The sequence below is a fragment of the Lissotriton helveticus genome, chromosome 1_1 (assembly GCF_964261635.1).
Source record: "Lissotriton helveticus chromosome 1_1, aLisHel1.1, whole genome shotgun sequence".
Lineage (NCBI taxonomy): Eukaryota > Metazoa > Chordata > Amphibia > Caudata > Salamandridae > Lissotriton > Lissotriton helveticus.
The window spans coordinates 805,468,851-805,613,029 of NC_136057.1; positions in this window are offsets into that span (position 1 = coordinate 805,468,851).

A 144,179-nucleotide genomic window follows, 5' to 3' on the forward strand; every position below is an offset into this window, starting at 1 on the left:
AAACCTCAAATACGATCGACCCTAAACCAGGGAGCTAATCTCAAAAACCATGCAGGAACCTATGGAGATTGGTACCCTAAGAGGCGCCCTAACCACAGAGGAAAGAGAAATGGCCTTTGGTTATACTGTGGTAAAAAGGGTCATTGTGTTCAGGATTGTCTCTCAAAACTGCAAAACAGCCGAGGAGGATTTCGAAGAAGTGAAACACCATCCTCAAAAAGGGTGTCAGAAAACTAGAAGCCTCGAGAAACAGATGAGGGGACCCTCAAGTTTTTGTTTCATTCCCCCCTGAACAATACCAATAAAGCATCTTTGAAACAGTTCTTTTTTGTCACCATTAAACAAAACTCCAGTAAAAATGGGAAGAAAGACAATCCTTGATCGATTCAGGAGCCATTTACATCTTCATGGATGAAGATGTAGCCAATCAAGCTGTTGAATCAAGCTGTTGAAGAAATCACACCGAGAAATAGTAATGACTGTTGAAAGGAGAGTCCTGAAATCTGGACCCATAGACTCTGTATCAGACCAAGTAGAGGTGTTATATGAACCAGGGCATCGATGTTGTTCCAGATAATCAAAGCCCCCCAATATGGCATCATTCTGGGTCTACCTTGGCTACAAAAACACAATCCTACTATAGACTGGGTTAACCGAACCCTCTCTTTAGGTAGCAGCTATTGTCTAAAGAATTGTGTATGTCCTTCCAGTCAGTAGGTCGCCACCGCCGCAGAAAAAGATACTGATTTGTCTGATCTATATCTTGATTATGAAGATGTCTTCAATAAAATAGAAGCCGAGACATTACCCTCTCATAGACAATACAATTGTCAAATAGACCTCCTACCAGGGGCAGTGGTGCCTTGTGAACAAGTTTACGCACTGATGGAAAAAGAAAACGAACACCTGAGACGGTATATGGATACATATTTGGATTTGGGTTTTATAAGATCCTCTAAATCACCTGCTGCTTCGCCGTTGTTCTTCATCCCAAAGGCTAATGGGGAGTTACGCTCGTGCATAGACATTTTAGGGCATTGAATGATTGCACGGTGAAAAATCGATACCCTCTGCCCTTAATACCTGTACTATTAGAACAGGTTAAAAAGACCGTAATTTTCACCAAACTAGATCTCAAAGGAGCATATCATTTGGTGTGAATGAGAACCAGAGATGAGCGGAAAACCGCTTTTAAAACTAGTTACAGGCTGTACAAGTATTTGGTAATGCCCTTCGAGCTGTGCAATGCCCTCTCAGCATTTCAGTACTTCCTCAATGAGGTCCAACAGGACTTTTTGAACAGATACGTGGTTGTATACATCGATGATATACTGATTTATTCCTCAACCGAAGACCAACACATACAACACATCAGAGCCGTGCTACACGCATTGAGAGAGAACAAACTATACTGCAAACTAAGCAAGTGTGAGTTTCACGTCGACACAGTTGAATTCCTGGGAGTGATACTTACGATCAAGGACAAGAGATGGCAGAGAGAAAGGTGTTAGCAGTCAAGGAATTGCCAAAACCTCAGAACGTAAAAGACGTGCAATGTTTCTTGGGGTTCGCTGACGAAGGTTTATTAATCAGTTCTCCAAGATGATAACACCAATTACTAAGTTAACTTGGAAGAAAGTCAAGTTTTTGTGGTCTGAAGAAGCCCAAACAGCATTCGATGAGTTAAAACATGCTTTCACATCTTCACCAGTACTAGCACATCCCAACCCAGTCAAACCCTACATCGTTGAAGCAGATGCTTCCGAAATGGCCATTGGTGCAGTGTTATCTCAGTGCCTTGGTTTGACGGGGCAAATGCATCCTATTGCATTTATGGCTCGAAAACTCAATGAGGCAGAGAGGAACTACACTATAGCAGAGAAGGAGCTCCTTGCTATAAAGACGGCGTTTACCGAATGCCGCCATTTCTTATTGGGAGCCAAGGAAAAAGTGACCATTTACACAGACCACCGAAACCTTCAATTCATGCCCTCTGCCAGGCATCTCACACCTAGACAACTACGTTAGATGCCTTTCTTTGAGGAATCCGATTTTATAGTTACATTTAGACCTGGTAAAGAGAACAGAAAGGCAGATGCTTTGACCAGGCAAGAGTCCTCCCAAGACGAAGAAAAACATTAGGAACACGCCATTATACATCCTAAAAAGGTAATTTGTGTGGTGCAAACCAGCGACTTCTTATGGGAAGTGGCCCGTGGTGTTCAAAACTTAAAGTGGAGAACATGGTTTAGAATCCACACAGAGTGAAAAATGAAGTACGGCATCCCTATCAAAGAGAATCAAATATTGGTTCTTACCGAAACAAGCATTCCAGTGGTGTCATGAGATACCTAGTGCCGGCTACACTGGATTGGAGAAAACATTGGAAAGAGTTTAAAGGCAATTCTGGTGGCCTGCCATGAGAAGAGATATTGCCAGCTGGCTTAAAGCATGTGAAGTCTGTACGCAAATGAAGACCGACCATAAGAAACCGCAGGGTTTGTTACAACCTTTACCTACTCCATACACCGTAGGAAAACATCTGCATTGATTTTTTAGTCGGTCTTACTTTATTTTTATTTTATTTATTTGTTGGGTTTGTAAGGCGCTCAGCTACCCACAAAGGGTTTCCCGGTGCCAGGGCGGACATAAAGCAGAACCTGCGGGCCATTCAGATTAAGTTATTGATCAAAAAGCCAGGTCTTAAGATTTCTGCGAAAGTGGATGTAATCAGTTTCCTTGCGAATGTTAGTGGGTAGAGTGTTCCAGATGGAAGGGCCTAGGTAGGAAATTGATCTCCCCCCTATTCTGGAGAGTTTGACCCTGGACATGCTCTATGTCGCAGCAGATTGCCCATGGTTTCAGAGCGTAGATGGCAGGAGGGAAAATAGGGACGGACGAGTGCTTGGAGGTATTGGGGAGCAGTGCCTACCTTGATTTTGAACATATAGCTCAGGGCTTTGAACTTGATACGGTTCTCCACCCTGAGCCGATGTAGGTCTCGTAAGTATCCAGAAATATGGGAGGCCTTGGGAATTCTGCAAAGCAGTCTGGCAGCCGAATTCTGGATTAACTAAAGTCTACGGACTACGGCCTTGTTTGACCCCAGGTAAAGAATATTACCATAATCGAGTCGCGATGTGATGAGGGCGTGGACAACGGTTTTTTGAGTGGAGACAGGCAGCATCCATAGGATTTTCCTATTTTAGAATGGTAAAGCAAAGCGCTGTCACTTTGACGATTTGCTGGTGCATGGACAGTGAGTCGTCAATAATGACGCCCAGATTCCGAACGTGGCTGGTTGGTTTTGGGAGGTTACACATCTGAGTAGGCCACCTTACTTAGGACTAAGGGTTTGCCATGGTGCTGGTGGTAGTGGATTATCTCACCAAGGTGGGGCACTTTATAGCTTGCTAAAAGGTACCATCAGCAGGGTAGTTAGCTAAATTACTGCTGTTTCACGTTGTCATACTATACGGTATACCAAAGAAAATCGTATCTGAAAGAGGTTCGCAATTCATTGCCCGGTTTTGGAAAGTGTGGTGCTCAGCGTTACGACTCCAAGTGACCCTTTCCACGAGCTTTCACCCACAAAATGACGGACAGACAGAAAGACTAAACCAAATATTAAAAAAATACCTACGATGCTACGTAGACACCAACACAGATGCATGGGCAGATTGTTTGTGGTTAGCAGAATTAGAGTATAACAGCCCAAAACACTGTTCCACACATACTACCCCTTATTACAATACGTATGGTTACCATCGAGGTTTCTCCCTTTCATCCACCCTAGTCTGGCAATCACCCTACCAGAAGTACAAAACAGAGTAGCACATATTCAAGAAACCCTAAAGGAAACACAGAGACACTTGCAAATAGCAAAAATGAGATACAAAAAGGAGGCAGATAAGCATTGAAGACGAATTCCAGTATATAACAAGCATTGACATAGCCAATAGGTATCGCCTTTTTGATCTTGCCAGACTTTCCTATTCCTTTATGATTTAAGCAACTGAGGTTTAATGACTTATAAATACAATTAAATGTAATAAAATTAAAACATTCTTAATGTCATCTTTAGTTCCACAAGGGGATCTGTTCTATCTTCTACTTAAATTTCTTATTTTATTTAGCAGATTGATGGGCCCAAGCGAAGGAAAAGCGGTACGAGGAAATGTCAGAAAAAAAGACCCTAGATCCCTCCCACTGCGTCTCTTTTTCCATTCAATTTGGGAACATGTGAATGTTTTCATCCTTCTTGCTTAAAACGTTAAAAGAAATTGGAGGACCATGGTCACAGCCGTAAAAAAAAAATATGTGCACAGTGAAGTATGTGCAACACCTGTAACGTTTGTAAAAGTAAAAAAATAGGGCTGATGGAGTGGGTACCCGGTATGGCGGGTTGGACCTTTGGAATGCTGGGTGAAGCTGAAGGAGTCGATTAGTAAAATGCAGTTTTTTTGTGAGTAAATTAACTTTGTCCAGTTGAATGCTGAAGTCACCAATTAATAGGATTTTTTTGTAGCAGTATCTTGTAGATTTTCACAAAAGCTGTGAAATTCTGACAGGAAGGTAGATGATTGATGGAGAATGGTTATAAACGCTGAGAATGTTCATGTTGTACTGCATTTCGCTGACAGGTATTCAGAGGAGGTGAAAAGGGTCCATGAATTCTGTGAACTTGTACTGGGAATTGTAAATGACAGTTACTCCTTCTTTACCCCCTCTATCTGCTGCGACATAGAGCATGGACTGTCTTTCTTAGAAAGACGCATGCAAAGGCCAATAGCGTGTGAGCAACCAAAAAAAGCACACGCACAAGCGTGTGCTCCAAGTTGAAAGTCCTTCCTAGAAGCTTTGCAGAGCAGCGCATGCACGCTGGCTCAGGTGAGACCTAAAAAGGGGATGTGGTGTGGTTATCAGCCAAAAACATCTTATTAAAAAAAACTTTCAATCCCAAATACATAGGTCCCTACAAGGTTGTGAGATGTGTTAATCCCGTGGCAGTGAGGCTTACCTTGCCAGCTAATTTAAAGATTCACCCTGTGTTTTACGTCTCACTGCTCAAGCCTTCTGTTACACCCGTTAAGAAAAGAACTAGTCCAATAAGGGTAAACGGGGAGAAAGAATATGAGGTATCCAGAATCCTTGATGCCAAGATGAGGGGAAGGCACAGATGGTATTTGGTGGCCTGGAAAGGTTACGTGCCGAAAGAGCATTCCTGGCGACAAAATACATGCTTCCAGGTTAATAGCCACCTTTCATAGAAATCACACAGGGAAGATTTAGCCCTCAACAGGGTTCTCTTCCAGAGGGATGTACTGTGATATTCCTAACCTTGGTGAACACTGTCTTGCCTGTTTTGTTTGCCGAATACTGAGCTTGAAATCTCTTTCGGGCTCTTGAAAGATACGTTCGACGCTACAGACTACAACTCCCATGAGCCTTTGCAGAGCCATGTCGACGTCGAGGGGAGGAAACGTCAAAATCACATCCGCTTCCTCGCAGCACTGCCGATTTTTCCATATGTATGCAGACCGCTACTGGGGACACTGGTGATTGCTTCCTGGGGGTCCAGTAAGGGTGCAACGGCACCACAATTTTTTCTACATGCGATCCTTGACTTGGCCACCCATATCTCGTGGGCGGAATATGTGCCATCGTGAACTGCCATATAACTTTTAGCGCTTGTTGCATTAGCGCGGTGTTCCTCCCTGTTGGTGAGACACACGTCTGTAGTCTCGTGCTGGTAGAAGGGATACCGGCGCTCCCCCTGAAATATATATGTATTGAGCAGGCTCTGCCCATCCATGGTGTTTCTCTGAGCTCGGCGAAGATAATCAGGCAGCTGCATTAATACATTGACTTGCTATCAATATTCCCTTCGTTGGCGAATTTACATTGTGTGGATTCATGCGAAGGGGAGTATTTCGCAAAACTATTTCGCATATGAACTAAAGACGATTTAATCATGAACTAACACTGTACTGCGTATCACAAGGTGTGGATACGTGTACTGTGTAACTATATACTTTTTTGTGGAGTTTTATATAGCACAAACTAGACCCGAGGAATCGGGTATCAGAGTGCTTTACTCTGAGACTTCTCAATAGGAGGCAAGCACACACAAGCCCTTGGAGAATCTTCTCAAGCAGGATACCAAAGCAAAAGTCCAGTCCTCCGAGACAGAAGCATGAACTTCAGGCCAACCCAGCAAAGCAACACAACAAAGGGGCAGTACTCCTCCTAACAGCTCTCCAGCTCTTTTTCTTGACAGAGTCCCCTCTAGGTCCAAAAGTGTTATAAGAATGTGGGGTTACATGTCCAATACTTATACGCAATTGTGCCTTTTAAGTGAGCATACTCACAGTGGTGCGACAGAAAAGATTGACACAGAGCCTGTTTGTGGTCAGAAGTACCGCCGCACCCTGATTCCAGAGCAGCATGCTTCCGACGTTCAAGACCACCACTCCAACTCTGAAGCAGGCCCTGCTGTACGGGTGAAAGAATCAACGCATCACCTGTTTACAAGAATTGACACAGCGCCTGTCGCGTCACCGCTGCATTGACTCCGGTACCTCTGGATTTTCCATGCATCGCACCTGTGCACCAAGTCTACATCAGTGCTGGGCTTCAGTAAGGAACCGAGGCCATGTGTCCAGAGAATCGACGCATCAGCTCCCCTCACAGAAGGAAACCAACGCTTCACCTCCTCTCTCAGTAAGGAACCGACGCATCAACTCCCCTGCGTTGCAGTAAGGAACTGGCGCATCACTTTCCCTGGTGCAAGGGAACAACGTATCACCTTCCCTGCGAGTAAGGACCCTACACATTACTTTTCTTTCTGTTGCCTCCCATCCCCTGCACCTGTTTTAGTCTTGTAATTTTGATGCATCCCAGGTATTTCATACAAGAAATGACACATCCATAGTTTTATGTGGACTGAACTGTTTTGAACCTTTAAACGTGATTTTGATATATGTATGTTGGATTTTCGTTATTTTGGCCTTGTTTGGTTTAGATAAAGGTTGGTTATTTTTCTAAACTAGTATGGTGTCCAATTGTAGTGTTTTCACTGTGGATGCCTTGTAGTGTTTTCACTGTGGATGCCGATGCAGAGCCCGCCCTCCACCCGCATCTGATGCCGAGTCTGGTGCCAGTGTTTCCGCCTGCCTTTGATGCCTGTTGAGACCGTCCTCCGCCTGCCTACAGTGCAGAGCTTTGAGCATTTAAAGAAATTTCTGCCCGATATTTGATGCCGGCTTGAGCCTGCTTCCCCGCTGCCTGCGGTGCTGTGTGGGACTGGAGTTGGATGCCGGTGCCGAGCTTGCCTTCCGTTTGCCTCTGATGCCGTATTTTTTTACGGCGCTCCAATGTAGAGCCGAGCCCGCTTCCCGCCTGCCTGTAATTGCGGTTTGATGCCGGTGTTGAGCCCACCATCCACCCGCCTCTGATGCCGTTTCCTCACGGCACCCCAGGAAATAGCCGGCTGGTGCGCGGATCGCACCAGCCACAGTGTCCCGATGAGCGAGTCCTGCGCTGTATATCCGTGGACTGCCCGGACCCTAACTGTAAATTGGAAGCGGGGAATGCCTTGCAGCGCATCCCACCTGAGACCCTAACTTCAGATCCCGGCTCGCCTGCTTGACAAAACTGCCGACAAGCCTGCCTGATCTAATGGAAGGTGAGCGCCGCCACGCTGGCTATTATGATTGTTGGTGTGTTCTCTATTTGAGCCACTTGAGAGACGCTTGCTGTTTTTTGCCACAGCCTGCCTGATCTTACGGACGGTGAGACTCATGGTTCTACCTCAGTCCAAGGCTGAATTCCCACGTGATCTCGAACTTGCGGTGCCCATTTTGTGTCTCTTAAATCACTAGTAATTTTTTTTTGTTTGGCCTCCATTTTGCCTTCCTTTCTTTATTTTGGTGCTGTTGTCCCCTTGCCTTGCTGAGAAATAGACATTAAAAAAGGACTTAACCCACCTCCTCAAAATCAGCGGCCATCTTTGAATGGAGCCCGGTTTCAATTTACCCTTGTAGCCCCATCCTGCTGTCTATGTAGCTCCAGCCGGCTGCTGTGTTGTCCCCTTGCCATGCTGAGAAATAGACATTGAAAAAGGACTTAACCCACCTCCTCAAAATCAGCGGCCATCTTTGAATGGAGGCCGGTTTCAATTTACCTTTGTAGCTCCAGCCTGCTATCTTTGCACTTTAAATTACTTTCTTCTCTCTACTTGCCTTCCCTATCTTTTCTTATCTTTCTCATCCATGTTCACCCCATTTATCCTGTGCTTGCCTTCCTCCTGAATATACTACTCATCACACTGATGCTCTATTCTACGCCACCTTTCAACTCTACCCCCTTATTCACTGACTATTGACCTACACCATATGCTACCTTTTAATCATCGATCATCGACCTATACCTACACTGCATAACATAATTTTGTGCACTTTATCAACTTTTGTTTGTTTTGATGTGTTATTTTATTGGTGTGCTTTCTGTCTGACAATATTATCCCCCTTTAGGATGTCCTTCAGTATGGCTCACCCCTAGTTCTTATTATTGTAATTTGTCCTGGGTTATATATAACTCGACTCCCCTTCTTCTTAGTGGTGACCTACACATTCTGTTATTTTGATTTTCTCTGTGGCCTAAGTTACACGCTTCCCCCTTTTTTGATCTAATTTTGTTTGCTTTTATGTATATATACTACAGTTCACTATCTTTGTAGCTTATACCTTATTTCATCTGCGTTTATTCTTTTTTACTTTGATTCACATCTTTCTTATTATTAATTTGTTTCACATCCTTCCCATTTTTAGTTTTAATTCTTTAAATATACATCGTGATGTGTTCCTTTTTCGTTATGTACTCTGTATTTTATTGTGTATTTTGCTTCAGTTTCCTCCCCACTATTTGATGTTCCTCTGTTTGGCTCACCTTCATTTCTTATCGCTGCAACCTGCCTTGGCTAAACGTAACTCCACTCCCCCTTTATCTAGCTCCGCTTTGGTTGTCCATTTTTGTATTTTATTGTGTTTTTTACTTGAATATGTTACCCCCCCACACGATGTTCGTCTGTTCGGTCTCACCCACACTTCTCACCGTTGGAATCTGCTTTGGCCATATATAACCTGACTCCCTCTTCCCCTATTTCCGCTTTCTATACTCTTGCTTTGAGGATTAGTGCGGTCTAATCTGTTTCCTTTTTCTCTCTCTCCCCATTCTCCTAATCATGCCTCCCCTCACTCATCCCCCCTCTATCTCAGCATCACCCATCTCGAAACTTGGCCCTAACTCTTGGTCTATCCTCTAACCCTCCCATCTCTCCAAACATGGTATGAAAAACTTCAAACACAAACTTCTCTCTCTGCACCCAGAAACCTTATTTGCTGATCAGAATAATTGCCTTAACTCCTCCATTATCACCAACTACATCTTCTTCACCAAACGCCTATCTAAATGGAAAAGCCTATTTCTCCAACACCTCCCTATCACTAATTCCTGCAATATCCCATACAGTCTGAAACTCTCCACCACTCCCTCTCCTTCCTTTCAGAGTGAAATAGATATCTCCATCTTCAAATCCGGAAACATTCTCATCCAAGCATCTGAAAACCACCTGTACATCTTTGAACACCACTTTAGTACTCTTACCCAATCCCTCACACAGTCCTTGGACCCTTCCCTCTCCCCCTCTACCCCTAGACCCATCACCTCCCATCTCTTCCCCGGGCCTCCTGTCACTTCTCTCTGATTTACCCAAACTCCTAGTTCCTTCATCACCCATAGTATCTCCTACCGCCCTATCTCTTCTCCCTGATTTACCTTCCTCCTCTCTTACACCCAACACTGCTGCCCTTTCCCAACCGCATTTTACCCCCCCCGCCTCCATCACTATTACAAGCACTGATTCCTTCCCCCCATTTTCTCCTCACAATATTTCCCCCTCCTCTTCCCCCAAGCATGATGATTATTCTCAATCACTACTTACCACCCTCACTCTCAACATTATAACCTGTTACGACACCCTTGTCTCCCAGTCTCCTAGTGTACATGTCTCCCTCCCATCCTCCTTCACTAATGACTCTCCCACCCCCCCTCGTGACTCCTCTAAACTGTCCAATTCCCCTCCTACCCACATGCCTACTCTTGCTTCCTCTTTAACTCCGAATTCTTTATGATCTGCTGCACGCTCCTCTCCTTATGACCACCCCTTGAACAATCCCCCCATCCTCCACCTTATATAACTCCTCATCGATGCCTCTAGCCCCCCCCACTTACCCCCTTATATCCCGCCACTCCAATAATGCACTTTCTTTGATTCTCCTCTCTCCATCTGACTTCTTTATCACTTCACCCTCTGATGTACTTTATCCTCTCCTCCTCGCTTAACCGTCTCCCACACCCCCTCAACAACTCCCAAGTCTCCTCCACCGCTACCCCCTTCTCACTCTCCCTTGTTCTCTCTTACAACCCACAATACACCAGATACGCCAACCCTTACTGTCTCTCCGCCTCTTCCTCCTAACGGTTTGCCTAAAACGAATGCCTTTCCTACGCCTACCTCGTGTTTACCCCCTCTACCCAAAAATGTTCCTCCCCCACTTTATAATTCCCCCCTCCTCCCTCCCAGGTTTCCCCCCTTTTTCCCCACATTATCCCCCTCCCAGATAACTCTAACTCTACCAACTTCCAAAAAACTACTGATCCACTTCACTCCTCACTTCTTACACAATCACTCCTTAATGTTGAACTTCTCCTTTTGTCCCTCATTTTAGAACTCTCCTCACTCAGAACTGATATCTCACTCCTTGCTAAAGCCCACTCCTCAGATCACGCACACACATCGTTCCCCTCACAATACACCTTATCGTCGTTCATCAACACTCCTCTCAATTCTCCCACAAACAGCCCGTCTAGCGTTATTACCAACACCAACACTCCACCCCTTCCTTGTAACTACACAACCCCATCCAAACCCGCTGAACTTACCTTAATCGTCCCTCCGTGCAATGCCAACATGACCTCCCCTCCACAACTCGATACTTGCACAATGACCTTGGGAGCTAACTTTGCCACGAACACCCCTGTCTTTCCCTCACCACCCTTGTCCACTATCCCCCCTATCCGTCAGTCTACTATCCCAGTTCTCTAGGAACAAGCAGACTCCCCCTTCATCCGCCATCACCTAGACCCCCCCAACTACTTAGAACTATACTCCCCTGTCCCCCACCCAATTGCCTGACCCCTCTACCCTCTGTTGCATGTTGATTAACTGCCGATCCGCCTCTTGCCATGCAACTGAGATTGCGGAAACCATTCTCAGTGAAAACATAGACATCGCATTCCTAACTGAAACTTGGCTCAACGCCCACTCCACTCCTATCCTCGACTTGCTCATTCCCCCAGGTTATTACATCATTAAGAAAGACAGAATCGATCAAATAGGAGGAGGTCTTGCCCTAATCTTTAAAGATGAATTTAACCTCTCGCTAGTACATCTACAAGACCCTTCCACCTTTGAATACCTTTGCGCCGACCTCACTATTCCTGGCTCCCCCACCATTCGGTTGCACACTATTTACCACCCCCCTGGAAACTGTATCTCCTTTACTGAAGAGATTTCTGACCTTATTATTCAAGCATCGCTCTCCAACTCCAAGAATCTCTTCCTTGGTGATTACAACATCCACTGGAATAAAAATGAAGAACCTGCTGTCATCCTATTTAAAGACGCCATGGACATCACTGGCCTTACCCAACTCTGCCATTCCCCTACTCACACCAAAGGTGCCACACTCGATGCTATTTTGTCTATCAAAGATCTGGCCTCTCTCTCTAATATCCTTCCCGTAGACTGGTCTGATCACCACCTTATCCTCTTCACCTTGAATTGCTCCATTACTCGCCCCACCCCTTCCGGCAGTTTACCCTTGAAACCCACTCGCAACCTTCACCTTATTCCACCTGGTGAATTGGAATCCACAATTAAAACTCGCTTACTTCTCCCCCCTCTCTCTCACAGCACCAACGACCTAACCGAACATTACAACAACTCTATTCTTGAAGCCCTCGACCAAATTGCCCCAATCAAACTCAAACAACAAAAAAACATCCCTCCCAAATCCTGGTTCAATGCCGAACTTAATAATGAAAGACGGGCCCTTAGGCAATCAGAACGTGCCTGGAGGAATCATCCCACCCCTAATAATCTGGTTCTCCTTAGAAATGGCAGAGCCCAATACAAAAAACACATCTTCAATGAAAAAGCCTCCTTTCTCTGGTCACAACTTGACCAGGCTAGAAACCGTCCCAGAGAACTCTTTAACATCGTGAAAAAGCAAACTTCCTCTGGCCCTACTAAAATATTAGCCTCTGTTGAAAGATGCAAAGAAATTGCCAGCTTCTTTACGAATAAAGTCAACAAGATCGAACTATCCTTCTCTTCCACCCTCTCATCAACCAACACATCCACCCTAACATTCCTAATACACCTCTGTCCTCTTTTACCCTGCATCAAGATCCCTCTCAACCCCTCCCTGCTCTCCCCCAACCTGACTCCACTCTTATGGGCCACCTTGCTAAAAACAATGCTTCATGGAGTGAATTTAGTCTAGTATCAGAAACCACTATCATCAACATCATTTCTAAACTCAAACCATCCTCTCATTCCAAACATCCTCTTCCCGCCCATTTGGTTCAAGAACTCAAATACATTATTGCCCCAATATGGACCAATATCATCAACTCCTCTTTTTCCACTGGCTGTGTTCCTGCTTCCCTTCAGCTAGGTCAAATCTCCCCCATTCTTAAAAACACCTCTGCTGGCCCTAACGTCCTTAACAATCTACGCCCTATCTCTAACCTTCCCTTCCTCTCTAAAGCCCTTGAAAAATGTGTCCTGTCCCAATTAGACAATCATATCCTCTCCTTCAATCTCCTTGACGCTTTCCAATCCGGTTTTAGAAAGGGATGCAGTACCGAATCTGCTATGCTCAATATTACAGATGACATTCATCGCTCTCTAGACAAAGGTGAATCCTCAATACTAATCCTCCTTGACCTCTCGGCTGCATTTGATACTGTCCACCATCCCTCCCAATACTCTCAAAGATAGCTTTGGTTTTGAAGGCACTGTACTCAAATGGTTCTCCTCGTTCCTTCAAAATAGATCACAACAAATTAAGCTCAGTCACTGCCTCTCTAAACCTTAACCTGTCTCACTTGGTGTCCCACAAGGTTCTATCCTCTCCCCAACCCTATTCAATCTTTTCATGGAACCACTCACCCTCATTCTCAAACAAGCTAAAATCAGTTACCACCTCTATGCCAACGATACCCAACTATACTACAAGATCAAATCCCACAATGACATCCTTCACATCAACGACACCCTGACTAGAATCCAAGCCTGGTTCCATCTTAATCATCTCAAACTGAATCCTAAAAAAAACTGAAATCATCCTTTTCACTCCCAAAAACAATTCCCTTCCCATTTAACTCTGGATCAATGATATCAAAGCACTTAATTGCTCCCTCTCCACCTCTAATTCTGTCAAATCCCTAGGCATCAGCATCGATCAGAATCTTACTCTCATCCCCCACATTAAAAATGCAGCCAAAAGTGCTCTTTTCACCCTTCACCACCTCAAACAACTTAAACCTTTTATTCCAGCTGATGACTTCAAAATCGTTGTCCAATCACTTGTCCTTTTCAGGATTAACTATGGTAATGCCACCCTTGTTGGCACCCCTAAAATCCATCTTGCTCCGATTAAATCTGTTCTCAACCTAGCTGCCAGACTTATCTCTGATTGTAAAAGATTTTACCTCATCTCTCCCGTTCTTAAAAATCTCAATTGGCTGCCAATAGAAGGACGATCCACCTACAAGATTGCATGCATTACTCAGAAAGCTCTTCAACAAAACACCCCCTCTTACCTTTCAACCAAACTACAAAAAGCAGGGTGCTCCAGGTCCCTGAGGAGCACTAACTCCCTTATCCTGATCCCTCCTAGACTCAAATCTAAAAAGACCCAATCCCATGCATTCTCTGGTAATGCTCCTACGATTTGGAACTCTCTCCCCAAGGACCTTTGCTGCAACCCCTCTTACCCTCTCTTCAAAAAAAGACTCAAAGTACTTCTTCTCAACAAATATTGGGGTACCTAATGTTACTGACTCCGACCCTGCTCACTCTTTTTTCCTTTCTTGTTCAGTCCTCTACCCACCCCCTCTCCCTCCTTTCATATTCTCTCTCCCCCTCTCTACACCCCCATCCCTCTCTTAAATCTCAACACTCATCGTCCCCTTAATGATCTCTCTGTTTTCTTTGCCCCCATCGCTCATGTGAATGCTATGTTTTATCCCATTTGAGTATTCTGCACATTGTTAATTTTTCTTGATATGTGGACCTACTTTGTAAAGCACTCTCGGGTCCAGCAGCGCTATATAAAACCTTTTAAATAAATAAATAAAATAAATAAATAAATGTACAAATGCTTTACATGTTGTCTCTGAGATAAGCCTGACTGCTCATGCCAAGCTACTGAGTCAGTGAGCAGGTGTTGTCTTAGCTGTGTAAACCCCTTACCCTGACTAGAAGGAAAGGTCCCTACTTGCATAGTAAGCAAGTAATATACCCTGTTAAATAAGGAAAAGGCTGCATGCACCTTATGTGAGTTGCAGAGGAATTCTTCAAAATAGGCTGTGGCTTGATGCCAAAGCCAGCTTAAAAAAATGTGTGACAAAGGCCAACGTTTCTGTTGACAAACATTATCCACCAGTAAATATCTGGGATGTGCCCATGTTAAATAGTTGGAAGGTAGTGCTAGAGACAATGTTTTTGTTGCAAGGACATTTATAGGGTGCAAATGTTTATTTCCAGAACTTCACTGTAGATTTTGAGGCATTGCACTTTGTTGAATACTGTAGAATGTAGGGGTGTCCCACTTAGAGCTAGTTTATCTCATACTGGAGCTTTAAGTATAGCTCTGAAGTGGTATGCCTTTGTGCGCATTTCAGAAATGTTTGAGCATTTTTCACCAACCTACAGAGGTTTATTGATAGGGCCTAGCAGAAGGTGTCTTTTCAGTGGCAAATGCATACCTGTCAAATTGTGGGTCGCGTGAAGTAATAAAGAGGGTAATCTCATTAGAAAATTGGCTACAGGTTTAGTCTGTTGAATCACTTCAAGTCCACAAACCCTCAAGGACGCTGTCATAATGACTGAATGATGTCATCAGGGATGCCACCGATGGTCTTTGAGGTGTCATCGGTGATGTCATCTATGAGGTAATTTAACATGTCATGAGTGATATAATATGTAAGCTCATGAAAAGTGCATGGCAAGGGCGTAAGGTATAGTTAACTATAATCAGTGAATTTCAGTTATTTTTTGTTTTTTTAACTGCTAGTTGTTATCTTATTACAACACCAAATGTCACTTTAATTTTTGGTTTTTCAGTAAATATATACATAAAATTATCTTTTGATCTGATTTTATAGAGATGAATATTTTTCTATCCTACTTTGTGGGTAGATACATTGTTCAAAGACGATATAACAATGTTTAATCTTCATATGGATGGAACTTTGACATTTTAAATAAATATTATTTAAAAAAGCATGTCTAATTTTAATCGTTTGATATATGAATGTTAATGGGCTTGGCACTGTGGCTTGTGAGGCGGCACCATCGGGGGCAGACACTTACCTATTCGTCTGGACCACTGTGCTAGAGCCGACTCTCAACAGGAAAAAGGGACTCAGATGTACAACACCCAGCCAACCGAGAGGATAACCCCGCCCACCTGTCATGTTTTCACACAGGAGAAAAGGCAGCGGTGGGATGTGGTGGAAGAGGGAGGAGCTGACTCCAGAAGGGACGACCAATGGAGAGAGAAAGGGGACTCATTGGAAGAGGACGAGGGCGCGGAGCGAGGAGACAGAGAGAAGACGAGTGGAGGCGATTGTGTGGAAGATCCAGGAGGCAGTAGCATAGAAGAAGATGGAGCCAAACCGAAGGGGAGGACGAGCGGTGGAGCAAGGAGTGGTGGTGTCCACCAGAGGATGCTGAAGAGCGGCCATAACTCAGGAGGGTTGAGGCAGAGCCGGTGAGTGTCCACAGGAGGGACAAGCGAAGGGAAGGGACTGCGGGTGACGGGGGGGCGCCTGACGCAGTGGGAGGAGTAACGGAGCAGTGGAAGCATAGTATGTACTAAACGCTGGAAAATTCCTCCTCCCTTTACCTTCTTCTCTTGGTACCCTGAGCCATTGAATCTTAAAATCCGTTCTCTAGAAAAAAAACTGAAAACTAACTCCGGATTAAAAAGGAGAAGTGCTGAGTTAGGGAAGAGAAGGACGCAAGAGATTAGGAGTAGAAAGCCCTGAGAAGAAGCATTCCAGGAGTGTTTTTCACCTCTTTAGTTTACTTACATCTTTTGTATTTTGCTATTCTTCACTGCAGAACACCCCACATTCTCTTTTTTCTATCTTATGACACCGGACGAGTGTGGTGACAGGTGCACAACTCTCAAACCTTATGACCAATCAGTGACTGACCGCTCCTTACTCTCTCCATTTATGAGCCTCCGTGGAAGACCACTGTACCCAGAAGGCAGAAGTCGAGACTGAGAATACCAGCCCTTGTACCCTGAGAGAAAAAGACCTGAAGGACGGAGGACACTTTATACCACCTAAAACCCAAGAACTGGAATATCTTTAAATAAACCCTCACCATTAAGAAATATATACAGCCTCAGCGTCTGTTTATCCGGCCCGCACTCCCACAGGGCTACTGTCCAACTATTAGTGCGAAGGAACAAAAAAAATGTAATTTATATAACTATAACAGCCTTTGCAAGCACAAGGCCCTTTATAAACTTCTTTTATAGCAGTTAAACAAATTTAAAAAAAAACTTTTTGTGACGAAATCAAAGTCAATCTAGTAGAAAATACTGCACATCCAGTTTAGATCTGGAACTTTACCACTTCATGCATTTATGTTGAAATGTTCAGGACCATCAAGCGCTAATGACTAGGGGTGACTCATGTGTGGACATAAGAAAAAATTTACCCACCTTGTTATTTTTTTGTTCAGTTTACAGCAGGGCAAGATCAAAATGGTTAATCCCTATCTGTAGAAAACTAGGCAGTACTAGAAATAAGGTAGCCTATAGGATTCTTTAAACTGATTCGGCATCCCATATGGTCTTTGCTGTCTCCAGATTTGTATTGCATGCTTGGCTGATGAGGAAAAAATACAGGTTGATGCAACTTGCCCTAATGGACTTAGATGGCTACGTTTTTATAAAATACAGTGTTACTTTTTAAATTTACTAATCAGCAGTATAACATATTTATGGGCAAAGAAAGGGCAAGTCCTAGATTGTTGATTACGTACTCTTCTATAAATGATCTAGATGAATGTTTTTAGTTTTTTCAACATATTTCTAATTTCATGATAATTACTGTATATTGTATTATGTACCACTTTATGGTATTTTACTGAAATAAAGAGTATGATGATGATGAATTTTAATGGGCAATATATTATTATGTTAAATGTGTACAAAGTATGTCAGGTGTGAATGCAGTGAATAAAGGAGACATTCAGACAAAATATTATAAACATGTTTTCATTGATCAAAAAAATCATATATATATATATATATATATATATATATATATATATATATTACAGAAAAAAACATAGGTTTCAGGGGTGTTATACTTAGCTGGACATTTCACTCGTACCAAACCATTGAAATTCCACCGTTATAGTTAGTTCCGCTAACTATAACTCGCGCGCCCGCAATGCACTGCTGATGACGTCACATGTTACATCACTCATGACATGGTCAGTGACATCACTCATGACATCACTGGTGACATCTCAAATGAAATCACTGATTTTTGTGGTTTCGGCCTACCTGCATTTCACAGGTATGAAACTCATTGGTGAATCCTGAGAGCTATACATTTCTGAAAAAAGACACCATTTTAGATAGACCAAGGGGTTATTTATGTAGCCTGCTCAAGGTTTTCACAAATAAACTAATTGTTAAAATATAAACATATTGAAAAGAACTAGGGGTACCAGTTTATTGGGAGAAATATGGGAACACTGGGTGGTAGGATTTCTGTGGATTCTGCAGGTTCTGTAGGCTTCAATCACAGAAAGGTGAGGAAAATGCATACATTTTTTTTTCTCGTGGTCATTCAAATAGCTCACATTATACACATTTTATATACACAGAGTTACAATGGCTTTGCATACATGAAGTTTTATACAGAAATATGTATCACATTGCCGCCTTGTGGGGAATTGAATTATAGGTCCAATCACTTGCATACTTAATAAAAGCACCACACCCGTACTATCATGAAACAAATAATTAAGGAGCACTGGGCCCACATCTCGTACATATATGTGCATTTGAACCATGCTATCGCCCATCTGTAGGATTCTCTGGGTCGTACACCCCCGCATCCTACCGCGACTGTGAGCTAGCCCATGATTATAAATCATCTTCTGTTGCGTGAAGAGAATCTATTGCACTAGTGGGTACCAGAAATTGAGGACAATGCATAATTATAGCCAAAGTTTTAGGTTTACAAGGCATTCTGGGTATGCAAATGTAGTGTAAAACAACACCACCTTGGATTTAACTGGGTCCCTAAGTTTCAGAAAATCTCAGCGTTTTTTGAGTTCCTTGGTTGCTGGCTGACCCAGAGCCTGAACAGGTCAGCAATTCACCATGGCAAGTGAGAGGAGACAGGGATTTACCAATTCTCTGCTAGAGATATGTCAAAACTACACACCAAAAAAATCTAAATATCCTCTTGCTTGCCATGAGGATTAGGATACTCTAGGACCCTAGGAGGGCAGAAAGACTGATGTGGAGTGTGAGGAGGAGACAGAAAGGCTGTTGGGGCCTTAGGGTTGAAGTTATGGCCATATTCAGGCTGGCCCTCATACCAGTCTTATTCTTTTTTAAATCATGCCTATTTATAGTGGCCTTTCTGTTCACCCAGGAAGACAGATTCTGGTAAACCCCCCCAATCTGCCTCCTAAGAGAGGCAGAAAGATTGTGAGGTCATTTGATGTGGGGGTAATGTGTGATTCCTACTTGGGCTGCCCCATTGCATAATTATTTATTAAACAAATAATGCTTGGTATCTCATGTGCTGTATGCACCCCAGTGAGTAGATTGAGGGTAAACCCATTTAATCTTTCCATTGGTGGGGGGAAAGAATGCCTGCTGTGGCCATTATGAGATAGGTCACATCCAAAATGGAACACCATTAGGTCCCAAACCGATGTCACAGCCGTGTACTGCATTCAGCAGTCTGTATTTTCTTGACCTTTTAACGTTTCTAAATTCTTACTCTCTTTTTTTGATCCTTTAGTTCTCCACTTTTTTTATGCACAATTACACTGATGCAATCCACACGCAAGGAAAAAAGGCCATTTTCCAGGTTTCTTATGTTTAAGATGGGCATTCCGAACCTTCTTCAAAAACACGTATTAAAGCCAAGTTCATTAAAAGCAGTTTATTCACACCCAATGCATTTCAAGCCAACGAGGCTCTTCGTCAGGGGTAACTGTAAATTACAATATGCATCTGTATTAATATGACATCCATTTTATCATGAACAGTTTATTCTGCGTTTATTGCTGTCATTATTCTTATCATTTAATCATGGACTATATTAATATCTCCCACATTTTTCCTCCAACCATACTAATTGCATATTGCTCACCCACAAATATTTCCTTGCGTGTGGATTGGATCAGTGTAATTGTGCATAAAAAAAGTGGAGAACTAAAGGATCAAACAAAGATAGTAAGAATTAAGAAACGTTAAAATGTCAAGAAAATACAGACTGCTGAATGCAGTACACGGCTGTGACATCGGTTTGGGACCTAATGGTGTTCCATTGTGGATGTGATTTAGTTTAATACGTGACGTTTGGGCTGAGCACGTTTCCGTTGAGCACGCCAAAGTTGAGTAGTAATGAACATAATTGGATGCAAATTCAGGGAGAACATGGACAAACAGGAGTGCAACCCCCCTACAAATCTTGTTTCACAAAAGTCAGCCCCCGGGGTTTAGCACCCACAAACGAGCAACAAGAGAAATGATTGTCAAGGACATTGGAGTCCACATGCAAGGCGGAAAATCTGCGTTCAGAAAAGCAAGTTTGTTTTTGAGAAGTCAGAACTGCACAGAACTGAGAATGTTTACGTAACATAACGTAAAAATTACAATGACTGATGCAGGTTTCATCATGGGGACATTGATGGCTTTAATACGTGTTTTTGAAGAAGGTTCGGAAGGCCCATCTTAAACATAAGAAACCTGGAAAATGGCCTTTTTTTCCTTGCGTGTGGATTGGATCAGTGTAATTGTGCATACAAAAAGTGGAGAACTAAAGGATCAAAAAAAGAGAGTAAGAATTAAGTAACGTTAAAAGGTCAAGAAAATACAGACTGCTGAATGCAGTACACGGCTGTGACATCGGTTTGGGACCTAATGGTGTTCCATTTTGGATGTGATTTAGTTTAATACGTGACGTTTGGGCTGAGCACGTTTCCGTTGAGCACGCCAAAGTTGAGTAGTAATGAACATAATTGGATGCAAATTCAGGGAGAACATGGACAAACAGGAGTGCAACCCCCTACAAATCTTGTTTCACAAAAGTCAGCCCCCGGGGTTTAGCACCCACAAACGAGCAACAAGAGAAATAATTGTCAAGGACATTGGAGTCCACATGCAAGGCGGAAAATCTGCATTCAGAAATGCAAGTTTGTTTTTGAGAAGTCAGAACTGCACAGAACTGAGAATGTTTACTTTACATAACGTTAAAATTACAATGACTGATGCAGGTTTCATCATGGGGACATTGATCAGGTGAAAATGATGCACAAGACAGAAGCACCGGGTGGAGAAGCCAAGGGAATGTTGCATTATGGGTTTTGGAGTATTCTAAATGACACAGGGTGCACCGTAAGACCAGGTGATCACCACAAGGTCAAATGTGGGAGGAAACGGGTGAAGAGGGGCGTAGGTCAGGGTTTAAAATTCATGCGAACCGCGCAGTGTAGGATTGTTTCGTTTTGGAGTAAGGAGGATAATGGACTGTTTAACACAATGAAGGATTGATAGCAGGTATGTGAGAGATCTCGAAGTAAACAGGGGTGTGTTAATACAGTGGAGGCGGGTAAAAAACGGGAGTGTTTTGAAAGAATAGTTAGTAGCGAGGGAAGTAAGGAGCTTGATGTGAGTATTCTGAAAATTACGAGTACAAACGGACGAACATGTAGTCATATGAAGGGTTAGTAGGGAGAAGACAAGTGTACTAAAGGGAAGCCGCAGCATTGATATTGGTGGAGTAAGTGGGGACATGTTGAGGGGTGCTATATATGTCGGTCATTGAAAAGTAAATATTTGTGGGAGAGCAATATGCAATGAGTACGGTTGGAGGAAAAACGTGGGAGATATTAATATAGTCCATGATTAAATGATAAGAATAATGACAGCAATAAACGCAGAATAAACTGTGCATGATAAAATGGATGTCATATTAATACAGATGCATATTGTAATTTACAGTTACCCCTGACGAAGAGCCTGGTTGGCTTGAAAGGCATTGGGTGTGAATAAACTGCTTTTAATGAACTTGGCATTAATACGTGTTTTTGAAGAAGGTTCGGAAGGCCCATCTTAAACATAAGAAACCTGGAAAATGGCCTTTTTTCCTTGCGTGGGGATTGGATCAGTGTAATTGTGCATAAAAAAAGTGGAGAACTAAAGGATCAATAAAAGAGAGTAAGAATTAAGAAACGTTAAAAGGTCAAGAAAATACAGACTGCTGAATGCAGTACACGGCTGTGACATCGATTTGGGACCTAATGGTGTTCCATTTTGGATGTGATTTAGTTTAATACGTGACGTTTGGGCTGAGCACGTTTCCATTAAGCGCGCCAAAGTTGAGTAGTAATGAACATAATTGGATGCAAATTCAGGGAGAACATGGACAAACAGGAGTGCAACCCCCCTACAAATCTTGTTTCATTATGAGATAGGGTCACAACCCAATCTTGGGCAGGCTGTCCCACTAGTTCTTGATTTGAAACAATTTCCCGGGTATCTAGTGGAGTTTCTGACTCCACCGTCCTCCACCCCTTGGCGACACACTGGGGTTAAGCCCTTCAATCTGCCTCTGGGCACTATGGGGAAGGGTTCAACCCAATGATCGGGTGTGCCATCCCACGCTTTTTATTCTTTTTATCACTTCTTTTCGAGTTCTGGTATGCTTTTTACCACTCACTGGAGGGGCAGATTGGGGTAAACACCTCCAAACTGCTTTTATAGCCGCCAAAGGCTGTTAGGCAATTTTTGGATGGGGCACAGACTGATGCCAGACAGGGTGTCACACCCCTTTTTGTATAATATAACTATCCCTGGCATCTAGTGGGCTAGCATCCGCCCTAGGGCAACAAATTGTGCTTAAGAACTTTTAAACCCCACCCCTTACCGGGGGGACAAAAAGATTACATGTTCAGTTTTATGGGGGGGAGGGGGAGAACAGGCCCATGGCTCCAGGGCTGCTTCCCTACAAACACTATCCGTGATGTCTAGTAGATGGGTCCCTCCTCCGGCATTACCATGCTTGTCGATCCCTAAACTGGGATCCACTAGGCAAATGTATTGCAGTAAAGGGGACAGTGTCCTCTTCCCAGTCGTAATGTTCTTGCTTGAAACACTGCTTCAGGGGCTGAGATATGTCCCTCAAGCACTACTGAAAGTGAATCTAGTTTCATTTCACTTTCACTTTCAATCAGTGTGATGCTATTGTGAGGTACGCACCATAATAATTGAAATACGTTATCTCAGTATAAGAGGTAATTTCTTTAGTCGTGTCCCAACATTAGTTTTTTTTATTAAAAAAAGCCTTCTGTAGCTTGCATCAGGAGGATTTTCTTGAACACTTTAGTGAGCGTACCATTCACATCCACTACACTGTCAAAGAATTGCGTTGGACATGAACGATTAAGAGGTTTAAGGACTGTTTTAGGTGAAAGAAAAGGTGACATGATAACAAACATAAATTATAATTTAGTATAGAACGTCCTTGCTCATGCCTTCATTGTTTGACATGGCAGCATCCCTTTTCCTTGTACTCTGATGACCTCTCATGCGCAAATATATTTTTCAAAATTGGACACAGGTGTGGATGCCTGTGTTGTTCAGACACCAGATATTTATCATGAAGGTCACATGCCCATCAATACTCCAATGAGATGACTAAAGCCTGGCAGGTGTTTGCTGAGAAACCATTACTGAACACAGTTTTTACTAAGGACACTAATAACATCTATGAAGGAGTTACTTTTCTTCTCTATTCACTGTTGAAAATTCTAGATGGATTTTTTTGTATTTTGTAAGGTGTCATTAAACTTTTTAAAATACATATTTGTATATGGCTCTTTAAAGTGTTCATCTAGATGCCCAGCAATGTCAGCCAGAGAAGCCTTTGTTCCATGGAGGCACATATAGATGTGTTTTTTTGACTAATCATTATTTATATTAGGGTTAATACATTTGCTGATTCCTTTAAGAGTGTCTCCATCCCCTTCTTTATTTGGTCAACAATGTCCTGCTGTGTCCTGTGGATGTGCACTTCAAAGTTTAAAGTGGGATTGCCTGCATCATAAGTTTGTCTTCTGGCTCTTGAATAAGTTGTATTTAGCAGACACAATTAATTGTCTTGCCTTGTCAGATTTGGTGAAGTGGTGTAAAAATCATCTATCTGGTTTAATAAATGATCCTCATCTATCGAAGACAAGGATAGCTCCAAGGACTCGAAGATTTTATTTTGAGCCGCAAGTCCGTATTAGATGAACCAAAATCAATTAGATAACAACATTTATTATACAATAATATAAAAAAATGTTTTAGATTAATACTAAACAATTTTTTTTAAATGTATTATATTTTGAGCAATCTAATTTTTTAATATACAAACATAAAATATATGTTTTCAAAATATGTGGAGTACTGCAATGATTGTTGTCAAAAATGGGCTGGTTTGTTCAAGAAGGTGTGAGCCTTTCTTAAGCAACAGCTACCTGCCAGGGTGAACCACAAAAGTCACAAAATTAACTTGTGCTTTACCCTCTTTTAGCTTGGCACAAACGCATCCAGGCTTAATTTAGAGGCAATGTGTAAAGAAGTTATGCAGCACGCAAAGAGTAATAAAGTAAAAAGAGAACACATGAAAATCCAAAATCAATGTAGAAAAATATAGGAAATTTAATAACTGTTTTATTTACCAAAAACTACAAAGATCCAATCAGTAGAAAAGGAAATATGCAATTTTAAAGATAATAATAGTGGCAAAAGCCACAAGGCGCCAATTGAAGTTATCAGGTCACGCTGGACTGGGAAAAAGTCACAAGTTCAGGCTTACTACAATGGAGCACAGGCCGGGGCACAAGACCAAGGGGCGGATTATGATCGCGGACGGACTTGAGTCCGTCCGCGACCATAGAGGAGGAGGGAACCTCTGCATGGCCTGCAGAGTTCCCTCCTGTCACATCCTCTATTTTTACCATTGCGGCGGGTGCGGCTTCAAGCTGCACCCGCCGCAATGGAAAAAATGCATACATTGCATTTGTATGCAGAAAGCGACAGGCACCGTGCGGTGCCTGCCGATTTCTGCACACAAATGCAGGGGGGTACCATAGGTACCCCCCATGTGCACCCCCCAACCCCCTTCACCCACGCAACGGGCCCCCGCATTGAAGTTCCACATGCTTTTCCACGGTGGAAAACCCGCAGCGGAAAAGCATTTTTTTAAACCCATCCTAATATGGCTGGCTGTGTCTGAGAGACACCGCCACCATATTAGAGCTTTTCTTTGGTGGGTCCGCTGCAGTTTTTCCGCATCCTCAGGGCCGGCGGTGGCTTCCGCCGGCCCGGAGGATGCGGAAAACCCGCAATCGTAATAGGCCCCTAAGTGTGGAATGAGGATTGTACCTTATGCCCTTGTGCATGGTCTATGCAACAATGCTTTGCAATGCTTCTCTGGGCTTTGCGTCACTGTACGCTGGTACCAATGAGCAATGTGGCGAGCTTTGCAGGGCTTTGCTTCGCTCTGCATCAGTTCCGATGAAGCCAGCAGCTGTGTGGCGAGGCTGAGCGGAGCTTCGCATCGCTACATGTCGCTTCTGATAGGGACAACAGCTGGGCTGGTAGAGCACATTTATCTCCACTTCCTAGGGTCCAGGACTCGGGAGGTACCACTTGGGGCATTAGGACTCACAGCAGGCAGGGTCCAGATGCAAGATTCAGGACGGTTAGAGCCTTTATTTTCTGTCCTTGAAAAATCAAAAATGTGACTTAAAATCTGACCTTACATTAAAGAGGAATTTAAATTACAATTTCTCAGACACCAAACATGACTTTCCAAACTGCTCCCAAAAATTTTTTAGCAATTATTAAATTTAATAAGATAACCCAATGTTATTCTATGGGAGAGGTAGGCCTCACAGTAGTGAAAATATAATTTAGGCGTTTTTACTATCAGGACATGTAAAATATAAAAGTACATTTTAATTACAATGCTCCCTGCCTATGGGCTGGTTAGGGCTTACATTAGGGGTGACTTGCATGTATTAAACATTGAGTTTTAGGTTTGGCAAAGAGGTTATTTTGGCAAGTCAAATTGGCAGATTAAAACTGCTAACAGGCTGCAATGGCAGGCCCGAAACATGCTGCATGCTCACTTGTAGCATATAACCATGCCATGGGTATATGGTAAACTACTTTACTAGGGACCTATTAGTAAATTAAATATGCCAATCAAGTGTAAGAAGATTTTACCATGTTTCATCTAGTGAGCACAAAACCTTTAACACTGGTTAGCAGTGGTTAAGAGCACAGAGCTGCTAACAAAATGAATTCAGAAAAATAGGAGGGGTGAAATCTAAAAGCTTGGCGGTGACCCTGTGGAGTGGGCCAAGTTCAACAAAGGACAACTGAGATTTAGATTTGCAGATATTTATTTTTGAACTTCTCACAATAAAATATGATGGAGGCATTATCATAGTCCTATGTGAATGAAGGTATGGTTCTTAAAAAAATAATAGGACCTCTCTAGCCTGGTCAAACTGAAACTCAAGGTAACCAGTGTAATGAGAACATAGTCCGAGTACATTCCATTAAGTTTTATTATAATTTACAATAATAATATATATATATATATATATATATATATATATATATGTCCTATATTTGTTACATAGCCACTGAGAGTAGGTTAATTAAGTGACTGTTGCCTGTAGGTATTTATGTGAAACTCAATCCAATCCAGCTATGTCCTGTGTTGATGATATATGATTGTATAATTATACTTAAATTGTGATGCCTCAATGAGGGTATGTGTGTATGTGTGTGGGTGTGTGTGTGGATGTGTGTGTGTCGTTGAAGATTTAAATACAAATATTATTTGTATTATATAGGGATCAAGTTTCTTTTAGATAAGATCCCATACATTGTCATGAACATATTTTTATTTTGAGGCAGATAAAAAATAAAATATAGCATATATTTTAAAAACAATAGATACTATGTAGTGTATGACTTATATGTTTCATTTACAACACAATCCCTCTCAGCATGGTCTGGATTTTCAATCCTGAACTTATTGCACCTAATAACTTAAAGTCTGGGTATAACGGTGCTGTTCCACATCCATTGTGAAAATATAGCCACACATCCGTTTGGAGGTATTAATAAGGTACACAACGCTTGGCTGTAGCTAAATACTCATCCGTGTAGTATTAGTATAAACACTGTGACCAGTGTGTGCATAAGGGTAATTTAATTGAATGAAATCAAAATTTGTATTGTAGGACAATTTTAATTCTGTATGCCTTATGAGATGTTAGCTAGAATGACGTGAAGGTCCAAACTAGTAATAAAAAAATATTAAAAACATTTCATTAAAAAAAAGAAAATTTAAGGAAGGTATAAAAAAAGTTCACACAATCCCATCCAGTGACAAAAAACATTATATATGTAGATTTATATGTCAAAGTAAAAAAGACTACACATTTTTGAGAAAGAGTTTTGGAAAATTAATATTTTTTAAACCTGCATTACACAAAGGGATAAATGACACCTGAAATAATTTGTTACATCACTCACATTTTATCAAAAAAGAAATGTAAGAAACTATGTGCATTAGCAACAAGTTTTGATTATACAATTAGCTGAGATGTAGTGGTGTGCTCAAGGTCGGCAATGTTGGTGCACTTAAGTTCACAAAAGATTGTCAGGGACAATTACTGCTGCCACCTGCTCCTTTTTGTATTTTGCAAACAATTCTGACATAAGGACTGATAGGTTGTAGTGTTCCCTAAAAGGGAAAGAACCGCACATCAATAAGAACAATGTGTCTGAAACTTACAAAATTGAGCGTGAATCATTATTTTTCTTTGCTATAAGTATAGCGTGGTGCTCAAGTAGCTTTAAGCACCTACTACCTAGAGGTGCTGTCAGCACGTTATATGAAAACATCCATATTAATACACTAGAAAAAAGCTTGTTACAACACCCCCATTCCTGTGTAAACCAATCCAAGAAAGTATTGGACAAATACTGATCACAATCTAAATCAAAATATTTCTAAGCACACAAGGATAATACAATGAGACAAATTCAATGCAGAGCATTAAGATAGTCCACGAGCGTCATCAGTTGGAAATTCTTTTTATTATTTTCTGAAAGATTCCCAGCACATGATTTAGCCGACACGTGTTTCGTCTGTACTCAGACTTTTTCAAGGCGGAAAAATAAATTTTACACAATCAATGTGCTAAATATATACAAAAATAATTATTATAGTTAAAAACACCTTGTACAAAATAACTTGGTGAAATACCTCACAACATTCAATATTATCTAAACAGTTTTGATTTATTTTTATTTAAGTCAGTTTAAAAATAGGTGAGAATTCTACTGCTATAACTGATGGGAAGAAGAGATCAAAAAGCAACCAGTATTAGAATCCTAAGACAAAGGAAGACAAGGAGTGCAACTAGGACTAAGGTCTTTGGACAAAAGAAAAGAAAACAAAACACAAAAGTAAACAAAAAAGTCCGACTAGGACCATACATGCAGAAGTTAAAAAAGATAATAACACAGTTGAGTGATGTGTCTATGAAACAAGAAAAAGTTGAAGTGAATAGTGTACCCAGTCACCATGGACCAAAGTGAAAAAGTACAGAAATCTTCAAAGAAGACCCACCAAAATGGGAGTAAGGAAGCTGTAAGTTCCAGAATAGATCTGTACCAGTGGCACGTCCGATTGCGTGCTCATGAGCAGGGCCCGACTGGCCGTAGCGGGCACCAGGCAATCCCCCGGTGCGCCGCACAGGTGGGGGCCTGTTTTGGGCCCCTCGGGGCGTTTTTGTTACAGGGCCGTTTTTGCCGAAATTCGGCCCTGTAACAAAATCGGCCGTAAACCGGCCCTGGCAAGGAGCTCAGCTGCACCCCCAACCCCCGGGGGTGGGGGGCCGGCCGAGCACTTTGTCAGGGCCGGTTTTGGTTCCCAGTTTTGGTTCTGTTCATGAGCCCAAACTGTTCCTATGTTGTGCCTCATGGTCTAATTACACAGGATAGAACAGATTAAATAAATCTTTCCTGAAAACATACTTATAAAGATGGAGTCAGTTGCACGAGAAGAAATGTATGAATTTTGCTTAGCATTTAAGGTATTTTACCAATTGAATGCTGCTATGTACACAATGGGAACACAGGCATTTGCCCCAGTGCCCAGTTGACGAATGTGGAGAGCAGTACGGCCAGAGAATTCTGTCTGGTCTATGTTCTTCCTCCTTTACTCTAGCATCAGCAGGTCTGTTTGAGAGGTTCTTTGCCCAACCTCCTTACTTATTTAATCTAAATACTCCAATCCTTGAATGCATGGTGACTTCATAAAAGTCATATTCAGTTCTTTTCTGGCTGTATATGAAAACTCTTCTGAAAAAATGGTAACTTGAAACATGTTTCCTTAAAGTTTGTCATCATTACTCCTTCTAAGCCTTTATATGGAAAGCAGCATTTGCTCCTTCTCAGTCTGCTGAGATGTCACCAAACCTTCAAACTTCCATGAATGTGTTGTGCAATGGCTAGTTGCTACTCCACTTGTAAATAGTGTGCAGTTTGTCTCTTTTCTGTGTAAGCAGTTTATCTCTGCTAGAAACTTTCCAGCCTCTATACTTAGTTGGTGTCCATCATTTAAGAGGCTGAGAGAGATTGACATTGAACAATCCAACTCCTACTTTTTCTGTTTAGTGACGGCCTTGAACTTTATTGCATGTTATCTTGTTGGGGACTTTTGTGTTTGCGGTGAGCACTTATCTGAGAATACACGAGGACCATACCGTTACCTCTTATCCACTTTGGTTTTTCATAGCTCACCTTATTAGGTTTGCTTGATCCTGCTCCATATGTTCAGGGATCCAGTGGGTAGTCATATAAAATACAGACATATTTAAGGATGTATTTCTGATGGTCATTTGATGTGTGAATTGTCCAGCGACTCGCACTTTCACCTGTGGGACCCTAGTCTCATAGACTTGGCCAGGCGAACTCCACTTCATTGCCCTGCACCAGCACAGAAGGGTGTTAGATTTCTTTTAACTGTCAGGTAGTGAATGACTTAAAAGAGCCAGACTTTTACTAAAGATTCTGTATATCAGAAAAGTAAGTTTATAGTTTCCTCGTGGTAATGCAAGATACCAGGAATTGTAGTGGAAGGGTAAGGGGTGAAAGAGGTGGACAGGACAAACTGGGTAGGTTTCCTAGGAACATATTGCACATGGTTAAGAATGTTCCATGTCTCTCTTGCGCAAGGACAGTTAATTGAAAGCCATGTATTTTTGCCGATGTCAGTGCTTTTAACTAATACATTAAAACGGTTGAGATGCAGGATCAGGGCTGTATGAGTCTCAAAAGATGGCGGCCTTTCCTATTAGAGAAATCCTTTCACAAATTTCAAACTTAAAACTATAATGGTTAATTCAAATTTAAGAATCATACAGAAGGTAAACATTAGTTAGTCGGAGTCTAATTAGCATCAAATAATGCCAGTTGTGAAAGATAATAACATAAGGTTAACCTCCAAATCAAGTAAAAAGCCAGAAACAACATATATAGTTCAGCACAATCTGCTCGGTTCAAAGGTCAAGGAAAGTCTAGGTATAAATCAATAGCAGAATGACTGAGACTGCTGGGTTCATAAGGCAAGAACAAAATCAAGAAAGCAAGCAAACTGTGGCACATCTCCCAAAATTGGCACATTTTTAAAGTTTCAGACAGCAAAAGATGCACGATGATAGCTGGCATAAAAGGGCTGTACTGATAAAGTACTTTTCACACAGACTAGTAGTAAAACAAGAAATTGTGACATATCAAATAATTTTAGGAAGACCTACTTTCATGCATAATTGTACATGGGAAATGAGGATAAATAATGTTATGTATACAACAAGTGAAAACAATACACAGTACAACTGCTTAGAGCACCCCCAAGCAAAGGGCCTTGAATATGCTGCATCCACTGGAACTTCAGCGCATGGCTTCCTTCTAGAGAAACATAAATTAGTATATTTCAGATCAGCTATTAACTAGCACCACAAATGTAAATTATCCTTCCTCCTTTATACTTTTATTCGATACATGTATCATAAAAAGTACAAACATATAATGCATACATATATAATAAAGTAAATACACTTTTTTTAAAAACACTACATCGTGACAGAAGATTGAAAATGATGGAGAAATTACACGTTTAAAATTCATATGGAAATATTAACTATAGATGGAAGGGACATCAACCTTAGCCTGATGATCCAAGCACTTGCTAAAAACTTAGCGACCCCACAAACAGTAACCATGCAAGTGGTATTGGAGACAATAATTCGTAGGGCTGTTTTATGATCCATAACTCCAAGATTTCTAAAAACTGGCTTCAACCATTTGTTCCTAGCCTGTTTATAGGCTTTGCATGCAAAAAGAAAGTGGCCTAGGGATTCTTCCGGGCTGGAACAACCCGGACATTTCCTATCCTCTTCCCTCCTCCCTCTCCACCCTACCATAACATTTTTGAGAGGGAGAGTGCCATATCTGAATTTCAGGTATAGAGTTCTGTCACGGGGAATCAGAATAAAATCCAAAAACGGTTCTAGCTTTATAGTGAGCTTATGGGAAACAAAATTCTCTGTTAGTTGACCCCAATTTGGGTTTAGCAGAACCTTGGCCTTTATCCAATCCCGATAAAGTTTTTTGACTGTTTGTTTGGGTGGGGGAGATTGAGAGGCCCAGGCGTCTCTTAAGCCCAAAGTAACCGTAAGCTTCTTTAAATCATTTAACCACTTTATCTTGCTCGAGACATTCAGGTTTATTAATTCGTCTAACATTAGAGCATAATTCGCTAGTTCCGGGGTCCTCCTAAGGCGCACCCAGAATAATAGTGGACGAAGCTGGACAATGTCACAAATGGATCTCTTACCCAAATCAGCAAATAGGGGTTTTAGTGGAGTTGAGACAGGAAGCGAGACTAAGGGGGTCATTAGGATGGCGGATTTCCAGCATACTCCGGGCCGGCGGAAGCCACCGCCGGCCCGGAGTATGCAGGAAATCCGCCGAGGAGGCCTGAAAGACCCACCGCCAAATCAGGATGGCTGGTGGGTCTCCCAATCCGTCCGCCGCTTTTCCGCCGCGGTCGGAAGGCGACCACGGCGGAAAAGCAATAACATGGCTGGCGGTGTCTATCAGACACCGCCAGCCATATTAGGATGCAGGGTGAGTCATGCTTTTCCGCGGCGGCTTTTCTGCCGTGGAAAAGCATACGGACAGTCACATTGGGGGCCCGTTGCGGGCCCCCTGGGTGAAGGTTGCGTGGGGGGTGCACATGGGGGGTACCTATGGTACCCCCCTGCCCTTGCGTGCACGAAGCGGCAGGCACCGCGCGGTGCCTGCCGCTTTGTGCATGCAAATGCACACCTTTCGTTTTTTGCATTGCGGCGGATGCTGCTTCAAGCAGCATCCGCCGCAATGTAAAACATACAGGATGTGACCGCCAGGGTGGCGGTCACATCCTAATTGCTATGGAGGGACCGCCGCTGCCCATGCGGACGGTCCCTCCAACTCAGGGGTGGCGGACGGACGCAAGTCCGTCCGCCATCCTAATCGGCCCCTTAGTCTCTCATAAACTTGTTCTCAGCCACCACCAATGCTTTAGTATTCTCAGTACCCCATAATTCTGAACCGTAGACCGCTGATGCTAACGCCTTTCCCCCGTAGACTGACAGAGCAGGGGCTATTGGTCTGCTCACTGAAAGGCGTTGATTCTTTAAAATAGCGCCAGATACTCTTTTAAGATTTAAAATCATTTTGCTCAAGTGGGATTCCCAGTTCATTTTGTTACTAATTCTGACCCCGAGGTAGTCAAATTCATCTACTACCTCCAATAGGTGACCCATTCAAAGACAGATGGATCTTCCTATGATTTCTTTTTGCGGTCATAATCATTAGTTTTGTTTTTGTAGTGTTTATCGTGAGCCCGAGCACTTTACAGAACACATTAAAACGATCAAGGAGTATTTGCAGGCCTTTGGGGGTTTTGGACAACAGGAGGGTGTCGTCGGCAAAGAGGAGCGATGGCGTTTTCTCCCCGGCAATGACAGGAGCGTCTGCCGGTAACTCTCTCAGATGGTCCACCACTCCATTTATAAACAGAGAAAACAAGGTCGGAGCCATCACACACCCCTGCCGCACCCCTCTGTTGACAGGGATACTCTTGGTAAGTTGCCCCTGAGCCCCCCACCGAATCCTAGCAAAGTTACCTTCGTGTAATTTGATTATGAACTGCAACAAGTAGGAAGGGAATCCCATGTCCAATAGAACCTCCCAAAGTTTGTCGCGGGGGATTATGTCAAAAGCCGTTTTTAAATCTATAAAGGCCAGGTAAAGGCTCCCTCTGGCTATTGACACCGTTTTCCAGAAGACCGCACAGAATCTAAAAACCTGGTCCATTGCACCTACGTTACATCTAAAACCGGCCTGAAAGTGAGTCAAAATGTTATTTTCCATTAACCATCTCTCTGTCCGGTTTATGATGACCCTGCCAACTACTTTTTGGATGCTATCAATTAAACTAATTGGTCTGTAGTTGGCAGGGTCCTCTCTTTCGCCTTTTTTAAAAATGACAATGACCTCTGCACCCTTCCAGGAATCAGGTACTGGATGGCCAGACTGGATAATATTCATAATTCTAGCTATAAAGTCTGCCCAGACTATAGGATCGTGCAACAGTAAATCCCCCGGAATGCCATCGGGGCCAGGAGCCTTTCCCGGAATTATTTTATGAATGGCATCCTGAACTTCACGGGGTGAGAACGACTCATCTGCACTGCCATGATCCAAATTAACCATACAGGCAATACCCAGTGCAGGGGAAGTTGACACATCTTCCACACTACCTTCACAGTATAATTTTAAAAAGTGGGAGTGCCATTGGAGCTCGGTGATGTGGTTTGGGTAGGCTCTGCCCCTCGCCTGTCGAGAATATTTATTAATTTCCAGAACAGAGTGGGGTTTTTTCCATATGCTGCATCCTTGAGTGCCTGCCAATGGTCCTCTTCCCATGTCTTCTTGGCTTTCGCAGTGCTTTTGCGGTAATCTTGTCTAGCAATTCTTACAGCTACTGGATCCTTACTTTTTATGGCCAAGGAAATTACTTTCCTTTTTTTCCTACAGTTAGCTGTATACCAGAGATTGCCCTTACTTTGATTATGCTGAACCTGTTTCTGCCCCTTAGATTTTTTAATAAAGAACATGCCAATCTCCCCTATTAAATTCTTATACTTGGCTGCTATATTAGACCCCAAGATATGAGGGACTGTTGAAGTAACCGGTGGCAGGTCACACAGTGCGGCCATGACTAGTTCCTTGATGTTATCTAGTTTCCCTTCCTCACACCTAACTGCGTTCCACTTAAGCCTGCGATTGCAGTTGGAGGGAACTACTTCTTTGGTGATCATCTCTTTAGGACCGCTTTTACTAAACTTGTCACCCCAATAAAATTCCATGCATAGAGGGTTGTGGTCGCTATCTGTCCTTTGTCTGACCTTCATATCCACTAGGTTGTCCCATGACTGAGTATCCAGGAGAATATAATCAATCCGTGATGGGCTGCCTATTCAATTAAAGGTCATTGCTCCCTCACGATCGGATCAGCTATTAACTAGCACCACAAATGTAAATTATATTTCGCTTGTTTTGTGGAAACGATAAACACAGAAGAGAAAGATGCATGTTAAAAACTAATTTATATAATTTTATAACCACGGTTTTTCTTTTATGCAAAACTAATGTCAATGCAGTCTGACTAAGCATTATTTATGTTTATTAAAAATGCTCCAATACAGAGAAAGCGTCTATTACTGTTGGAAGCACATGGCAAGAGACGTGCTTGAGGACACGCATAGTCATGGTTGGCAGATGGGAATGGAAAGGTCTCGTAAATAGTTAATTGGTCTTGTGATCTCCACAGATTCATAGCAATATCCATTTCCTCTGTTACCACTGCTTGGACAGGGTGCTGCTCTTTTTTTACTCTATGAAGCCAGTGTCCGATCCTAGAGGCGTCCATCTTATTTGAGCCCGTTCCCTCAGCAAACCAAGAGCCTAGGAGCAAGCTTCCTGGAGGGGTCTGTGCCAAGAAGCCTGGAAAAGGATGTATTTGGATTCTAAAGCCTGGTTACGACATTGTTCAACAGAGAGCGGAACCTGCCAAGAGGTACAAAGTTCCAGTGTTAAAGCGGGGAAACACCGAGCATTGCAGGAAGCAGTTGCACCAAACTTTGGCAAGCAGTCCGGACTGCGCATAAATTGGCATAAGTCTCTAATTTCCCCACTTACCCGTGGGACCACTGAATGGGACTGCCCGTTCCCACTGGAGTGGTGCAGTGAATCGGTCAAATATCTGGGGATACATGTACACCTTGACATTGTGGCCATCATTAGACTGAATTACGGCAATGCATTGGACTTCTTGGAAGGCCAGATTGACCGCTGGATATGCCTCCCATTATCTATGGCCGGAAGGATCGCCATCATCAAAATGATCGTGCTCCCTCGGTTTTTGTACCTTTTTAATAACATTCCGATACCCCTCACTAAGATATTTTTCTCTCAGCTGTGCTCACTGCTCCTGCGGTTGGTTTGGGGAGAAAATAATCCACGGGTGTCTTGGCGGGTGCTCACTCTCTCATACGAAAGAGGTGGCCTAGGCCTTCCCGATTTGTATCTGTATTTCTTAGTCGCACAATGCTCGTTCGCATATTCCTGGTTCCACCCTGATGCCCGCATATTATATTTAAAACCCGAGGCCGACCTGGTACTACCAGGGTCACTATCTACGGTCCTGCCTAGAGGGTTTCCCCGAGACTCTCAGTACATACAAATCGTCTCATCTACCTGTTGGGCGTGGGACAGGGTACACAGACTTCTAGGCCTGGAACTACTGTATTCTCCTTCCCTTCCTCTTCCCAATCCACATTGGCTTCCTATAACTGGGGAGACAGTGGTCAAACACACCTTAACCAAATTCAACATTTGCTCTGTTGGCGATCTTTGCCCTGAAGGACATGCTTTCTCTATAGCAGATGACCTCCGGTTTACTGAACGCTCCTTCATGGACTCCTTTGTGCTGACCAGACTGCGATCCATGATGCATGCTACGTTTTCCACATTCCCACTCGCCCCTGAAGAAGCCCCCCCCTCACACTTGTAATCCAGCACCCTTTGGGAACACACCTGGTAGCTAGATTATACAGATTGTGCAACGCTTCACTTCCTACACTAGACGCCAAGGTCCGCGCAGCATGGGAGGACGATCGTGGAAAACCTATATCAGATGACCAGTGGGCTCAGTGCTGTAAAGTTACACGAGAATTGTCTATAAATAGTAGGCATAAACTCATCCACTTTAAGTTCCTGCGTAGACTATATCACACCCCAGCGCTAGCTCACAGGATTGACCCTGATCAGCCCCACCAGTGCCCCAAATTTAAGGGCCCCCTGCCGATTTTGCCCACCTATCTTGGAATTGCCCTCTACTGCATGAATATTGGTCCCAGGTACATCAAACCTTACACGAGATCAATGGGTGGGGAGGGAAGGAATCCGTGATCCATTCAATTCCCTTAGGTCAATACCATCTAATCATATGAGAAGGATCACTTGTCCTGCATAACATCGGATATGCGGTATTCGTTCTTTCTAGTCCCAATAAAAACCCTCATGCACGTGTTTTTTGGTGGTAATGTCAAGCGGTATATCTTGATTCTCCGCTAGCCCTCGCACGTGTCTGCATAATCATAGGGTTTAGTTTTTATGCAGCCTCCACCAGGAGGTAATACCCTTTGTTAGGATCAGTAGTGATCAGAAATAGTGATTGTGATAGGGTGTAGTGAAGGTGATTAAAAGTCTCTCTTTACCACAAATGTGTTTTAATAGTTCTGGTTCTAGGAGGCAATAAAAACATTATAGGTGATTGAGAGTGATTATGACTCTCTCACTCTTCAGTTGTGATTGAGGTCGACATGTTTCAGCCCTTCTGCACCAGTCAGTCGGGTGGGCTTTCTTCAGGACCAGAGGGTGTAGTGTATAGAGACCGTTATTGTCTCCATGGGTGAAGGGTACATGAAGGCATTTCCTAATGTGCCCACAGTGAATGTAACGAAACTATGTCCTGTTCCTAAAGGTCAATTTGTGCCTGTCAAAATAAAATAAGACACACTAGACAATGGGAAAGGGTAGGGGGTTATTTTAACACAAGACTAGACGACTGGTTTCCAAATACCAGGAACATATAGAACGCTCATTGGCGTAGCAACTAAAAAATAACAATACTTCTACTGACATCCCTAACTCATGGTCAGGGTCGACTTTCTCAATTATGGCGATTCTATTTTACACTGAAATGGCAAGTTGTCCCTACTCACAGAGGAGGTATTGTCACTCGTTTTTAGTGACTGCTTTAATAATTAACAGTATTCAATTATGCTTCTCTTGCTTTTCATCGCACTGATTATTTTTAAAATTGTAAATTTTTCATGTTGATCTAATCATGCACCAGACGGTTAATCTTAATTCCCCTTTAAAACAATTTGTATCCATGGCCCACCTATCGGTTTATATTCCGCCTCAGTATGACTTTGGTTTCAATAACGGTCTTTGTCAGTGTTACTATATGCCTCATTTTGACAACGCAATGTGGTAATATTGGGTAGGAGTTACACAATCTTAAAATGCCCGTGTCACTTTGTGACGTGAATATACTTGTTTGTCCCTAATGGCAAGCAAATAACAATACCGCATTTGGTCGCGTTTCAACATCCCTTAGTTATCGGTAAACTTTACCTCATCAGGATCCATGTGGGTCAGGGAGGCCTGTTGTAACAATGAATAACTCATTCAGTAAATGGAAAAAGGTTAGCGTGTACTTTACGGTTTTGATGGAATTCCATCCGCCGCTACCTTCGGTCACTCCGACTTGTACTGACTCTGCCACTATGGTCCCGGATTTGCTTGTAATGCCGGTTCAGTGAGTTTAACCCCAGAGTTGCAATGAGAGTGTAGAAAGACTGTTGGGAATGATAATAGTCTGTTCTCTAAGGGGTACAGTGTTAGTTGTAATGAGAATATAGAAATAATTTAGAAATAAGTTTGGGAATCTTGGTATTTGAACAGATTAATTTCGGGAGTCGGTGAGGCAAATAAAATCAGATGGATTAATATCGTTGCTGACTGATTTTGACCACTTGGACTTGTGAGACGGGAAAAACTCTATAATTATAACGTGACGCTGTTATTGTCTTTTGTTACTTTTGCCATGATGTAGAACAAATTTTTGGGGAATGTTATATATCATGCCTTAAGTTCTGTAAGATTAGTGTGTTGAATGGAGCTTAGAGCGACAATTTCATTTTTTCAAAAGAGTAACCTAGGTTGGTCTTTTAATAATTGTTAGTAAACTATAGTCATTGTTCTTAGGGGATTCATTATTCATGTTTCATTTGTAAATGCTTCCCCAAGGAATATTGTCATTGAGTCCCTCTGTATCTGTTTTTAGTCTGTGCACCCACCTTTGCTCCTTCTCGAAGAGAATCTTTTCTGCATTGTGGTCTTTGTTATTCAGTGTCTCCAATATTACCCAGTTAAGGTCATTAACTGTGTGGCTTGCTTCAAGATAATGATTGGACATCTTAGTTGTTGCTTTTTTGCACTTTACATATCACACAGGCGCTGCTTAACTTTTCTGCACGTCATACCTATGTGTATATTTCACAAGGACATGTGATCATATAGACCACATGACTCGTGTTGCAGTTCGTGTGGTTTAAAAGTTTCCATTTGAAGTTCGGCAATAGTTGTATTTCTCTTGTGACTTTGGTAAGAGGACACACGGAGCATGACCCACATGGATAGTGTCCAACCACTGGGCGGGTATCCCATGGTGAATTGGTCACGGCAAGCGTTTTTTTCGGTGGTGGTCTTGTATGGACCAATATATCCTTCAGATTGCGTGTTCTTTTGTTCGCAAACCTGGGTTTCGGCCATTCGATGTTGGCTGAGGTGAGGATTCTCCAGTTTTTATTTATAATCTATTTTAGTTTGTTGCTAGCTGGACCATAGGTGGTTACACAGGTTAGGATATCAGGTTCTTGTTCTCTTAATGTCGGTTCTAAGAGTCCTTCTCGGTTTTGATTCTGTGCTCTCTTTTTGTATTTCTCAATGACTTTTATTTGGGTAGTTTCTTTCCTCAAGTTTCCCACTTAGGTCGTTCGCTTGTTGTTTATATTCTATGGTTTTGCTGCAATTCCTTCGCAGCCTGAGGAATTGACTAAAAGGGAGATTTTCCCTTAGCGGTCTGGGGTGAAAACTATTGTATGATAATAAGCTGTTCTTTGAAGTTGGTTTGTAATAGGTCTTTGTTTGTAAGGTTTGACCATCAGCGTATATAGTGATATCCAAAAAGTCTAGTTGTCGTTTGTCCGCTGTATATGTAAACTTTAGCCATTGATCACGTGTGTTGATCCATGTGTGGAAATTGGCAAGGCTCTCCATGTCTCCTTCCCAGATTAAGATGACGTCGTCAATATATCGACGCCAAAACAAAATCTGTTCTTGGTGGGGATTGTTGGGGTTGTTTACATGTTCCACTTCAAAGTTGCTCACGTAGAGTCCCGCTACGCTTGGAGCAAAGGTACTCCCCATGGATGTACCATGGCATTGTTGGTAAATAGTATCATTGTACTTGAAATAGTTCTCAGTGAGAGCCATCTTGCAACACTCTAGGACGAAGTGTCTAGGTGTTTTATAATCCCAATCATGATTGAAGATGATTGTCTCCAAAGTCTCAAGTGTCTTTTGCTGGGGCAGACTTGTGTAGAGACTCTCCACATCGAGTCCTACAAGAATCATGCTTTCTTCTGAGTACTGGAAGTCTTTCAGGAGGTTAAGAAGATCCCTGGTGTCCTTGAGATAGGTTGGAGTTACTTGTACTAGCGGTTTGAGTTACTGGTCCGCAAATTGTGATAACGGTTCTAGTACCGAACCAATCCCAGAAACAATTGGTCTTCCTGGTGGTGGGTTCCGTGCCTTATGTGTCTTGGGCAAGGAGTAGAAGTAGGGTATCCGAGGGTTCGTAGTTTCTAGGAACTCTGCCTCCTTTTTGGAAATCCAGGCATTGGTTTCTGCTTCAGTTACCATTAGCGTGATTGTCCTCTGTAGTCTTGGTGTTGGATCAGTAGTCACCACTTTGTAAAATTTCTGATCAGAGAGTAGGTCTAGACGTTGCTGGTTATAGCCATCCTTAGAGAGGAGAACTACCCCTCCCCCTTTATCTGCTTGTTTTATAATGATGTCTCCATCATTTTTCAGTTCGTCAAGTGCCTGTTGTTCTGCTCTGGACATGTTCTGGAGGAGTTTCTTTGTGCTGTCATTGAATCCATCAATCTCTTTCATTACTGCTTGTTCGAACGTGAGAATCTCAATAGGTACCTGTGAGTTTAGAGGGCAGAATGTAGATTTCTTTCTCAATGTCGTGTCTCCATCTGGAACCTGGGGGGTTTGATTGTTAAAAAAGGCCTTTAGTTTCAATTTCCTACAGAAGTCCGCAATTTCACATTTTATTTTGAAGGTGTCTAGGGATGGTGTTGGGACACATCCAAGGCCTTTATTTAATACCTGCTCCTGTTCCTTCGTTAGTACTTTATTTGTTAAATTCACTATGAGGTTGTTGTTGTGCTGGTCCCTGCTTTCCCTCTTGTCACGCTCCTGGTTTGCACTTGTCGTGCTTGGTCCTGCCAGGTTACACCTTTTAGTCTTGGTCTTTGGTTGTTTTGGCCTCTCACTAAAAAAGGCGGCCTTTGTTGGTAATTACCTCCCATAGGTTGTTGCATTTGATGACTCATCGGTGGGGGACCTTGAAAATAGGGGTCTACCCACCCTTGGAATTGGGGGTTGAAGGGCGGAAAAGGCATCACTTGTGGATTCATTTGGTATTGAGGTGTACGCCAATAGCTTCGGCCTCGTCGATTGCCTCTCCTATTGCGGTTTCTTCCTCTTTGATTGTTGGAAAATTCATCTCCACTCCAGTCTGAACCGTCAGACACCTTCAAAATAAAATGTGAAATTGCGGACTTCTGTAGGAAATTGAAACTAAAGGCATTTTTTAACAATCAAGCGCCCCAGGTTCCAGATGGAGACACGACATTGAGAAAGAAATCTACATTCTGCCCTCTAAACTCACAGGTACCTATTGAGATTCTCACGTTCGAACAAGCAGTAATGAAAGAGATTGATGGATTCAATGACAGCACAAAGAAACCCTTCCAGAACATGTCCAGAGCCAAACAACAGGCACTTGACGAACTGAAAAATGATGGAGACATCATTATAAAACAAGCGGATAAAGGGGGAGGGGTAGTTCTCCTCTCTAAGGATGGCTATAACCAGCAATGTCTAGTCCTACTCTCTGATCAGAAATTTTACAAAGTGGTGACTACTGATCCAACACCAAGACTACAGAGGACAATAACGCTAATGGTAACTGAAGCAGAAACCAATGCCTGGATTTCCAAAAAGAAGGCAGAGTTCCTACAAACTACGAACCCTCGGATATCCTACTTCTACTCCTTGCCCAAGACACATAAGGCACTGAACCCACCACCAGGAAGACCAAATGTTTCTGGGATTGGTTCGGTACTAGAACCGTTATCACAATTTGCGGACCAGTACCTCAAACCGCTAGTACAAGAAACTCCAACCTATCTCAAGGACACCAGGGATCATCTTAACCTCCTGAAAGACTTCCAGTACTCAGAAGAAAGCATGATTCTTGTAGGACTCGATGTGGAGAGTCTCTACACAAGTCTGCCCCAGCAAAAGACACTTGAGACTTTGGAGACAATCCTCTTCAATCATGATTGGTATTATAAAAACACCTAGACACTTCGTCCTAGAGTGTTGTAAGATGGCTCTCACTGAGAACTATTTCAAGTACAATGATACTATTTACCAACAATGGCATGGTACATCCATGGGGAGTACCTTTGCTCCAAGCGTAGCGGGACTCTACGTGAGCAACTTTGAAGTGGAATATGTAAACAACCCCAACAATCCCCACCAAGAACAGATTTTGTTTTGGCGTCGATATATTGACGACGTCATCTTAATCTGGGAAGGAGACATGGAGAGCCTTGCCAATTTCCACACATGGACCAAAACCATAGAATATAAACAACAAGCGAACGACCTAAGTGGGAAACTTGAGGAAAGAAACTACCCCAAAAAAGTCATTGAGAAATGCAAAAAGAGAGCACAGAATCAAAACCGAGAAGGACTCTTAGAACCGACATTAAGAGAACAAGAACCTGATATCCTAACCTGTGTAACCACCTATGGTTCAGCTAGCAACAAACTAAAAAAGATTATAAATAAAAACTGGAGAATCCTCACCTCAGCCAACATCGAATGGCCAAAACCCAGGTTTGCGAACAAAAGAACACGCAATCTGAAGGATATATTGGTCCATACAAGACCACCACCGAAAAAACTGCTTGCCGTGACCAATTCACCATGTGATACCCGCCCAGTGATTGGACACTATCCATGTGGGTCATGCTCCGTGTGTCCTCTTACCAAAGTCACAAAAGAAATACAACTATTGCCGAACTTCAAATGGAAACTTTTAAACCACACGAACTGCAACATGAGTCATGTGGTCTATATGATCACATGTCCTTGTGAAAAACGATACATAGGTATGACGTGCAGAAAAGTTAAGCAGCGCCTGTGTGAACACCGCAGTAATGTAAAGTGCAAAAAAGCAACAACTAAGATGTCCAATCATTATCTTGAAGCAAGCCACACAGTTAATGACCTTAACTGGGTAATATTGGAGACACTGAATAACAAAGACCACAATGCAGAAAAGATTCTCTTCGAGAAGGAGCAAAGGTGGGTGCACAGACTAAAAACAGATACAGAGGGACTCAATGACAATATTCCTTGGGGAAGCATTTGCAAATGAAACATGGATAATGAATCCCCTAAGAACAATGACTATAGTTTACTAACAATTATTAAAAGACCAACCTAGGTTACTCTTTTGAAAAAATGAAATTGTCGCTCTAAGCTCCATTCAACACACTAATCTTACAGAACTTATGGCATGATATATAACAGTCCCAAAAAATTTGTTCTACATCATGGCAAAAGTAACAAACGACAATAACAGCGTCACGTTATAATTATAGAGTTTTTCCCGTCTCACAAGTCCAAGTGGTCAAAATCAGTCAGCAACGATATTAATCCATCTGATTTTATTTGCCTCACCGACTCCCGAAATTAATCTGTTCAAATACCAAGATTCACAAACTTATTTCTAAATTATTTCTATATTCTCATTACAACTAACACTGTACCCCTTAGAGAACAGACTATTATCATTCCCAACAGTCTTTCTACACTCTCATTGCAACTCTGGGGTTAAACTCACTGAACCGGCATTACAAGCAAATCCGGGACCATAGTGGCAGAGTCAGTACAAGTCGGAAGACGGAGTGACCGAAGGTAGCGGCGGATGGAATTCCAACAAAACCGTAAAGTACACGCTAACCTTTTTCCATTTACTGAATGAGTTATTCATTGTTACAACAGGCCTCCCTGACCCACATGGATCCTGATGAGGTAAAGTTTACCGATAACTAAGGTATGTTGAAACGCGACCAAATGCGGTATTGTTATTTGCTTGCCATTAGGGACAAACAAGTATATTCACGTCACAAAGTGACACGGGCATTTTAAGATTGTGTAACTCCTACCCAATATTACCACATTGCATTGTCAAAATGAGGCATATAGTAATACTGACAAAGACCGTTATTGAAACCAAAGTCATACTGAGGCGGAATAAAAACCAATAGGTGGGCCATGGATACAAATTGTTTAAAAGGGGAATTAAGATTAACCGTCTGGTGCATGATTAGATCAACATGAAAAATTGACAATTTTAAAAATAATCGGTGCGATGAAAAGCAAGAGAAGCATAATTGAATACTGTTAATTATTAAAGCAGTCACTAAAAACGAGTGACAATACCTCCTCTGTGAGTAGGGACAACTTGCCATTTCAGTGTAAAATAGAATTACCATAATTGAGAAAGTCGACCCTGACCATGAGTTAGGGATGTCAGTAGAAGTATTGCTATTTTTTAGTTGCTACGCCAATGAGCGTTCTATATGTTCCTGGTATTTGGAAACCAGTTGTCTAGTCTTGTGTTAAAATAACCCCCCTACCCTTTCCCATTGTCTAGTGTATCTTATTTTATTTTCACAGGCACAAATTGACCTTTAAGAACAGGACATAGTTTCGTTCCATTCACTGTGGGCACATTAGGAAATGCCTTCATGTACCCTTCACCCATGGAGACAATAACGGTCTCTATACACTACACCCTCTGGTCCTGAAGAAAGCCCACCCGACCGACTGGTGCAGAAGGGCTGAAACATGTCGACCTAAATCACAACTGAAGAGTGAGAGAGTCATAATCACTCTCAATCACCTATATTGTTTTTATTGCCTCCTAGAACCAGAACTATTAAAACACATTTCTGGTAAAGAGAGACTTTTAATCACCTTCACTACACCTTATCACAATCACTATTTCTGATCACTACTGATCCTAACAAAGGGTATTATCTCCTGGTGGAGGCTGCATAAAAACTAAACCCTATGATTATGCAGACACGTGCGAGGGCTAGCGGAGAATCAAGATATACCGTTTGACATTACTACCAAAAAACACGTGCATGAGGGTTTTTATTGGGACTAGAAAGAACGAATACCGCATACCCGATGTTATGCAGGACAAGTGATCCTTCTCATATGATTAGATGACATCAAACCTTTAGTCAAATACTGGGTGTTCACCTGATCCCCACCCCCGAAATAGCACTGTTGGGTTACGATTCCAACTTTCCATGTAAGATTCGCAAGCTTGCGGCATTGGGTCTCCTATTAGCTAAAAGAGAAGTCGCACTGCTCTGGTGCGCCAAACGATCCCCTAGCTTGAAGTCCTGGCTCAGGAATATGGCCTTTTGTAATATTAACTGTGTGGAGTATTCGACGATGGTCCCTACCCCATCCCGCCCTGTGGATATATGGGGCCCCTACCGCGCCTACATTGATAAGATTACAGCTGATCAGCAGTCCCAATTGGAGAGCCATATAGTTCCAACGGGAGTGGGCTGAGGGACGATGTTTGCCCAAACTGACACGTGCATGTTCTTGGATCGCTGTTGAGTCTGGACGCGATCCCTTGATCCTTCTTGATTGTATGTCTGAAGTATGTGCACGATCACTCCATTTTCACCGCTTGGCCCTCGGCCCTTTCTATTGTTTTCTCATTTGTTGTTTGGTCCAGTCACTGTCCCTCATCAAACCCAGGCATTTTCTTTTATTGGAGTATCATTGTGTTGCAAAGCTATTTGTAATTCCTTTTCGCCATGATGCCTTTTGAAGATATAATATGTGCGCCTTGTCATTCCTATGATATTATGTCCATGTTTTATTGTATAACTTATGATGCAACTGTGATTTATCTTCGTTTTTTTTGTCTTTTCATTTGTAAAATGATAAATAAGTTAAAAAAAATAAAAAACTTTTGCAAGTAGCATCGATCCACAGCATTCCTGCTTCCATCACCGTTTAGTTCTATGTTTGTGTGTGTGATATATAATAATAGTGTTTAAGTTACATTGCAACAAAACATTACTTTACATATAAGGGTCTGCTAACTGCCTACGTACAATGTAGCTCAGGCAAACAGGGAACTCTTAAAGCTGCTAGGGTCAGGAAGAAACAAACACGTTTAGCTACTGTGAGAAAGGGAAGACTTACTTGCAGATAAAAATCCACTCTTTTAGCGGCCTAAAATTCACATAGACAATGTTGGATTTAATATTTTACGCAGTAAATGCTGCTGTCCTGTGAAAGGGACTTTGGCAAGGTGCTGTGTACTCACCGAAAATGCACATTTCGGTGAGTAGCACGCTACTCCAGAACCCAAAAAGGATTAGTAGTACATTATTATAGGGAAAAATAAGTTAATTTGGGCAGTGGAAGTGTGAGACATTTAGTTGGAGTGAATAGGATAATGGTGGTATATGAGTGAAAAGTCTATAATGTGTTATTTGGCAGATCATAGTAGTAAGATGAGGTTTGGGAATGAGTAAAAGGAGAGATGGAGGAGGAAAGAGTCTCTAGAAAGGGATTAGGGAAATCATACTAGTAAGATGAGGTTTTGGGATGAGTCAAAGGAGGGATATATGAAGGAAGAATTTGGAGATCATAGTAGTAGAATGTGGTTTGGGTTGAGTCAGGGAGTGTAGTTAGAGGATATAATGAGCGAGGTATGGGATGAGACAAGGTAGTGCATTGGAGAGAGAAAAAGGCGTTTTTTCCTTCTCCAGTAGGAGTAAAGTATCAAATATAGAGATAGATAACCACAAAGAAAGGGCAAACACGTATAAGGAAGATAACATATCGAGATTTAAAGATGTATTGAATAAACTCAGAAGTGTTGCTGACCTTGAAGCTAATTTAATTGTGTATTTTTATAACTATTTTTTTAGCTATATCTTGAAGCACGTGTAGATAAAATAGAGCTGATAATATTTACATATTGTGATAATTGAATAAAACAGAGACCCATAAGCATCTAATAAAAACCCTTGTATGAAAACTATGCAGTGACCTATAAACATGTTAAGTATAGAATAATATATAGATATTTAACTATAAGTAGTATATACATTTGTTAAGCAGACCTTAAGAATATCTATATATTTTAATAGCCATAGTTGCTATACATATTTGTACAAAGAAATACACATATCTAGATACATACATATAATCAAATTATAAATGTTTACAAACACAGGGGTATGCTGTGCATTAGTGTTTGAGTGTGGGGGTTATGTGGGAAAGAGGCAACTCTTGAGTAGTCTTCTGAAGATAAGATAGATATCCATAGATCCATATCTCCTACATCGCGGCCAAGACCTGGAACGAGATCCCGGTGAACATCAGACGCTCCACGACCCTGCACATGTTTAGAAAGGACCTCAAGACCTGGCTCTTTGACTGATCCGGAGCTGCTCACCCCCCGCGCCTTCAGACCCTTGCGGGTGAGTAGTGCGCTTTATAAACCCCTGATTGATTGATTGATCCTATGTTTGGGGGTAGTGAATTCCAGAGTTTGGCTGCTTGAATGGAGAAAGTTGTACCACCTATGTTTTTTTTCTTGCATGGTGGGGTTTTGAGGCGAGGTGCCAATCTTGAGCAGAGGTTCCTTGGTTGAATGTATTTGGCGATTTAATTCCTGATGAAAAGTGGTCCTGTTCCATGTATTGCTTTGTGGGTGATACAAAGCAGCTTGAAGATGGATTTGTTGGTGACCGATAACCAATGTGGGGCCCTCGAGGAGAGATTTGGGCTTGCAGCTTTACATGTCAGAGTATTCTGGCAGCAGAGTTCTGAATCCATTGTAGCCATTTCATAGTGTGGAATGATACAACTCTGAAAAATTGTCCATCATGTCACAATCTGCTGAAAAACTCTATGTTGCGAATGACCTTGCTTTATAAAATGGGTCTGATGTAGCTGAATCAGTAGAAGCGAAGTCTCTAACTTCAACCTGCTTGCTAACATTTAGTACTTAATCTGAGCTGGTGGTTTCCGCTGCTTATCATCAGCTCTTAATTCTCAAAACCGGCACCAATGACAGTCCACCACAATGTGGGGCTATCTGTCTAATATTTAGATGAGCACAATAGCAGTGTTTAATAATACAGTATAGATTAGAAAGAACGATACCTGCTACCCACGCAATTCTTATAGCTTTAGGTTTCTTGGAATAGTCTGAATTGTCAAAATTGTAGGAGTGCAGTGGTTAGTAGTTGTGTTGGTACTGTCACTGGCAGTGCTGTCAGGTTGATTTGCCAGGTACCCTGTCATCAACACATCTCTCCTCATTTAAAGCAGCTTCATTGGCTTCTGGTTGCCAAAAGAGTTGAGTTCAAAGCCCTGACATTTGCATTCAGAGCCATTAGGGACAATGGTCCATGATACCGGAGAAATAGGCTTAGTCAGTGCCATCAAGAGAGAGCCTTAAGATCTAATCACCTGCAACACTTGCACATCCTGAGGTATGTCAAGGTTCATTGAGGCAGGTCTTTCTCGGTACTGAATGCTAAGCTCTGGAACACCCTGCCTATTCATCTTCACATGGCAGAGTTCCAACACTGTTTCAGGAAAGATTTAAAAACCTTGCTCTTTAATCAAGTGTAGATATAAGTGGCCGATCCTGTTCTTCTGTCTTCATTTTGAACACCAGGTCACTCTGTTGAGGCAGCTGCATGCTGTACAAATGACTTTGATGATGATGATCCTGCCAGTGGAAAAGGGTGATGCAAGCTGCAGGGGACTCCTGAGAAGGGCCCTTAAACTTAAGTTTTTTAATTTGTTTTCCAATTATGCACCATGAACACTTTCAGAATATTGTGGATATGAAAAAAGACCCGTTGTTGTTGTGTTTCAAGTGAAATCAGACAGTGCTTAATTTGTAAAAATATCCAAGGTATTCTATAGCGGCTGGCACCACCCACAACCCCTGCCACTGCGGATGTATGCCAAAGCAAACATTACATTCTAACCATCACAGTGTGGCATTGCGGACAACTCTAGATCAACCCAAGCCATAAAGATGGTTTGGATGTGCTAGTTGTATAATTTTGTTCTAGTACCTTGAATTGCTAAACACTTCACTGACATGCTCTGCTCAAAAATAGGCTGAGAGCACCACCATCTATTGTACTCACACAAATAGTGCTGTGTTTAAAAGTAAGAGATGTGCTGAGAATCGGTAAACACTGGAACACATTAAGCACTGAAACCAGGATAGACGTTCTAGGTGACTTGTTAGAAGCACTGATTATGACTTTGATGCTGCGCACAGTGCCAGCCCAGCATCTCAACATTAGGTTCCTTGAGATGAAGCTCACATCTTTACAAGATTGTACTGCACCCTGTGGAATTGGTATTTTCCAATGTGTGCTAAATACTGGATGAGGTAAATATCGTATGTGGTAGAAATTGCTTGGAGTATATTTCATATGTAATATTTGCTGCAACCATTATTTCACAAATGATGGATGCCAAACACTGCATTTTATAGCCATAAAAGCCCCACAGGAGCAAGAAACAGCACGTTAGCTAAATCATGATTAAAGTCAGCTGTTTGAATGCAAAGAGAGCCTTGCGTCTGACCACAGCGTTCAGTTACAGGCGCATGCAAAATGAGGTGGCCATTATAGGAACAGCTCGTTGCTGAAAAACTAGCAGCCAGGATTTCATACCATCCACCACAATCCAGGCACTGACCCACTCAAAAAACATCAAGAACCAGGCTATAAGTGGGTGGGTCCTTTTGGTCTGAGACCCGATAGTAAGTCATGTGTCCAGGTTAGGTCTAGAAGTAAACATTGCCATTTTACATATGTATGGGTGTCCCGAGGGGGTCGGGACGCATGGGAGTTCGACTACTGGACCTGGTCTGACGGGAGGAGTCGGGGAAAAGAGGAACACTGGCGCCTTCAGTAAAGGTTTCAAAGAGGGCTTTATTGGAATGTACGTCTTTTTCATCAATGGGATGGTCCGTTCTCTAGCATATACTGCAGGGTCCAAAGTAAAGATAGCTTTCTCCAGCTTGCGTAGTCCCGGTATCTGGACAGGGGTGGTCGTGGTCCGGCCGGGGTCCTTTCTCCCCTCGTGGTTCCACTCCGGTACCGAAAAGAAAAGGAAACTGGGGTCAGGTATATGTGAGGCTCCGGGAACAATCAGGGTAGGGAGTGAGGGAAACAACAGTGAATTGGTGCACACTTCTCACATATCAAGGTGTGTGGGGAAGTGCACGTGAAGAGGTATGGGGGAGTCTTAGGGCTGTACACGTTACACACGGGGCTGCCTCCTCCGCCCGACCCAACCCGCTACCCGGCCCCGTACCTCTTGTAGCCACACTCCTCCCGTGGGAACGCGGCGGGGCGAAACGTTGAAACGTTGGCCTCCTGGCTTGTCGCTCTCGATGTCTTCTGACTCTGAATACCTCCGTTCGTCTTCTACGATAACCGCTGCCTCCGGGGAAACGCCGTCCGAAGAGTCTCCATTACTTCCTGCTTTTGACGTGGTTACGCAGTCGAGGGGTGGAGCTACGTCCTCAGGGATCGTGTTCTTAACCACTTCAGCGCTAATGACAAGGGTAACTCGTCATGGACTTTCCATTGATTTCAATGGAAAGTCAATGGAAGATCATCAGGTGCCTTAGCAGCCAAGTGGTTAAAGGGGCCCCACGAGTTGTTGTCTTCTGTCCAGCCGGACTCCGGTTCCTCGATCCAAGAACAAGGTGGTAGCTGTGAGGACAAGGGGCATGGTGAAAGGGGGGTGGCGGACCACCAGTCCGTAGGGATGGACATGTCCGGTCCGCAAGCCCCGTCACATTCCTCCCCCCCTGGCTTCTCCCGTTCGGGGAGAGGGAACACGCGGGATAGAAAGTCCGCGTTACCATTGTCTTTCCCTTTCCTATGATGCACGGTAAAGGAATACGACAGAAACCATCGTAATACTCGGGGGTTGTGGCTGCTATTCTGGTGTATTCACTTCAAGGGGGCATGGTCAGTATGAAGGATGAATGGTTTACCCTCCAAATAGTATCTACGTTTTTCAATCGCCCATTTTATGGCCAGGGCCTCCCTCTCAATAGTGGAATATTTACACTCCCTGGGGAATAGCTTCCTGCTTACATATAATACAGGGTGTTCAACTCCTTCCTTGCTGACTTGGGACAATACCGCCCCTATACCCACATTGGAGGCATCGGTGGCTAACACGTAGGGTTTAGTGTGATCTGGGGACACCAGGACTGGGGCCGTGATCATGGTGGTCTTCTGGAACTGAAAGGCCTTCAAGGATTCAGGTGATGGATGCCGGTATTCATGGGCCTTCGTGTCCTTTCTGAGGAGGTCGGTTAAGGGCGCAGCCACCTCGGCAAGGCATGGTATGAACCTGCGGTAGTACCCTACCAGTCCTAGGAAGGCTCGGAGATCTCTTTTGGTAGCGGGAAATGGAACTGCAGCTATTGCTCGTACTTTTTCGCTTTGAGGAGCAATAGTACCCTCCCCCAGTACATACCCCAGGTAGTTCACGCTATGGAATGCAGCCTTAGATTTCTTTGCATTAATGTGGAGTCCCGCTCTACGTAGCGCTGTAAGGATGGTTTTCAGATGTAGCAGATGTTCCTTCCAGTCCTTGCTATAAATGACGATATCGTCCAGGTAGGCTGAGCTGAATGAGATGTACGGTTGCAAGACCCGGTTCATTAGGCGTTGAAAGGTCGCCGGGGCCCCATGGAGTCCAAAGGGAAGAACCGTGAATTCATAGGCTCCTTCGTCCGTCACAAAGGCGGTTTTCTTCCTATCCTCCTCACGAAGAGGCACCTGCCAATACCCCTTCGTGAGGTCAATGGTGGTGATATATCGGTCGTCGCCTATTTTCTCTATTAAATCGTCCACCCGAGGGATTGGGTAGGTATCGAAGTGGGACACCGCGTTCAAGGCCCTAAAGTCCATACAGAAGCGTTTGGACCCGTCGGGCTTGGGTATCATCACGATCGGGGATGACCAATGGCTCTGGGATGGCCGGATGACGCCTAATCTCAACATGTCTTGGACTTCCCGTTGTACGGCTTCTTTTCTTGCTGCGGGAATCCTGTAAGGTCTTTGTTTTACGACTTCTCCGGGAAGGGTTTCTATGCGGTGTTCGGCTAAGTTGGTCCTCCCGGGTAGGTCAGAGAAGATGTCAGTGAAGGGTTTCAGCGTTTTGATAACTCGGTCTTTTCCTGGGAGGACAACCCCGGGTTTACCACCAGTTGATCCAAGGTGGAGGCGTTGGGGCTGCTCATTTGAACAACGATATGTCCCGCTCGGGGTACTGGACCCAGCCATTCTTTAAGTAGGTTGATGTGGTAGGTTTGGGTTTTATTAGGTGATAGGCGTAGTCTGTAGGTAGTTTGCCCTATGGTTTCAACGACCTGGAACGGGCCTTGCCACTCGTTCTTGTTTTTATTACTCATAGCAGGTAACAACACGAGAGCCCACTTTCCGACATCAAGTTTTCTGAGCTTTTTTCCTTTATCGTACGTCCTTTTGTACCTCTCTTGTTGGTGTTCCAGGTTGGAGTATGCTAGTTCTTGTAGCTTCCCCAGTTTGGTCCTCAGTTGCGTTGTGTATTCCAACATGCTCTTCTGTTCTTGTGGTGCCTCGTTTTCCCACATTTCCCTCGTGATGCCTAGAAGGGATCGAGGCTGTCTTCCGTATAAGAGCTCGAAGGACGAACATCCCAGGCTGCTTTGTTTCTGGGCCCGTATAACATACAGGGCGATAGGTAGAAGTCGGTCCCAGGTCGGTCCTTCGGCTGTCAGCATTTTCTTCAGGGTCAGCTTGAGGGTCTGATTGTACCTTTCCACAAGGCCATCGGTCTGGGGGTGGTACACCGAGGTCTTCAGATGTTTGATATCCAGCGAGGCGCATACTTCTTTCATCAATTTTGAGGTGAAGGGGGTCCCCTGATCCGTCAGCACTTCCTTGGGGAACCCGACGCGAGAAAACAGCTCTATAAACTTCTCCGCGATGGCGGACGTTGTGGCGATTCTCAAAGGAAAGGCTTCCACAAACCTGGTCGCGTGGTCGACTAACACGAGGGCATACAGATGTCCTCGGCCCGACTTCGGCAAAGGACCGATTATGTCCATGCCGACCCGTTCGAACGGGACTCCTATGATGGGCATCTTCTGTAGGGGTGCCGCGATTGGTCGGTGGGTGTTTCGCCTTTGGCAGACCTCACATTTGGCACAGTACTCCTGTACGTCCCGATAGATCCCAGGCCAAAAGAATTGTCTGATTATACTGTCGGTGGTCTTTTCCTTGCCTGCGTGGCCGGCCGTCAAGTGAGCATGAGCGAAAAAGAGTACTTGTTCTCGAAAGGATCTGGGTACCAATAGTTGTAGCTCTCCGTCTTGTTTGGCTTGCCGGTATAGCAATTCGTTCCTAATCAGGAAACGGGGGTAGGACTGGGGTTGGAGTCCATTCGGTGCATGGGCGTTTTCCCAGGCATAGAACAGAGTCCTGTCTTCTCCCTGGGCAAAGCGAAAGCTCCGGTCAATAACCCAAGGTTCGGGGGAGAGGTATGAGGGAAGGCTCTCGCTCTGTCCGGGTCGGGAAAGGGTCTCCCTAAAAAGGGAGAGGAATTCGGGATTGTCTGTACCCAGGATCATGTCCTCTGGCAGGGAATCCACCACCCCTACCCGGACCCTACAGGGTTCCCTATCCGGTAGCGTGATGGTAAGGGAGGCCACAGGGTATGGCTTTACGTCCCCGTGTACACACCGTATGTACACCGGACTCTGGGGGTTCATCTGTTCTTGTCTGACAAAGCGTGTTTGGATGACTGACTGTCTGCACCCCGAATCTAACAAGGCCCTTACCCTATATCCATTCATCCTCATACTCACGTAGAATGTGCTGCTCATTTCCGCGGAGTACATCACTGTTCTGGGGAGGTAACCGACCTCCATAGGCTCCTCTTGTGTCTTTCTTTTGGAGCACATCCTCGCTATGTGGCCCCACTCCCCACACTCGAAGCACTGAGGACCTTTGTTTAGTGTAGACATCATTCCCGCAGGTCGAAACATTCTGGGGGCCTCGGTCCCGTGTTTGGGTCTTTTGTCCACCTTAGGGGGAGGTAGGGGTTTGAGGGCTTTCTCATGCTCCCAAGAAGGGGTCTTGGGCTGGGCCCGAGCATATTGGGACGCCATTTCGATGGCTTGTTCGACCGGAATCCCCACGTGTTGAAGCAGCCAGCGTTGGGTGGCATAGGGCAACGCCTCCATGAATTGTTCTAAGTACACTTTGTTCAGAATGTCCTCTTTGCTGCATAGATCCGGACGCAGCCACTTATCTGCTGCCATCTTTAACCTGAAGAAAAGGGTCTTCGGGTTCTCCCCTTGAACCCCTCGTTCTTTTCTAAAACGTACTCGATAGGCCTCCTGGTCCAGACCCAAATGATCCAGGATAACCATCTTAATGGTCGCATAGGGGGTAGTGCCTAGGGGGTTAGCGGCCTGATAAGCCGATTGGGCTTCCGCTGTGAGGAGAGGAGCCAAAAAGAACGGCCATTTCTCTTCCGGCCAACTCATCGCACGGGCGGCCCGTTCAAAATTTAGTAGGAAGGCGTTCGGATCTTCTCCGTGCACATATTTCTGGAGGGCCATACCTGTGGGGTGGGGGCTGTGCAGGCGCACCTCACCGGGGAGGACCTGAGTGGGAGGCGGCATGTTTCTCATACTGTCCAACTGGGCCGCTATAGTTGTGGTGAACATATCACTGTCTGCCAGAGCTGATGTAAGCTGGCTTTCCACTGCCCTCTCCAATTTTTCTTGACCTTTAATGATGTGCTCCATCAGGGCCTCCATCTTTTTGCTACAGACGGATGGTGGTGACAATCCCACTTCTGACACCAGTTGTCCCGAGGGGGTCGGGACGCGTGGGAGTTCGACTACTGGACCTGGTCTGACGGGAGGAGTCGGGGAAAAGAGGAACACTGGCGCCTTCAGTAAAGGTTTCAAAGAGGGCTTTATTGGAATGTACGTCTTTTTCATCAATGGGATGGTCCGTTCTCTAGCATATACTGCAGGGTCCAAAGTAAAGATAGCTTTCTCCAGCTTGCGTAGTCCCGGTATCTGGACAGGGGTGGTCGTGGTCCGGCCGGGGTCCTTTCTCCCCTCGTGGTTCCACTCCGGTACCGAAAAGAAAAGGAAACTGCGGTCAGGTATATGTGAGGCTCCGGGAACAATCAGGGTAGGGAGTGAGGGAAACAACAGTGAATTGGTGCACACTTCTCACGTATCAAGGTGTGTGGGGAAGTGCACGTGAAGAGGTATGAGGGAGTCTTAGGGCTGTACACGTTACACACGGGGCTGCCTCCTCCGCCCGACCCAACCCGCTACCCGGCCCGTACCTCTTGTAGCCACGCTCCTCCCGTGGGAATGTGGCGGGCGAAACATTGAAACGTTGGCCTCCTGGCTTGTCGCTCTCGATGTCTTCCGACTCTGAATACCTCCGTTCGTCTTCTACGATAACCGCTGCCTCCGGGGAAACGCCGTCCGACGAGTCTCCATTACTTCCTGCTTTTGACGTGGTTACGCAGTCGAGGGGTGGAGCTACGTCCTCAGGGATCGTGTTCTTAAAGGGGCCCCACGAGTTGTTGTCTTCTGTCCAGCCGGACTCCGGTTCCTCGATCCAAGAACAAGGTGGTAGCTGTGGGGACAAGGGGCATGGTGAAAGGGGGGTGGCGGACCACCAGTTCGTAGGGATGGACATGTCCGGTCCGCAAGCCCCGTCACAATGGGTTTTTTCTTAAGTTGCCTTCGGTTTTACACAATGACTTTTGACACACATTTGCATTCATGACAGAGCGGATTAGTTTCCATGAAACTATACTTGCTCGAAAATCAACTTCACAAGAACACTATCATGCTACCTGGAAGATCACATACAAGGTCTATACATACATGGTGAAAATGTGATTATTTGTATAGCTCATAAACAATGGCAGCCTGACTAGAATCTCAGCCGAGGGCAAGGATACATTCTCTTATAAATAAACTAACATTTCCGGCTTGAGGCAGAGGACCACTTGCTGTCATTTGCAAGGTCCCTACACACTGACTTCTCAGCACAGCTGCTTGCTGATCCCTTGGCTTGGGATGACCAATTTCTGACCTGATGGGGACCTACTTTGTACCCTCGGGTAACAGGGTGGGATTGTTGTATAGCATTTTAGGACCCTAGTGTAATTTTCCCGATTCATGCCCTTATATAGGTATAAAATATTGTATCCTTATATAGGCATAGAAATCATAACCATATTAAGACATAGCTCAAGTAGTCCTAATACGGCTTGGCTACTTCCACTAGTTCCGAAAATCTACAACGATTTCTTGGAAAAACCCGCCTTCAGCAGTCAGGGACTTCCCCCTGCATGAATATTAATTTATCCAAGAACTCATGGAGTTTTCAGAGAATTAAGTCTCTAATGACGTTATTATGTCAACTGAGAGACGCTGTACTTTCTCCTGCCGAGAAATCCAGCTCCAGTGTTTCCAGGCTACCCCTGCGGGTTGCTTGGAAATCGAGTCCTGAGAGAGAGATACAAGACGTCCTTCATTCTAAACCAAGGTACGGAGCTGATTAGACCCTAAGAGAATTCTTGGATTAGATTCTTGGCAAAGAATACTAAAACTAGGCTACACCTCACTTACTTCTTCACTTGTACTAGACCTAGGTTAGGTACTACGGGGTAGGCATATTTTAGAAACACCAGTTGAGTGCTTTTAGTCATTATTTATCACTGTATGTATTTTATGCATTTTAGGTATTTTATGGCTTAGAAACCATATCATGCTTTTACAATATTATTTTATAATACTCTTCGTACTGTACGCTTTGTACTTTACCGCAAGTATTACGATTGCAGCAGTTCATTTCTTATGCTTGAGAAAGAAGACGGTTCACTAAATATAATTTATTGAAAATGCCCATCTCTCTATTTCCCTGCACTTCTGGTGAAACGAAGCATTCACGATTGACTGAGTAAAATACAATCTATTGTTTCCGCAACTCTAGAGATATATTTCTTATTCTTGTGAAACAAAGTTGTCATGTTTATGCGGTTATCAGAAAGGAATCCCTTCTTGTTCATTCGAGAAAGTTACTAGTGACCTCTGAGCTAGCTGGCACACACACAATTAAGTTTAGTATATTCGGTAGAGACCTATTCGACTTCAGTCCTACGTCTAAACTACAGGATACACTATTCCAATGCGCAGAGCCTATTGGGAATATAGGAACTACACTACATGGCGCCCAACGTTTGGTAAGGCAATAATTTAACGCTGGATACTAGAGTAACTCAGTCGTGCTTTTCACACAGACCCCTTTTCCCCGTAAAATACTCCAATAGACACCTGGAGTGGGTTAAATGATAAAATATCCGCTTTAAACTAAGTAGGGCGGGAAAAAAATCCTATGTATTAGTTTTTAGTTTGTTCAACGTTGAAGGATGCAGTGTTCCAACATATTGTACACCTAATCTTTGTTTCCTTGAAACTTGCTCTGCAAACTTTCGGTCAACACAATGAGTGACGACGAAAAGGGTTGAGCTGCAGCAGCCGCTCAGGCAGTTTTAGACGACACAAGTCTCCAACAAAATGACCCAGATGCTATACTCATCCCTGCAAATATAAGGAAAACCATTACTATAAAACTTATAGAAAATGGGATATCACCAAGAGGTGGTAAAGTAATATTTGTAATAGAGGCACATGAATATCAGCAGACAGAGGTATTCTAATCATGGATTCTGTTTCCTGCAGCAAATGCAACAACACACGAGTTCCACTACTATAAATTAGAGGAACCACCAGCTGAATACGTTCCTTACGAGGACGTTGAAATTCCACTAACTTACCAAGAGCATCAGCTCTGGTTTAATGGCGCACTACAACATCAAAATCACATTACCAGGCTCGGTCTACTAGGTAGACCAGGAGCCACATGGCCGGTACTAGCCAGCTATACACCACATCCTGATATTGAAAGAATGACAGCTCCTGAATTGTTAGCTCTGCTAAAACAGCTGATCAAAATACACAGGCAGCTGGTTCAATATGTCATGCGGACTTTAACAGTCCAACCAGCTGTAAGAATTCCATTGCACATCCCTCATCAAGGGAACACAAACAAAATTACACCACAGACTATACAGTCAGTCATTGGTAAATTGTCCGCAAAACGGGAACAAATTCCGTTCTGGTTAGCTCAAAAAATTACTCAAATAGAGGCAGTATTTCCTGATAGTACACCTCATGAGAAACACAGAATTCTGACAATCTGTTTACCAATGGGAATAGCACCACACGTGGAGGACTGTGACACTTGGGGTACAGTCTTCAATCTACACAAAAAGACATGGTGTCCCGTCTATGGCGGTAATACCGGACATTCTGAGACAGATTCAAAATGAATACGGTCCAGAACCTGCTTTAAATCTGGATATGAAATTACTAAAAGATTTCAAACAGGTCTCGGCTATACTATTAGCCAACATAAAAGGTGAAGCAGCATCAGTGGCGATCCGCCAAAAACTAAAAAAAACAGATATAACAGAACAACTTTTTGAACTTGCCAGAAATATAAAAAAATCATATGAAGAATTAGGTTGAGATAGTTTGGATGGGTAACCATTAAAACCCCAACGAACTGAAAATCCTGAAAAAGTTTTTATTAAAAATAATCTCACTACTCCTAAGAAGAAGTGGGAAAACACCAAACAGACACTTCCTAGAGAGAAGCGTTCACAGTCCAGAGGATGGTCTCCTCAACAGGAGCCCTCTGAAAAAAGATACAAACTTAGAAATAGGGATAATTTGAGAAAACCTGTTAGATATCAAGATAATGATACATCTTCCTCTCATACCTTTCAGACTTCCTCGCAGAAATCCGAAAGAAGAGGACGTTCAGAACAAAAAGAAGAACGAGTGAAGTCTAAAGACGAACAACTTCGTTCCAAAAAATAAGAAACTGAATTCACCAAAAAGAAGGTAGCAAGTCTAAAGATCAGACATGCCGAGGATCTGGAGGACACAACTCAAGACCGGGAAGTGGGCCAAAACAATGCTAGACAACGCAGCAGAGGTAACCATAGCTCGCAAGATCCTGAAGGATCATCTGGAGTCAGTGGACTTGAATGAAAGCATCCAAGTTGAAACTGCAGATACCAGGGTTATTGTACCACATAAGTTATATGAGGTAACAGTCCGGATGGAGGGGGCCAAACCAAGAAAAATTAAAGCACTCTTTTGGGAGAAGCTCTCTAAGGGTTATGACATCCTTCTAGCTGAACAAGACTGGCCACCTGAATTTGTCAGGGAGTGCCCACATGGCGAAGATATAATTATGCCAGCCTTCTAAAATCACATTCCAATTCATAAAAAATACACATATGCCAGGAAATGGGCTTCGGCCCAGGCCCCAGCATTATACAAAAATCATGTAGGATATGTTGAGGATTCCCCTCACCATAAAATCCAGTTCAAAACTCAACCAACAATGCAAAGCCAATATCCTGTAAAACAGGAAGCTAGAAAACAGGTCAGGGAGATTTTAAATCAACTTGAATACCAAGGAGTGATTGAAACATGCACCTCATCAATGAACAATCCTTTGTTTCCTGTCTCCAAACCAGACAATTCATATCGTCTAGTTTTGGATTACAGACATCTAAACTCTTGTTGCAAAACATTTACAGTACAAAATGCACATAGTGCAGCACTGATGAATAACATTGTGCGCAAAAAATATAAAACTACATTAGATTTCTCAAATTGTTTCTTTTGTCAAAACATTGCACCTGAAAGCAGATATTTGACCGCTTTCTCAATAATGGGGACACAGGGATAATTTTGCCGTCTCCCCCAGGGATTCAAGAATAGTCCAGGGTTTTTTTCAGCAAGAGTTACGGAGTTACTACAAATGTACGATGATGAGGCATTGTCCTATGTCGATGACATCTATCTTACAGATGATGATTTGGACGTGCACTTGAAAAGAGTGAACACCATAATACTTGGGTTCGCTTCTGAAGGGTACAAATTCAATTTTAAGGAATCACGAATTGCCCACCTGGCAGCAAACTTTTTAGAGAAATGTGCGCTGCTCCAACCTCCAAAAACGCTGAAAAACTTACAGTCAATTCTAGGTTTCCTGAATTTGGAAGAACTTATGTTCTAAATTACACAGAAAGGGTTAAACATCTCTACGAACTAATCAAACCTGATTTCAAACCTACTAATTGGACACAAAAACACACAGAAATTTTGCGTTCAGTGCAAACAGACATGTTAGCAAAAACACAGTTACAAACACGCGACAACGTGCGCAACCTAGTGATCCGAATCATCCCAGGGAGATGCGGATTTAATGAAGGTGAAACGGTACCAATAGCATACAAGCCACACTTGTACACACAAGCTGAAATGAAATTCACTTCAACAGAAAAGATACTGACAGCGGTTCAGACTGCTGTAGCAAAAGAAAGAGCCCTTGCACAGGGTAAACGCATTAAAATTGTTACACCTGTACCTGCCTTAGAGGCAGTGACAAAAGCAAGCATTCCAAATGCAAAAGCTCTATATCCGAGATGGATACAATGGGTTAATTCTCTTGCTGCAACAGACGTTAAATACGTTTTTGACCCGTATTTAAAAACACAAGAATTCCTACAATACGAATTAGAATGTCCTCTGCCGACTGAAATTCTGCCACTTGAACATTATGGCTGTATAATATATACAGACGGATCAGCACAACCCCCAATTTGGGGTAAAGAGGCTTACAGTTCTGCATGCGCGATTGTTAAAGGTCGCTGGCGCAAAGGCAAGTTTAGACCTATGGTCACTAAAACTCAATCACTCGGGGACTGTACAGCTCAGCGAGCTGAACTACAGGCTTTCAAGATGGCGCTTGAGAATACAGATCGCGAATTCCCCACACTGATAGTGTGTGATTCGTATTACTGCGTCCAATCTTACAATGAATACTTGCAGAACTGGGTTCAGAACAGCTTCTAAGATGCTAAAGGTGGCACAATTAAGCATAAACTGCCATGGGAACAAGTAGTTCTTTTGCAAAAAGAACTACAAAAAACTCATGTGATTCGTACACTGAGTCATCAGCGTGAAGGGAATTCATTGGCTGATGAGGCCGCGAAGGTAGCTGTGCAAACGGCTTCCGTAGCTGCAATCACTCGTTCAAAAACAAAAATAGACGGTGAAACAATGCTAGCAGTGAATGCCTCAATGAAAGGCAACTATGCAGCATTACCACTAAACTATCCACTCGGTAATACATACATAATTGATGCAAACTCTGTTCCTTTTGCTCAAATCCCTGGAGTGGGGGATAGAGTAATTCCAAACAGGAACAAGAGAGGTGCTTTGGTTCACGAAGCACATATGGGAGAGGGTCTGACACATCAAGGGATCTTGCAATCTCTAATAGAATTAGAGGAGATGTACTGGTGGCCGGGAATGAGCGCCGACGTTTACAAATTCGGAATTAACTGTGATACCTGTTACAGAGAGCATAGCTTCGAAGACCACCAGGAACCTAACTACAGTGTAACAAGCCCAGTTCAGACACCGTTGTTAGACAGCATTAGACTATCTACATGCAGACGTCGCCATAGACGAACGCGGCCCCACGAAAATTAAGCCAAGATTCATTTGGATGTGGCCCCAGCGCTCGGCTAACGCCAGAACTGTTATAAAAGATTTGAGAGTCTTTATCGGCACATATGCAATCGGCATGCTACATTCTGACCAGGGTCCTGCGTTTAGCTCTCGAGCTTACAAGGAGGCCTTGGCCAGCTTGGGCGTTGCATTGCGGTTTTCGAGTCCCTTCCATCTTGAGGGAAATGTGGTAGTGGAAAGAAAAAAACATGACATAAAGCAATCTATAACAGCTAGGGTATTAGGTTCGGGTGACGGGTGGGTCAGACATCTAAATAGTGTCCAACGTAATCTTAACAATCTGCCAAGAAATTCTCTGGGGGGAACCACTCCATATGAAATATTATTTGGTACTAGAATGCTTATCCAGGATCTTGATTGTCAAACTTCAGTGGTGGAACAGAAACCCTTTGATATCAAAGACCATTTGGCTGTTTTACAGGACTTAAACGAAACGAGAAGAAGTCTGAGTAACACAACACAAAGCCCAACGACCACTGAAGAAAAACCACCTGTACCAGCAAGACTTGTCTGGATTCCAAAGATTGGGAATCTAGTCAGGGAAAAGATCGCTGTAAAGAAGGAATTTGGGCCTTCCTATTGAAAAGCAGTACCTGTCTTAGAAATTCTTGGAACAAGATCAGTTTTACTACCTCCGCTTGCAGGAAAAAGGGAGAACAGAACAGTATCAATTGACCTGGTAAAACCACATCATGTGGCCGATAGTAAGTAGTAGGCCCAGTGGACTACCAAGAAGTAGCAGACAACCAAATCTGGCTACTATTCAAGAGGTTCAAACTGAAAGACTTATCACCTTTGATAAACCTGCAGTGAGAAAAGAAGGACTTTGCAACACAGCCATGGAACTCGTCCCTCTTGATAACCAAATATCAGTTCGTCAAGAAACTCCTGTCTACAAGGATGTAGCATCTGACTATACAAACATGTCAAAGGAGGAAGCAACTCCAGTGATCTAAAAAAAATCTGGATGCAATACCAACTATTGACAGAACTGCCTCTGGCTATTTTATCAACTTCGATAACTTTTCTGAGGATCCCAGTAAACCAGAAATAACACCAGCAAATAAAGATTTAAAAGGAAAAAAAACAGAACTCTTTCATCAACTTGAGGAAACATAACTTGTTTTCGCAATGGGGTGAATTTTGGATAGGATTAGGTGTACTTTTTCTGCTACTATGGCTCATTCTTGTTTTGAGTTTGGGACAAATGATAGATGGAAAATACAGTACAATGGACACAGCAACTAAGAACATCAACTTGCTCTTGCAACCTTACAAGTCATCTCATCGTGAGCGAAAAGACCTGTCATCAGTGAACATCACAACCGTTCCTATACCTGGTGATATAGCATGGGACACAACTGATTATGACATTTATGGCGCGGTGGAACTGCTGAAAATTCTACACCAGTTCAAGGTTTCTTTTAGTGATTTTGTTTAATCACGCACCTTTTCTGATGATTGGGACTTTGAAACTATTAATATTATGATTTCAGACTTAGAAATGTCAGCAAAATTTCAAAAACATGAACACCTAGAAGGTTCAATAAGTTATGAAGAACTGTATTGTTATAATCATTTTGGTCACCATTATTTGCACAAATCTGTAAATCCGAGAAATGTTTTTACTTACAATCAATGGGAACATTGTCCAACGCTGCCAAAAGAAGCTCTAAGAAATTTTATGACAAATTTCCATACTTTACAGGTTTTAATGTCACAAACCCAGAAACGTTTTATTTAAAAAATGAGAATAAGACAAGAATGAAAAACATGTTGACCAATACTAAACAAATTTATTCTGCAAACGTTTATGCTCAGCTGTCTACATTAGGGTACATCTTTTGGAGAGACAATATTGAGACAAAAGCTGACCGGGGCACAAAAGAATGGCAGGTGCAAGGTGTAGAAGCCTTATTCAGAACCTGCATTATACCAGAACACATCATATTTTTGAATGACACTGTTCAACAAACATCATGTCTTGGCTTAGCTAAGATAAAAGATTTAAACAAACCGTCCATACCTAAGGCCTCACCTGACAGTAATGGCACTGCAGATGAGGAGGTAGACGTGAAACAGATTTTAAAACATAACAGAACCAATCCTGATTGGAAACAATGGTTAATCTGGCCCATAGACACGAATAACTGTGAAGATAGATTCATGAACAAAACAGAAGGGTTCAAAATGAATAGGCCAGATCCAAGATACTCCCAGAGACAACATCCAGGGATAGTCACCACATACAGTGTAGGAAAACTATGCCTTGATTGGCTACAGAAATCCACACTTCCAGAAATTAAACAACACTTGACTTTACTTAAAGAAAACGTTGACTTACGAGACTTCTTACTTGGGCCTCGTAAACAACGTCAAAAACGTTTCCTATACACCGGTATATACTCTGCTTACAATAAAGCTTGGAAAATACCACAAATGGAGACTGCAGAAAAAATACAAGAAATTGATCGTATTCATTTATAGAAAGCACTCTCTGTAGTGGACAATGGGTTAACGACTCTGTCCTCCAGAATTTATTCTTTGGACAGCATTGTAACATCTGCCATTGACATAATAGAACGGGATTTGCTAATGTTACAACATGGCCAGTCTCAATTGCGTTCTCTAATGCTAGTAGGCTGGACGTTGCAAAATCTCCATTCAGGCTATGTGCCATGGCGTCTCATCAATATCACGTCATTGTTTACTGTCTTTAACCTTACAGATAAACAAATCTCTCTGGCATAAAGAGGAGCAGACTATACGGTGCTGAGCATTGAAAAACTGGAAAGATTACCATTAACTGTTTCTGAGAAACCTGTAGTTGAATGGATAGCGCATGGCACCATCACAATACCAGTGACGATTTTCCAATTTCAGTACTGTCTACAGCATAAACCAGCAGGCCTGTATGAAAGGTTGGGTAAAGGATACATTAAGTCAACCTGGAATTTACCATACACACACAAATGTTGGAGTGGGGGAAAGGAGGTATTTCTTAGTACAAAAAAATGTAAAAATTCACTAAGCGGTGCACTTTTATGTGAAGGTATTAATTTACATGGAGCCTGCGAAGGTTCTTTAAATAATCTTTCTTGCCACACGCACGGTACTCCAGCGGCCTTGATAGACCTGATTTTCAGGCAGCTTTCCATTGGGAGCTACGTTATGCTCAATGATGACAGCTGTTGTGGCATGTTGCCAGGAAAAGCCTATCTAGTTAGTGTGTCGGCCAGGGTCACTTGTTGTATGCAAGTATTGTATCCAAAAAGTAATACAGACAGGGAGACGGCGTTATGGCTTTCACTGAATATCTCTTCTATACCAATTGATACTTTAAGCAGAATGAAAGACATTCTTTTACAACAAACTGTGCCACTGACCTCGTCTATATAAACGTATGATCTGCAAGTTGCAAGGACCTCTGCAGAGATAGATGCCTTATTATCAACGAACTGCCTAGTACATTTCGCAGAAATGTTAGGTCAAATCTTAAACATGTCTGATACCAGTGGCATCGCACATGTATTTAAGACGATCTTTTCAGGACTGTTAACACCATTCGAAGCAGTCCTCTGCATTTTTCCAAATTTCGTGCACTATGTGTTCGATGGTCTGCCTCTACTTTTGGGACTCGTAGCAGGAATTGTATTTTTGTTTCTCCTGCTCCGATATGGCAAGTCCAGTCACCGACGATACCCAGATTACAATGGAACGGGCTCTCCTGGCCATGCGGTATCATTACAGAATTACACAGATTCTTGGCTTGGCTCGTTTAAGAGATCTGAATACCACTTAATTCCTTCATTCAGACCAATCTGGCAAGATTGCATCTTACCTGTTCTAAAAATGCCTGCTTTGCGGAGAAGAATGCATGTTAGACATCTGTCTTACACTTCCATCAGCACTGCCAACGTATGTTGACGCCTTGCTAGGTCCGGTAACGACTCATGCATCGTGTTGCCCCCAACGGCTGCCAATCCTGATGACGGCATACATTGAGATCTCACCAGCGAATCCAGCTATTGGTGAGGTACGTGGAACAACAGGCACAAAGGTACCATCTACATCGAACATTGCTAATGCGACTGACGCTGACGGCGATGCTTCATATCTATGCACATTTGATCTACTTGATGAAGTAGTTCCACTTTCACCAACTGTGGTAGATGGTTTCTGTGCCAGCTTAGATGATTTGATGTTTTCTTCTGACACCGAGAATAACTTTTGAAAGTGCAAACTTGAACTCTGCAATTCGGCCTTCGGTTTTTCAAAACAATCCCTCTAACTTGGGAACTCTATGTTTCTACAATCTACATTTTACTTTTTTTTTCTCTCCATCTCAGAATAGAACTTTTTTCACTTGGCACAAAGTAATCTGCTTAAAGTAGAATTATTCTTAGAGAAAAAGAAATTCATTTGACGCTTCCTATAGACAAATATTTGGCATTATCTCATGAAAACGTTAACAGTTTATATATTATGCTATGGAATGGTCTCGACCTTTTTTCTTCTGTAAATTTAGAGCCATTTCATGACTGTCATTTCATGTTTCATTCAGATAACATTTTTTTATGACAGCTATTGCTTGTGAAATGCATGCGAGACAAATACTCATGTATGTGTATGTACCATATTTGATGCATTTCATGTATTTTGGGTGGGATTATCAACACATGCTTTAGTTATGTTTTTTATGCTTATACATTTAGTAATATTAGACATAATACGTTGAGTGGGTGTTGTTTAGCGTTTTAGGACCCTAGTGTAATTTTCCCGATTCATGCCCTTATATAGGTATAAAATATCGTATCCTTATATAGGCATAGAAATCATAACCATATTAAGACATAGCTCAAGTAGTCCTAATACGGCTTGGCTACTTCCACTAGTTCTGAAAATCTACAACGATTTCTTGGAAAAACCCGCCTTCAGCAGTCAGGGACTTCCCCCTGCATGAATATTAATTTATCCAAGAACTCGTGGAGTTTTCAGAGAATTAAGTCTCTAATGACGTTATTATGTCCAATCTTACGTCAAACTCGGCACCTTCAAGGTATAAATATGCCCACATTTGTCCAAACAAACACATGGTGGTTTGGAGCAGTTTGACTATCTACTTGCCCGACGCGCCCTGCTGCAGCAAGTGCCGAAGGAAGCCGACCCTCCAGCTGACGCACTGAGAGACGCTGTACTTTCTCCTGCCGAGAAATCCAGCTCCAGTGTTTCCAGGCTACCCCTGCGGGTTGCTTGGAAATCGAGTCCTGAGAGAGAGATACAAGACGTCCTTCATTCTAAACCAAGGTACGGAGCTGATTAGACCCTAAAAGAATTCTTGGATTAGATTCTTGGCAAAGAATACTAAAACTAGGCTACATCTCACTTACTTCTTCCCTTGTACTAGACCTAGGTTAGGTACACCAGGGTAGGCGTATTTTAGAAACACCAGTTGAGTACTTTTAGTCATTATTTATCACCGTATGTATTTTATGCATTTTAGGTATTTTATGGCTTAGAAACCATATCATGCTTTTACAATATTATTTTATAATACTCTTCGTACTGTACGCTTTGTACTTTACCGCAAGTATTACGATTGTAGCAGTTCATTTCTTATGCTTGAGAAAATATATTTTATTGAAAACGCCTGTCTCTCTATTTCTCTGCACTTCTGGTGAAACGAAGCATGCACGATTGACTGAGTAAAATAACTATCTATTGTTTCCGTGACTCTAGAGATATATTTCTTATTCTTGGGAAACAAAGTTGTCATGTTTATGCGGTTGTCAGAAACTAATCCCTTCTTGTTCATTCGAGAAAGTTCTTAGTGACCTCTGAGCTAGCTGGCACACACACAATTAAGTTTAGTATATTCGGTAGAGACCTAGTCGGCTTCAGTCCTACGTCTAAACTACAAGATACACTATTCCAATGCGCATAGCTTATTGGGAATATAGGAACTATACTACAGGATCATCCAATGGGGTATTTCTGGAAGAACACATACATGCAAGCTAGGCATTTAGGTTAGTAAAATGTAAAATGCACCCTTGGAAAATTTCCTTCTGTAATAATAATAATAATAATAATAGCTACATTTGTAACGCGCCTGGTTACACTGAGGCCAGTGTGTCCCCGCGCTACGGTAGCAATAAAAACAGCAGCAGCAAGCAATTAACAGAACAATAATTAAGGAGCCGGAAATAGATGCGTCTTCAGACCTTTCCAGAAGATGGGTTCAGAACACTTCAGCCGGAGTGCCTGAGGAAGCGAATTCAGCAACTGGGCTGCTAGATAACAGAACGAGCGTCCACCCATCCTGGCTCTTTTAATTTTGGGGACATAGACCCTACCTTTCCCACTGGACCTTAACAGTCTAGTTGGTACATAGTGAGTTAGATAATCATGCAAGTATATGTGTTCTTTTCTTTGTAAAATTCGATGACTCACACACAGAGCCTTGAATTTCACTCTCTCCCTGATAGTGAGCCAGTGCAAAGAGGCACTCTTAGGGAGCATTAGGACTAATCTTTCTGCTGCATTCTGGATGCATTGCAAGCGCCGCATGCATCTGAAAGTTGCACCCAGATACAAAAGATTGCCGTAGTCTAGGCGAGAGGTTACCAGCGCATGAACAAGGATTTTTCTAGATTCCGTGGGGATGACGTCAAGGGTTTTCCGAAGTCTCCTCAGAATACCAAAGCAGGCACCTGCCACCCGCCCAATGTGGTAATTGAAGGACAACTTATTATCCACCCAAACCGCAAAGTTCTTAGCTTGTCCACAAGGTATGGGGGTAGGGCCCAATGACTGGGGCCACCACGCCGAAGACCATACTGATGGAGCCTTGCCTATCACCAGCACCTCGGTCTTGCTGCCATTCAGCCTTAGGCAGTTGTTTGCCATCCAGCCCGCCAGTTCTTGAAGGCAGGATACAAAGTTAGAGGCAGCACCAGCCTGGGCTTGGGTCAGAGAGACCACCAGCTGGGTGTCATTAGCGTAGGATAGGGCATTAATCCCAAATTTATCTGAGATTTTAGCCAGGGGGGCAACATAGAGATTGAATAGAGTTGGGCTCAAAATGGAGCCCTGAGGCACCCCCTGGGTCAGCTTGATGTTTCTAGAGTAGAAGCTGCCCTGCATAACTGAGAAGCTATGCTCAGATAAAAAGGATTCCATCCACTTTAGTGCTCCGTCCGTTACAACCCCTCTCGCTAGGTCATGAAGCAAGGTATGGTGGGCAACAGTGTCAAACGCGGCACTCAAGTCTAAAAGAATTAAGGCCGATGTCTGTCCTTCGTCCACATACTTCCTGATGGTCTCAGTGGAGTAAAGCAGAGCAGATTAGGTGGAATACAAAGCCCGAAAGCCAGACTGGGAGGGATGAAGAAGGTTGTTGGTACATATATGTGCAGTGAGCTGAATGTTTACAATCTTTTCCGCAACCTTTGCAAAATATGGAAGCAGGGAGAAGGGCCACACATTATCAAGCTGATGAGCGCTAATATGTGGTTTCTTCTGTAAAGGAAGTGCCACAGTCTCCTTCCACATTTCCGGGACCACTCCAGAGTTAAAGGACAGTTCTAAAAGATGTTGCATAAAAGGTTAAAGTACGTCCATACTGCCTCTAAGCACCCTCGGGGTAGCTGGGTCCCCAGGCGAGCCCGACTTAATGCAGGTCGCCACCTTTTTAAGAATGTCCTGAGAGGGCACAGTGAATTTATGGAGACCCTGTATTTCAGACACGACCACCCATTCCTTTTTTACTCTTTTTCCCTCATGAGCAGAATCAGGAAAAGAGGAATAAATCCTCTCAACCTTATCTGCAAAATATTCGGCAACTCGATTGCATGACTCTTCAGAGCCCGCAATAGGCGCTGCAACGGATGCCAAGGAGGATATCTCTTTAAATATCTTGAACAGCTCGTTTGTAGATTTCTCTGCTGCGTAGATCCTTGTATTAAAATAAGGTGCCTTTGCCTTTCTAATGAGCGAGTGGTAGTTCTTAAGGCTGACTTTATATTCTACTTCCAGGTCGACTGAGAAATGCTTCCTCCAGCGCCTTTCTAATTGTTTACATGTTGATTTAGCAGCTCGTAGCACTTTGCTAAACCAAGGGGCTGATTTACGTCTGTTTGTCGGCATTTTAGTTGACCAGGGTGCAGTGTAGTCAAGAGCAGCTGTTATGCGCCTCTCGATAGCTTTACACACCCCATTTACATCCCGGCCAGAAGGGGGACCATCCCTTAATACGGCTAGGTTAAAGGCCCCTTGCGAAAAGCCCACCCACTTCCTTCTCTTTATATCAGACTTAGCTTTCTCCTGCTTTTTTTGTAGGGGCAGCTTTATCATAAACGTGATCAGAAAATGATCCGACCACAGCATGGGAAGCGGAGGCTTCATTTCCAAGGCGTCCCAATTAGCGAAAATAGGGTCAAGTAAGTGGCCCAATTTATGAATGGGGAGTTCAGATTTTAAGAATATTCGCAGCATGTTCAAGTTCCTGGCGCAGCTCATGTACCCCGGAGTCGAGTGCATCATCAAAATGCAGAATTATATCCCCCAGCACCAGTAGCTTTTTGCACCGAAGAGCTGGTTGAATGAGATAGTCAACAAGGCTGGGCATGAAACGCGAATGTAGTCCCGGGGGTCTATAAATCAATAGCCCCTTCATAACATAGTTAGTGGCTAGCCTGATAGTGAAGAAACCTGCCTCACCATCAGCTATGTCAGTAGGTACAAGGGAGCACCGAATATCATGCTTATGGATGATTGCAATGCCCCCTCCCCTTCCTGACAGTCTGTCCACTCTCATAATCCCATAGCCACTAGGGAGTGCCTCCAGAATTTCAGGCGCAGAGTCAGCATCCAGCCATGTCTCAGTAAGAAACATAACATCGGTTCGATCCTCCGATAATAGGTCGCAGATCTCAATTCTGTGCTTTCTCAGGGATCTGCAATTAATTAGCGCTAGCCTAAGTATGGGGCTTCCCTTCCTGATGTCTACTTGTTCTTCCACCCTAAATGAGCAGTAGTTACATTGCCAGCCCTCCCCTCCAACATTAATGCTGTGCTTACATTTAGTATCCAGAATTGGACAGAGAGCGCGGAGGCTCTGGGAACTATAATAGCATCTTGAACCAAATCCAGCAGGGGTTCTAGCCCCTAGCCCCAGTCGGCCGCGGACGGGCACAGACGGGCTTGCCGTTGGCGTGCCCGCTGCGCGGCCGCTGGGCCATGTTGAATTTAAAGCAGAGCCTTCCCAGCAACTAGAACGCTGCCCTCCCCAACCGGAAGTACCTGTCTCTGTCTCCCCCGCCCTCTGCACAACGGCAAACACCCCGTCGGACCGAGGCAGGGAGACCAGGTGATCGAGCACAGGTAAGCGTGGCACTCACACATAGACTCCACACACCCAAATGTTTTAAAAAGCAGAGCAATGCCCAAAAATGAAAGTAACGTTTTTTTAAAAGATGTTACTGTTGTCCAAATTGAACCGCGAGCGGACTAGAAGCACTGCCACTGCCCTTTGTCCACAGCGCAGCCGCTAAGGCAAGCCGATTTTAAAGCAGAGCCCTCCCAGCAACTAGACCGCTGCCCTCCCCAACCGGAAGTACCTGTCTCTGTCTCTGTCTCTGTCTCCCCCGCCCTCCGCACAACGGCAAACACTGCGTCAGACCGAGGCAGGGAGACCAGATGATCGAGCACAGGTAAGCGTGGCACTCTCACATAGACTCTACACACCCAAATGTTTTAAAAAGCAGAGCAATGCCCAAAAATTAAAATAAAGTTTTTTAAAAAGATGTTACTGTTGTCCAAATTGAACCGCGAGCGTACTAGGAGCACTGCCACTGCCCTTCGTCCACAGTTAACTGTTCTGATATTGCTAATCACTTTAATCTGCTTCTGTCTAATGATCATTGCAGCACTTATATTTTATACAAGAATCAATTTTGTTCAAGAAATATTTAAAACGTCCCACTGTGTATTCCTTGTATATTTCTCTGAGAGAAAGAGAGCATGAGTGACAGAGCGAAAGGGTTCTAGATCTGTTGTCATGATCCCTGGGAGAGCTCAGGTTTGTAATGTTCTGTGTGGTTGCCATAAACGTTTGCTACCCATCTAGGTTTAGGGGGGCATATGGTGGCTCTGTGGGCTAGTTGATCTGTAGGATTACATATCCTGTGGAGATGCACTGAATTAGTCTGGCACAATCCTTATGTTTATGTTGCCCAACAAAAGAGCAGTTCCTACTGGGAAGTGGGAAACTACCAAGGCATGACGCAGCTAACGTTGGTAGAATTGGTTCGTATTGAATGGATCGCCTGAGTAGTTCTAGTGTGCTTTTCTCAGAGACCCCCACTTACCTCCCAAACTGGAGATGTCTGTGGTGGTAAAGACTATCCTCTTCAGCTGAGTAGGTAGCTCCAATATATTTGCTGTAGGTTATTTAAACTTGAACTTATAAAGGATCTATTCCCATTGTGTAGCCCACTTTGTAATCCATTAATATAGTTTTATAATGTCTACGGATGACGAGGAAGCAGCACTAAACATTGCTGAGAATTGCAGACATGCGGTTACTCAGAAGCTATTACAACATGATCTTGCAGCTACAGGTGAAAACGTGGACTTTGTGGTTGAGGCTCACATAGCATTTATGACAGAGGTATTCTATTCCTTGGTTACATTTCTGTCTGCAAATGGCACCACATGGTTATTTCACACTTACAAAGAGAATGAAGTACCAAACAATTATATACCACATGAAAAAATAGAGATACCTTTCACTTACCTAATTTGTTATGCGAACAATAACACTTAACACTGTGAGGACCACTCCAGCTGCACAACCACAATTGGCTACTCCGAGCATCAGTCTACAAACGATAAATTCAGTCATGGGAAAAGTTTCCGTCAGACGGGAGGAGATTCCATGCTGGAATTGCACAAAAACAAGTCAGCCTGAGGTGGTGTTAACACATATGGGCCCGCAGGGAAAACACTGAATTTTAACAATTTGCTTGTGGATGGGGATGGCTCCTTCTCTGGAAGAATGCACAGCTTGGGGTACAGTCTTTGCTGCCGTATATACCAGAACACATGGTACCTCCTCATTGGCTGTTTTGCCTGTAGTGCTGAAACAGATCCAGAATGAGTACGGGGCAGTACCTGCCCTGGACTTAGGGATGAAACTCATGGGCAATTTTACCACAGTATCCACCATTATGCTAAGTAGCATAAAGAGAGAGGCAGTAGCCTTGGCTATGTGCCATGGCATACAGAAGTTGGCTCCCGCACAACAGGAGCACAAATTACCTACAATTAAAAGACGCCCATGCTGCGCTGGGTAGAGATAATTTGGGAGCCAGACCTAGGAAACCACAATTGAAGAGTACTTGTGAAAAGGATAACTCTAAGCAAGCACCCAACTCTTTTGCAAAGAAAAAAAAACAAAGACAAAACTAAGTCAGAGGTGGATCTCCTCATCAGGGAACCACTGAAAATGCTAAAGCCTACAAAACCGTGATATTAGACCATCTGACAGGTATCAGGATACTGATATACGCTTGTCTCGTTCCTTTCAGGATTCATCCGATAAACGTTCGGAGAGAGGTGGGTGGTCAGAGCGCAGATTGGAAGAGCATGTGAAACAAATAAGGACTCACAATGTTCATCTAATTACATAATTAAACAGGAAGAAAACCCGAAGCCTTCCAAGCCTCAATTCAAAATGAAGACGGTAACCGGACTTAAGGACAGGCATGCCCTGGATATTGAAGACTCTGTTTCTGAGCGGGGAATGGGAAGTAACAGTGCTGGACAGCGTGTCAGAAGTCAGGATAGTTTGCCAGATCCTGATGGATTGTCTGATCGGATCAAAGCTGATTGAGTATATCATGGTGGCAACATCTGATACCAGGGTAAGTGTCTCACATCGTCTATACGAAATACAACTCCAATTTGAGAAATATCAATCTTCTCTTTTGAGAGGATTTAACCCAAGGTTACAATATATTTTGGGCTGAAAGGGATTGGCTATCAGATTTCGTAATGGAGTGCCCAAACAGGGAAACAGTAATTTTACCTTCTTTCTACAACCTCGTTCCAGAATCAGTAAAATATTCATACACCAAGGAGTGGGAATTAGCACTAGCTTCTGCGTTATTTTGCAACCATGTGAGGTGGGATGACGGTTCCCCTTACCATAAAATACCACTGAAGACAGTGCCACAACATCAAAGACAATACCAAATAAAGCATGGAGCTAAAAACAAGTTAGGAAAATTCTCCAACAACTTCAATACTAAGGTGTAATAGAAAGTCGCACCTCATCAATGAATAATTCCTTGCTTCCTGTAATGAAACCAGATCATTCATACCGTCTAGCATTAGACTACAGACACTTAAACACAGCTACTTGCACATTTTCAGTACAAAATGCACACAGTGCCGCACTAATGAACAACATAGTGTGAAAGAAATACAAAACAATCCTTGACGTCTTGAATGGAGTTTTCTGCCAAAATATAGCACATGGAAGCAGATATTTGAACACATTGAGCGCGCTCGGCTCTAAGAGCAAATTCTTTAGATTTTCCCATGGGTATAAAAATAGCTCCGGGCTGTTTTTATGAACAGTCATTGTCCTATTGTTTTATAAACAGGGGACCCCTACATTTGTAAAAACATCTACCAAAATTACGTTATGTATATGTTTTTATGTATTCTTTTTTTCTCTATGTAAAATGTATGTATTTTTGAAAAAAAAATTATGAAATAACCAAAGAAAGAAGAAAAAAATAATGTACAAAACAGTAATTTTCTTATAAAAAAAATACATCAATAATAAATTATATTTCAAATTCATATTGTACTTATCATGTGTTCTATTTAAACGTCATCTGTTATATGTAAATGATATATGATCACATTAGGGCAGTAGATATTTTAGTGCTTGCTAATTAAGTTCTTTACTTACCCGTCATTGTCCTATGTCATTGATATAGACTTAACAGATGATGATCTTTCGGAGCACTTGACAAGAGTAAATCACTTAGTGTTGGGGGTTTTCTCACATGGGCTACACATTTAATTAAAATAAAATAAAAAAATACCTATCTGAATGTCTTTTTTTTTGGGATATGAGCTGTCAAGTCAAGGCAAAAGCCCTGCAACACACTTCTTAGAGAAGTGTGCGTTCCTTCAACCTCCAACTAAGTTGAGGAGATTGCAATCCATATTAATATTTCTAACTTTTGGCAGAACTTACTTACCAGATTATCCAGAATGTGTTAAACCACTCTATGACCTAATACGTCCAGATTTTTCCAGTACACTTTGTATTCAGGAACATACAAATATCTTACGTTCCGTACAAGCTAAAATGATAGCTTCAAAACACTTACACACACATGTACACACAATGAAACTGGTGATCTGCGTCATCCAAGGAACATTAGAGTATACTTTCAATGAAGGTGACACAGTACCAATTTCATATAAATCGCATCTATACACAAATGCTGAAATGCGTTTTGCACCTATAGAAAAAATACTGACAGCAGAACAGACAACTGTGGTGAGAGAGCGAGCCTTAGCTCTGGGAAAACGCATAATTGTTGTTATCCCAGTACCAACCTTATAGGCCGTCACTAGAGCAAGCATTTCAAATGCCTAGGCACTACATCTACGATGAATACAATAGGCTAACTCGCTCACCGCAACAAATGTAGACTTTAAGTTTCATTCTACACTACAAACGCAAGCCTTTCTGCTGAACGAACAAGAATATCCTCTGCCTAATAAAAGAATACCTCTAGAACGCTATTAATATATCATTTATACTGATGGTTCTACCCAGCCTGCAATAGGCACAAAGCAACAATACTCAGCAACATGCACTATTGCAAAAGGGTGCATGCACGGTAGAGATTTCCACCATGAAAAACGTACACGCAGTCACTTGGTGACTGCACTGCGTAGCTGGCCGAACTTGTAGCTATGATACTGGCAATAGAAAATACAGATCAAGAATTCCCCAACCTTATAGTGTGTGGTTCCTTTTACTGTGTCCAATATTTTTATGAGTATCTCCATTATTGGAGCCCAAATGTATTCAGATACTCAAAGGATTGCCCAATTAAGCACAAGTTGCTTTGGGAACAAGTGGCAAAGGTCAAATGTAAATGTATTGCGACTTATATAGCGCACATATCACCCGAAAGGTATCAAGGCGCTTGCTTAGGGAACCCGTCCTGGTATTCCCCTGTGAGATACCCCGGCAGGGTATCCACAAGGTGAAAGCCAGGCATCCCGCCGCGAGGGGCCGTAGTGGAGATTAAGCAAGCTATTGCCCAGAGTCGCAGAGTGTGACCCCGTGAGTCGAGTAGGCACCGGAGCGAGAATTGTCGAGTCCGTGGAATTTTTTGAGCCCGAGACCCGCCGAGGCGGGGAATCGAACCCTGGTCCACGGCCGATCTCAGCTTCCGGGTCTGCCGCCTCTAACCACTGAGCCACGCTTCTCAAAGACTACTTGCCACAGACTCATGTGATACACACATTGAGTCATCAACATGCTGGTGTACATGATGAAGAGAATTCAATGGCTGATGAAGCCGTAAAAGCAACAGACAAAACTACTGTGATTGCTGCAATCACTCGTCCCAGTACAAGGATAGACAGAGACATCATGGTGGCTGTCAGCACTGCTCACAACGGCAACCATTTGCCGAAAGGCTTTCCACTCAAGTACACCTACAAGTTAGATGCACAAAACATTCCATATGCTCACATTCCTGGAGGGGAGAATAGATAAATACCAAACACAGATTGCAGTATGGGTTTAATCCTAGCTGCACACGAGGGTCTGTCATCTGCAAACACAGGGGTTTCTGCCACAATTTAATTATTGCAGCAATGTTACTGGTGGCCCGGCCTTTACAAACAGGCCAAGCACTTTTCCCTAAATGCCTTACCATCCGGAGGGCAATGCAGTTGTGGAGAGGAAAAACTGAAACTTAAAACAGCAAGGGTACTAGGCTCAGGCTGCAGTTGGGCTCATCATCTCTATGGAACCCAGAGGACACTTAATAACCTGCCTAGAAAATCCCTGGGTGGTTGAACTCCCTATGAAATTATGTTTAGGGTAAAGATGTGGGTCCCAGACCTTGAAAATCCCAACATGGTGGTGTAGGAAAGACTGTTTGACATCACTGAACATTTGACTGTTTTACAGGAACTGAACGACTTCCGAGCCAAACATAGCAACGTCCAAGTAAAGCGCACCACCACTGGGGAAGTGAAGGAAGTTCTGGCAAGACCTGCCTGGGCTCCAAGATTGGGGACCTAGTAATGGTGTCCGCCACATTGAAGAGGTGATGGGAAGGTGGAGGGGGTACTGGGGAGCGCGGGATAATGAATAATAAAAAATAAAATAAAAACGTACCTGGAGCTGCCATCCACCTCCCGTGTCGTGCCTCTTCCTTCCTGCTCCCAGAAAGCACTGGGGCAGCGTAATGGACTTTCTGTGTAATCCCCATGCTGCTCTCATATGAGAACAGTGCAGGGATTGGTCTGAGTGGGCTGGAAAGATGCTCCGCTCCGACCAGGGAGTATGTGGGGATTTCTCCAGCCCGGCTGTTCAATGCAGCCAGACCGGAGAAAACCTAAGTGCGCATTGTGTTTTAGTCTGCCTGAGACGGCCATCCAAACACATATGTGCACTTAGGTAGTGCACATTGCACTCTTCCTCCCCATGCCGCGCCCCTCCGTGCACAAGCTGGCTCAGAGCCGGCAATGAAAACTAAAACGATGCAAGAACATCGTTTTGTTTTTCATTTGCTGGCTGTGAGCCAGGCAGTGGGGCGACACTCCTCTGCCATTGCGGCAGAGCCATCGCTGGGACCTGCTCAGGGAGAAAATTGTGGACAAGAAAGAATTTGGGCCATCGTACCTGTTCCTGTCCTGGCTGATGAAGGTCCCAGAACTATGCTTCTTCCCCCCCCTTGCCAGCTGCAAAGACAAAAGATTTGTCTCAATTGATCTGATCAAACCACACTATGTGGCTGATTCTCAACAGTAAGACATGGGCTCCTGGGTGGCTACCTACCCCCTCTCGCTACTGTGCAGGAAGTTCAGAGGGAAGCTAACTAACAAAGCTTCCTCTCTCCAACCAAAGACAACAATCAACAACAACAAAGTTGGTCTTCTACTTAATTCAGCATCTACAACTGTATAGTAATCTAGTACAAAAACATAGATTTTGATTCATAAACCAGAAAAGAACCTGGTCTACTTCAATGTACCACAGATCTTCTCACAGCTCTACAAATCCTGCTGAGCTGCCAAAAATAGAATGTACAGCCTCTGGCTATTTCATCAACTTTGAAAGACTTTTTTTCTGGTTCATCGGATCCACCATCACAGCCTCTCCCACACATGCTGAAAGTGCCCATTTTCTATCTTTGGCTGAAAAGGACATATTTTGTTTCTCCTTGGTTACATCTTTGGATTACAATTGTGTTAATTTTTCTTGTTCTCTGGAGTGGTTTGGTGACATTGTTTTTCATGCTCCTAAATGGACACTATCTCCCAGAGTTCTCTGCAGTACAACTGGTAAATTTGGTTCTCAAACCACATGCGTCATTACACCGTGAACGAAGAGACCTTTCACAGGTGAACATTTCAGCTGTACCAATTCCCAATGGAATTGTTTGGGATAGTATATTGTATGATGTATATGGTCCCACTAAACGTTTCCGAATTACATATCTGTTCAAAATATCTTCATTACCCATAGTACTGTTTCTGATGATTAGGACATTGATACATTGCATGAAATGCTAGAAGATCTAGAACCTTCTACTGTGTTTTGGATTAATTGTATGATGTAACATTACGGTCATCTTTCTACATAAAGAAAGTATTCCATGTGCTGTTTACAAGTACACTCAATTGGAACATTGACTGACACCACCATGGGGCAGTTCAAAAACATTTGCACAAAAGTTTGCTTATTTTTATGGCTACGATACATCTGACCCAGCCTCTTAATATTATAGGCTTGGACCATCATCTGCAAAGAAAAATATTCTAACTGACACCAAGCTGACATATTCTGCTTCTTTTCTTTCCAAACTATTGGTACAAGGTTCAACTTTTGTAAGGACACAATAGATGTAAAATCTTTTTGAGGGACAAAAGACTAGCAAGTTCAGGGAACTGATGCCTTGGTTAGAGCATGCCTAACACCACAACTAATGATTTTCCTGAACAAAACTGCACAACAAACATCATGTCTTGTATTAGCCAATATGAAACACACCATGAATTCCCACATTTGCATACAATACGTGACGCAGCTGCGGCATAAACAATGTGCCACATCGCACCATATTTACAAAGTGAGGCATTTAGGCAGATACGGCAGCTTGTAAAGCCCTGCACCACATTATACCTGCATCAGGTATAATGAATGTAGGGTGGGCATTCCCCACAAGAAACCCTCGTAGAAGTGTTGCTGTGAAATATATGAGATTTCACTGCAACACTTCTAGGACGCCAATGCGTCAAAAGCTTACGCCTTCATCATGCATGCATGCATCCATCGTGTCGTAAGGAGGGCCTAGTGAAAACTTTTGCACCGCTGTTTTTTTCGCAGCGATACAACAGTTTTCATAAATGATGCCCACAGTGAGGATACATTAGATACCATGCTGCGTAATGTTACATACAATTCGGGGGCGGAGCTAGCCACGCCTGAAGATGGCCGCGCTCTGATCAAGCTCCTTCGGACGACCACAAAATCCTTCATCAATCCTGCATAAAACCTACATTGCAGCCACCAAGAACACGCCTACCTGTGTTGGAAGCTCCTGCTGTGCTGCAAAGCCGATTACTGCTCCCGGGGACAACTGGGAGTTAAAACCACCGTCGAGGCCAGATTGCGATGCCAAGGCCGGGGGGCGCACACACAAGTATACCCCACTGGCGCCACGCTGTGCTGTACGGAGGCCGACAGGAAAGTACAAGATCAGAACTGCTCCTTCTAGATACGATAGCTGCACATAGACGCCGGTGCGGCCCGAGGCTGGATTGCCGACCCCAGTTGCGGATGCACTGCCGGACTTGGGAGAGATCGGCACTGCAGTGGTGAAGGGGCCGAGAATCGAAGTCGGTGGCTGCACGAGGTCCATTGTGGCCTCTCCCCCTATCTCTGAGTAAGTGCCATGGGGTGCTGTGGGAAGGCTGGCATCTGATCAGCTGTGACTGCCAGGGGGCACGGGCCGTGAGTGAATGCCCGGAGGGAGAGCGAGCTGGACATTGGACTCTAGCACCACACGGGCCGCAGTGCTGTGGGACACTCGTATTGGTAAAGCGGCGCCGCACTGAAGGAGTACTGCTGGGGGCCTAATAGAGAAGGCTGGCCAAAAAAACAAAAAATCATGCTGAGGGCCTTATAGTGTGGGGCGAGGGCCACAGAGAGGGACACACAGACAAGAGGTCGGTCCCGGAAGACTCTGTTACTGCTAAGAACTTGTCGTACCCCTACTCAGTGGGCCTGTAGTGTCACTGTGTGTGGGTGATGACGGTGCAACAGTGGCACCAAACCCGGGTGGGACTGGGAGCACCGCAGAACCTTAAATTTATGCCCGGGCGCTCGACTTGGACACGCCCCTGTGGTGCACAAGCACAGTGTGAAGTAACGCCACTGGGTTGGCAAGACAATATCCCTCAAGTACTGCGAGCACTATGGGGAAACCAGATAGGACAACCCACCAAAGATCCACTTTGACCAACCAAAAAATTTGGGAGAGGCAAGACCGGATGCCTCGTAGCCTAGTTACGAGGGCGTGACAGCCACGGCACATAAGTCAGTGGTGAACTACATGCCATGATTACGACAATGCAAGCTTCCTTAACCAATATAGACATATAGAGTGGATCATATGTCAGAGCTTCTGAATAGACATACAGAAAAGACTAGATATGGTGGAATGGAGGATATCGGAAGCTGAGCACACGCAGCAACAAATGGATGTCAAGCATGAAAAGATGAAAAAAAGCCTAGCAACCCTGGCAGCAAAGGCTGAGGATTTAGAAGCACGCTCAAGCCGCAACAACCTCAGACTCGTGGGTATAGCGGAATCCATAAATACTGGAAACATGGAACATTTCATAGAAACTTTATTAATAACGCTACTGGGCAGCGCGACCTTCTCTGATGTCTTCATTATGGAAAGAGCGCACAGATCACTGCCCCTGTGCCACCACCAGAGGCCAATCCTCGACCTATAATTGCGAAAATACTGAACTACTGGGATCGCGATGCGGCGTTATGCAAGGCCTCCAGAAAAGGGAAAGCTGCAGCATGAAGGAATGGACATCTCCGTTTACCCAGATTTCACTCCACAGGTGCAGGAGGCGAGAATAAAAATTCATGGGGATAAAAAAGAAACTACGTGAACAACAGATCCAATATGCTATGATTTACCCAGCCCGCCTCCCCATCACTGATGGCGGGAAAACAATAATATGCAACTACCCCAAGCAAGTGACCCAGTACTTAAGCAAGAAAAGCTCACAGACTCCGAGGCAGAAATCGCAGAGAGAGAACCGGAGGAACAAGATCACACTTCCGATGTCGATTAAAAGACACACTTTCCAGATGCTTGTGAAACAAGACATGTATTAGAAAGGCAGCATATTAATTTGCGCGCTGAGGGACGCAGATATGTGATGTCCATTTAACTGTATTCCCCAATGACCAAACCTGTACCTGGCATGAGGGGAAATAAGAAACTTACTCCAATAAGGGCGTGAATCTGGCACAGTGTTAACAATAGCTGACACGTAAGATGAATTATTACTAATAGGTTATGATGCATTTGTATTTCTCATTTAATGTGGAGGCGACCACCTGTGTGACATCTCATCGAGGGAACCGGCAGGCAGCTCCCGCCACACAGTGTACTCTACACTAAATTCAAGTTACCTAAAGAGATCGTTATGGGGGAGGGGGTAGAGGGACAAATTTCTCGTGAATGTCTCGGCCATGATTGGGAAGGCAGAGTGGGTGGGGATGGAGGGGGAGACGATGCAAAAAATGGTTGGACACTGCAACAGAGGCACTGCGTAAAATGTATGCAACAGACAAAAATGATTGTAACATGTGCATTGCATTGATCTGGACACTAGGAAGCAGAATACCAGGACACTAACACTTATAACGTGGAATATAAGGTGACTGCACAACCTACAAAAAAATCGGAAAATATTTGCATACTTAGATAGGCATACTGTACATGTTGTGTGTCTCCAAGAGACCCACCTCATTGACCTAACAGAAGGCAGAATTGGGAAAAAGTGGGCGGTACATCGAGCAGCCTCCTCATACTCAAATTATGCCAGGGGAGTAATAATTCTTATCAAGCGCAGAAGACCCTTCACGTTAATAAGCTCGACCACTGATGATCAGGGGCGCTTCATCATACTTCAGGGTAACTTTGGAGGGACGGTACTAACATTGGTCAACACCTACGGCCCGAATACAGATGACCCAACCTTCTTTACTTGAATTTGGGCTAAACTGCGCGAACTCCCCACATCTGCGATAGTCTGGGGGGGGGGGCTTAAATACATGTTTGGACCCCACACAAGACAGATCTACTGGAAATGAGAGATATGGGAAACAGTCAGCTAAGGCACTCTGGGACGGTACGGCAGAATACGGAATGGTTGATTTATGACAAATGAGATACCCGAGTCATAGACAAGACATGTGCATATCCACAACACACAACACGTGGTCTACAATAGACTTTTGGATAACTACCCATGATATCAGTACGTGGACTACGTCCATAAAACACATGCCCAAAACACTATTAGATCATGCACAGGTCCGTCTGGAGTTGCCTCTCCCCACACATACCCCGAGACAGTTCACCTGCCGCCTCCGTCAGAGTGCGCTGCTAGATCAGGTGCTCAGAGCCAACCTGAAACAGGCCATCACAGATTATTTTGAGACCAATATGGGATCAGTGAACAGCACACGAACACTGTGGGAAGCATTTAAGGTTACCATTCAGGGTTTCTGCATCGGGAAACATACAGGCATACTGAAAGACATCCAACAACAACTGGCTACGGTAGAACTAGACATTCAACAAGTGGAAGCAGATTACACTGACATACATAACCCGAAGACGCTAGCGGACATCAGGAACAAGCTGGATTTCTACCATGAATTTGCAGACAGTGAGGTAAAATACATTTCACGCAGATCTATAGCACGAAATTACAGGGAAGGGGGCCGGCCTGGCCAAGCTCTCTCCAACAAGGTACGCCCAAGCACCCTGGTACCTACATAACACAAATACTAGACGTCCATGACGCACCTCACTATGACACCCAGTCAATTATAGGCTGTTTCTCTAACTATTACACACGTTTGTACTCTACCAAGTCCACTGTGTCTCCTTCCGAGATAAACCAGTACCTCGACGACATAGCCTTAGCCTTGCTGTCTGATGATCATAGAGAATACTTTTGCCACAACATCACAGAAGATGAGCTTAGAGAGGCGTTCAACTCCCTCCCAAACAATAAGGCCCCCGGAACAGATGGGCTACCTGGTGAGTTCTATAAAGTATATAGAGACTTAATTATTCCCTAACAAGCTGAAATGTACGAGGAAGCATATGAGGAAGAGCCATCATCATTGCGGGAAGTGCTGCTGGTGACGCTTCTTAAGCCAAAGAACCCACGAGGTGGGAGTCATATCGACCACTCTCATTGATAAATATATGGAGAAGTGTGGCTCACTGGTTAGAGGAGGCAGACCTGGAAGCAGAGGTCAGCCCGGGACCAGGGTTCAATTCCCGGCTCGGCAGGGTCTTGAGTCCTAAATTGTCCATGGACTCGACAATTCTTGCTCTGGTGCCTACTCGATTCACGGGTTCACACTCTGCGACTCTGGGCAATAGCGGCGGGATGCCTGGCTTTCACCTTGCGGAGACCCTGCCGGCGTTATCTCACAGGGGCATACCAGGATGGGTTCCCTAAGCAAGCGCTTAGAAACCGCTCGGTGATTTGCGCTATATAAATTCCTGTACATAGATGCAAAAATATTGGCCAAGGTTATTGCACAGCATTCAACCACAGATGCGTAATCTGGTCCTACCAGATCAGTCTGGATTCATTCCAACTAGATCCTCAACGCAAAACTTGAGAACCATATTTACCATGTTTCATCATCTTGATCCAGAGCCCCCTGCTGCTGCAGCATTTCTTGCCGCAGCAAAAGGGTTCAACTCTGTCTAATGGCCTTTTATGTTCACTGTTCTGCTGAGCATGGGCTTTCCTGAACGATTCTTGCATTGGGTGGCACTCTTGTACTCGGAACAGAGTGCATGCATACAAGTTAATGGTAATGTATCTGATCCTATACAAATATTTACGGGGACACGGCAGGGCTGTCCACTCTCGCCACTCTTATTTACTCTCACATTGGAGCCTTTAGCCTGCAAGATCCGGCAAAAGCACGTAGATACTGCGTTACAGTTTGAACTACGACCAGTCAGTATCTCGCTCTATGCGGACGACATGGTCTTGTACACAAATCACCTAGCAGATAAACTAAACAAACTTATGAGAGAATACATACGTTTTGACCACTCCTCAGGCCTCAGTATTAATTGGAATAAATTGGTGGTGATACCGCTCACACCCAATACAGAGCAACCTTCATTAGACTACCCACTGCAGTGGCAGACAGTTCCAGTGAACTATCTAGGTGTCTGGGTTCACCGTGACCCAGAGGTGGTACTCAGAGAAAATTACGGAAGGGCCATATCAAAACTAGATGACCAAATAGATAGATGCATCTGGTTACCGCTGTTGTTGGCGGACAGGATAGCTATACAAAAAATGGTGGTACTGCTGCGCTTTCTTTATTTATTTATGAATGTACCGATCAAGTCTTCACAACAGGTATTCAATAAACTGTGTGCTTTAATGCTTAGACTGACATGGGTGGGCAAACATGCCAGAGTAGGGTGGGCAGAATTAATCAGACCGTATATACAAGGTGGGTTCAACGTGCTGGACCTGCAGCTATAGTACTACTACGCACAAGTACAACACACACACTACTGGCTACATCCGCACACCTATATACCGCACATAGCGGTGGAATCTGACAGCGTACGACGAGTTCACAAACTCCCCACATATGCCCCAGCACTAACCATAATGCATCACCCAAGCCTAACAGTGAGGCAAGAAAAACAAATTATGTCATAGTTAAACAAAATGGGCCTCAGTGTCATGGGTGACATATTCCCGAACAGGAAAGTTATAGACTCAATTGACGTCTCACTCACTGCCCACCGCACACCCTTAAAAATATTTGCATTTCTTAGGTTGTGCAAGGGGAAAGGCCTATACACCTCATTCCCAAATGAACCACAGACACATAATGCATTACAAATTCTTCTCACTTCACCAACACGCCAACGCTTAGTCACTTGCCTCTACACGGTGGCCCAGGTGGCCCAAAGGGAACAGTACAGTGCACAAGAGAAGGCCCTACATAGATGGGACGACATACTAGGAACATCCATAGCCCAGGCAGACTGGGAGTACAGTTGCGACAAGATGCAAATGATCACATCGAACTGTAACTTGCGCACGCACATTTCAAATTTATACAGCAAGCATACTATACTCCGGTGAAACTACACAAATATGGCTTACGAGACGAAGACAGGTGTCTCAGATGTAAGGCCACTGGTGCAGACTTTTTACATGTGGCATGGGGATGCCCAAGGCTTCAACAATACTGGCAGGAGGTGACTGATGCTCTCACTGCTATGCTGACTGATCAGATACCTAATACACCCTTAGTTTGTCTCTTGGGTATAAATAAGCTTAAGCACACTAGATGGCGGAAATTTTTAGCAGTGGCGTTGCTATTAGCAAAAAGGCGTATAGCCCAACAATGGGGTAGCAGGCAAACACCGCGCAGAAAAGAAAGGGTCACCATCATGGCGTATTGTAAGGCGCAACTCGAAACATATGCAGAAGAAATACCGCAGGCCTTCAGACCTAGAGAATTCTGGGAGCCGCTTTTACAATACCTTAGCTCTATACAAATGACTGTATAATCAATATTGTGCAATGTAGATACTATAAGATTAATTGGATTGTCCTCATGGGTCAGACACTACTACCACGACCATGCAAGGCTATTGGTGGGAGCAGCAGAGTATCCGGCCACCACTATCGCTCTATATGAGACATATACTTTAGACAGTAATTGGGAAATGACTGACCCCAGTTCATTCCAGGACTCGGGAATGTTAACAGTAACGAATATACATGTAAAAATTGTACTAAATTGAACGTAATGTATCTGTATCGAAATGTGAAAGTCTGTATGCTGTGCCTGACCAATAAAGTAAAATGATAAAAAAAAAATAATGTTACATACAATTCATTAGACCTCAAGTAGAATGGATGGTTAGTTTGGTCATTAAACAAGAACGGATGTCAGGCACAATTCCTAAATAACATCAAGAGATTCAAAACAAACAGACCTGATATGCAGTACGTGCATTCTGAACACTCGGGTGGTGGCAACTTACAGTGTGGGGAAGTTGTGCCTTGATTGGCTAAAACCTCAACACTGTCCCAGGTGAAACAGCACGTGTCCCTTTTATTTGATGACCTAGAACTCTGGTACTTTTTATTAGGTCTTCTTAAGCCACGTCAGAAATGCTTCCAATATGCAATATATATTGAAATATCGAAGGTTTCTCAGCAGGAACAACTTAGAGTCTGTGTGGATTTTTACATGATCTGCATATGTATACATCAAATCAAAGCAAGAGCATTGTTACATTCATATCGTTATGCTAGCAGAACAGTATGTCTTTGCAATATTTGTACAGAATTTGTCATGCATTCGTTTTCATTAGCATCACATTTTTGTTTGAATTTACAGCACTTGTTGGGTAACTCTATTCAATTGTCCCAACAAGATTTTCCAGAAACACTATTTGGTTGTCCCACAAACCTTTAATCTTTCAAAAACATTGACAGCTCCCTGTCAATGTTATGGCCACGGTTTACCTCCATCAATCTATTTATCCAGATTGCCTCCAATTTACATAGATCATTCACCTTATCTCCACCCCTAGGGTTATCATATGCTGTTTCTACTCCATGGAACCTTAGACGTGGCAATTCAGCAGACCCATGCAACAAGTTTAAATGCACAGCCAGTGGGTAATCGGTATTGTGATTCCTGATCGCTCTAATGTGTTCTTGCAGTCTTTCTTTCATCGGCCTGATGGTACTGCCGATGTAGATTTTATTACAAGGGCATATGATACAGTAAACATTGAACTTTGTATTACAGTTCATAAAAGTTCTTATATTATGTTCCCATTGTGTGTTATACTGAAAACTTTTTGTTTTAGCCAGAGCATATTGACAAACATTGCAATGCCCACATTTGTGAAACCCAACAGGTGGTGTTCCCAACCAATGTGTACTTTTCTTATGAGTTTTTGGATTATAAAAACTCTTGCATAGTGCATTGCGTAATGTGGGCCCCGTTTGAACACTATGGGGGTCATTAGGATGACGGGACTGCCCGCCATAAGGGCGGGGGTCCTGTGGGGGGAATAAGGAAGGATGCGCCCACCACAGTGGCGGGCGCATCATGCATTTTTAACATTGTGGCGGGCGGCGCTCTCAGCACCGCCCGCCACAATGCTAAAAATACATGTTGTGCATGTGCATGCACAACGTGGCAGGCACCGCGCGGTGCCTGCCATGTTGTGCTTACACATGTAGGGGGGTACCATAGGTACCCCCCATGTGTCTCCCCCACACCCCCACCATTCCTGGGGGCCCGCAACGGGCCCCCAAACTAGAAGACCGCATGCCTTTCCGTGGCGGCAGAAAGGCATCTTCCATAGCCCATCCTAATATGGCTGGCGGTGTCTAATAGACACATCCACCATATAAACCCTTTTCCGCCCCGGTCGCAAGGCGACCGGGGCGGAAAAGCAGCAGACTGTGTTTCCGTCCGCCGCGCCCCCCCCGCCATAGTAATATGGCGGGGGGAAATGGGTGGCAGGCGGGCAAGGATGTCGGGCGGATCGTCACCGCCCGCATGGCGGTGGCGATCCGCCCGACATCCTAATGGGCCCCAATGCTCGGTTTTACAGGTACCACTTTAATTACAATGGGGTCAATGTGTAAGATATGCCAGTGTTTGTTAATGATCTTGTAAGGTACATGACTTACTGAATTGTATGGTGTAATCAAGGATATCTTATCTTTAAACTTAGTACCCTTCTTTGTCTTTGGTTTGTTGGATAATTATTTTTGGCGATTGAGGCCTAGCGCTTTCAGTTTGGCCTTGGCAAGTATTTTTTGATTGTACACCCTTGACTTAAATCTAATAAGGGCCTGTCACATTTCTCGCTTGAAAACCTTATCATCACTGCAATTGCGTCTAATGTGCATTAATTCACCAAGTGGTATAGATTCCACTTGTGATTTAGGATGGGCGGTATATGCATGAAGTATGGCATTACATGCAGTTGGTTTCTGTATCGTTCTGACCAAATTGCACCTTCCTTTGCATGCAATTTTAGGTCCAGAAATGCAATTTCTACTATGTTGTGTTCACATGTAAAAGTTATATTACACTGGTTCGCATTCAGGAAGATACAGAACTAATGCAATAGCTCAGAATTGTCCTTCCAAATTATGATAATATCATCAATGTATCTTCCCCCATTTATTTTACATGTTCCATTAGATGTGCAGGACATTTGGGCCAAATGTATGTTTTTTTCAAGCCACCCCATAAACAGATTTGCTATGGAGGGTAAAAATTTGGTCCCCATCGCTACTCCCTGATGTTGTCGGTACCAAACAATGTTGTGTAAAAACACGTTGTTGTACAGTACTAATGTGATCATGTCAAGTAACATCTCTGTGTGTTCCAATAGGGAGGCATCTCTACTTGATAAAAAATGTCTAACTGCCTTTATTCCCAAATCTGTGGGTATGGAAGTATATATTGAGGTGATATATAATGTCACAAAACAGCACTCTTCTGTCCAAGTAAAATCGCTGAGTTGATTTAGTAAATCTTTAGTGTCAAGGACAAATGACAGTAAATTTCTCACTAGTGGTTGTAAAAATTGATCCATGTATTCAGAAATATGCTCTGTTGAAGAGCCGATTCCCGAAATAATGGGTCTTCCCGGGGAAAAAACCCCGGGTATGTGGATTTTAGGCAGGACATAAAGGTAAGCTGCCACTGGGTAGGGAACAAATAAGTATCTAAACTCTAGATCGTTTATAAGTCTTTGGCCCCACCACTTTTTGAGCTTTTCTTCCAATAAACAAGTGATACCCCCCATCGGATTAGTTGTTAGTTTGACATACACTTTCTCATCAGAGAGTTGTCTGTCAATTTCTACGAGTCTAAGAGGTAGTCCTTAGTATCCATCAGGACTAAATTTCCCCCTTTATCGGCTTCCTTTAAGGTTAAATCCGGAAGTTGTTTCAATTCTTGCAATGCTCTCCTTTCCCCCTGTGTGAGATTGTCTATTTTAGCTAGATCTTTATGTGTATATGTATCCTTCCATTGGAAGAGGTCAGTCGTAACCAGACGTTGGAAAGTTTCAAGAACATTGTCATTTCCCAAAACTTGTTGGTTAGGTTGATTTCAGCTTAAGGCCACTAACTGTACTCAAATCTGTGGGGATGTCTAAATCATTTAAAAGTTGTGACATGATAGGAATGTCCTGATCCTCTTCAGTTAATGATAAGAGTGTTCTAACATCCTGCATATCTTGGATAGTCCTATTGCGGCATATAGTTGGACATATTTGTTGAGATACAGCACACTTTGGATTCAATGCAAAGAATTTATTTAATTTTATCTTACAAATAAATTTTAAAACATCAATATGAATTTGAGTAAAATTAGGTCCAGATGTCGGACAAAAATTCGAACCTTTGGACAATTGTTTTATTTTAACATCACTCAGGACATGTTTAGACAGATTTACAATATCAATGTCATTTACTTTTTGGTATTACAATTATCCATAGCCACAGTATTATTGACTCTTTCATCAGTAACACATTCTACTTCTTCTGTGTTTTTGACCTAGTCAAGTAGCCCTCTTTTTCTGTCTTTAGGCAATCTGTTATACCCCCTCCTGGTCTTTTTGTTATGTTTTGGTGTTTGGTATATTCTGCGTTAGTCCCCTTCCTGTATCTTTCTACCTCTAATTAAAAAAAGTAGAGGTCGATACTCCCGTGTTATTCCCCATACTTATACTTGTTCTTGGTCTTTTATTAGGTTCGCCTCTAATGCATGAAAGATCTGATTCACTATTAGATGTAGTACCATTGAGTTCCCCTGTATTGATCTGCTACTTTTGTGAGTTCAATTGTATATTATCAAACTTACCAGCAAATGCAAATACTCTACCTGAGCTATAGTCATTTGCATCTCTTTTAAGTTTACACGTTTTTTGTCTTTCAGATATATTTGATGTTTGTTGAGCACTTCCTCTAGAATTCTATAATTATTTTCCGTTCCATCAACCAAATTAAGTTTGTTAATTTCATCCTCAAGTGCACAAATTTCTAATAGTAATTAGTCATGTTTTCTCTCTGCATGTTTAATTAAAATTAACATCATGCCATATGATGAGCCAAGTAGTAAGTCCTCCCATTCTAACAATTGGTCCTCCCCTAGGTCATCAAAAGATGTAAAAATGATGATCCTAAGTCCACGTGGGACATTTTTCATCTCAATGAATTTTTTCTGAGAATGGTGGCATCCCACCATTTGGAGGATTCTTGCTTACATAGTCGTTCCAATCTTTGGAACTTCGCCTTAAGGCCTTCGCACTTATTAAGGGAGCTCACCACCGTAGTATTGTTTTTGAATACAAATAATTCATGGAATAGTTTGTCTCTGTTATCTTTAAAGCTGGTCATATTGAGACAATAGTATCTTCTATTTTAACAGGTCAATGGACTGCACAACAAAACCACACAATAATAACAATTCCAAAATGAATGGCAGTGGTAAAGCAACAGCCAACACCTCTGTAATATTTACCATGGAAGTCCAACTTTTAACGAACAATATATATGCGTGCTCAATGTACAACACTGTGCCACTCATCCAGTGTTATCTCATATGGAGAAACTCGTTCCCATACATATAGTAATAATTGATATTCTGATTACAGAGCACAGCCACTAATAAGTTTCACTGCTGACTTTTTGGTCAGTATTTTTTAATCATAAATTCATAACACCAATATATCTATAAATGAAAAAAAAAAGCAAAATTGCAACGTATGATCATGGATGTGTTGACACGTCGGAGGTGTTGAAGAAAAAGACAGCCGACACGTGTTTCGTGTAAAGACGACTTCTTCAAGTTTGTTTAAAGAAATATACATACCAGCATTCAATGTTATATCAAATGTATTTATATATTTTGTATACTGTCTGCATTAATTATTTCTTATTCTAAAAAGATTAAAAACATTGTGTAGACTGTGAATCCTTCACCCGACCAGCTTTAGGCCAACTCTATTTAGAATAATTTATTGTAACGCTAGTGCCCAAATTCAAAATTCGAATGGCCACACTCATATATAACACCCGTGACCCATTGTGTATTTTTTAAACAAATAGGAGTTGCGAAAAATTCATAGAAAACATATTGTGAAAAGAAGTGAAGAAACTGAGAAAAAGGAAAAGTGAAAACTAAAAATGTATGAGCATCATAAGCTTTGAAAATCACCCATGGAGATAATAGTTTTCTTAGGAGGAAGACAGCTGAGGATGAACAAAACGGGGAGTGTAAAAGGTAGCATTACTAGATGTCCCTCACGAGTCAAATGCAAATGCTTGATGAAAGGTTTCAATGCTTTTGCATTTGACTCGTGAGGGACATCTAGTAACGACTAGTGGACCTGCAGCTTGATGTAAGAATAATTTCAATGCTTTTGCATTTGACTCGTGAGGGACATCTAGTAACGACTAGTTGAACTGCAGCTCTTTGTAGAATTATTTTGAAATTGGATACTATAATATTCACTGCCCACTGCTAATCTCGTCCTATAATGCTTTGCAGGGCCTTTGGTTGGGATTTATTTTTTGCCAATAACTGTGCTTGGGGTGGTCCTAAGAGGATGGGACCACCACCAAAGTTCAACAAGATGTGCTTTTTGTTTATGATCTTTGTGTTCAAGGCATCTGCTTGGTCCTCCCCCTAGGTTAGGGGGACCACAAAATCATCACCTCTCTCATTGCCTAATGTTTTCATTGAAACAGTTCACTTTTGTGAATTGGTTATGTGCTTTTTAGCATGTAAAATTGCTTTATCAAAGCATCTGAGGATGTTGTTGATTTAGCTGCTACACGATTAAGCACAGTTTTTCTACTGTGCTACGTGCAATTTGCAGAGTGCAAATTAGTACATACTACCTATGCTCCTTAGTACATACTACCTATGCTCCGTTAGCGTAGCGTAGTACTATGTCCAGGGATACAGGAAAGTAGGGAACTACACAAAAGTAATTAAAAATAGACATTGAAACAGGTCCCCATCAGGCCCTATATTCATGTCCTTAACTTTATAGAAAAAACACTGATTCATTTCTGGATAATAACTGTACAAAAGTTTAAGGTAATTCATTTTTAGATTTCACATATTTTAATCTTACATTCCCTAATAGCTTTTGCTATTTCCAGGATTTTTGTTTCTGTATTTTTTTTCTGTGCATCATATTACTCTTGATTAGTGCATACTTTGAAGTGAGTTGCCTCCAGGTGTTTATAACGAGCCACAATTAAGAGCTCTGGAGTTAAGGCTGAAGACAGTACGAGTTTCTCACAGTGTCAATGGGTCAGAAATGTGTTCAGAATACATGATTATCCAATCCTTGGCTTTTTTGTAGAGCACAATGAGCAATTGTAACATATTCCAGTTGGAATTGTAATTTTGTGCAGTTAAGTGTGAAAGAGGTACACAGTTTTCCAAATAGTGACAAGAAAATGAAGTGTTTACAGGTAAGCGGGTGTGTTGTGTACTTGGGGTTTGATGAAGTGAAGAAAATGCAAGGAAGTGCATTCATGAGAAATTGAAAAGAGGGTGCTGAAGAAGAAAAAGATAAGGTGTGAGATATTCAGATGGAGGAGATGTGGAGAGAAAAGCGGTGTACATGTCTAGCAGAGTGAACATAACAGGAGTGATTGAAAACCCTACCCCTTCCACAGGCCCCAGTAATGTTCAATTCACAGTCTCTTTATTTCAGAACCAGCCGAGGTCCATGCAGGTAATAGCGGTGGGGCGGTGAGGCCGCGTTGGAGGCAGTTTTCGAAGGACGATGCCCAGGGAAAATTAATTATTTATTTCGTTTTCCCTCTGCATCGTCCCTCAAAATCCCCCCCAACGCTGCCCCACCGCTGTTACCTGCACAGACAGCTGCTGTTCATAACTAAAACATTTCCATTATTAATTATGTACATAAAAATCATTTTTGTTACTCATTTATCTTAAACACCTAACAACCACTAACAAAGCCGATACTCCTGGTTGGTTATAGATGTATGTCAGTTGTTGTGTTATCTATCGAGATACAATAACAGAAAACTCATAAATAACTGTCAGGCGGCACACTGTGGAAATCACAGAAATGTAATTTACATGTTTAAGCCATACTTTTAATTACATAGAGCACATTCCTTTTACATTTGCCAGTAGGCAAAGAAAATACACTTTTTCTGACCCTGAGCTAGAGGTTGATACACCCTATGACCAGTTGATAGGTTTTCTAAAGTTAAAATCTCCACAAAAGCAGATATCTAACTGTAAAATAAGATCATCAACAAATGTCAGCAAACTCTTTTCAAGATGTTTAGAAAAGGTTCAATTAACTGAAGCACAGTGCATGTGTAGGAAATTGGATTACTGATTGAGGGGGTGAACCCCTAGTTAAGCAGCAACCGCAGTTCCTGTCAGGGCAAAACACAACCAAGCCCCAAATTAACCTGTGCTTAACCCTCTGGCACAAAAGCAGTCAGGTTTAACTTGAAGGCAATGGGTAAAGTATATACAGATATCTTCAAACAGTAATAAAGTGAAAGCACAACACAAGAAAAGTCCAACACCAATTTAGAAATATGGCATAACTTATTTGAGACCATAATGACAAAAACCTAATCAATACCACCAGAGATATGCAATTTTACAGACTTGAGTGAAAACAGTGCTTTGAAGCACAAAGTGCCAATTGCCGTTATCTGATTGCACCAACCCTGGACACAGTTACAGGTTCAGATTGACCGTGATGGAGCACGGGCAGGATAGAGGGACCAAGTGAGGCCGACTGAACAAAGTACCTTAAATCCTGGTTGCAGAGTGTTGCGAGATCCCTCTCCGAGGATGAGCCATGCAGCAGCGGTTTCAAGGAACTGCAAAGCTGCAATGTGTGGTCCTGCACAGAGGATGTGTTGCACAGCAGCACTTCCGAGGAGCTTTGAGGCTGCGATGGAAGGTCCTGTGTCGAGGATGTGCCGCGCAGCTGCGGTTCAGAGGAGCTGCACGGCAGCGATATGAGGTCCTGCACTGAGGATGCATCAAGAAGTGGCGGTTCTGGGGGGCAGAGATTGGCTCGTGACGATGATGGCTGCCTGAGCCTCGAGCTCTGCCATACCGACCAACAATCCTGCAACAATCCGGCTCTCCCAAAATTGCTCTACCGCTACAGGACGGATGCTCCACCACCAGACAGTAACCCCCACCCACTGTCCCAACTACGACTCTCCTAGTCCCTACCTGAGGGGAGTTACGGCTCTGGTCAGGAGGCGTGATTAAAGGCCACTAATCCCCAGCCTCGAGTGTGGGCCACTCTGCATGCGGTGCGAGGTGCCGCGACCGAGCCGGTACCTGGCGGTGCTGAAGCGAGAGACGGGCGGCTCCAGGAGCGGATTGCCGGAGTGTGTTCGGAGATCCCTTGACCACCAGATGGGGGCCCGCAACGGAGACGCGACAGTAAGCTCTGCACGCTCGCTCAGAGGAGACAGAGACGTGCCCCCCCACCGTGAGTAGTGTGACCGCTGCGGGGAGGAATAGAAGCTGCGAACTGCGGAGGGCTCAGGCAGGCACTGTACATGTGCAAACGAGTCTGGGAAGCGGAGCACAGAAAAGAAGTCAAGAGGCACACAATTGGGAGGCTGCACACAGCCACCATTTTTGCAGACTGCTGTGAAGACCTGAAGAGCCAGCACGCAGGAGGGCACGCACAGGGTGAGGGCCCAGCAACCAAGCCGAGCGCTGATAAGGTGGGCACTGACAGAGGTGCATGGAGAGAGGCAGCTTGGAGGGGCGCGCACCCGGCGAGGGTAAAACAGTGGAATAATAGACAGCCATTTGTCACCCAGAGGGGCCCCGGCACCCAGATTGGAGGAGGCCTAGCTCCACTGCAAATCCGGTTCAGCACAGGCCATTCCACGATATATCAGTGGAGACATCCAGGGACAGCTATAACTGTATGCTCAAGGTCAGTCAATGAGCACAAGCTGAAGCTGTATGGGGCAGGGAGCTTGTGGCCTCAAGGCGAATGTATTAGGGTGGGGGCCCTCAGTGAGTGATCGAGCCCCGCTGTGAGTGGAGGCGCAAGTCTGGGAATGGCTGGCCATAGAAGACTAAGGCCGCTGGTGCGTGCGGGGGCCAGCTATGACGTTGGTCGAAGAAAGGGTCTCGGGCTGGAGTCATAATTTTGCCACAGAAAGCGACTCACTTGGTAGGCACGATGCCTTCAGACAACGCCCCGGAGGCGTGGCAGGGACTGAGCGTGGCACAGGACAGCGGCAGGGACTGAGTGCGGCATAGGAAAGCGGCGGCTGCAACCCGGCCCCCCGTTGCCTTGATGGACGTCCGAGGTGGGCAAGACAGAGCCAGACAGCTCCGGGTGTAGGGGAAGACTTGGGAATCGCGAGGGACATAAAACAGCAACAGGAGGTGCCTAAGCTGGTTCCTGGACTCCCTTGTGCCGCAGTGGACAGGCGCTCATCCGGGTCTGGATTGCACCCCTGAGCGCCATTGCATAAGAGGGATCCCGCGGTTTGGCCTCTAACTGCTACATACCAGAACAGTACTACGCGACAGCATTCACACAACTGCCTCCAGCTAGTGGCAGCGATGGGCAGAACAGACAGGACCCAACCCAAGCTGTCCTTTGACCAAAAACGCTCCAAGTCGCATGACTCTACATCGGAAGGGGCAAACAGACCTGCTCCCACTACTGAGGAAGAACCGGACATCTGCAGTCTACTGTTATCAATGGAAAAGAGATTACAACGCGGCATCTCATCTTTAGGCACGAAAATCGACGCCCTCTCCTATCGAATGGATCAAATGGGGGAACGGTTGGACAAGCACGCAGAAAGACTCGATATGTCAGAACGGCAGCTCACTGAAGTTGTGGAAGCACAAACTACACTGGATTCGGACCATAAACAACTGGGGAGGATCATGCAGGTGCTACAGGATAAAACAGAGGACTTAAAAGCCCGTTCGAGACGCTGCAACCTACGGATCACGGGCTTGCCAGAGACAACACAAATTGGCAACATGGAACATTTCATAGAGAAGCTTCTGATCGACTTGCTAGGCGCTGAGGTATTCTCGAATATGTTTGCGGTGGAGAGGGCGGATCGCTCCCTGGGTCCCCGGCCGCAGCTGGGAGCACCGCCATGCCCAATCATAGCAAAACTGCTGAATTATTGGGACAGAGATGCTGCTCTACGCAAGGCAGGGGACAAACAGTCGCTGACATACGAAGGGTCAAATATCACCCTTTATCCGGATTTTACCGCCTGAGTTCAAGAAGCAAGACGGCAGTTTGTTCCCATGAAGAAACAGCTGCGGGAGCTCGGTTTGGACTATGCTATGCTGTACCAGGCCAAGCTGCGGGTGAACAGGCAAGGACGCTCCCACATCTTAGTAGACCCGAAGGCCCTGCAGAAGGCGCTTAAATACTGGGCTAGGGAACACCGAAAAAGCCCGGATCGAGCATTATTGGATGAGGCTGTGGGAGGTTCGCTGGAGGAGCAGGACTGAGACCCGACCAGCCGCTAGTCCTGGATAAGTAACCTACGGTTTGGGGGGGTTGGGGGAGGTGGGGTGTTCGGTGGGAATGTTGATATTGCGGTGTTTTGAAGGGTGTTTAAAGGCATTTCGAGATGTATAGTCTCCTCTGGGTCCCCTGTTCTAATTAGGTACGCGTGGAATCCGGAGGAACCCGGGGATTACACTATTGCTCTAGCATCAGCCTTAGGGGGTGCCCATAGGGAAGACATTTATCAGCTGGTCTGCTATATCAGATTGAGGTGTGTCCTGTGGACATATATCGCTACGACTGCAAGATCAGTGGGAGAGTTGACACTAGGAGTCGGTATGTACGGCTGAGACAGGAGGAAGCTGGCAATAAGCTTTGTAGCAGGGTTTCTGTTCTCCCACAGAACTGTGCACAGAGGATTGGAACCTCAGCGAATTAGGGTGGCCCAAAACTCACCTTAGTACCCAACAAACCCCTTACCGAGCTAGCTACAGTGTCTCATTGGTCATAACAAACTCCCAATGTTTAGACAAACCAGAACATGAGCTTACAAAACCTCAGGTTACGTGGAACACATGAGCACTCTTTAGTTATACAATCATTTCAAACCAGAACTTGGAGTAAATGAGGACAAGTGCACATTTGAAATATTTATTTACTAATGCCGTCTTCTCAGGCGCAGTATCTTAGATAATACAAGGAGACATATTATCAGAAGCAAAGTTATCAGCATAGTTACTAGTCCATAGAAAGCAAATGGTGACAGCATGCTAACATGCTGTAATGAATAAGGGTTAACAACACTTATTTCTCACCCTCCCTAACACACATATTATATTAATAGCTAAGAAGGTCTCTTTGGGTTTTAACAGGGCGGGCCCATACCTCAGGATCCTAGAATGAAGAGATCACATCAGCATACACCAGCTCTCTCTGCATGCGAACAGCATCAAGTGTGTTTTTGTGCTTCAAGCAAACAAATATAAAACCCGCCTAAAGCCCAAAGTTGGCAGAAGCTGCACTTATGTTATGTCTATGAAGGCGCGAAGATCAGACCTCATAACAATTCAGTATTGTGTTGTTCCTGAAGCTTCAGCACTCTCTGTACAGACATAGTTTATTAAGCAAAGCTGATATCAGAGTAATAACATAATATTCTCATGTAAACCACAACGAACTACTAGGTTGAAAGCTAAATCAACAATTAAGTGTCGTGTGCAGAAGTAGCAAAAGGAAAAATGGCGTTTAAACATGTAATGTGCCTATGCTAACTTAACGCATTATAAATATATACAGTAGCTATATGACAGCTTGATACTGTATATAGAGCGACCTCTGCCTACAAGTGTCAAACACCACTACTGTTAATTGAGTTGGGGGTGGGTGGGGGGAGGTGTGGGAAGTCCCTTTTAGGGATGCTGCGCGACTGAGTTGTGGGTGGTCAGCTGTGGGTGGGGGGAGGGGATAGTGGGAAGGGGTCACTGTTTTGGTTAGGAAAGTCAGAGAGATCAGCCACATCGTTGTGTGTTATATTGTGCATATATCAGCCACAGGACTTAAGACACATTACGCACGATAGACAGGACACTAACGGTAGGTGAGGCATTTGCCCGGTGCCATGTGGATTCCCTCAGGGGACTGTCTTGGAATGTGAGGGGCCTTAACGACCATCGCAGTGTGCTTAATTACCTCACCAGGCACAATAGAGATATTGTCCTCCTTCAATAGACACATCTTCCACTCCAAAGTCCTTTGATGCGCTCCAGGGGCCTGATGGGGAATGTTAATGCTGCGGGATTCACATCTCATGCAAGGGGAGTAATGACATGGGTTAACCCCAGATCTGAATACAAGTTGCGATTACTGGCAGCTGATACCAGTGGTAGGTTTGTGATCTCCAGCTGTCAGGGCAGGGGGCTGGACTTGATTCTTTTTTCAGTTCAAAAGAATTTTATTGATCAAAAAGAAGGGTGTCAATACAAAATACAAAAGCAATACCAAGAGTTAGCAATAACAATCATGCAAAGCAGTGCATCAAAAACATTATATAAAAATGGGCTTAAAGGCAAGACAAATGAAATATTACATCATAAAACTGGGACAGTTTAAAATATTAAAGACAGCAAGAACGTTAAGAGTAATTAAAGGGGTTTTGAGACTTCTTGTTGATCAGGTTGTAAACAAAAGGAGCGGCTAGCACATGCATCAAGATACAACGTAATAGGGAGCCATAAATCCAAACGTTTTGCTGCCATATGAATAGGAAAGACAAAGGCAGTATCCAGTCTATGATTATGACAAACATTGTACCACCATGCTCTAAAAGAAATATTTGAAAAGTTTTTCCAATTAGCTGTAATCTGTTGGAATGCAACTGCTATCAATAATTTTAACATTAAGTGTGACATTTTCCCAGCAGGAAGAAAGACTTCCCAAGAAAATATTAGTGAAAGGAAAAGAAAATTGAGTGTGAAAAATTAAGTTAATTTAGGACCATACTTGTTTCCAGAAGTTATGTACAGTCTGACATGAAAATAGCATATGAAATAAAGTGGCATTCGAGGAAGAGCAGGTCCAACAAACATCCGGAATTGTCGAAAACTTCTTGCTCAAGTAATGTGGTGTGAAGAGAAGTCTGTTATATATAAAAAATAAGGACTGCGTTATAGTAGCAGCTCTGGATGACTTGCAAATTTTGGTCCATAGCTTATTCCACAGTGATATTGGCCAAAATGTGGCAAAATCACATTCCCATTGTTCTTCTACTTTAGATTTTGGCCTAATGGGGTCAATATCATGAAGGTACTTGTAGATAGCGGAAGATTTGAATGTGGTTTGTAAAAATGAGTGGAGCTGTGAGGTAGAGTTGAGAGTTATAGGAGAAGCAGGAGAGCTTAACAGTCGAGTGTGGATAGTCAATACCGCCTCTTTGAGTAAAAGGTATTTGTGAATGAAGGCAGCAGGTGAATTAAAAGACTGGCCGAGTGATGAAAAAGGTATGAAAGTAGAATGTAAGAAAAGTTGAGAAATCCAAATTAACCCCTTTTGCCTCCAGGTCCCCCAATAGAAAGGCTTATTTTTAATCAGTAAATGCTTATTGTGCCAAATGGTGGAGTTAAGAAAATCATCTACTGTAGTAAGAGGAGAGGGGGTGAAAGATAAAAGCAATTTGGAAGTGAACTTATGTATGGGAGTGGATAATGTATGTAGCTTACGTGAGAAAGAAAGATATTCGGCAAAGGAGAAGGGGGACAGAGAGAGGCGTTCGATCTTAACCCACAGGGGACATTCATCTTTGGGATCCCGTAACCAAAACGATGCTTGTCGTAAAAGAAATGCCTTTTGATAAGCCGGAAAGTCTGGAAAATCAACTCCAACTTCCGATTTGGGACGTATCAATCTAAGAAGGGACATCCGAGGTTTTTTTCTATTCCATAAAAAGGAAGAGAGAATGGAATTAATCCTCCTAAAAAATTTTGGGGGGATAGGGACTGGAATATTAGAAATAGTGTAAATAACTATAGGGTATAACATCATCTTAATAGTGTTAAGGCGACCCCACCATGACAAATAAAGAGGATGCCATGTGGGCGTCAAGTCCGATATCTTCTGAATACATTTGTTCATACAAAGTGAAACTGTGTCCGAAACTGAGGAGGTAACATGCAATCCCAAGTATTTAATGTGAGTGGGGCTCCAAGTGAAATTAGAAGCACTGAAATCTGGTTTAAAAGTAAATTTTGTTAAAGGTAAAATCTCGCACTTGTCATTATTTAGTTTATATACGGAAATGTTGGAGTATTCACGCACCTCTTCTAGAAAGGCAGGTATAGAGTCACTGAGATTAGACAAAAAGAGTAAAATATCATCGGCATAAGCGGCAAGTTTGATGTGAGAATGTGATGTTTGAAAGCCATACATGTTAGGATTTTGATGAAGTTTAGAAAGAAAAGGTTCCAAGGCCAAATTAAAAAGAAAAGGGGAAAGGGGACAACCTTGACGGACACCTCTACCCAGGTCAAAAAAAGAAGAAACTAAGCCATTAGCACATACCACCGCACGTGGATTAGAGTAGAGAAGGGAAATTAAAGAGATAAATTTAGGGCCGAAACCAAACCATTTAAGGGCAGAAAATAGATAGATAGGTCCATTCAACTCTATCGAATGCTTTTTCAGCATCCAGTGCAATCGCTGCAAGAGGATATTTCAAATGTGAGGATTTGGATAAAACAATGAACAGAAGTCTAGTATTAACCATTATAAAACGCCCTTCAACAAATCCGGATTGCTCCTTACCTAACAAATCAGGTAAATATAGATCTAATCGTGCTGCAAGTGCTTTAGCAAATATTTTATAGTCTATGTTAACCATGGAGATGGGTCTATAATTTTTACAGTATTTAGAGTCCTTCCCTTCTTTGGGTATAAGGCAGATGTGAGCATCAGAAAAAGAGCCTGAGGAGCTATCCAATGTAACGAACGAGTCAATTAGGGAGTGCAACTTTGGTAATAATAATTTGGAGAAATGAAGGTAAAATTCAACCGTAAAACCATTCGGCCCCGGGGACTTATCCTTTTTAAGGTGTTGGAGTGCAGTAAGCAGTTCTTGCTGTGATAAATCTGATTCCAAAGGAGTTAAATCAAGAGGAAAATGTTGGGGTTTGTGTATGCTAGAGAAGAAGTGCGATAGGGATTGGGTAGAGGGCTGAGTATCAGAAGAGTATAGAGTTTTGTAAAAGAGAGAAAATTCATTTAAAATGTCGGCATCCTTATGTTTAAGATCCAAGTTGTCATCATAAATAGATTCTATATTTATGTTTAATTTTTAAGTAATTAGCCAAGATTTTCCCAGCTTTATTCTTGCCCCCATAAAATTTCGTACTAGACTTTAACAGAAACAAAGAAGCATCCTCTGTAGATTTTTTGTTGCATTGCATCTTAGCATCAATAAGAGCTGTCAAACAATCCTGAGAATGTGAAGTATAATAAGAGTGCTCCAAACCCTTAATCTTTTGAAGAAGATCTCCAGTAAATTTGCGAGCAATTTTTCGCTTTTTAGCGACAAAATCAATTATGAAGTCTCTTGCTGCAGCTGTAAAAGCATCCCAAATGGTGTGTGTGGGTATGGAGCGAGTGTCATTGATCTAAAAAACTCATCAAAAAAACTAGTAAAAGAGACAGTAAACTTTGGATCTAAAAGAAGGGCATTATTGAAACGCCACCTCCTAGGTCCCGAAGTTTTAGGTAAAATATCAATATTGATCGAAACAGGGGCATGATCTGACAGTAAAATGGGACCAAATACTGCATTAGTGAGAGTTTGCGCAATATTGTGGGAAACAAAAATATAATCAATCCTTGACTGAGAATGATGGGAAGGAGAATAAAAAGTAAACTCTTTAGTAGTCGGATTACAGAGGCGCCAAGCATCAGTGAGTTTATGTTGAATTTGTGGGATTTGTTAGGGATAAATGAAGCTTTGGAACGCCTATCAAGAAAGGGGTCAAGAGATTGATTGCAATCTCCCGCTAAAATAAAGTTATCATCCATATATTTGGTAATGTATGTAGCCATCATGTGCCAAAAATTAGGGTCACCGCCGGTGGGAGCATGTATTTTTAGGAGAGAGATTGGAACACCCTTTAGCGATAATTTGATGTACAACCATCTACCATTTGTATCTGACTCTTGAGTTATTAAAGAGTAAGTAAGGGATTTACGGCATAAAATTATTACACCGTTGCGTTTACCCTCACCTGGAGAGTAGAAGACTTCACCTACCCAGCCTCCCTTAAGTTTTAAAGATTCAACATCGGAAAGATGAGTTTCTTGTAAAAATGCAAAATCAACGTTCAATTTGGCTAGGTGGGACAGAATTCTTTGTCGCTTAATAGGAGAATTCAGACCCTTAACGTTCCAAGTAATACGTTTTAACAACATGAAATATTAGAAACACATTGAGCCAAACCACAAAGATAAACAGAGGAAGGAAAGCCCAGATCAACTAAACATTGGTAGCAAAAAGAAAGTGAAGAGAGAAAGGAAACTTCAATAAAACACAGTGCATGGTGAAGAAGACTATAAAAGTCGAAACAAGAAGATAAATATGTATTGAGGAAAAGTGAAGAAATAGGAGAAAACAAATAACTCATCATCAGTGAAAAGAAAAGCCGAAAAGAAGAGGTGAGCAATGGTAAGAATGAATGAATAGAAATGGGGGTGACACCCATTGAGAAAAAAGAGCAAGGAGAAGAAAAGGAAGATAGGAAGACATTTGAGAGAACAAATATGTGAAACAAATAAAGGAAAAACATACCTACAAAAAGGGGAAGGTGAAGGAACATAACCAGGAACACAAGGAGAGGAGGGTGGAGCCACATAGAGCAGGCAGAACTTCCAGGGTCAGCGATACGCACGATCGGGAAAGACCACGGGACAAGGACACATAATCTACGGAGACAGGAATAAAAAAAGAAAATTAAGGGAAACTACCAAAATAGGAACTAGCAATATCAAAAGTCATTAATGATGTATGTATTCAACATGAGAAACTGCAACTATAATAGAATAAATCCAATAAAGCTCACATAACGTGAAGAGCAAAGAAATATAAAACATGAAATATTTAACATGCGAAAAAGGAGCAAAAATTTAGAGAGCCACATAGAGAAACAAAGAATGGGAAATGAAGAAGAAGGACCAGAGAGATCCATATTTGTCGTATTGCAGGAATTCAGGAAACTCTGAAGACGTACAGGATCTTCGTATGTAGTTGTTCTGTTGTTGTAGGTAACTTTGAAGATACACAGGTGAAAAAGTCCATATCGAGCACCTATGGACCGCAGATCGGCTCTCATGTTCAGAAAGGCTTTGCGACGATTCGCTGTAGCTTTGGCGTAGTCCTGCGCAAAGAACAAAGAGAATCCTGACCAAGTGATTCGGGAGGAGGCTCTAGCCGCTGATAACACCTTCAGGAGATCTGTATATTCTAAAAAATACAAAATAACTCCCCTCGGTCTGAGCGAAGTTGAAGTTGAAGATGGAGCCCGACCTAGTCGATGGGCACGTTGGATATTGAGCACAGTCTCCTCCGGTAAATGTAAGAGTTTGGGGAGGAAAGATTTAAAGAAGGTGATGGGGTCATTCCCCTCATAACCCTCCACCAGGCCATAAATACGTAGATTATTGCGCCTATTGCGGTTTTCAAGCTCCTCCCCTTGCCGCTGAAGAGAAGAGACAAGTGAGTGTAAGTGAGAAACTGTGGCAGAAGTTTCTTGGAGAGATTAAACACTTTGTTCCACTGATGTGACCCTCGTGTCCAATTGCGACCAAGTGTCTGTCAACATTTGCAATTTGGCATTAGTTTCCTCCATAAAGGGACGTAGAGCTCTAATTTCCTCCAATAAACGCTCCATAGAAACTGGCGATATCGACTTGGGTGGAGAAGGAGGGTCTTTTTTTAGTCTCTTGGAATTAGCTTTCCCTGATGCTGTCGAAGAAGACTCCATTATGAGCTGCGTACTCTGAGGAGAGGGTGATAATGAGTCTTCGAACTTGGAAAATTCAGAGAACAACTTAGAGTTTTTAAGAAAACTGTGCTTCAGGTTAGTAGTAGAAGAGTAAGCCGTTTTTAATCTGCCCATAGGGTACACTCACAACGAATCACCAGCAAAGCACAGTAAGGAGCAGTTCCGTGAAAAAAGCACAGTTGAAACAACAATTGTGTGTCTGCACAAGGATAAGCACTTCATACAGCAAACTGCAAAAAAGGTCTTAATGCACGTAGGGTAAGAAAATATACTGTCAAACACCACAAGTGTTGATAAAATTAAGAGTTAATAGCAAAGTAACCGTGCTGCAGCAGATTCCAACAATAGGAACAGAGTGGACATACTGTGGTTGAAGTCGCAGTGCATACACAGCAAGGAAGCATGCAATATGCAGAAATCCAAATAGTAGTTCCAAACTGAAGGCAGGAATCTCCCACTGTTTATAATGAGAAGGCATTCAAAAGCAGAAACCATGCTGGTTAAATGTGTGAGGCAGCATCCTGAAGACATAAAAAGTGGCTGAGGTGAAGTACAAAATGGCTGCCTCACATGCAGAGAAATAATGCCTTAATAAGCACTGGAAAAAACGACAGTTTAAATATTGCCAGTCCTATGAAAAATGCATCAAAAGGGAGACAAAAACGCTATATGGGGCATTGTAGAACGGCATGCTGCGAAGTAAAAGCAAGTCGATAGCCAGAATTTCAAAAAACGCGCATTGTGCGAAAAATCAAGATGGCGGTCGCGGCCGGCAAAGAGCCGCGACCAAACTTACTCAGACGAAAAAGATTAGAAACAGCCTCAGTCAGCGTTGAAAAAGGCACCAACGCATGCCCGCAATTCTCCGACGGCGAAGCCTGTCTCCGAAGAAGCTAGGAAATGGCACCAACTGCGGACTTTACCGATGCCGGCAGAGTGCTCACCCCAGCTCCGCCATACCCATTGGGCGCCAAGCCACGCCCCCAGGACTTGATTCTTGTCAACGTCTACGGCCCTAATTATGACTGCCCGGAGTTCTTCGCCACATTGGCTAGCACGGTGGGTGGGTGCGGGACGGTACAAATCCTTTGGGGATGAGACCTCAACCTAGTCAGGAACCCGAGCTTAGACAGATCAGGAGGACCGCTTAGGAGACCGGCGACGACAGTTAGAGCTTTAGAAAGGGCTATGATTAGCATGGATCTCATGGACGTATGGAGGGAACTTCACCCGATGGAAGGCGGTTTCACACACTATTCTGCGTACCACAACCTACATACGCGTGTATCGTCACCAATTGTGCCCTATATCAGTTCCTGCTGGGTTTTTCTGCGTACTCTGTTGGACCACTCCCCCATTTTGCTGGTTTTACCCACCCCTAAGAAAACAATCCCCCATTTACATGGCGTTTCCCCCCTTACTCGCTGCTGAATCCCATGTTTAAGGAAGCAGTAGCAGAAGCGATTGAAACATTTTTTGTGGTGAATGTTGAGTCGGTGGACATATTCCAGACGGTGTGGGAGGCTTTTAAAGTTTAGAGGGGTGGCCATGTCTAAACACTCGGGGGTGCTTCTCGATATCAGGCAGAGACTGTCGACGCTGGAGCACACTTTGGGGGAGTTGGAGGCTAGCAACCAGTCTGGGATGGATGAGGACTCCATAGACAAAATGAAGACACTGCTAGAGGAGTTCCACGAGGCCGAGGACAGCAAAGTGCAACATCTGGGGAAATATGTCACTGCTCGCGTATATGGGGAGGTGGATAGGCCGGGATCTGTGCTGGCAAACCTGTTGAGGGCCACGCGGGGCAGGACTGCTATCACAGAGATGAGGTCTGAGGAGGGCGAACTGCTAATGGAAAAAGCAGATATCGCTAATAGATTTAAGCAATTTCCTTCAGACCTCTACACCTCACGCCTGTCTGATATGGATCTTGATTACTTGGAGCACATTAAGTTGCCCTTCCTATCAGACACGCACAGAGAATTCCTGTCTCTACCCATAGAAAAAGATGAGATCCTGGAGGCATTGCCGGGAATGCGTGCAAATAGTGCCCCAGGGACGGACGTACTCACTTTGAACTTCTACAAGACCTTCATTGATCTACTGCTCCCACACATGGCAGAGTTATTTGGTGACATGTGCGTAACAGGACAGATGCCACAATCAATGAGGGAAGCCATTTTGGTAGCCATTCCCAAACCAGGTAAACCCCCGGAGGAATGCAGATCGTCCTGGCCACTTTCATTGCTCAACGTGGACACCAAGTTGTTTGCGAAGATCTTGGCTAACCGCTTGGCCCTGTTGATCCCGGTTCTAGTTGCCCCGGAACAGGCGGGGTTTGTCCCCGACAGGAGCCTCACTTATAATATTTGCACGGTCTTCGGCACAATACAACACATCTGTCAGGACACGAAGGCCATTGCTGTTTTCCTGGACATGGAGAAAGCCTTTGACTCCGAGGAGTGGCCCTTTATGAGACAGATGTTGATCAGGATGGGACTTGGCCCTGTCTTCTTGCAAATGATAGGGGTGTTATATAATGCCCCCACCGCAAGCATTCGTTTGGGGGATCTGGTCACACATGGCATTTACATTACTAGGGGTACTTGCCAGGGCTGCCCCCTGTCACTGATGCTATATGCTTTAGTCCCGGAGCCACTAGCATGTGCGCTCAGGGAATATCACAGCCACAGGGGCGTCTGCTTCCTCTCTTACGAAATCGTGGTCTCCACGTACGCAGATGACACCCTGTTATACTTGAGGGACCCTGAAAATAACCTCTCTGCAGTTCTTCGAGAAGTGTTACACTTTGGGGCACTCTCCGGGTTGAAGGTTAACTGGTCTAAATCCATTGCCTTCCCGCTTACACCCTCCATGATGCCTTTCGAGAAGGAATACCCGCTATTGTGGTCAGACGAGTCGGTTCGGTATCTCGGCATCAAATTGCACACAGACTCGGAAATAGTTTTCCGAGAAAATTATGGGACGGCTGTAGCAAAGTTAGAGGACGATTTCGAAACTTGGATTGGACTGCCGCTGTCGCTACTTGGGAGAGTCTCTATCATGAAGATGGTCGTGTTGCCCAGATTCCTCCTCATTTTCGCAAATATACCTATAGTGGTACCGCGTTCCTTTTTCGCCAGACTGGCTTGGGCGGGTAAGCAAGCTCGCATTCAGTGGCGGGTTCTCACACTGCCATACCACCTGGGGGACTTGGGTGCATCAGACCTAGAACTTTACTACAGGGCGGCGCAGAGTGCGCAGGCTCACAGCTGGATCCACGGCGCAGATCACATCCCATATCTCAGGCTGGAGAGGTTGTTTGCTGACCCTCTTCCTCTCCCGGCCGTCATCTTCGAGACGGCGGATCGCAGAACAGGGATCCTCGATTCCCTGAACTCGACGCAACATGCCTGGCACTGCTTATTGCAACAGCAGGCAGGGGAACTGTTGTATTCCCCGGAAATGCCAGTGGATTGGCCGGTCTGGCTGACCCACTGCAGTGATAAGGGAGTCTTACACGCGCTCCGAGCGACGGGCGTTCACAAAGTGGGGGACCTGTTTTTGGACGGTGTCGTTCAAACATGGGACGAAGTCACGACTGCTGTGGAAACACCCTCCCTCATGCTGCGCTTCCAGTTTCACAGAGTGCATGGAGCACTGCACAAACAACTTGGGGACGACATGCCGAGCCTCTTGAGGTGCGAGACATAACGTATCTCATCAAAACTAAATCTCCCTGCAAACTGGTCACCAACATATATGAATTGGCAATGTCAAAAAGAGCCAACCACTACTGGCCTGGCAACGCGACTTGGACATAACAATTGAGGATGACATGTGGTTGTATTGTTGCACTAACATGAAGCGCATCTCACTGCACGGCAAGCACAGACTGACTCATTTCAAATTCATTATTAGGGTGTACTATACGCCAGAGTGAATGCACAGGTATGGACTGAGGGAGGACGCAACCTGTGACAGATTTCGCTTCCCGATGGCGGACTTTACACACTTAGCATGGGGCTGCCCAGGGGTTTTCCAATACTGGGAAAAAATATTCTGTGAAATAAGTACAATCGTAGAGTTGGAGATCCCCCCGGACCCGCGTTGGCGCTACTGGGCTATTCTACAAGATTGCCGAAGGCAGCTCGCAGGTTGGTTAGAAATGGGCCTGCTAGTGGCAAAGCGCAGAGTGGCAATGTGCTGGCTAAGGGGTCCTCTGCCCACAGTGTCACAGTGGGCGCGTGATGTGCTTTATTATTGCATCCAATCTGAGAACTTCAGCGAGCTGCTTCCCCCGCGAAGCAAACCAAAAAACCTTTAGGGTCTGTACACCACATACCTGAAAGGTAGGGGTGGGGGCACAACCACTGAGTCAGCGGCAGAGGCGAGTACTGGTGACCCAGTGACATAGAAAGTGATGCTAATTTGTGGACCAGCGGGGGCCCTGTAGATGGGGGCAAGGCTGAGCTTAGGTAAATAGAGGAGGCGCGATCAGTAGGGGGAATTGCGGAGGGTTACGACAAGGCGGGGCGGGGTGGGGTGGGAGAGCGAAGGTCCAGGGCCCAATTGTAGTGTTTGTGCATGATTGTGTACACATCTTCTCCACATGTGAAGGATTAACACCCTTAAAGCAAGAGATAGAGAAATTCCTGTCCGCAGTACTCCAAAGCGATATAGCTCTGTCTAGCGATGTTATTTTATTAGGGGCGGCCGATCCCAGTAATCCTAGAGTAGGACATGAGCTCATTTTTATTGCTATGGCGGTTTTAAGAATGTGCATAGCCTCAGCATGGCTGGACCCTATAGCGCCGTCCCTTCAACAGTGGCTAGCAAGGTTATTAGCAATTTCTAATATGGAGGCTGCCAAAAGGGGGTTGAGGATTTGGTCCCCTCTAGTAGAATGGTGTCAATGCCAAGGTCGTATGTAGCGGTATACCACGAAGGAGCCCTGATAATTCTTTGTGTAATGGAGATTTTTTTGTTTTTGTTTTTTTCCTACATAATCAATTGTATTATGGAACAATTTTTTTTACTGGAGGCTACAATGCAAAGTGAATAATGAAGTTGTATGTATACTTGTTCGACCAGTGAGGGTGGGGGGGGTGGGGGGGCTGGGGGCAAAGATAACTGTTGGCAAAAACTGAATAAAGATATATTTTTTTTTAAAACAAAGGGAGGGATTCCTGGAGGAAAAGAGTCTTTACCGCATCTCCGGGATGATAATAATGGTGGATGCATTAAATACATTCATATGCAGGATTATATGCAGAATTATATGCAACCATTTTATTATCATTATGGGGATTTCGTAAACTGTTTTTTCCCTCCAGGGACATATCACTAGTGACTAGGGGCACTATGGCATTCTGTAGACAATAGCTCTTGGTACTAAATGATATGATTCTGTACGGGTATGGATGGACACCCATTCATGTCTAGGGTGCACGTATCACTCAGTATCGTCATTGACTCTGGTTGTCGTCATTCTCTGCATGCTACCATTCCTGTGATGCATTTCTGGTCCCATATGATTGATTTCAGTAATCCAAGACAACAACACAAATCAGGCACTGTGCTGGCTCATATACAAGCTGGTTAGTTTGAACTGTTTGAAGTAAGTATACTGGCGTCTGTTTCTGAATGCTGTAACGCTGTAAGGTGGATGTTCAACTGTACCAAAGTATATTTGACTGCATACCTTTACTAATATCTATCAATGTGAAAAATTGGGTTATCACCAAATAACCATGTCCTCTGTAGATAGTGAGTCTCCGAAGTATGGGTTATAAAGTTCCTCATCAGAATCATCAAGTAGGGCATTGAACCAAGTTTTCTGACACAGCATTTTATGAAACACAAATCAGCATTGCTCATCATCTGTACACTTATGGGGTACTGCAATATTGATTTTAGTACATTTGTTCCTGGGTCTAGGTGGGCAATCAGTGCTATGTGGGTGTAGTGTATTGCCTTTAGCACATTTAGAAATCCTACATTGGCATACATTATTTTCTTTTTGTGAGTCAGGTGGGAAGACAATGTGCTCATGACTCTGATTGAGAAAGGAATCATGACCTGTGTGACAATTTTGCAGAAGGTTGGCTGTGCAAGCGCATCTACCACACCCATTTTGTGCGGAGGAGAAGTAGTTGCCACCAACTCTGGCGTGGCAAGAATTTGCAGGAATTGGAGGGATTTTGCCAGTGGGTATGCCTGGCTCCAAAGCATCCCTAGTAGACACTAGGATCTTGTGTTTCACCCCTTTGTCAAGCTAGTAGGTTTTAATGACCTCTGCTGCTGTGAGGTTCAACCCTTTTATTGCACAGGAATGGATGTTCACCTCCTGTTCACTTTCTCATCACATCTCCCACTGACAGCAGCAAATCTCTCGGGTGCTTGCACAGAGGGATTCTCTTGTATAGCCTCAACCTCAGGCTGCTGGGGAAGGCCTTCCTGCCCAACTGAGCCCCTTTTGTTGCGACTGACCATCACTTCTTGTGTTACTTTGACGTCATCACTCTTGGAAGTGAAAGTGGTGGGAGCCGTTTTGCTCTTTGTGTTAAAAAAATGTATATTGTTTTACAACTCTGCCTGTTTCGGAAAGCTGGGAAGTGGGTGACCTTGGTACAGCAAACATTTTAGAAAAATATGCGCCACTTCAAGCCAGCACTTTTTTCCATAAATTCCCCAAATTTGCAATCAAACTTTGGTTATGTTTTTAAATGCAATTCCAGGGGAACCCACAAACTCTGAGTAACTTTGGAGGCCCCAACATATGAGAAAAATGAGACAGATTTTCACTGGATATCTTTTGTTGGAAAAAAGCTATGACGGTTTAATATTGACCCGCCAAAAACGGACTCAGTCCTAAGGTTGGAGAGGGGGTCGGGGAAGGCCGTGCACTTCAGGGGTTAATGGGTCCAGCCTTGTCCTCTCTATTATTGTCCTTCTCCGGTGTCTTAGGTGATTACATTTCATTATATTGTATTTAAAAAAATCAATTACAATAAATAGTGCAAAAAAAATGATTAAACCACCCACAAATCCTCAGGTAATCCAAAGTGAAAGAAAGTAGTTTCAAAGTCATTTGTCTAGTTTTTTTCCCCAATATTTATCAGGTCAAAGAATGCAATAAGCTTTTTTATAAAACAATCCATTTTCATTGCTAAACGGAATTCTGTTGCCTCTTAAACATGTAATATTGGCTTCTTTGAAAGTATCTTGAAGATGTTGCTAACCTAAATGTAGTAATATAGGACATAGACAAATTATGTGCCCCAGATTCTCAGCCCAATAACCGCGCAGCCCACAACCTACCTGTTCTGATCCTTGTGATTTCCATGATCCTTCAAACTGTGATAATGTAATGTAAAGTAACCTGAATCTTATATAATTCTTTTTTTATTTGAGTTATTAGTGCCATTGTTATATATTCTTGAGTGTCTAATACATAACTATCAAGTATTAGCTTCAAGTGTTTATGCTTTCATAAAGAACGTAGATCACTGATTATTAGTAGTGGTAAATATGCATATATTACTGGCAATAAAGACACTAGTACAGTCTAGGGCTCAGAATAGATCGCAGCAAATTATTCCCATGCTCAACCATGGATAACTTGGCTACAAGCAGGCAGGCTTCACTTAGGATACAGGTATGTAAAGCATTTCAAAACACCAAATCAGTAAATAATTGAGACACAACATACAATAAAAATCAAACACCAATTTATAAAAATAGGAAATATTGTTGTCTATAAAATGACATCAGTTATGAATCTGTAAAGAATAAACACTTTCTAACACTCAGTTGCCTTATGGAGTTTTTTTTCAAAGTTTCCCCAAACTTCTTGAACTTCTTCCTGAAGTTCCTCTTGAGTGTCCAAAGGGTCCAAAACACAATTGAAGGGTCTGGAAGCTCCAAGATGGTCCTTGAAAGTTTAGGACCACAATTCCCACAATGCACCTTGCCAAAACCCTTAAAGGTCCACTGGATGCACTCCAGGCAGGGGACTCTTGCTGGTGATTATGCAGGTGAGCTCTGTTAACCTGTATCTTGCAGGGAGTCCACTCTTTTTTCCTTCAGAAGTAAGGTACATCCACAGAGTTGTAGTCTCAGATAGTGCAGCAGACACAGCCAGTCAAATTGCAGGGCCTGGCAGTGCAAATAAAATTACCAGCATGGCAATCCTTCTTCTTCTCTGAGTTTCAAGCAGCAAATCTGAGAGGCTTTGCACCACTCACATATTTACTCAGTGTTATCTGGGGTCAAGCAGGAGAGCACTCCTGTCCAATGAGGTACAAGGTAACACCAGAGCATGACCACTTCAAGTGTGACATAATCTTCTACCAGAAAGCGCTATTCCTCCAAATTTCAACATGGCTGAAATCTCAGCAGAGTAGTAAGAACTTGATAAACTAACCTCCAGTAGGGCTCCTTTCCATAGCTCTACTCCCCCTAACATCTGCAGATTCCTTCCATAAGCCTTCTACCTAGAGGGAGTGGGGGTAGATGGACCTGGCATTCCTTGCCTGTCCTAATCTACCTTTGAAGCTTCATTCTTTACGACCCCTCCCCCCTGCGCGGGCATTCCACTGTAGCAGAGCTCTCTCTAACAGATAGCCTCTCTCTGGGTGAGCCACCTATCGCTTCATCAAAGCAGCCTGGCTAATCCTGCCTCTGGTTAATCCCTCCTCTGAAAAATGAGGGACGACTGCAGGAAGGCTGAATTTTGGCTTACTGACAAGGAAGTCTTATAACTTCTTCTCTGTACAATATAGGATAAATTCAACAATAGCATATTGTTGGGTTTATCAATACCATTCTCCTACGTACTTGAATGATATTCATTATATTAATTTAATTCCTAGCAATATTTATGCATTCATAAACTATTACAATGTTATCCTTTGTGGTGACGGGGGATCTACGATGGGGAAAATGAAATGTGCAATTTCTCTAAAACCTGGGACACCTAGGGGAGACCTGGAATATGCACAACTGATATAGATCGACACTCCACAGTGCTCATAGCACCAAAGTCGATTTTGGAAGGCACTTTACTACAATGGGAGAAGTGTAATGTGCAATTTCTCTATCCCCAGGGCATATAAAACATTTTTTTATAAGAGCCCTCCGTATAATTGCTGACACTCCACCCCTAGGACACCTAGGAGAGACCTTGGGGGTTCTGAGTATGCAAACATATTGTAGATTATCAATTTTTAAATGTCCCTACCACCAAAGTTGAGTTTGCAGTGAATTTATTTTAACAATCAGTGCAGCAACACAAGGTTGCTTTTAAAATGACCTCAGGTGCTCAGCAGTGTGCACGTGCAAATGCATAAAGGGCTGTTGACCTTAAACTGCAAGCATATTATATACTAGGGACTTATAGGTAATTTGTAGGTAGTTTTAATCCCCCTGCCCTTCTATCTACTGGGAACCTTTAGGGTAGGACATGCCAAGCACAGGTGTACCCTAATACATAGTGTACCCTAATGCAATTGTGTGTTATTACTTGGGTTTTCAACATATCACTGGTCCTGGGCTAGGCTAGAATTTGTCCTACCTTTCCCCTGCGTCTCACTGCCCGACCCACACTTCAGCCGACTAATTGGCTGTTCGGTCTCGGCAGGGCGCTCTGATTCTTAGCGGCCATATTGGGATAGAATTGGCGCCGTGACGCGCTCTAGTTCTCCTTAAAAGGGTTCCCTCTGTGCACAGCGCGTATTACCGCTTTGTGCTCGAATCCCTCCTGAGGCGGAAGCCGGGAGGTCTGTTCCTGCACGTTTTAAATTTCATTCATTTTCCTCACTGGCTTGATTGCAAAGCTGGTTTGTTGTGCTCACTCGTTTTTAAAACATTCACATTCATTTGCTTGACTGCTAAGCTTTTAAATTTGTCCTACCTTTCCCCTGCGCCTCGCTGCCCGACCCACACTTCAGCCGACTAATTGGCTGTTCGGTCTTGGCAGGGCGCTCAGATTCTTAGCGGCCATATTGGGATAGAATTGGCGCAGTGACGCGCTCTAGTTCTCTTTAAAAGGGAAAGACCATGACCCCGCGCAGCGGATGCGAGCAGTGGACATGCCGGTCGCGTGCCGGATTCCTGCCAGAGTCCTGCCCGTCTGCGCCCGTCAGCACCAAGGAGGCGCCAGGGGCCTGTCCTATTGCTGATTTCTGTCTCTCCCCTACTATATACACAGCATATTCATTGAACACCTTGAGAGCTCTCCGCCCTCCGAGGTTATCCTGTCACTTTAAACATCGGCCTGAGGATCTGCATAAGGGATGTAACTGTCAGTGTTTTAGTAAGATGCACCACACTTCCTCTCTTACACCCCCGGTCGCTACGCCTCCCGTTGAGACGCACACCCCTTCTCTCCACTCTGGAGACACGGCTTTTCTCATACATGCCCGCTCCTTGGTGAAAAATAATATCGCTTTTAGTGACTTCGTCTCTGACAGAATGCCTTTGTGGGTCTTTGTTACAGAGACCTGGGGCTCTGATTCAGCCGGTCCTGACCTAATTGATGCCATTCCCGATGGCTACGCCCTTGTGAGACTGGATAGAGTCAGCAGGAAAGGTGGGGGCATCGGCATACTGCATAAAACCTCGTCTAGTTGCCGCATTGAATGCCTCCCCTCCCCTCAAAACTCTTTCCAAGCCCTTCATTTTACCCTTAGCCCCTCTCCCACTGTGTCCTTCACGGGTGTTTTAATTTACAGACCCCCTGGTCCCAGGTCGGCTTTTTCTGCCAATCTCCTGGAAGTCCTTGAACCCTACATTGATCTGCCCAATTTCTCTATCCTTGGGGACTTCAACTTTCATTTAGAAAGTTCTAACTCGCCCAATACTATATCGCTTGTGGATTCCCTAGCCTCTTGCGGGCTTTTACAAAAAGTGAGATACCCCACCCAGTCAGCAGGCCATACGTTGGACGGGGTCATCCCAAATGACCCTATATTGGAAGTAGGTATTCCCATCTCCCTCTCATGGTCTGATCATAAGGCCGTCCCTTTTGAGTTCGATCCCGGGCAACGAGATCTGTCTCCAAAGGAACATAACCCCTGGATTCACAAAAGGAACTATAGAGTCCTTAACAACGTAACCGTTAGCCCCTTCATCGCCAATTTCTTCTCCTCTTCCGAAGCTGATACGGATACTGCAGCGCAGGAGCTTATTAACACCATTTCAAAAGCAGTTAATATTCTTGCCCCTGTCAAACACCATTACTGCGCCAGGAAACGCCCGTCAGCCCCCTGGTTTTCTGATTCCCTTAGATTACGTAGGCAGGAATGTAGGAGACAAGAAAGACTCTGAAGAGCTCATCTTGACCCTGACGAAAGGATCAAACACAAAAGTCTTATAATAGGCTATAAGGCCGCTATTCTAGTGGCTAAACAAACCTATTTCACTGACTTGACCACTTTCCTCAGCTCACCAAGAGATCTTTTTAAAATTGTGGACTCTCTTTCTCTCACCCCTTCTCCTGACCCCACTGTCCCTTCCCAAGAACTCTGTGACCGGATATCCACGTTTTTTCACACCAAGATCGCGGATATTCACTCTGCTTTAGAAGCCCTCAATTCTATTCATAACTCTGTCCTGCCGTTGGATCGACTGCCCCACCCTGTTCCGACTTTGGTATCCTAGGACGCTTGTCCAATTTCCCCCCCCTATCCTATGAAGGCTTGAATGCTCTTCTTGACAAACTTAAATCGGGCTCCCCTTTGGACCCCTGCCCTCTCAAAATATTGAAAGACTGCAGGGAAGTCCTCCTTCCCCCTTACCTGGAGGTAATGAATATGGCAATTTCTAATGGCGTCTTCCCTGCATCATGGAAGCTGGCTATTGTAAAACCTTTACTAAAAAAGCCAACTTTGGATCCTGGTACTCTTAAAAACTTTCGCCCTATATCCCTCCTCCCTGCCCCAGCCAAAATGCTTGAAGCCCACCTCAGCGCCTTTCTTGACAATGCTAGCCTGCTTGATTCTTCACAGCATGGCTTTCGAAAAGCGCACAGCACCGAGTCTGCCCTTACAGTGGTGGTCAACAACATCCGCGCTAAAGTCGACAGAGGTCACTCTACCATCCTGATCCTGCTCGACCTTACAGCCGCTTTTGACACCCTGTCTCCATCCATCTTATCTAGGCGGCTCGGTGAGATGGGAGTGGAAGGACCGGCTCTCGGTCTTCTGACATCCTTCCTTAACCATCGTGCCCAACAGGTCAAACTGGGTGACTTCCTTTCCTCTGCCAAGCCTTTGCACTGTGGGGTCCCGCAGGACTCATCCTTGAGCCCTACTCTGTTCAACATTTATGTGGCCCCACTTGCAAGGATTGTCAGATCTTATGGATTGGAAGTCCTATCATACGCCGATGACACCCAGATAATGGTCTCCCTATCTCATTCGGTGGAGTCCACGGCCCTTAATTTTAAGAAATGCATGGAAGCCGTGGCAGGTTGGATGTCCTCAAACTTCCTCAAGCTTAACGGGGAAAAAATCGAGATTCTCATCTTTGGTGGCAAACAAGATCTATGGTCGGATGATTGGGGGCCTCCCTCCCTTGGAACTTGTCCCAAGCCGTCCCTGTCTGCCAGAAATCTGGGGGTCACCTTTGACACCACTCTGGCGTTTGATAAATAAGTGAATAAAACTGTTTCGACCTGTTGTGGGGTTTTAAGGATCCTTAGGAAATTAGTACACTTCCACTCCTCTAAGGCTCAGAAACAGGTAGTAGTAGCCCTCATCTCACCTCGCCTGGACTACTGCAATGCCCTATATCTTGCCATTTGCAAAAAGCTTATTCAGCGCCTCCAGTTCATCCAGAACGCTGCAGCCAGGTTTGTGGTGAATGCCCCTAGGCGTGTTTCTGTTACAGAAATCAGAAAAACCCTTCACTGGTTACCAGTCCAGGCCAGAATTAATTTTAAGGTTCTGGTTCTGACTTACCGTGCTTTACACGGCCTGGGTGCTGAGGACATTGGATCTCTCGTGTCCTTTTACACCCCGGGTAGGGCCCTGAGATTGGCTCATAAAAATCTTCTGGCGACCCCCCGGATCCTTAAGGCCAGATGGGGAGGGAGAGCCTTTTTCTCCCTCGCCCCCAAGCTATGAAACACTCTTCCCGCTGACCTTAAGGGCCAGCCTTCTCTTGCCCTTTTCCGGAAGAATCTAAAAACCTGGCTATTTGCAGAATCCTACCTGTAATATCTGCTTCCTTCACTTGCCTCCGACCACTCAGCTGTGTTCTTTTTTCCATCTGATGCGCCTTGATGCCTTCGGGTTAAGTAGCGCTCTTATAAATTCTCAATTCATTCATTCATTCATTCATCCCAGGGCACTCTCAGAGTCAGGAAACCAGCATCCAGGGGTCTCAAATGGAGCAGAAAGTGGAGGGACATTGCAAACAGGTCCTGATTTCTAACAACAGTGATATACAATTGAACTCTAGTCTAATTTTACAATGTGATGTTGCTGTCTGGAGATTTTAACAGGGCTGTAATATTTTGAATATAGATGTTATTTAAGTCTGTTATTCTTTTTGAGTTAAGAGCCAGAGGTGTATATTAAAGTGTCAGAATTAGTATGCAAATGGCTAATGGTTGGTGCATGCAAACCTTTTTTCATAAGTTAACTCCCATGGAGTATTGTAGCGTGAACGAACAGCAGCACGCATGCTGCATGTTATCTTTTGTTTAATTTGTATTATGCTTGTCTCCTTGTGTCGTCTTTGCCCGCCCCACCAGTCCTCCGATATCGCTGGTTTTTTTTTGGCCTCATTTAAATTAGTAGCATATAGCTGGGCATGGGGAGATTAAATGGTTTGCCCAGATTCACAGAATGTTGAGCCAAGGAGAAGGGAGCACAGGGGGACTACAAGCCCCAGCAGCCGCAGCACTAGGCCGATATCGCTTTCCCACAGCCGGAGGCGCGTAAATACATCTCGCGGCTCACGCAGCGCGGGGCCCGCTGATACTCGCAAGGAGAAGGGAGCACAGGGGGACTGCAAGCCCCAGCTGCCGCAGCAACAGGCCGACATCGCTTTCCAGTGCCCGGAGGCGCGTAAATACATCTTGCGGCTCCCGCAGCATAGGGGCCGCTGACGCCTGCAAGGAGAAGGGAGCACAGTGGCCGCAGCACCAGGCCAACATCCCTTTCCCGCGCCCAGAGGCACGTAAATACATCTCGCGGCTTCAGCAGCGCAGGACGTGCATGGGCCAAGGGCGGGCCTGTCTGAGCCTGTCAGAGACCGGAAGTGGCAGGGCTGGGCCATCCCTCTAACATCAACTATGGGTAAGCGGAAACAATTATGCAGTCAAGACCAGGGGGGGCTAAAAGCAAAAATCCAGAGAAAGTCTGCGTCCATTATCTCATATTTAACCCTCGACGGTGGGAGCTTCAAACAAGGAGATTGCCAACGCAGAAAAGGAACTGGGCTTGGGTACGAGTCAAGAGTCAGGTGAGGGGAATGTTATAACTGAGTTTGTGACTAAAATCCATGTTCCTCTGGAACCTAGGGTGCTGATAGCGACACAGTTAGCTGTGAAAGATGGACTAAATCACAACACTGTGCAGATTGGGGGCATGGATGGTGCCACTAAAGAACCCTCGCCTGAGTTGGAAAAGGCATCTAAAAGGCCGTCCTTTAGGCCTTCTGGGAAAAGGAGGTCCACTAGAAAAACTTTTAAACGGGACAAAGGCTCGAAAAAGAGTAACTCTATCCAAGGGAATGTTGTGGGTGAAAACACTTATCTAATATTGCGGAACCTGGTGGAGGACATTTTCAGCTCACAAATCTATTCTTACTAGTGTAGCTAAGATATTATTGACACGGGACGTGGCTTCGCAGTGCTGCGGAATGGCCGCTTGCGCAGGGGGATGTGCGCGAGAGCTTGTAGACCCGGGGTAATAGCAGGTGCACACCATTGCCCACGGCCCTGACCTTCTACTGCCCTGTACGGTGTGGATTTCATCTTGTGCCACCTATCCCCTGACTTGTTATCGGCACACTATTCAGCCGCACCCAGGTGGCCGCCATTTTGAGCAGAGCTGCTGGGACTTCAATGGAGAGGAGGCCTGGAGACTACCTATGCGGCGGCCTGCACAGGGGTGAGAGCAGAGGCGAGGATGCTGCAAGCTACAATAAGCTTATGAAAATACGACACTGCATTGGCCGTATTGATAAATATAGCTCAAGTGTCTGGTGATATCGGGAAAAGCCCGATTGAGACGTTGTGGATGACCTGATTTACATCCTGGGTGCATTGATTGGGAATTGATGGTGCCGACTTTAAGTGTCTGAACATACGAAGGAGAGACACAGCACTAGTTAGTACAACGTAACACTGAGCTGCCCAGATGGTGCACACAGTGTGGACTACAGGACTGTGTGTGCTGTGCACTCTCTCAGTGCACTGAAGGAACCAGTTTGGTCGGCGGGGGTGTCAATGTGCCATTTAAAGGAATTAAAAGTGCACGCAGCAGATGGTGCCAAGCATTGACCACGTGGTGAGGTGTTTACAGTCAGTGATCACTGCACATGGAGACGCCTGATAACTGAAGGCAATGAACTGGGCCCGGGGTGTGAGCCTAAATGTGGCCAGTGCTGCACTAATTGCCCTGTTGGTGGTGTGTCGGCCTCGTTTTGACCTTTCTGGGCTGAGACTTGCGGATCGAGATTATATGTGAGACCAATGATATCGCAGAAGACACGTACCGGTAGAGTGTGGTCCAGAGTGGCAATTTTTAAGGCTAGTGCAGAATTTTGATGGTGGAGAGGAGGCACAGACTGTAGGATTACAGGGCTACCAGTGTAGGAAGAGCACATACGGTGTTTGTGGCTGGGCCATCTGTCTCGTACAAGTTGACCAAAAGGCAAAAGTGATATCATGGGGAAAACAAAAACGCGCCAGCCGAATATACCCTTTGACAAGAAAGCTAATAAATCAGCAGATAGTGATACTGGCCAACAAGACCAGCCCGGGGAGAGAGCAGGGGCTTCCCCGCCTGAGGATGACATCCGAGAGATGTTCAAAAACCTGAAATCCAGTCTTCAGGGCATTGACGCCAAAATGGACTCTCTGGCTGAGAGGATGGACAGAATAACGCAATGCGAAGAGAAACAGGAGGGTCGATTGAGTGTCCTGGAGACGAGAGTGACAGGGACGGAGGAAGGACAAACGGACATGGACAAGAAATTTGTGAGGGATGGATGGAGTCCTACAGCAAATAAAACAAAAGAATGAGGATTTGGAAGCCAGATCACGAAGGAATAATGTACAAATTACGGTAATAGCAGAGACAACGGACATCCAAAATATGGATAAATACATTGAGACGATGATGAGGGATCTTTTTGGGCCGGAACTGTCCACCATGTTCTTCATTGAACGAGCACATCGTACGTTTAGACCGCGGCCGGGACCAGGGACGCCGGCAAGACCAATTCTAGCCATAGTACTAAATTACAGGGATAGAGACACGATTCTTCGACTTGCACGTGAAAAAGGAGATATTCAATACAAGGGCAACAACATAGCCCTATATCCAGATTTTACATTACAGGTGCAGGCGGCTCGACGAGAATTCATCCCTGCAAAGAAAATATTTCAACAGATTGGGACCAAATATGCGCTGATCTACCCGGTCAAACTGAGGATTCAAGGCCACGGGAAGCCTACCTTCTTTGCAGATGCTAAAGCCGCACTTGCATACGCCAAACAGATGGCAAAAGATCAGAAGCAACATGCAATGGCAAGCGACTCACAAACTGAGAGGACTTTGAGTGATAACGATGGATGGTACAGGACATGTACGCTGGAAATACAGATAAGTGACTTATGAGTGAAATGCTAGATAGTTCATTGTGGGTTTGCGGTACCAACGATCACATTGCAGATCATGAGTGGATGCTCTGCAAAGGAGGGGGTTAAATGGGGGGCTCCAATGGTTGGTACAGGTCTATGAAACGGGTTAACGGTCATGGCCTATGGTAATGTGTCGTTTGCTCGGCTTCACTGCCAAGAGTGCGGGGGTGTATTGCCAGGGACCTCACATTCCCCTGCCGGAGGATTCCCTTGCATTCAAGACTTGGGACCGTTAGTTTGCACTTTGGGGGGGAGAGGGAGGGTGATTCACAACATAATTGGGGGTTCGTGTGGGTGTTGGGGGGAGAATTTTCTTTTTGTTTAACTCACCTGCCATGTCACATTTCAGGTTTTGATTATCTTCTATAATCGAATTGCTTTTGTGCATGTCTGCCATTCGTTGCTACACTACACACTATCATTATCATAGGAAAGAGTATACACCCATATGGCACACTGTTGGAGAGAGTTGCTTCCCGATGCGTCTTTCACGTACACCATTCATGTCGAGTGTCACATGTCTTTCCAGGAATGTCCAGGGGTTAAAGGAGGAAGACTAAGCTGATCCACTCATATTTGGGCAGGCACAGGGTGGATATATGTTTGCTACAGGAGACTCACTTAGTGCCTACGTCCATTAACACACGTAGACATTTTAGGTGGGGGGAGGTGATAGAAGCGAACTACTCAAATTATTCAAGGGGTGTGGCAATACTTATACGCAGGGGGTTGCAATGGAAGATGCACCACTCCATGATAGACAGTGATGGTAGATATATCCTACTTCAGGGTACATTATACAACACCCCGGCATTTATAGTGAATACATATGGCCCTAACACGGACAGCCCATCCTTCTTCCACCTTATCTGGCAGAAAATCCAGGCCCTGGGAGAAGTGGCGCTATTGGGGGGGGAGGCTTTAATGTTGTTATGTCACCTGCTGTGGATAGACGATGAGTGTCGCGTGAAGACCATCCAAGGCCATCAGAAATGCTATTGGGTATTGTGGAGGACCAACAATTGATGGACACCTGGAGGAATCTTCACCCGACGGCTAGGGAAGGCACATGTATCACACGGCATCGAAATCCCTGGTCTAGGTTGGACTACTGGTTGGTCTCTAGGGATATACATACTTGGGTTAAAGAGGCGTCGCATCACCTGTGTACATTTTCTAATCATGCGCCGACTCAGATAAAACTACAAACTCCACCGTCATACATAGCGCCATCTGGCTGGCGCTTCCCGTCTACAGCACTGTTGGACCAGGTCTTCCTTGAGGAACTGAGGGAAAAATTAGTTGAGTATTTCACGTTCAATGAGAACACAGTAGATTTGCCAGGGACACTTTGGGAGGCATTCAAAGTGGTCACGAGGGGTCATTGCATGGCGCTGTAAACAGGTGTTCTTAGGGCCATAGGTAACACGCTGCAACAGTTAGAACGTGACATCCAGCGTTTAGAAAGGGAAATCCGAGACACCCCTTCTCCGGAAGCTACTGCTCAACTCCGGACCAAATTGACAGAATTTCAGGAAGAAGCGGAGAGAGAAACGGCATACTTACATAAATACGCACAAGCTAGGAGCTACGGGGAGGGAGACCGGGCGGAGAAAATGCTGGCGGGCCTGCTCCGATCTCCGAGGGGGTTCTGACTACATCACGGAGCTACACACGAATACTGGGGCGATAGCGAGAACGCCGCAGTACATACTCCATACTATGTCCCATTTTTATCAAACACTGTACACCTCTCACACCAACTCTACGCAATCGGACATTACGGACTACTTAGACACCATGGCACTGGCATGGTTCAACAATGGTACCGGGGAATATATGGAACTGCCTATTACGGTGGATGACATTAGGCAAGTGATAAGTGGCATGCCAGCTGACAAAGCTCCTGGTGCGGATGGGCTCACAGCGGCATTTTATAAAGAATACGTAGACATAGTTGCTCCTACAGGTGTTTCTTGAGGCGATGGAAACAGGTGTGCTCCCCCCTACTCTTAGGGAAGCCACAATAATAATTTTATTGAAACCTGGTAAAGACCCCACCGAACCAGATTCTTATAGACCGTTATCATTGATTAACTTGGATGCTAAAATATATGCTAAACTTTTGGGCAATAGATTACACCCCTTGCTTTCACAAATAGCGCTACCGGATCCATTGGGATTCATACCAGGCAGATCAAAGGCACACAGTCTCAGAGTGGTGTTTGGTCTATTGCGATACTTTGCTTTGCATGTCCAGGCGGTTGCATCGCTGTTGGATGCTACAAAAGCATTTGACTCTCTGGAGTGGAAATGTCTTTTTGCCCTGTTGACCCGGATGGGACTCAGTCCCATATTCATTAAACAAATCCAAGTAATATATACCAACCCGACGGCCAGAGTAAAAGTAAATGGGCAGATCTCTGAACCATTTGCCATTACAAGGGGGACGAGACAGGGTTGTCCTCTGTCGCCATTATTATTTGCGATTACTACAGATCCATTGGCAGCAAGGCTTCGGCAACATCATACGCAACGTAGCATTGGGTTTACATCCAGAGGGCTCCTAATCTTGATGTATGCTGACGATATGACGATATATTTAGTAAATCCTAAAGATAACTTCGACATAGTAATGAGAGAACTGATTAGATACGGTGGGCTGACAGGTGTGCAGATCAACTCGACTAAATTGGTGTTATTACCCCTCACTGACGAGACCGCTCACTGCAAAACGGAATTCCCCATCCAGTGGGTGACTGGAGAGACACTGTATTTAGGTATTTGGATTAGCAGGTCCGTACAAGAATTATGCCTGGCCAACTATGGGAAAGTGGTAGACTGGATTGAAAGCAAGGTACAAAGATGGAAACGATTGCCACTTTCCCTGACAGGCCGTATCGCAATAACGAAAATGGTAATGCTTCCGAAATTATTATTCCTATTCGTGAATATTCCTATGCCACTTAACACACATTTCCTCAAACGTCTCTGCACCAGTTTTCTTGAATTAGTTTGGGCAGGTAAACAACCTCGGGTAGCATGGAAGCTCCTGACCCTTCCGTTCTCCCAGGGGGGCCTGGGCGCTCCTGCGCTTTATGCTTATAGCACACAGGCACAATATTTACACTTCTAGCAGCACCCGACTCCATACCAACCCCATGTAGCGATTGAGACAGATATAGCTGCACCTACCCCGTTTAATGCGACGGTGTACCATCCATATAAGCGGCCCCACTTGGAGATAAACACTGTAGAAGCGTCGCGGTGGACATGGAGGAATATAGCGAAGACAGCGGGTCACAAAGAATTGTTTGCACCATCTATGCCATTGGGAGGAAACCCTCTTATAGGCCCCATAATGGATAAGGCTATGGCAAAGCGGGCGCGAGATCATAATCTGATCACTGGTAAGGAACTGTATCCAGACAACACCTTCCTATCCCTACAACAACTATGTGGCTTGCAGCCACCAACAGCCTCAGATTTTCTGTTACATTACCAACTGAGGGTGGCATGCAAGGCAAGGTACACTTAATTCCCGAGTGCTCCTCCCCTATCACCAGCACTGGAAAATGTTTTATAAAACCCGTCCTCCCGTAAATTGATAATGCGGATCTATACCATTACTCAGGAGACATCCCCTATAATTGGCAGTACATCAAAAGCGGACTGGGAGCTAGAATCTGGTCTCTCCATTTTGGACAAACAATGGGTTTTTTGCTGTTCACAGTTAGAGCACCTCTCACCTAACTTTAGGTTATCTCTCATACATTTAAATTTTTTGCACAGAGTATCGTACACCAATACAGTTACATCGCATGGGCATACAATCCGACACGAGATGCTGGAGATGTGGGGCCCGGGACGCAACATTTGTACATTTAGCATGGCTTTGCAGTCCAATAGCGCACTACTGGTCGGCGGTTCTTGGACACATCGGCAGCATTACTGGCAGTCAACCTCAGGCTACCCTACTGGTGACACTCCTTGGCTTCACACTGGAAGTTCCGAAAGGCTCTCGTAAACTAACATCTGTGTTGCTTTTGCTCGCAAAACGTCAGATAGCAATACATTGGAAAAAATCTCACCCGCCTACTATTGCAGGGTGGATACATGCAGTTACTTACTGCAAAGACCAATTATCCAATTATTGGGACTTGTTACCTAGCAGATCGAGACCTCTGGATATTTGGAGACCATTTGTAAACTGGTTGGGACAGGGAGGCTCGGACCTCTGGGTAGATGCGCTGCGTGAGGCCTCTTGTCTGGTGTTGGGTGGGGGTGGTGTTCGCTGTTAATTGGAGACCGTGTACGACCTGTCGTGACACTGAGTTTTCTGATGTGTATGGGATAGATGACTGGTTGTGTGTGCGGCAGACAGCCGGCGATCGCTGATATGGATCAATTATACAATTCTTTTTTCAAGTTCAATGGTAACTGTTGACATGGCGGGGAGGGGTGGAGGGAGTTTATTTGTTTTGCACAAGTTCATAATCTAACATAATATGCATTGCATGAATCCACTGCCAAGGACACACTGGTTAAATTATAGATGAAGAATCCTAACTCGCTGCCGGTCCCCCGGGATGTCGGTATACAAGCTGTGTATTATATATTGTCGTATTGTGTTATATCACGCTGCCGGCCTCCGGATTGTGGTCACTTGGCTGTGTACTTATTGAAACTTTTAATAAAAAAACGTTTAAAAAAATAAGGATATTATTGACACTTTGAATACCTGTATTGCGGGGATCTTGAAAAAATGTGAGCGCATTGACTCCTTTTTAACGGCTCCGAAAATTTTCCATGATACCCCTAGCTTAACTATGCTTCCTAAGGTCCAACTGGAGTCTAGGCCACATATTGGTAAGAACTACTTGGGTAGTCAACTCCAATTCCATTCACGGGCAAGGTCTAAATCTGGTTCTACGGAGAGATCTGGGGTAGTCCAGGGCCCCCATGTAAGGGGGGGATTCCCACCCATGTCAACTCTGGTTACTAGTGAGTATCCACCCCCACAAGAGAGGAATATTACACCCAAATGTTGTAGACTTAATCTCCCCCCAGAAGCGGCGTTATGTCCATTTTGAGGGGTCGTGTCTTCATGGGTTCTGAAACGGGTTTGTTCCTTTTTTCTTGTCTAGCTACGGGGACAGGTTTGAGTCCCTTGTCTGTTTCCCATAGGAAGGTTCGTGGCAGGGCCCTAGCATAGTTGGATGCCAACTCAATGGCCTGAGCGGCGGTGAGACCTGAGTGTTGCCTCAGCCACCGTTGAGTGCCATAAGGCAGGGCCTCTATGAACTGCTCCAGGTAGATACTGGACATGATCTCCTCCTTACTGCGGCTCTCTGGTTTCAACCACTTATCGGCAGCCATTTTTAGACGTAGAAATAACGTCTTCGGGTTTTCCCCGTCTGTCCCTCTCTCCTTTCTGAACCGCAGCCTGTAAGCCTCTGCGTCTAGTCCCAAGTGGTCCAGTATCACCTCTTTTATGTCAGGGTATGATGTGGTTCCTGCGTGGTTTGCGACTTAATACGCCGCTTGGGCTTCCCTGGATAATAGCGGAGCCAGAAAGAAAGGCCACTTCTCTTCGGGCCAACCACAGGCACGGGCTGCCCTTTCAAAGTTATTGAGAAAAGCATCAGGGTCCTCTCCTGGCACATACTTTTGTAGAGAGACCCCAGCGGGATGGGGTGCGTAGTTCCTCCTTTCCACTGGTACTGGTACACTGGGGCTCTGTACCACTTTTTGCAGTCCTTCAATCTGGGCTGTGATAGTGTTCCTGAACAGAGTCCTATCGGCATCGGCAGTCGATATTTGCTGGCTGATAGCCCACTCCAGCTTCTGTTGCCCCTCTATCAGGTGTTGAATGACCTGATCAATCTGGGATATCTGGACGGAAGGGGCGGATCCCATTTCTGACACCAGTTGTAGTGTGGGGGTGTGAACAGGCTGGAGTCTTTCTATCGGGGGATTAAGAACAAGCTGGAGACTCGTTCTGCGTAATGAGGGTTTTATTCGGATAAAGGTTTTACGAGTCCTGAAAGTCAACCTTTCTCTTGCAAAATCTGCCCGGTCCGTGATGGCGTCCGTTCTTGCCGAGGATGACGAGGCCGTCCTCTTTCAGTGAATGTTATGGCCAACACTTCGGGTGATGTGTCTTTTTACTGCTCCTGGTCAGCTCCGCAAAGAGAAACCAACAGAGGGATACCGTCAGTTTTACTGTCTGATACCGGTTGCACCATGGGGACCGAGTGATTGTGAGGGAACACCAGTGCTAAACAAGTATTGCCGGTGCTCTGTGCTCTAGGAGTGAGTGAGGAACGAAAGGGAGGGATAGGAGGGTAGGGGGATGCGGAATGTGGGAAAGGAAAACGAAAGGTAGGAATATGTACAGTATTATACATGGGCCCCCTTACTCCCGACCCAGGCTGCCCAACGCCGCCGTACCTGTGAAAGCCACACTCCTCCCTCGGGAGTGTGGCACGGCGGTTCACCGGGTCGTTGGCCTCCTGGCTCTCCACAGTCTTCTGCTCTCTCTCCTCCGTCCTTTCCACGCACGCCGTCTTCCTCGCTCCGATTCTCGTCTTCCGTCCTTCGCTCCGCTTCCTCTGGGTGTCGACACACCCCGAATAGAGGGCTTCCGGGCATTTGTCCAGTCCGGGTCCTCCGACGTCATGCGGGGGCGTGGCTTCAACACCGCTGAAGTCCCTGTTAAAGGCGCCCTACTTCAATTCGTCTCCGGGGTCAGAAAGTAGAGGACTGGTGTCCCAATCAGACTGAGGGGAAGGAGGGGAGGTACAATCAGCGACCCACCAATCGACAGGGGCTACCGCTCCCACCCCGTTACAGTCTACAAAGAGGATGGCGGTGAACTCCCATAACTGTCTGATAGTAGGACTAAGTACTCCTAATCACCTCAAAATATTATTAATTAATTTTTATAATTCTGGGGAAAGTGATTTTATGAATGAACATCTATCTTATCTGAAACGTTTTTTTAGAAGATTTTAGGTTGAAGCAATCCACTTTTTATTATATTATACTTATGGGTGATTTTAATATTCATTTGTGTGATTTGAATTGTTAAGTTGATGATCCCTTGGAGCCTGCCTATTCAGTGACACCCCACTTTGAGCACACGCAACAGGGGAGGCTCTGGAGGACCTTTTGGCTAGAGCTGACCTCTTCGAACCTAGCTTTATTGATCTATCTGAGCGGTTACCGACGTTTAAGGCCAAGGAGAGGGACACCGTTATTGACTATATATTTCTGTCTCCCACAATGTTAGCTAAGGTAGTATTCTATAACGCTAGGTTGTCTCCCTATAGTGATCACAACCCAGTAATTTTGGAGTTAAATAAAGACTTTGGTCTTTTGGGTTCACTGGGTAGGATCACGGGAGCTAATTGTGTGGCAACAAGTGATCAGGGGAGGAGGCTCAAATGGTCCAAGGTAATTCCTGAATCTTTCTTTGTTAACTTATGCGAGACGGCCAAAGAAAATATCGCAAAATGCGTAGATTATACCACCCCAAGGGCAGGGGTCATTAGAGTCTTTGAGGGTATTTGTGGCCAGTTAGCATCTGATCTGACCATTATAACTAAACCCAGATTAAATACAGGTGAAAGGTGGTTTCATACCAACTGCTCTAGGGCCCACCGAAACCTAGTACAAACCCTGAAAAATACATCACGAGACCTGGAACAGATAGCTAGTTCAAGGAAACACTACAAGCTAGCGGTACATACACGAAAAAATTAGATTAAAAAAGAGGTCTGGAACACACTTATGTCTGTTGAAGTCTTAAAGGATAGCTTGAGATTCTGGGCTATTGTTAATACACCTTTTTTTCTGGTATAGAGAATAATGCCCTGGAAATTAATATCTCAGAAGGGCAGTGGCTAGCTCACTTTGAGGCAATTTATGGATCTAGTGAGGTTCCGGACTCCTTTCCATGTTTAGATACTTATTGTGAGTTACCTTTGTTGGTTTTTAAAAAGGAGGATATTAAAAGGGCGATAATAGAGACATATAGCAATAAAGCACCTGGCCCGGACTGCGTCCTTGCAGAACTGTATAAATGTGAACCTAAATTTTTGGCCACGATTTTATCAAATATTTTTAATGCCTCAGGTGCACAGGGTTTTCCTGCATCATGGTCCCTGTCTACAATTATACCAGTTTTTAAAAAGGGACCGAGAGGGGATCCACAGTGTTACAGACCAATATCATTGATTGATTCTGCAGTCGAAATTCTAGGTAAAGTGATTCTAGCTAAAGTCACGGGTTGGGTGAATGACAATGGGGTTTTATCTAATCTTCAGTATAGTTTCAGACAAGGCAGAAGAACCATGGATCAGGGCCTTAATTTATACCTAATATTAGGCAAATACACCGTAGCTAAAGAAGGTTCTTTGCAGATAGCCTTTATGGACCTCACCTCAGCATTCGATCTGGTTAACAGGTCGAAGTTGTGGTCTATTTTGCTTGATATGGGCATTGATCCATGCTTAGTTTATTTTTTAGCAGATTTACATCGGGATCTTTTAACAACAGTCAGGGTTACTCAGGAAGGTAAATGCACCAGGCACTTTAAATCAGGTAGAGGCGTCCGCCCGGGATGCATATTGGTGCCACTACTTTTCACCCTTTATATTAATGCATTAGATAAAACCTTGGACCAGGCAAGTTTAGACATTCCGCATGTAGGGAAAAGTACTATTCCGGTTCTCCTATATGTGGATGACGATGTGTTATTATCCAGAACTGCCATAGCCCTCCAGAGGCTTCTGGATGCCTTTGGGGCCTATATGAAATCCCTGGATTTGATAGTGAAATCACATATCATGACAATGGGCCAAAGAAATAGAAAAGCTAAATCTTTCTCTGTAATGGAGCAGAGGTGCCCTCTTTTACATATTTGGGTGTCCTATTTGATGACAGATGCTCTTGGGTCCCCCAATATAAAGCTAAAAAAACGCAGTAGTTAGGTCAACAACAGCTCTACTGGGGTTTTCACAGCGTTTGGGTGCCAGGCCTTTTGAAGCTATTCTTTCTATCTACAGATCTAAATGCCTGGCTTTTGCTACATATGGCCCAGCCATTTGGGGCTATAAACAATTGGCAGGGGTGCAGTTGGCTGAAAATAGATTTTTACGTACCATTTTGTGTGTACCCCAATCAAACCCAACTTTTGCTATCCATCAGGAATTGGGGTTGGGTTATGTGACTGATTCGCTGAGAATGGCTCCATTGGTCTGCTGTCTTAAAACCTGGCTCAATTCAGATATACTTTGAATCACCAGATTTTGCGGGATTGTGTTTCCCTGGATAAAGCCAGCATTCTGTGGCTGTCCTATTTTAAGCTTATGTTTTTTAAACTGGGGCGACCCGAACTTTTTAACGTTCCGGAAGGGATTAAAAAAGAAGATGTGAAATGGGTTAAATCTCAATTTTTTAACATACTAATGATTGAACGGGAAGAACTGGAGCTACAAAAACCCTTGGTCAGGGCTCATTATCTGATAAATTCTTCTCCATTAATTGAACCTTACTTGAGAATTGTGACCAACCCCTTTCACCGTTGGCCCCTGTCTAGGTTCTGTTTTAATTTAATTCACTTCTCGCTGGGTAACCTTCCAGGGTGGTGTAAACCAGAGGTTACAGGCCCGTGTCAGTGTGACAACTTTTCACCACAGGATACATTGCACTTTATGTGATTTTTATAATGACATTCGGAGGAGGTTTTTAGTCCCTCTATTCAGGTTAGACCAGCATTAATTTATCTTCAAATTCTAGATAACATACAGAACATTTTTAATATTGCTAGTTTACTTGTTGCTGCTGTACGCCTCAGGAAAACAAGATATCCCATGCTTAATGATTCTTAGCGTTGTCTGATATGGCAATTTAACTAGCAGTATCAACATGTTGGATTTATTGAGAATATAATTCTTGATCCTGGCTGTATTATTATTTGATAAACAGGAAGAAATAAACTTAAGAGTTGAATTCATGGGACACTCCCTGACCTGAATCCTGATTTGTGGTGAAAGTTCTGAGTTTTTAGTCAACAAAACACTATTCATTAGAAACGCTTGTACATCAAAGGTTGACAATGTATGGTTTAGTCCTTGATTCTATTTTATTTTACTTTTGTTGACATTGTTATTGGTGAGTGATATGGAGATCCAATATTGTTTGTGATTACAATATATTGAGATTAGTTGTGGGATATCATTACTTTCCTGTCTAGATATATCAAAGTGTTTACACAACTGATAATTAGCTAAATGTATGCATGTACAGACAATTGTTGAATTCAATTTATAAGTTGCGAACATTGGTTTTGCAGGTCGATCACTAGGGAATCTACCATTTAATGATCTGAATCCCAGATCTGATAAAAGGTTAGGCTGATCGTGTGAGTCAGTGTCAGGGACTGTCCGGGACTATGTGGGGAACACAGTCAGGGACTTGGGCAAGGACTGAGAACTGGGTAGAAAACTTTCACAGGAAGAGGAGTACAGTGCTGCCCAGGATCATACAGGAGTCAGAGGAGAAAAAGGGATCCAAAGGGGAAGCATGTACAAGTGTACAAGATGGGTAAGACTTAGAAAGAAAGGGCACTCACAAAGCAATTTAGCATTCAGAATAACTATACCCAGGATGAATGTGCAAGACATTTATATGAAACAACATTAACAATATCCGTAGAGCTCGTATGGGGGGCAGATAGTTCAAACTCCTCGCAGCCAAGAATTGGAACCTGCTCCCTGCTGATCTACGCCTTGAACCCTCTGAGGCCAAATTCCGCAGAGCCCTCAAAACCCACCTTTTCCGCCTAGCACTGCCTTAACTTTCTACTCCCCCTCATGCTCTCTCTCAGTGCAGGGACACGCCGGAGAGCGTAACTAAGCGCTTTATAAAATTCCAAAATAATAATAAATAATAAAGGGGGTGTGGGGTAAAGCACTCAGGAGCTCCACACGGGAAGACTGAAGCTCAGTAAGTTTCTTACCCACAATTGCTGTTATAGATACTGACTGCAAATACCCACATGTAGGATATGTATACAATGGCAGGCTCTGTGGAGCTTATACCTATGGTGATGTTATACATGTAACTCAAAGACAATACTCACAGTGAACAAGAAACACCACCTAGGTAGTCAGCTGTGCCCACGGATCCTGGCGATCAAACAGGAACGCGCAAGGCAGTAACAGCAAAGGGGTAGAACTAAACACAAGCACAATAGACAAGGAGCTAGCAAGGAGGGGTGCTTAACCGGAAAGGAAGGAAATGACCGGGCACACTTGGCAGAAAGCAGGTAACAAACATACAAGGTAACAGAAGTAAGACAGCGGAATAGAAAGACAGCAAACTAGAACTGCAACCAAGGAATTGGGAAGTAAGGCAGGGACTGGAAACGGATATACAGAAGGGGAGGCTACAAGGGTATACTAGAATAGTGCAGGTTAAGGAATCAAGAAAACAAAGAAGCATAGAAGGCAGTATTGGGGCAGGAACAAGAAGTGAGGTAAGGCTCAGGAGTCAAGGCAGCACTGCAGGCAGTGCTAGTTCAGGAACAGGGAATTACTAAAGCTTCAAGGAGTCAAGGTAGCACTGCAGGCAGTGCTAGTTCAGGAACAGGGAAATTACTAGAGCTCAGGAGTTCAAGGAAACAGGACATAGCTACAGCTCAGGAAACAAGGAGTCAAGAGAGCACTGCAAGCAGTGCAAATCAGGAACAAGAAATAGCTACGCCCAGGAACAAGAACAAAGAATAACTATAGCTCTGGAACTCAAGAAACAAGGTAGCACTGCAGGCAGTGCTAATTCACGTACAAGGAATAGCTATAGCTCAGGAACTCAGGAAACAAGGTAGCACTGTAGGCAGTGCTAATTGAGGCACAAGGATTAGCTATAGCTCAGGAACAAAGAATAACTATAGCTCAGGAACTCAGGAAATAAGGTAGCACTGCAGGCAGTGCTAATTCAGGTACAGGGAATAGCTATAGCTCAGGAACTCAGGAAACAAGGTAGCACTGCAAGCAGTGCTACTTCAGGAGAAGGGAAACTGCTGCAGTTCAGGAACAAGGAATACTAAGGCTATGAGGTCAGGGTAGCACTGCAGGCAGTGCTAATTCAGGAACAGGGAAAACAGCAGCAGGTCAGGAACAAGGCATAATTAAAGCTCAGGAAACACTGGAAACAAGAATAGCAAAAGCTCAGGGAATTCTGGAAATAAGGATTGGTCTCACCGGTAAACAGCTACAATAACCAACCTTTGCCTGAAGGGAGCTGGGGCTTAAAAGAGCTCACAGTAATCACATGCAGCTGGTGTGAGCAGGCTAGCAGTAGCCAGCCACAGGTGAGCTGAATTCCTCCACCCATCCTTGGCCTGCAGGGGTGGAGACAAAGCAGTGAGCAGGGAATTCTGGGTAATGGAGTTTCAGGCATGAGTAGGCTGGCTTTAAGTCTAAGCAGGCTGGCTTTCACAAAACCCGACATGGATTGGGAATGGATGTCAATTCCCAAATAGTGTCCAAATGGCTGGAAGTCAAGATATGCATACAGGTCTGGAGGCATATTAGAACACTGGAACGCCCCACAATTTGGCCCCCTGGTGGTGGGCACGAGAGCACAGGGAGCGAATCGTGACAGTCAGTGGCTACTTTGATTTTACTCTTGTTTGTTATTTGGGGATCAATATTTTGTGCTTCATCGGGTGTGTCTTCTGATACACACAACAGGTGAATAAAAACTAGGTCTTCATTAAAAGCTTAACTTACAATGGTGATGGTATTGGCGTACTCTTCTAGGATTTGGTCTAGTTGTTCTGCAATAACATTATATGAACTTCTGCTTTTCTTTACTGATGGCGGAAGGGAGATGTTGATCATCAGAATAGCATTATTTTGTTTTGTTTTTAACAACACTGTCAATAATCTCTTTAAAGCTGTCTGTAAGGCATTTCCTTTCATACTAAGGCTATTATTTATTAGGTTAGAAGCCCACCCCTTAGCCTGCCCATTTTTAGGTTGAGAATCAGTGTGCATGCGCTGTCTGCAAGACTGCTGTAATCACTCTGCTGAGTGTAATTACAGCAGCTGCTTGCCATTGGTTCAAAACTCCATTGCTCTTGTTTCCTGGTTTCTTATTGGCCGATGCTCCCAATACATCACTTCCGTTTGTAAGGTAGGAGCACCTGCCAGCTGCAGTTTCCTTACACAGTAGGTTTTTATTTATTTGTTTATGGACAACTTTGTTTATTTTTACAAGCGCCCCATTCCCCGCTTTACCTTTGATGGGGGCCCTGCCACTTTCTTTAGATGTGGCTCGCCTGAAGAAAGGTGCTTGGCCACTATTGAAGTGAAAGCAGGGAATAGGGCGCTTTTACAAAAAAAAGAATTTGTTTGTCAAGTTGAAAAACAAATATTTTTTTTTGTAAAAGCGCCCCATGCCGTGCTTTCACTAGAATGACAGCTGTGCCCCTTTCTTTAAACAAGCAGTGTCTAAAGAAAAGTGCATGGCCGCCGTTAAAGTGAAAGCGCGGCATGGGGCGCTTTTAAAAAACTAGCATTTGCTTTTCAACTTGACAAACAAATGCTTTTTTGACAAAGCACCCCATACCACGCTTTCAGTTTAATAGCTGCCCCGCATCTTTTTTGCGACCCAACTCGTCTAAACAAACGGAGTTGCTGGCCGAGACCTATTGCATCGCAAATGCTTTTTTTTAATGTTCTGCATCCTAGGAAGAAGATCAGCCAAGGGGAAACCAACTCTTTATAGATTACCAAATATGAAGGTGAGGGTTTGAGAAACGTAACAGCTATTTTAGAGCATGTACATAGGGAGGCTTTCCTCAAGTAGAGCGTGTCGAGCTATTTTCGGAAGAAGCCTGCACAGGTGATTTGTTTCTTCAAAGTCTGTACCATCTCGCAAAATGGCGGCAATTCCAGCTCAGCCTGAATGATGGAGTGTTTTGTACCTGCTTTATTCATGTCAGCTGCTGTTGACAATTGTAATTCACCAGTTTTAGTTTATCGCCGTATATTGACTAATGTTGAATAAAATTGGACATGCAGTCTTTTCGTGCTCCTCAGTTCTGCACTTGTGTGGGCGATGACTTTTACTTTACAGGCCAGGTAGGCTAATTCGGATGTTTGTGGTGAACATCCTGGAACTTTTCCAGGGACTGAAACAGCATCAATACCTCACCCTCAGGCTCAAAGACACTACCCGCCCTGGCTACCATTTGTTCTAACAGGATTGTAAATTTGAGAGCGTGTGCTCCCTTTCTTCTAACAGGCTTGTAAAGCGGAGAGAGCCGTCCTTTGGTTTCTAGTCACCCCTCGTGCACATGGCGTTCTCTTCCACAGTTAAACAATAACGGTCATACCTGTAACGGAGGTTTCGTAACAGTTAATAATGATACCTCGACACAATGATACTATTGTGAAAACCGTCTGAGGTAATTTGCAAATGATTTTACACCAGCATACGTTTTCTGTTGTTGGTTTCCAAGAATTGTCTTCTCATGTCTGGGACAAGATTACACTGTGCTCCCATGCTGAAGTAGTATTGCACCGCTGTTTCTTGATTACATAGAAGCATTTTATACTGACATTTACAGTATCTGACGTGAAAAAAAGCTACTTTCAACAGCTGAACGGTTACAAAACTAACATCGTGCTTCGGTCACTCTGTTGGTCTGTCCAGACGTGTGTGCCTATGTTAGTACACAATTGAATGTTTAGCAGAGCAATGTATACAATCTGGAAATGTAAATAAATGATGGTGCAAAATTTAAACCGTACCAGTGCAATCTGATTATTCTGGCCCTATTCTTAATCAGCTGAAATCACGATAAAATGTGGCTTCCTGCTATTTCTTTCAAGTTCAACACCCAAGATGGTACGAGTGTGGAGAACTACTAAGAGTCAAATATACAAGGGGGACCAGAGCCCTCAATCTCATCTTATATTTTTTAAGTGAACCGAAATAAATGAGCCTATTACTTTCTGTTTATTGCTAATGTAATGACCTGCATTTTTACAGAGAACTTTCAACTATGTTATATTTAAATTTGCACACGGTTACAACAAAACCAATTTCTGATTTTGCCAATGCCCTGAATATATTTTGCTGTTTTCATTTGTAAACCTTTGGAAGGCTGAAAGTCATCTCCATATCTAAATATGCATGCAACAAGAAATTGCATGATTTTTTTTCTTTAACATTTTAATACGCTAAGGGAACGATGTACAAAATAATAATTTTTATATGAACAAATGCACAGAGAATATTATCATATCTCATGTTAACTGCAAATAAAAAATATAGAGTTAATCAGTAGTCATTATGATGCCTTATGAAGATTATTTTGTTTTGTCCCCAACATTTTATTTAATATGCACTAGGAAGTGTATTTGTTGGCAGTTTCATTATTGATTGTTTGCAGATTGATTGTTGTGGCAGCTCCCTCGTCTACACTATCTTTAGATGTTGGTGTATGATTATTTACCTTAATGTATTTGGATCCAGTGTCTTAACAGGTCTTTGTACAGTTGATCCATGTATGTGTAGGTATTTGTAGAGCACATCCCTAGAGAGCAACGGACTGCTAAGTACGTGTGTTACGGTTCTAGTATAATTTTCAATAAAGCAAAATCATCGTGGGTGGTTCGTCTGGCAAGTCGACACCAAGATAGGGAAATGACCGTAGAAAAAAGAATGACATGCGATTCCATGGGATTCCAGTAATTCACACAGCCATTGGGCTTCACTAATAAGTTATTTAATGCTTCTTGCTCCAATTATCTCACCACCTTTCAAGCTTCCAATAATACCATGCAATTCCTCACTGATTACTCCACTTCAGTATACTTTCCACACAGTTCTTCTGCAAATATCTTGTGCAAGCCCACAAGCACAGGCCAATGGATGTTTTTATTCGGTCTACCCTGTGCAGCACTTGCGCTGTCTCTTCACAACATGCTGTATTCAGGTATGCAATTAAAGCTCTGCCCACTCTCCGCCCATCTCTTTAATTGGCTGATGTCACAGTCCTTTGGTAATGTTGGCTTTTGATTTGTTAATAGGCTTATTAGTCCCTCCTTAGTACCTCCTTCTCTTCTGTTGTTACCTCCCATAAGGAATATCTCTTTTACATGTGTTGTTAGTCAGTATGCTTTATTTACAGTCTGTCAGCACTATTTTCTCACATGAATTTTGCCTGCCTGCTGATGCAGGCAGGATACCTCTCCCGCAATGTAATGTTTTGGTTTTTTTGCACCGAAGCATGCTTGGACTTTAGCAATGGTCGACATGCAACTTTTGATTTGTTGGGAGCGGCTCGCCCAATTCTATTTTTGCACCATTGTATTTGTTTTGGGGCTGTGCAGCATACTTTAACAATAGCAGCAGGCACTTTTCTTTTTGTCTTTTGTTAGCAGCCAATGTTGGCCATGCATCTTTATTTTCAAATCGCGCACCTAACCCCACTCCAGTGAAGGGCACGGCTTGCCAAACTCAATTTTTTCAATATTTTATGCTTTTACTAAGCAGCAGCACAGGTGAGCTGAGCTGCTTACTAAAAAGCATAAAATATAAAAAAAATTGAGTTTGCCAGCCGCGCCTTTCTTTTCTTTGGCGCCACTCAACAATCTCTATTGGGCATTCCGCAAGCCCCTAAAGAGAGGTGGAAGCTGCTCGGCACTGACCGGTCACCATTACTAGCCTGCAAGAGGCCATTCATTGCATTGATGTCTACTTGGTTGCTCAAAAGTGACTCCTACAGCAATAACATTCAAGTATACGTCAATGCAACAGACTGCCTCTCGCAGGCATCTATCTGCAAAAGATGTAACATGCATGTCTGCTATGTTACTGCGTCTCGCATTTGTTTAAGTTGGAGTTATTGGCATTATACATGCCAATGTTTTTTTATCTAGCCATGTTACAGGGTGCAGTACCATATATGGTACTGCTCCCTGCAACATGGCTAATGCCAATAACTTCAACTTTGCAGGTTGCAGTACCATATGTGGCCAAAAGTGGTACCATGATCCCTCTTTTGGCCATATATGGTATTGCACCCTGCTACATGGCTAGGCAAACAAGCATTTGCAATGACATAGATCTCACATTTGTTAAAGTTAGAGCTGTTGGCATTGAAAATTACAATTTTTTTACTTTTGCTTTTGTATACCAATCACAATAGTGCTATCATGGTCGTCAATAATAATGGAATATTGGAAACAAAATTACCAACAGCTAATAGCTACATTACCCCCTCCCCTTGATTTTGCTGCTGGCACCACACCACACTGTCACCCCTCCTAAATGTCAGGGCTGGCCACCAACCAGTCTGACTACCCACTAAGGCACCCCTGAGAGCAGAGCAAAGCAGGATCGCTGGGTAATAATGGCCAAGGTAGACAACTCCACCCTGACTGAACTGGATTCCCAGCTTCAGGGAGGTGGTCCCGGTGTCTTGGTAACAACTAGCGTTGTGGATGTCCATGTGTGACCAGTTAGCAGGGCGATTAGGAGAGTACACCACTGTAGATAGAGACTGCAGGGATGCTTGGGTGAAGCAGTGGAGGAGCGCACAAGCTCAAAACTGCAACACTTGGCACGAGCGCGTAGACATCTGTAGTTGAACTGGCACCGAGTGCTGACTTTAACCAGGTCTTAGGAGTGGCCTTTGTTTTTGATGCTTGGCTACTTGGTTGTCAGACACCTGATGTATGGAGTGCAGAATCATCACAGATATGTGACTAGGTGGTATAACATTGACTGGAAAGAGAGCATCCAGGGTGGGCATTTGATTGCAACACAAGTGTGTTGGGAAGCTGGTTCGATTTTGGGTTTGTGTGTTCGGAGGGCTCATTATAGTTGTGTGCATGATGCCCTTCTTGTTTTATCCATTTGTGTGGATATGAAGCATTTCTGCTTTTCATTTTTTTTTGTTTACCAACAGCTTTTGGGTGGAGGAGGTGAAATTCCCCTTGCAATAATACTTGGATGTATTGCACACGTTTTTTTGGGTCATAATCCTCTTTACCTTAACACACATTCCATTTTTCCCAAGGCATGCTGTATGGTTAGTGCTGTATAATTAAGGCTGACCATTTTCCGTTTTTACTGAATTTTACAGATAAATACAGACAGAAACCCATTTATTTTTTTGTCTGTATTTATTTTGAAATGTGGATAAAAACATAAATTGGGTGCTTTTTGAGTGATTCTAAATACACTTTGCCATGACTGCCAGGCCAATAACTGCAGATAGATAGGTAAGGGGGTAAAAAAGAAAGGAATTTTAGAAAGAGGCTTAAAAGCAGTAGATATGCACAACGCTGGTACTGAAATTCGCATACTTTCTTATAACTGAATTTATTTATTTTCTTCGGGTGTTCATATCACTGAAACCTGGCAGGCATTCTAGCACGACAGCATATTTATTGGTTAAATAAATATGGAAATAAACGAGTTTCAGCTTTATTTTCCCCACAAAATCCATAATAAATATGGATCAATACAGATAAATGTGACAAAAAAATATGGATAAATACAGACAGAAATGTAAAAAAAAAACATAAACCAGGAGCCCCATGTATAAATCATAATCAGGCCGTTTGTTTCATTTTCGATCTTTTCATATGCACTTTGAGGGCATATGTGCACCGTTGGTAGTCCTCTGATTTCTTCATAAGGAATTTGATCACACTCATCATTTGGATGTTCATATTTCTTTTTGCAAAAAGTGACTGTTAAGACTATTTTGACATAATAAATTCTCAAACACTAATTTGAGATCTGGCCAGCGAACTTCAAGTGGTGCCTCTTTGTAATCCTATGTGCATGCGACCCAGGCTCATCTCTTTAGACATGGCCCTGTTGGATTTATTTGTTCTGCAGAAATCAGCTGACTTTCACTGTTCTGGTTTATTCATAATGGGCCACATTCAGTTTTGTTAAATTAAGATTAAGATGCCTATGCTCCAGGTGTCTTTGGTAATTTTACTGTATTTCAGACGTTCTGCCACACACACTCTACCATGCATTGCCGCTTCGGGATCACCATTAGAAATGGTGGGTGTCTAGATTTCCAAGAATAGATGTTGATCTTATTACCATGTACTCGCTTCTTCACTGAACCTTACTAGTGCTCTCTCTGCTGAAGAATGTCGGATCCGTCTGTCTGTCTCAGTAATTTACAGAAATCAAAATTAAAATATCGCTATTTTGTTTTATTTATTTTATAGTGCTACTTATCCCAGTGTATGGAGTCAGATCGCTTTACATCACATGCACACACATGTATACATTGACATAAAATCTGACAAAAAATCATACAAGCGTGTAAATCAATGAACAGGATGTGTTACATAAGACAGTGAGGGTTATAAGGGGTAAGAGTCAGATATCATCCTTCGTAGGTCACTCTGCTATATTAGAAGGATTACAATTTATTTATTTATACTTTCTTTGTATTATCTTATAATTGAATTATTTAACATTTCTTTGAAATTGAAAAAAGGAAGGATTACAATTTATGGACTGGAGGTAACAAGAAGATCTCTGAGTTAAAAGCGATAACCCACTTACTTCCGTACCGAAAAACAAAAATGTGTTATCTGTATGTCACGTAATGTGCTTGAAGTAGGCAAATTAAACCTCTATGCTACTTTGAGTCAAAACTGGGACTATACAAAACACTGATCTCGCCAGCGAATGCATTAAGCACCAGAGTTAACTTACCATTATGATATTCCGACTTTTACTGGGCACACAAATATCTCTGCAGCAGGTACTTTAACCCTGTAAGGTATTCTAAAATGCAGATTTTGCAATAAATGAAGCACAACAGATTTACTGACACATTTCTCCTTGTTGCCACTTTTTATGTAGCAGAGTTAAAAAAATATATATACGATTTTGGGTCTGAGTTGCTTCCCTTTTTTGGACAAAACCCAGACACAAAATCTATATTGGGTATTACAATGCCACACAAATCCCGATTGCATGGATTTGAACAAAAAAATTAAAACACCAGCGCAAGAAAATGCCTTGCGTTACCTTTTGTCATGTAAGCGTTACATGAGGGGTGATTGGAAATTCCTATGCATCATCCCATGTGCTTTGGCACAAACCCATATTAACAAAGACTTGTAAACATAAGTTTGCACCAAACTGGTGCACTTACCTGCGGCTGGCATAACAAGGAGAAATATCTTTATTCCTCCACTTTATTTTCTCTTTGCGTGTATGCTGCATTCTTCAAAGAGGTAATAGCATTATAAGATAGTTCTGATGTGGTCTTATTTAAAAAAAAAAACATTACATGGGTGGTGCATGAGCGTTCCTGTGCTGCATCCACCAACGTACTTTTTTGTACAAATAATGTACAGTCTTCTTAAGGCAGGCATACTAGTGTTCCCTGAGTCAGCTCTTGAGGCCCACTTCCCTATCTAAAGATTCAAGTTATTCCTCATTGACACGAGGCGGTATTCCAGCTTGGCCCTGCTAGTGAGTTCAAGTCTTAGAAGATTCACGTTGGTTTTGAGAAAGTCAAAATGTCTCCATGCCGTAGCACATAAGTCAGAGCAGGTGCCCGAAGCCCAGCAGCCCAGTATTCATTCTTACCCGCTCTTGCTCGAGTGGTGATTTGAAATGCCCAGGCCTGGTGGTAGAGGCAGCAAGCATCCATGGTGCTCCTCCGCTATGCAATAAGACTCCCTGAGTCTGCCAGCAGGTCCTAGGTGCTCCTGTGTATAGTTCAAGTGTTGCTCTTCCTGTGCAGGTTACAGCATGCTTCTCCCTCATGGCTACATGCTGCTCCAGGGCAATGGCCCTCTCACTTCCCCAAGGCCCCCTCTTATCATACGAGGGTCGTAAGGGAAACAGCCATTATAACGTGGTCAAAACCACGCATGACCATTACCACGCATCCTTATTTACGAATATGCCTTTACCACGAAGCATTTACCACAAATATGACTTTACCATGCATGTGAAATCGAACATACGTGGTAAAGGCATGTTTTGTAAAGTTGTAAAGGATGTGAGGTAATGGTCATGGACGATGTTTTAGGAATACAGGTGTGAGGGGGCTAGGGGAAGGATTTTAGAACTCAGGTGCAGTGGGGCAAAGGGATGGATTTAGGAACACAGGCATAGGCGGCTAGGGGATGGATTTAGGAACTTAGGCATGGGGTGCTAGGGGAAAGGTTTAGGAACCTAGGGTCGGGCAGCGGACGACAGCAGACGGGGACAGTCTTAGGTCTCAGTGGCAAGAAAAGGGGTGGAATTAGGGTTCAGGGCCGGGCAGGAGGCTGCAGCAGTTTAAAGGAAACCACAGGATCCCTCCTGCTGCTGTTTTACATTAAAAAAAATTACATTTTACATTTTTTATAGGCACAGCGTTCAACTCACCTCTGTCCCGCCCCCCCCCCCCCCCCAGGACACTAAAGGCTCTCTATTGGTCCAGCAGACTTAGAGTTCAGGGCCGGAAGGGTCCTGGTTCTGGCCTCTGTGTCCCATCACTAGAAGGAAGTCTGTTCACAGTGTCTATTTGGCCCTGTGAGCAGATCACATGGGGAGAAATAATATAAAGCTAGAACGCTCATGCCAAAGAGCCCCAACTGCACGCATGCCATTACCAAGCTGATGCCTTTACCACGCATGGCAAATTTGAACACCTATATGCCCTTATCAAGCATGCATTTACCACGATATTAACATGGTAAAGTCATACATGTTGCAAATGTTTTCGTACAAAGTGCATATGTGATAATGACGCATGTGTTGTACAGGTCGGAACCCTGCACCCTTCACTTCACAGCACTGCACAGGGCAATGGCTCTCTTCTTGATACATCAATGCATCAGGGCGACATCCCTCATTCTTCATTGTGTCCCCCATGTGGCTTATAGTGGTCATGGGCATGACTGTTCTTGTTCTTTGCCTTTCTCACACTTACCTACAGCAGCGATGCTATACCATTACACAATAACACAGGGTAGCTTTGTTGTTAGCCATGCTCTTAGATCTGGCAAACTGATGTAATTCAGAGTTATACTAGGTATAAGATGAAAGATCATGTGTGCTTACAGAGGGCTGGCAGTGAATAGGCAATCCATCAGGTTTTTATTACTGTAAACAATAAGATTGAGTAGGCCTTCTCCAGTGTAACATGTTCACAGTGTAACATGTTTTTGTGTCTTGTGTCTTATTGAGTTCATGGCCCTACAGTCCCTAACGGAGTCTGTAGTCTAGTGAAGTAAGTGATTGTGTGTGGTTAATAAAATTAATGACGCTGTACGTTTCAGTTACCGGTTACACTCTGAGAAATAAAGATATGTAATACTGAGCTTGTGTGTGGGGTAAATGATTTACATGCTCCTGGGTTGAGGAGGATGCTACAACAGGCAATGAGATAGGGGATAAGTAAACCCCGCAACCTCCAGAGTCAATAGTGCTCTCCCAGAGAGTTTGCTGAGGTCCAGCAAACTGCTCCTGCATGCCACGTGTGCCTCAGTCAACGTGAGAATCAACAGTTTGCATTTGTAGAGTCAAAATGCAACTACAGCCAGTGCTGGACCTTCAAAGAAAGTGAAGCCCCTACGGAAAATGTAATTTATCCTAGGTCAGAAAACTGCTAATACATCCAAGATTAGAGGTACAGTGCCACAATTTAACATGAGAGCCAACATTCATACAGTCTGATAACGCTAAAGGCAGTGATAACCAGGTACAGAAGGCAAAACAAGCAGTGACAGCTAATTGCTAAAGAAATGCTTTAGGCAGTGTAAACCAGGTATGATGGAAAAGAGAAAGAATGGTGAGGAAAAAGCGACAAAGACAAACTCATAACTCACCACCAGGAAAGAAGAGGGCTGCTCCAACCTCCAATTGGCGGCAACGACCCAAGCACTAGTCAGTGGGCTGATGCTAGCAGGGGTGTACCTGGCCAGAAGACGCTGAAGGTTAGATGCGGCCTGAACAGCTTATAATCCTGGCAGCAGCTGCAGACAACAGCACAAAGTATGATGCAGCTGGGTTCCTGAAACTACCGTCTTCATTCTAGACTGTAAAAAAGCAGAATATTGGTGCTGGATGGACTGCCTGGATCGAAGCTTTCACCGTTTTCGTTGATGCACTGGAAATAACAGATGACAAGAAGATCATTAAATATCTCAAAAACATAGCTGGGGAAGCAGTAAAGAAAATGGTAAAGAAAATACCACAGATGGACAGAGTATCTTATCATGAAGTCAAAGCGACATGGAACCTCAAATTCAATCCGGTGGCAAATGTCGATTATGAGTGGTACATTTCAATTAAGAGTGTCAATAGCGTAAGAGATGATCAATAAGTTTGTTGAAAGACTTCAGTCGTTTA